A 142,203-nucleotide genomic window follows, 5' to 3' on the forward strand; every position below is an offset into this window, starting at 1 on the left:
GATTACCAAAACAATGAAACCAGTCCGATCATATACAAATCAAGAAAAATAAGTTATAATTTTTTGAAAAAAAAATATTTTTTGAAAAAAAAATTGTTTTCAATTTTTTTTTTAAAGGAAATTTTTTTCGGAAGGACAAAATATTATTTACAACTTTGCCGAAGACACTATGCCGTTTCGACTGTAGACTTATTTTTAATTTCCAAAAGAGCGCTTTATGAGGAATCAAGAATATTTCTACAGTCAAAACGGTTTATTTGATTGGCATAGTGTATCTGGCAAAGTTGTAAATAATAACTTCGTTCCTCCAAAAAAATGTACCCTGTGAAAAAAAAAATTAAAATATATAACTTTTTTTCTGATATCTCCATGGCCGATTTCGTTGTTCAGGAAAACTTTCGTAGTTTTTATTAAAAAAACAGTTTTTTTAAATGGGCTTTTTCCGATAGTTAATTTATAACTTTTTTTTATTTTTTTTTAAATTAGTAATTTGTTTTTAGAGTGTATATTTTTTTTTGAAAAACAAAACTATTATCTACAACTTTGCTGAGGATGTTACACCGCTCAAACGAACCGTGTTGGCTCTAAAAATTTTTGTAATCATCAATACCTATCCGAAATAGCATTTTCCAATAGCTTTTCAAAAATGAGTTGTGTTTCAAAAAATTAAAGCAATAGCACAAAATGGCATCTTTTGCCTATAAAAACGTCTATGCAAAGTTTCAGCCAATGGGCACGTTCACGTTCTGATGATGTAAACTTGACAGAAAATGTATGGTCGAACTGTCAAAAGGACGCAAATCCAGAAACAACGAGTCAATTGTGTTGCGTATCTGATTGAGATCACTATACTCTCATTATCACTGAATAACATCGATACAGTCTTTTGTCCGATTATATAAGCCAGAGCACTGTGTGTTCAATCAAGTGATGGCAAAGGATATTATTGTGGTAAATAAAACGAATAAATTGTCTGGTAAAACATTCGAAAAACGAGTGCAAGTGTCTTAGACAGTAGATTTTTCAAACAAAGTAATATAACATATTCCATCAGAGCGGGGGCCTAGTGTGGTTGGTAACGTCTCCGCCAACCACGCTCGACGCCTGGGTTCGAATCCCACCGCCGACATAGGTGTCGATGGTTGTGAGGTGGCGTGATCAACTCACAACCAACCCAACTGGTCTAGATTCAATCCTAGCCGACATCGGGAGATTTTCTGAGGCGAAAAATCTCTGGGATCACGCCTTCCATCGCATGAGGAAGTAAAGCCGTTGGCGCCGGTCCGTTAATAAACGGGTCGTGAGTAAGGGTCCTGGGTGTGGAGTCGCCTCCCTGGGCGTCGGTGATTGGCCACAACAGTGGCGGAACTGGACCGACGGAAAATAAGCGAGAATAAAAAAAAACATATTCCATCAGTTTCTACCGTTTCATTTAAAAGTTTAAGACACTTGGAATCGAAAACATTTTTCAAATATTAAAATTCCATGTACCTCCCGTGTGTGAAAAAAAAGAAAAAAAAAGACACCAAGCAGCCAAACGACGAAAGGAGCGAATTAACGATTGCGGACTCTACAGGCCACGAGGAGATCCCAGCGCTGTCACTACTATGTAGGGCAACCCCCGGGTTACCCTACCAGGAATAATCATATCTCTACAAGATAAACCGACGCGCAATTCCTGTACGCACGGTCACACGACCGTGCGGAATTACTTATACTTAACGATTGATTTGTAGTTTACATGAGAACTTACGGCCAACCCTAGAGTGTATTTCGCGAGAGACAATTTCCCCTAGCGAAATCACTACCTATCCTTATTACCCTATGGCCTTCTCTCGGCCTGTCTCTATTTCAGAACACTTAATCTAAGTCTACTGAGAGTGGTGCGCCGTGCGCTCGTCACTCTACCTTGTTTACAAACATTTTCGGTAACTCACTTCTCGCGCGTCGATGAGTTACCGACCCATCAAGTATCCAACCTCGGACTTTGGTTTGTTTTAATATAATTTGCTTACGGGTGTCGGTTTTCGTCACCCAAGCCAATCTGCAGACTTGGCTTCAACAGTAAGCAAGCTCTGACCTACTTTCGCGCACAGCTGAAGGCTGCGCCAACGTCGAAAATAATGCGATAGGTAACCGGCCTCTTTTCGGGATTCTAAGTATGTCACCTAATGTGACGGAACCCTGTAGGCATCTACGGGACGCGTGGGGGCCGTTACAAAAGCATTCAACATTTTCCACGAGACACATTCTAATTTTGGTTGAGATATTTTTTTTGCACAGAGTAGTTTGATACATTTTGTAAATTTGTTTTGTAATATTTTGCCATTTTATTTATAATTTTTCCAATTCAACATTGCCACCCGAACGACAATGATATAACAAATATTGTATTTTCTGGAATTTTTCTATTGGTATTCAGTGATCAATTACAGATCAATTCCAAAAGATAAATTCTAAACATTTTGAACTCCGCCTTCCACAATTGAAAAAACGACTAAGTCCCAGAGAGTAAATTTTTGCAAAAAAAAATTTTTCAGATGACACCAATTCTCGACGTTTCATGCGTTTTTAAGTCATTTGGCATCAAAAAAAATGTTCGAAAACCGAAATTTCACGTAACCCCCCACCCCCCTCTCCCCCTTGGATGATTTTTCGGTTTTCAAAAAAGCCAAGCTTCAATCACTTTGCGCCACCCCATTTTAAGTCCGATTGAGCTGAAATTTTGCACAGGGTGTTTTTTCGAGCAGGTGAACATTTTGTATAGGGTTTTTTTTTTTTGAAATTTTCTGGTCACTTTTTTTCCATACGATGATTGGCGCCCTAGCGTGGATAGACAAAAATTTAGCATACCTTGTAGAACTATCATCTATACTTGGGTCGCAGTCTGCAAGAGAGGCAACAGTATTTTTAGATACGGTGTCATGCAAAAATGTCAACTGTTCGACACACTGGTCAGAGCTAATGTTTTGAAATTGATTCTGTGGGCACATGTGAATAATTTTAGTGTTTATTAGGCAGCTTAAACATGATTCTTTATTAGCGATGTCCATTTTCAAGGTGCAAAACAACTACACTTTGAATACTTTGAGGCACCCTTTCATTATATCCGATTAACCTGAAATTTGGCACAAATCATTTTTCGGGTCAAAGAACAAAATGTACATGGTCGGTCTTGGAATTGCATTTTTGCTGTCACAAACCACTTGGCATTAATGGTATCCGATCCTCGATCGGCAATGTTACTTCTATTCAGAAATATCATTTTTTTCCTCTGTGTGGACTCACCACTGCGACCAGAGACATTTGATCTATTGTGATATTGCCCAGGTGTTTTCTGTACTCCGCACTTCATATTATTGGCAGTATCACTATTAAAGTGAATGATACGCTTTTCATTTATATCCGTGCTTGTGTGTGAGAAATTACCCTTTTGTTTTCAAGCTTACTGCTCTACTATACCGAGCCTTTTTCTATCCTACCAATATCGCCAAACTACAATTTCCTGAACTGAGGCTACACCTAACGTTCCTCTTTGGCAAGGTTTATTCTAAGAGGGACTTTTTATGTCAAGAGGAAGGAGTTTTATCGAAACCTCGTTCCTCGTGCCTATATCGCCAATTACAATTCCCTGTAGAGGATAAACATTCCTGAGATCAGTTTTTATAAGAAGGACTTATTTTGTCAAGAGGAAAGAGTCTTATCGAAACCTCGTTCCTCCTACCAACACCGCGTCACAATCACAATTCCCTGAAGAGGCGCTCAATGCTTCACCTCTGGTCAGTTTTATTATAAGTAGGACTTATATTTTGTCAAGAGGAAGAAGTCTTATCGTTCCTCCAGCCAAGACCGTGCCATAATTACAATTCCCTGAAGAGAACTATTAGACGTTACTCAGCACAGTTTTATTATAAGAGAGACTTTTTTGTTAGAATGAAAGTTAGCAGGGGTACTATAGACTTTAGCTTGAAGGAACGGTATGTTGTGGAGAGCCTGAGAATGAACCCATGTTAAAGTCCTTTGACAACCAAATGGCCTGATTCTACTAAGATTCGAACCCACGACCACTCGCTTATCAAAGCGGACTCTGTGACCTTGCGGCTACGAAGCTCCCTCAGAAATATCAATTAAAACTCCCAATTTAATCACTAACCATAAACCACGTTTCTTTATTTCGCTTCTTCCTCCTATTCATTTTCCAGGGGTGCATCATTTTTTTACACATTTATTAAGACTTTTACATAACAGTTCCGAATTTGAAACATGCACGTACGCTAGCGCTGATGCCGAAATACAAGACGCAACGCAACAACAGCAGCAGATGGTGCTAGTATTACCAACGTAAAGAACTGGGATCATCCGAAGGATGGTTTTATCGAAAATTGGTTCGAAGTGTTATGTCTGCTAGTCTGTGCTATAAACGTCGCCAAAACTTCGGCCTCCAAATACTAATCACCAATTATGTAGATTTTCAAAAACTGGTTACCAAAGATGATGACGTGCATATACAAAAATTAGGACAATTTCATGGAGAATTCTTGTCTTCAGTAAACAAAAGTAGATATTTCTGGAAAAATACACCGTGGAAAAAAAATTTTATTTTTGAAAAAAAAACTTCTTTAAACATTGCACAATGGTCCAGAAACCAAATTTAGGGGGAAATTTGGGTCTAGAGCTCTATAGCAATATTTTAGAGAAAAACTTTTTTCTACAAGGTTGTTACATATGATAAAACGCTTATTGAAAAATTATCGAAAATTAGGGTGACCAACATTTTCGATAAAATCAAGTATCTAACTTTTTTGTCTTCGTAGATAGAAAAAAAAATTTGTTCTGCAATGTTATAGCTCCATTAATTTTAAGTAACATTGTAAAAAAAAGTTTTTGTTGTTAAGGGGACTAGCTCCGAAATAGGGTGACCATAAAAAACGGCTATATTCGATGTATTTTATTTAAAAAAATTAATAACTTTTGAACCAGTTGATCGATTTTCAATCTTTTTGGATCAAATTAAAGGTAATCATTCCTAGTTATGAGAAAAAATACCAAAAAATAAATCTGGGTGTTTTTATATGCATAACGTATGAAATTATTGAAATTTTTGTCTTGTTTTTAAATTGAATTTACTCAAATTTAAAAAATAACATATTTCTCTACACTTTTCACTTTTTATTCACTTTCACTATTTAATTCTATCACTTTTCACTTGCAAATACGTATTTCGGCCCTGACATATGCCTTCGTCAGTGCTTATTTGGACTGTGGAGAAAATAGCGAAACCCCAAGAATTTTATACCTAATTAGGTAAACGACTGGGGCAAATTTTAACTCAGAAAACGTAAACAACTTGAGTTAGGTAGAGAAATGTACGGCCTGGTGATCCATGCCTTGTCGGGGAGTTTTCGGTAGAAATTTAAAAAGCCAAGAGAAATGATTACCCTGATCTCTGTTAAGGAGGGTAACTGGGTTTTGTTTGAAAATTTCTAAACTTTCTGCGACATCTAATTTCCAAGGGGATGTTACTGATCGAACTAGACTAATGTTGTCGGTAGTCATAGCGTGATCTTCATGAAATATATGTTCGGCTATTTTGGATCTGAAATGGTGAGTTATTCCTTTTTCTGAGTCTTTCTTAGCCTTTACAAGTTCTGAAGTATGTTCCTTAAACCGGATGTCTAAATTTCTTTTTGTTTGGCCAATGTAAACTTTATCACAATGTGGACATGCAACTTTATAAACACCCGCCCCAGGCCGCACATTTCTCTACCTAACTCAAGTTGTTTACGTTTTCTGAGTTAAAATTTGCCCCAGTCGTTTACCTAATTAGGTATAAAATTCTTGGGGTTTCGCTATATTCTCCACAGTCCAAATAAGCACTGACGAAGGCACTATGTCAAGGCCGAAATACGTATTTGCAAGTGAAAAGTGAAAAGTGATAGAATTAAATAGTGAAAGTGAATAAAAAGTGAAAAGTGTAGTGAAAATTTTTCTATCAAGACGCTCGAACATAAGTGTATAAATTTAAACATGGCATCCAAGCCTTTTGAGCCAAATAAGTTTTTGGGGTTGAGGAAGAAAATAGCAAGAATTCATAAAGACATAGCTTTTCTAAAGCAATGTGTCAAATATCGACTGACTCCCAAAAGTCATGAGATTAAAATTAGAACTTTAACTCCTCCTTTTCCCAACAATGTGACAACCCTTGGAAAACTAAAGTACGCAGTTACTTGAAGTTAACTCGACTTTGCATGGAAGACAATTATTTTTCATTTCGTGGGAAATTTTACAAACAAACAAAAGGAGCACCGATGGGGAATCCTCTTTAACCTTTCTTATGTGAGCTTTTTATGGCACATTTGGAAAATAAACTAAATGAAAAAGACTGCTTACCAGATCGTTGGTGGAGGTATGTTGATGATATTTTTTGTATTTTACAACAGGGGGACTTGGAAAGTTTTTTGGGAATTTTGAATGGTCTTCATAAAAATATCCAGTTCACTTTGGAAATTGAACAAAACAACAGGCTCCATTTTTAGATGTAGTCGTTGTTAAAAACTTTAACCACTTTGAATTCGAAATCTTTAGGAAACCCACACATACTAAGCGGGTAATACCTCACACTTCTAACCACTCCTCTCAGCATAAAATGGCTTCTTTCCACCATATGATCCACCGTATGGAATCTTTGCCTCTCAGTAATGAAGGTAAGAAAAACGAAATGGAATATATTTTTGATATTGGTGAGCAAAATGGATATAACAGAAAAACCATACAAGCCATTTATGACAAAAAAAAAACGAATCCAACATAGGAAATCTCACACAACACTCACTCCGCTAACAGAAGATCGGAAAAGAGTAGTGGTTGAATATGACGTCAGTTTCACTCGTCAACTTCGTAAAAAATTTAGAAAATTTGGTATCGATATTATCTACAGTAGTAGAAATAATCAAATGAAAACAAAGTTGGGGTCTACTAAAGACACTATTGACAAATTACATAGGGCGGATGTTTATAAAGTTGCATGTCCACATTGTGATAAAGTTTACATTGGCCAAACAAAAAGAAATTTAGACATCCGGTTTAAGGAACATACTTCAGAACTTGTAAAGGCTAAGAAAGACTCAGAAAAAGGAATAACTCACCATTTCAGATCCAAAATAGCCGAACATATATTTCATGAAGATCACGCTATGACTACCGACAACATTAGTCTAGTTCGATCAGTAACATCCCCTTGGAAATTAGATGTCGCAGAAAGTTTAGAAAATTTCAAACAAAACCCAGCTACCCTCCTTAACAGAGATCAGGGTAATCATTTCTCTTGGCTTTTTAAATTTCTACCGAAAACTCCCCGACAAGGCATAGATCACCAGGCCGCACATTTCTCTACCTAACTCAAGTTGTTTACGTTTTCTGAGTTAAAATTTGCCCCAGTCGTTTACCTAATTAGGTATAAAATTCTTGGGGTTTCGCTATTTTCTCCACAGTCCAAATAAGCACTGACGAAGGCATATGTCAGGGCCGAAATACGTATTTGCAAGTGAAAAGTGAAAAGTGATAGAATTAAATAGTGAAAGTGAATAAAAAGTGAAAAGTGTAGTGAAAATTTTTCTATCAAGACGCTCGAACATGAGTGTATATATTTCTGAAAGTTCCTCCATTTATAGAGTCAAGTATGCCCTTCAAAATGAGACTAAGAGATATTTCATATGTTTGCCCCAAAAAGAATGACATACAAATGAAAAACGCATGTTTTTTGATGAAAAATATTGATAGCTTTGAGTAAAATTGAGATATTTACGATGTCAGCATTGCAAATTGTTTCTCTTTAAAAGCTCTAAAAGTCCTAAAAGTCGTTCAAAGACAGTTTTGAGATGAAACTTGAAATAAAAAAGTTAGAGCGTAAAATGTGTTTTTTTCAATATAAATCGGTTGTTTTCAAAGATAGAGAAAAACTTTTTTTACAAAGTTACTTAAAATTGATGGAGCTATAACATTGTAGAACAATTTTTTTTCTATCTACAAAGATAAAAAAGTTAGATACTTGCTTTTATCGAAAATGTTGGTCACCCTAATTTTTGATAATTTTCCAATGAGCGTTTTATCATATGTAACAACATTGTAGAAGAAAGTTTTTCTCTAAAATGTTGCTATAGAGCTCTAGACCCAAATTTCCCCCTAAATTTGGTTTCTAGACCATTGTGCATTGATGGTTGTTTGATCATTAAATTAAAAAAAAAGTGTTTTTTTTCTCTGAACCAAATTGGTTTATTAGATTTATGTGATGTCTGTGATATCGATGTGATATCGTCCTAGGAAAAATAGGCATCCTAAGAAAAAAATCTACTTGAAAAAATATAAGAAATAAGATATCTCGAAAAACTCATTTTTTAAAGATCTGAATTGATTCTACAAAAACAACTCATTGTAATATTTACGCTTGTTCGAATTCAAAGAAATAAAAACTAAAATAGTTTTATTTACTAAAGAACTTTTTTTCAATTTTATTTACAGTTTTTTTTTCTGTGTGGATTCACCACTGCGACCAGAGATTAGATCTATTGTGATGATATTGTCCAGGTGTTTTTTGCACTCCGCACTTCATATTATTGGCAGTATTACTATTGAAGTAAGTGATGCGCTTGTCATCCATATCCGTGCTTGTGCGTAGTTTTAACTTTCCGTTTCAAGCTTACTGCTCTACTATACCGAGTCTCTGTCCATCCTAAATATCGCCTAATTAAAATTCCTTGGAGAGAACTTTCATACGTTACTCACACCAGTTTTGTTATAATAGGGACTTATTTTTGTTAGAAGGAGAGGTAACAGGGGTACTGTAGAATTCGGATTGAAGGAAGGGTACGAGGTCGGGAGCCTGAGAATAAACCCATGCTACAGTCTTTTGGCGAAACGCTTATCGCATGCCCACATATTGTCGCTGCAGCACTACTCTGCAATTCGCTGGTGAGTTCAGCGACTCGAAGATTTCTAGCGATGTCATTTTGTATGATCATTTCTCGCACAGTACAATGCAGTTTTAATGTTTTTTTGATTAAATTGACATAGTTTTGCGACTAGAAAACAATCAAAACTATTAGAAAATATTACAGTCGCATATTTCGGGACATTTTATGTTGAATCAAAGACTACATTATATTCAAATACTACGAAATTCGCTTGGAAATCCTTGTCAGATGAGCGACTCGTCGCTTCCGATTTTTCTCTGCATGGACAATACAAACATGGAATGTGGACAACAAAAGTTGACTGAATACACGACAAACAAATGATAGGAGTAAATTTTAAAACCGGATAAGAACCCAGCTGAAGTTTCAAGTTATCGACCAATCAGTTTGCTTTCTTCAATAAGTAAACTGTTTGAGAGAATTATTCTTAACAGAATGATGTCACACATCAACGAAAATTCAATTTTTGCAAATGAACAGTTTGGATTTCGCCATGGGCATTCCACAACTCATCAATTGCTCAGAGTTACTAATATGATACGAGCTAACAAATCTGAAGGTTATTCCACTGGAGCTGCTCTTTTAGATATAGAAAAAGCATTCGACAGTGTTTGGCATAAAGGTTTGATTGCGAAATTGCAAACTTTTAATTTTCCAATTTTCCTAATCAAAATTTTAAAAAATTATCTTACTGATCGAACTCTGAAGGTTGTCTATCAGAATTCAAAATCTGATAGATTTCCTGTCAGAGCAGGTGTACCTCAAGGTTCAATCTTGGGTCCAGTCCTGTACAACATATTCACTTCAGATCTTCCTGATTTGCCTCCAGGATGCACAAAGTCATTGTTCTGCGATGACACAAGCATTTCCGTAAAAGGAAAAAGTCTTCGTGTCATATGCAGTCGATTGCAGAAAAGTTTAGATATTTTTTCTTCCTACTTGCAAAAGTGGAAAATCTCTCCCAATGCTTCTAAAACTCAAATGATAATTTTTCCGCATAAGCCTAGGGCTTCTTTCCTCAAGCCAAACAATAATCACGTTGTCAAGATGAATGGGGTTATTTTAAGTTGGTCCGACAAGGTTAAGTACTTGGGACTAATTTATGATAAAAAACTTATTTTCAAAGAGCACATTGAGAGTATACAAGCCAAGTGCATCAAATATACGAGATGTTTATATCCTCTCATTAACAGGAATTCTAAACTTTGTTTAAAGAACAAACTTTTGATTTACAAACAAATTTTTAGACCAGCAATGCTTTATGCTGTACCGATCTGGTCAAGTTGCTGTTCAACAAGGAAGAAAATGCTCCAAAGGATTCAGAATAAAATTCTGAAAATGATTTTGAAGCGTCCTCCTTGGTTTGGTACACTCGAATTACATAGACTTACTGGTGTTGAACCATTAGAAGCTATGTCAAATAAAATTATTAACAATTTTCGACAAAAATCGTTGCAATCCTCAATTGCTACGATAAGCTCTCTTTATAGCCAATAAGTTAGCAATTAAGTTAGTTGTAAGTTTACTTCCCCTTTCCTGACAAGTAGGTTTAAATCCCTAAGAATGATAAGTCCTAATTGCGAAAGCAAACAAATCCTAACAATTAAAATTACAAATTTCTAACAGTGTTGAGGAGTCACCATTTGTGATTGGACACACATACTCATTATTTACTAATATTTATCATAAATACTTAAGCTACTAACAAATCCCCCTTCAAAAAAATGATAGGAGTAAATTTTATTTATATTTTATATTAAAGTAATATTTTTTGAGACGGTCTTTAGTTTCACTTTTTTATAGATAGTACAAATTCTAAGACGAAAATGCGGTCGTCAAGCTCAAGCTCAAGCTCAGTACAAATTTTAAGACGGAAGTGTGGAAAACCACGTAGCCTCGAGGTTACAGGGTCCGTTTTGACAGGCGATTCGCAGAATCAGTCCGTTTGATGTCTGAGGGACTCACACACATAGGTCGATTTTCAGGCACCCTCCCATCTCCCAAACGCTAAATTCTAGAAAAAAAAGTTACACGCAGTTAAATGTGAATACCTCTCCAGATAGTTATAATTCCCGATACTCTTGACAGGGTAACTAACAAAGCTCGGTAGAGAAGAGCAGAAGAGGGCAGGGTAAAGGTACAATAATTCGTCGCTGACCATGGTGACAAAGCTTTTCTGTTATTGTCATTGGAGATGCAGAGATAAACTCGATCCCTGGCAATAACGGTTGTAACACTTCCTTCTTTCCTTCCCTCTTATAAGGATGTAGCCAACACCGCTAGCGTTTATAAACAAAGCGAAAGCTACCTAATTGTTGTACATTGAAAATGGTAAATTAATCCCAAATCGGACATCTTACGGTGGTTCTTTGTGCTACTTTACTAGCTGAGATCCATCACGGAGGAGCAATTGCGAAATGTGCGGTTGTTCAAGCTCAAGTTCAAATTCAAACGCGGCAGTTTGTTCATCACGTTGAAAGCGACCTCTTGAATTGTTGGATGCTAAGCTCGTTTTCATTCAAATTACCAGTTTGAATTTCAGTTGTATTTGAAACACTCATCCACAACGTGGCTACTACTCATTTCGTTTAAATTAGAACTTACCAATGTACGCCACCCTGTTTGAATTGGAGATCCTCCAAAGCACAATGTTTTTTCCCTCGCGTCACGTTCGTGGTCAAGCAATCACACAAATGGCCAACCCGTAGTCGTAATAAAGCAAAAATTGATGGACGATTCCGAAGTAACTCGACCCGATAGCGGGCCGCACTAAAGCAGGATGGCGGCTGCAGATAATTTAAACGCTTTCCACCGCTGCTTGCATTGTTATTGTCGTTTGAAAACGATAATAATTCAGCTGGGTTATGGCAGGCGAGAGGGGCCCTGCGAGTAATAGTGGTCTCTTTTGAAGAAAAAACGGACCTCCGCATGCGAAAGCGCCGCCGACAAAACCACCAACGACGGTCCGGGCAACGGGAGAGAAACAAACACTCTCATCCGGTTCACATTTACTGCCGTCATGTTCCGGAGAAAATTACCTCCGTTTAAGAAGGTTGGTGGCAGGTTGCTGCCTAGGCGGCAATTAAAACCGGACCCGATTCCGAACTTCCTTCGTCGTTTTTCGTCGCGAGTTAAGACTTCCCTTAAGGGAAAGTCGAAAAAATATATTTTTTATCGGAGCTGAGCTCCTTCTTTATTTGGTGCTAAGTAAGAACTGATTTACAATTGACTCTTAACCTACGAAGAAACCTCGCGTTGTGGTCAGCTCCGTCTAGAACAAAGGGGGTATTTGTATGCATTGCTGATAGCTAGACGATGGTGTTATGCTTATGTTGCATTTCCTGTAGATATCGTTTGGGTGGTCTGGGAAAGATTGTTGTGGTTTCCGGAATGATCTCAACTCGTCTGGTGAAATTGCAATAACGTTGTTGCTCGTTGCTAACTCCTCCCTTCTTAAATGACTTTGTCCTCAAAGTTCACGAATGGATGGGGCGTAGTGGCGTTGGTGTGTCGAAGAATGCCTGGAGTTCTTTTTTTCTTTCTTCTGATAGTTCCTCCGTCTCGGTGATAAGTGGCGTGTGTTTGGTTATTGGAGATGACGGCTCTGGTTTTTCTATTGTGATGACCTCATCTGCTTTGTCGAATTGGACTCTGATGTTGCTTTTATAGGTATGTCTGGAAAAGTAGCAAAATATTGCTATTATGCTTGCAATAAGAATTATTTTTGATAGGCCGAGGGAACCAAAAAGATTGAGCTTCCAATTTATGGAATGATTTTGTAAGTTGAGTAGCTGTAACTTATCTCTGTGTTGAATGGTCAGGTTTTGAAGGTATTCGGCTGGTGGTACGTCTATTGTTTTTATCTCATTGGCTAATAGTCCTGTTGTTGGGAAATAAACTCGACCAGGTATAGTGGTTTCGGGGTTTGAGTATAGTTCTCCGTAGATATGAAGATTGCAGTCGGCGAACTGAATTAGAAACGATCCGTTTAGCGTTTGGCTGAGATTGGTGCAATTTGATGAGACTTCTACGACTGCGTCGTTAATTAAAACTGCTCCGTCGTTTATTCGTTTCACAAGTCCTCCTGAGTATACCTTTTCAAAGGTGCAATTGGAATGTCTTCCCGTGGTCAATCTGTGTATGCAATCGTTGGCGTGTTCGAGTTGTGACATCTCGCAGAGAAAATACTTATTTTGATCTTCACATGGTTGGCTCATCTCGTATACGTGCGTGATGTTCCTAACGATGTAATTTCTGTTGAGTGCTATTCGTTTGTTAGATCTTATTATGGAATCTATGTAATCATATTCAAAAGATACTGTAGATATTTGTGGTACCTTTAGTATGTAGAGGATGTGAGTATTGTTTAACATCACTTGAGCTTGTGATTGTGACAATAATTCCTCGAATGTATTCATTTCTATTTCGTGAAATTGCAGGAATGTGGCTATTTTTGTGAAGTCCTTCATGGATAGTAATTTGCTACTCGGGATTCCGTGTTTAGCCATCAGTATTGCTTCTTCTAATGTTTCCACTTGGTTTTGGAGAGAGTCTAGATTCGAGAGAACTATCAGTTGATTAATTTCTAATGAATGATTCTTCGTTCTTTCATTTTCGATCCTTAGTACTTCGTTGGTGATATCGGTTATTTCTTGAATTCTCTTGTCCATGGCTTCGTTGATTAAGATTTGCTTGTTATTTTGAAAGATGAGGGAGTTTATAGATGAGTTGATCATTCGAAGGTCCTCGGCATCCGGGCTTCCGGCGATCCATTTCCATGCTGTTCCGATAGTATCCCATCTTTTTGGTCTTCTTGTCAGAGGTTTGATTTTTGTGAATGTTTCATACAATTTATAGTTTTTTATCTGTATTAATTCGTATAACGGGTTAGTGGAAGGATTGTTTTGAATGTCGCGATTGACGTTAGATATAGTTTTTCCGATTTGTATCAAGTCGATTGGATGGATAATACGTATGTGTCCTGTCTTTATTCTTGCTTTTCCAAGTGGTATAATGGCCAAAGGATTATTTGTCAAGTCGTGAATTTGTATGGATGCCTGCATATTAGACACGCAGAGGGCGAGTCTGAAAAGATATTAAGAGGATGATTATTCATGTGGATCCTTCCTTAGGTTACATTTGTGTATTTTTCTGTTATTTGAATCTATAATATATGTGCTGTGATTCTCTTTTATTTTGACTATGTTATATCTACTTTTCCTTTTGTTTTTGGAGCACGTTTTCTCATATGCGTAAGAGTCAATAGTGTATGGCTGATAGAGCTTTGGTATTATTTTCTCGTCTTTGTTTTTATAAAGTTGTAATATTTTTTCGTTATTTTTGTTTCGAATTGTGGCTATCTCCTCGTATGTTGCGTTGTTCCTACTCTCACCTATATAAATGTTTTTTGGAGTATTTTTTGTGAAGGAATGTATGGTGTTATTATATTTGTGTGTTGCCTCTTGAATAAGTACTTTCACGGGCATATCTGGATTTAGTGCTTTAGTGCACCTAGCTATTTCTCGAATTGTAGAATGGCATCTTTCTACTTGGCCATTTGTTTCCGATCTATTAACTGGGGTTTTGAAAATTTGTACTCCCAAATTTAGAATCATTTGCTCTACAACATTTGATACGAATGAGCTCTCATTGTCAATAACGATATGGGCAGGCAAGTCCCAATCGTAAAGAAGTTGTAAAAGAACGTCTTTTATGTCTGAGATGGCTTTGGATTTGATGGGTCGCATTTTTAGGTATTTTGAGAATTTATCTAATGACGATATGAAGAGGTTATTCGCGTTGTACAAAAATATATCTATGTGAACCATTTCTCCGGGATATTGGGGAATGGGTGTTTTAACCGGTATGAATTTTTGTGGTTGTCTCTCATATTTTTCTGTTTTGCAGATTTCGCAAGTTTTAACATAATTTTGGATGAGTTTATGCATCCCAGGGAAGAAGAATCGTTTAACGAGTTGTAGTGAATTCTCTTTTGCGTTACGATGCGCAAAGTTGTGAATGTTTTTTATCTCGTCAAGTTGGCGTTCTTCGTCCTCAAGATCTTCGACTCTTAATTGCGAGAATCTTGCTCTAGTTATTTTAGGATTAAAGTGGGTTTTATAAATTTCTTGGATGGTTCCCATAGTTGGTTCGTCTGTAAATATACCGTTCAGGACTCCGGGATTTAGAAATCTTAGTAATTTGTCTTTTAGAAAGTCGATAGTGAATTGTTGTTCTACAAATATATGTCTGGTGAATTTTTCAAAAGGGACATTAAATTCATATGATGAATTCGGTCCGATCTGAAAAATCAGCTGGTTGCGGAACACATTAATTGGGGCCTCTGTGGAGGGTATGTACGAACTGTCGTCGTCTTCTGCTGAATGTTGGGTTACGGTTAATGAGTTAATTTGGATTCTGGATAGTGCATCAGCCACCACGTTGGACTTTCCGGCTTTATAGAACATTTCGTAATCGTGTTCCTCAAGAAATGCCTTCCAACGTTTCAGCTTAGCATTATTGTTTTTAGGTGATAATGTGAATGTGAGTGGGAGATGATCTGTATAGATTTTTAATTTTGCTCCGTATATGAAGTTCCTTAAGTTGTGGAGTGCCCACACGACACCAAGCATCTCTCTCTCGTTGGTTGCATAGTTTTCTTCTGTGCTGGAAAGAGTTCGAGAAATAAAAGTTATTGGTCGTTCTCCATCTGGAAATTGTTGAGACAAAACTGCTCCCAGTGCGATATCTGATGCGTCTGTGGTGAGGATAAAAGGCTTCTCAAAATCTGGAAAGGTTAAGACGTCGTTAGATGATAATATATCTTTAAGTGTATTAAATGAGTTGATTGCTTCTTCGTCCAGTTTGATTGCATGGTTTTTTGATTGATTCTTCGGAATTTGGCGGTGGCCATCCTCCCCTCTTAAAAGCTTTGTAAGGGGTTTCGCGAGTTTAGCGTAATCCCTTACAAAACGTCTGTAATAGCCAGAGAGTCCGAGAAAGGCTCTCAAATCCTTGAGGTTTTTGGGTTCCGGGTACTTCCGGATACATTCCACTTTTTTCATGTTAGGCTTTAGTCCGTCTTCTGATACAATGAATCCTAGGAACTCGACTTCTGTTTTCAAAAATTCTGATTTGTCTGGTTGGATTTTGAAATTGGCTTTTCGTAATGTTTGGAGGATTATTTCGAGATTTTTCAGATGTTCTTCAAATGTTTTGCTAAAAATTATAATGTCATCTATGTATACGTGACAAATTTTTCCGATGTGTTCTCTGAGAACATCATCCATCACTCTTTGAAAAATAGAAGGAGCGTTCTTTAATCCAAACGGTAGGCGAATAAATTCGTACTTCCCGTTATTGACTGAGAACGCTGTTTTTTCGATGTCTTTTTCTGACACTGGTATTTGGTGAAAGCCTGAGGCCAGATCCAATGTCGTGAAATATTTGTTTGCTCCTAAGTTAGCCAAAACTGCCGATGTGTCAGGGATAGGGTACCTGTCGCTTATTGTTTTCGAATTTAATTTCCTGTAATCTATCACCATTCGGTACTTCTTTTCGTTAGAAGCGTCCAATTTTTTTGGGACGATCCACACGGGAGAATTATACGGTGAATGGGAAGGTCTGATTATACCGTCATGAAGTAATTTTTCCACTTGTTTGTTGACCTCTGATTTTAATGCTTGTGGATATGGGTAAGTTTTGCTGTATACTGCGTTTTCGTCTGTTGTTTTAATGTCTGCTTTTACTCTGGTAGTAAAGGGTAATTTTTCGTCTGGAGGTTGAAATAAATCTTGAAATTTCTTAAGTATTTTGTTGAGTTCATCTCTCTGGTATTCGTCCAGGTGACTATCGCGGATGTTGATCTTGTTTACTTCTTGTAGTTTGTATTGAAGTAAAGGGATTACAAATTGATTTTCCAAAATTAATCTTTCATTTGAAGTGTCTATGACTGCTTTGAGTTCCTTCAGGGTGTCGTGTCCTATTATTGCGTCAAAGGATTTTAGTTCCTTTAGGTGGAAGAATTTGATTAGGGCGTCTGAATAAGGTAAAAATAACTTTCCTCTTGAATATTTCTCTATTTTTATATCCCCGCCCACTGAGGATACATGGAATGTTTGTTTCACATTGTGTGAAATATTAGTGTGTTTTGGATGAATGAAATTTTTGTTTGAACCTGTATCGATTAAGATTTTGAGTGGTTTGTTGGCTTTGCCATAATAAAGAAAGTATGGTAGAGTGGATTTTATCCTAAAAAATTGAGCTCGGCATTGTTTTCTATGTCCTCTTCAGGAAGATCGCGTTCTTGGTTTTCGACTTGTCTCATGTAGCGTTGGTAAGTACTGGATTCTTCGGGATAATATTCTTCATCTTCTGATGGGCAGTAGTCTACTCTTTCGTCGTTTTCGATTTCAACTGGTGGGTCTTCGTATTTTCCGGTTACCGTGTTAAAAAGTCTCGGACGTTTTGATGGGTTTGGTTGTTGGGGTCGATTACCATAATTAACTTGGTTTGTTCTAATTGACTGATCAACTTCCATAGGTTCTGGTGGGGGTCTAAATGGATTTCTCTGAGGGACTCTAGGCGGTTGGTTCATGTGTTGTTGTAGGGGTTGCCTAAAGTTATTGAAGTGTGGAGGTGGTCTGTTATTCTGGAAAATTGGTTGTGGTCTAAAATTGTGGTTGGGAAATACTTGTACTGGTCTGAATGGTACAGGGTCTCGTCTCGGTGCCATTCTAGGTGGTATCCTAGGTGGAGCGAGCGGAATCAAATTTCTGGGTGGTGTTGCCATTTCATGATGCCTAGGTCTGGTTAACATTTTTCTGCATTCTACATTCTGAAATGCAATACAGTAGCTGTAGGCTGCTGCCAGAGATGTCGGTTCGTAATTGCGAATAAATTTATAGACATCTCCGTCGAGACCTCTAATGAAGGCGTCTATAGCTTTCTTATTATATGTTTCAATCAGAGCCTTTGATGCCTCTGGGTGTGTAAATCTGTCGTCCGTTTTAACCTGATTGGCGATTAGGGATAGTAATCGGTTTACCTTGTCGAAATACGTTTCCAGTGAATCGTTCTTTTGTTGCACGCTCATCAGTTGGTAGTCTAATGTCTCTAAGTCTCGTTTTTCGCCATAATATGTGAGAAGTGTTTTTTTTATGACATTCCAGTTGATGCTAACATTGGAGGCTACCAGCGCATCGTTTGCCTCACCTTTGATTTTTCTGCGTATTGTTTTGCAGACCATGTGAAATCTATTTTGCTGTTCTATACTATGTGATGTGTTGGTTTGGTATAGCTTAACCAAACTGTCAACATCACAGAGCCAATTGTTTAATTCCCCTGGCTCACCAGTGAAAAATGGTAAGTCCTTTACTAAATCTGGAATCTTCTCAAAAGATTCTGGGTTTACCGCGGATCCATCGGGACGAGTGAATATTAGCGGTGGATCGCTGTAGTCAGGTGACGCTGGAGGGATATTTGCCGTTTCGAGAGCTGCGAGTCGGCTTAGGATATCGTCTACTATGGGATTCTGAGCCATGTTTATTTTTATATTTAATTTCTTGAACAATTCGTTCAATTCTTCCAGTTTGTTTAAGGCTATTTTTTTTTCTCTTGGTTACTATCGCTTAATATTCTTATATATAAATTTACTTTCACTTTTTCACTTTCACTTTATTTTTACTGCTTGATTTTTTTATTTTTAAGAAAAGGTTTATTACTTACAGTACTAGCCTGAGCATCCTGTGGGTATGCCACGGGATTGCGGGACACGTAGACTCCGTTTTCGATCCTTCTTACAGGGAAAATCTGGAGATCTTCTTGAGCGCCTGCTCAGATTGTTATCGAGTCCTATTACCTCAGCTCGACCAATTGCCGGGTTGCAATTGAAACCAGGTCGAGTCGGGACCGATAGGTGACTTCCTTCCTTCTCGGTACGGTCGGTAGATTCCTTTTTTGCCGGGACGAGTGGTTAGCTGTTCCGGATACTTGGGGACCGATTCGTACGGCTGCTTCTGCGATTGGGATAGGTTTCGCTCAAAGTGCGGATGTGAAATCCTCTTACAGTTTCACTATCCGGTGTTTGATGGTAAAAGATGTTCACTTCACTCTAACGTTGTGATACTTCTTTTTGGTTTCGACACTTTAACACTTTTGAACTTAATTTCACACTAGGGTCCCTATTCGGGCGCCAGTTAAGACTTCCCTTAAGGGAAAGTCGAAAAAATATATTTTTTATCGGAGCTGAGCTCCTTCTTTATTTGGTGCTAAGTAAGAACTGATTTACAATTGACTCTTAACCTACGAAGAAACCTCGCGTTGTGGTCAGCTCCGTCTAGAACAAAGGGGGTATTTGTATGCATTGCTGATAGCTAGACGATGGTGTTATGCTTATGTTGCATTTCCTGTAGATATCGTTTGGGTGGTCTGGGAAAGATTGTTGTGGTTTCCGGAATGATCTCAACTCGTCTGGTGAAATTGCAATAACGTTGTTGCTCGTTGCTAACTCGCGATGCAGCCCCTCTCGGTGATGAACGAACCAGAAATGAAAATAGAGTTATTAACAGCTCTATCTTGAAGAGTGAGATCAGGGAGACTGTTATACAAAGAGTAATGAGCCTCTTTAGAATCTTGATGTTTTTTTTTACTGCCAACGCGAGGTTCACTGCCATTCGAATTGTTAATAAACCAAGCCGCTTTCGGAAAGTGTTCAATAAACTTGAAACATTGACATATTATGTTTCTCAATCAGTTCGCAGACCTCGATAAGTTGATTCGTTATATTGAGGCGCTCTAATTAGGTATTCATTTTGCCAAACTATCGGAGCGACACTGAAAAACAGCTCGTGCCAAACGATGAACGCGGCGCGATTCATTTTTTTGTTCGGCGCTTATCAGCAAATTTGAATGCCAGACGAGACGGGAGAAGGTCTCTTCTCGACAGCATTAGTAACGTATTACAGAAACACACACTTAATAGCTTGAAAAGCTTTTACCTTCTCTGTTAACAAGGTGTCTTTTAAATGCTAATGAGTAAATCACAGCAGATTAGGCAAAACCGGCGAGATTTCGAGCTGAACTTGAGCCATTAATTTTTGTTTTCGTTTTACTTTTGAATAACACAACAGATATGAATATGTTTCCTGATAATTAGGCGTTTCATTAGCGTTTTGTCTCAGGCGACTGAAAGCCTTGTACGTTAGAGGGAAAAATCTAAACAGTGATTACTTCCTTCAACAGTGACGACTCTTGGCATCAGGGACGAAAACCGTATTTCTCTACGATATTCCTTATAATTAAACGTGGTTTCCCGAGTGTTTTTCTTCCTATTATATATCATAAGTGATATTTATTGTATGTATCTTGTCCAAAGATGAAGAAAAGAGAATCGTGATGGCAAATAAAGTAATTTTTTGACGAACAATACACAAATAAATGTTCGTTACGCAAAAAAACACTAGCATGCCAACCCCTTTACCAAAAGTCAGTTCAACCGAATCATTGATTCCAATCGACCGTTGCAACACATTTCCTTTCAAACCGATGCACAATTCACATCTGCATTCTGCTTAACTTTTGAATTTTTAGGAATGAATTTGGCCGACGTTACTCGGGAAAACGAGAAGCCCTGAAATCCAAGCCACTGACTTTCAGCTCTGCTACATTCAGCGCCATTACCCTAAACGGAAGGTTATCCCCCCATCGAGGGAAAATGAAGTATCGAACGAAATGAGACCACTGCATTAACCAATTTAGCTCACTTCCTCCGGAGATTCCATCCACAGATTATGCCTTCGTTGCATTTCGCATACGCGGTGTTCAAACTTTGCGATCACGTTTCATATTCCTATAATAACATCAAATTGTGGTAGGCTCCTCCTCTCCGATCACAAAAACATTAGACCACGAGGTAAAAAGCTGAAAAAGTCACAGATTTTCATAACTCGAATGAACATCACTCACCTGCGACACCAGCGCCGAAGACAAGAAAAAACAGACGTCCGTTTTTAACTGTGCTCCTCATGACGTGATCGCAACTAAAACTATAAGCTATCATTTATCGGGAAATGAAAGACCTGTACAAAGACGATTTGAAGGGAAAACGGCATTAAATCATCCGTTTGTTCACCCCCGGCGGCTATTAACTTTCCAGGTTGTACTCATTTACCTGCACCATCGTTCGAGAAGTCGTCTTTGTGCTAAGCCAAAGTAAGAAAACCGATTCGAACCAACCGAACGATGGGGAAAAATAATAATCAGAGAGCTCATAAGCATCGGGTCATGGTTCTCATGCACATGGCCGATTTGCACAATTATTTCTTTTGATAGTTTGCTGAAGTTCAAATTTGTTGTTTGTGGTGTGCTGAATATGGCTTACACTCATTGCTTTTTGGGTTCTTCTCAGTTTTTGGGCAACTCGTATAATTTTTTTTATTATACCGAATAAAAGGTTATTTTAATGATCCAAATTTTGCTAATTTCTAACCTCATTTTGTCGACCCTAACCGGACAATTCCAGACCATCGTATTTTATTCCATGGGACAGTACAACAGAATCACTTGAAGTTTGAAAAGAAAAAAAAATACCTGAGCTCTGTGTAACAGCTTGTTAATCGAAACAAACGGATAATTTTGCTGATATCGCAAGGGCAATCGCCCTGGCAACCATACATAACCACAGAAACTGCATTATAATAAAGCGAAAGCCAATCACAGCAATCTGTTCTCTTATTGAAATTGCGGTTACGTTGAATAGCTGATACCAGCCAGAATAGAAGTTAGTATATTCCGAGTTTGCTATGGATATTCTGATTGATTTTATAATCATCTTGAATAATTAATGACCAGCTGTACACAAGAGTTTGTCACTTAAGATCTCAATAACGAAAATGACGAGCCCATAATCCAATGCATTTCATCTTTCGCAGATGCTCTCTTTACTCTGTACTCTGTACTCTGTACTCTGTACTCTGTACTCTGTACTCTGTACTCTGTACTCTGTACTCTGTACTCTGTACTCTGTACTCTGTACTCTGTACTCTGTACTCTGTACTCTGTACTCTGTACTCTGTACTCTGTACTCTGTACTCTGTACTCTGTACTCTGTACTCTGTACTCTGTACTCTGTACTCTGTACTCTGTACTCTGTACTCTGTACTCTGTACTCTGTACTCTGTACTCTGTACTCTGTACTCTGTACTCTGTACTCAGTACTCTGTACTCTGTACTCTGTACTCTATACTCTGTACTCTGTACTCTGTACTCTGTACTCTGTACTCTGTACTCTGTACTCTGTACTCTGTACTCTGTACTCTGTACTCTGTACTCTGTACTCTGTACTCTGTACTCTGTACTCTGTACTCTGTACTCTGTACTCTGTACTCTGTACTCTGTACTCTGTACTCTGTACTCTGTAATCTGTACTCTGTACTCTGTACTCTATACTCTGTACTCTGTACTCTGTACTCTGTACTCTGTACTCTGTACTCTGTACTCTGTACTCTGTACTCTGTACTCTGTACTCTGTACTCTGTACTCTGTACTCTGTACTCTGTACCCTGTACTCTGTACTCTATACTCTGTACTCTGTACTCTGTACTCTGTACTCTGTACTCTTTACTCTTTACTCTTTACTCTTTACTCTTTACTCTTTACTCTTTACTCTTTAGTTTACTTTTTACTCTTTAGTTTACTTTTTACTCTTTAGTTTACTTTTTACTCTTTAGTTTACTTTTTACTCTTTAGTTTACTTTTTACTCTTTAGTTTACTTTTTACTTTTTACTCTTTACTCTTTACTCTTTGATATTTGTTCTTTAGTTTTTTACTCTTTTTGATTTTCATTCTCTACTTTTGATTTTCCATCTTCGTTATTCAGTTTTCCGTGTTCGACTATCGATTTTCCTTTTTCGATTTTAGCTTTTCGATAATCAATTTTTAGAAATTTCGATTTGCTCTATTTTTTTTTGTCACAGGAATGACTGCTAGATTATTGCTAGATTCTTGTTTGTTTTTTTTTTTGTACTGCAAAGGTTCTTCAAGAAATTTTATTTCAGGTGTCTTCAGCGTTCGCTATCTCAAATACTGTACAGTGCACATAAGACGGTCCTTATATTAAAATTACCAAAATGCAGATTAAATATTCAGGATGTTTCGATTACATGATTTAGAAATTTTTTATCTTTATTTTCATAACTTCTGAATAAAATCTTGATACACAACACGATTAATTTTCGAAAACGCATTCTTTCAAAGATGAAGAAAAATAGTTTTTCTGAATATGTTGAAGTGTAAATAAACACTTATAATTAAGTAGTAGTATAAACACTTATAATTAAGTCACATATAATTAAGAGCTAGATATATTGGTTTGTTTGTTTGTTTTTCAACCTGGAAAATTGCGGATAAATTTTACGTTTACGTTTTTTGAATTTTTGGTAAATTATCAACAAAATTCTTTGCTTACTATAGCAATTTTCGTCCAAAAGGGGAAAGCTGGCAACAAGGCCAACTGGGTGCTGTGCGTATACTGTCTCTATGTAAAATTTCAGTTATAAAGGCTGTTTATCGCGAAATTAAATGATGATATTAGTGGAACGGCAAAATTTGAGTTCCCCTGTCATCTATTTTAATAGTGAAGAAGTGGATCATCCGGCCGCTCTCAGGGCATAAGTATTGTTTTATTTCGAAGTCTTTTGTTTGTTTCGAGATGAGTTAGATCAGACACGCAAAAAACCACCGCCCTCCGCTGGTGGGTAGACAAACTAGCCAATTGGGCTGTCAATGAAAAATAGATTTTGGTTTTGGATTTTCGTTTATTTGTATGAGGAGATACATACGAATAAAAAAATCTATGAGGTCCGCTTCCCTTATATATCTATGGTTAAACCACAGACATGCAGACGTACCACGAAATTTATTTTCGGAGATCAAAATAACGGTCAGTTCAAATGAGTGGTCCCCGTGGTTCTGTGGTTAGCGATGTCAGTCGGCTAGCTCTCCCACACGGTTGCGATATCGGGTTCGATTCCTGATCAGGTCTAGGAACTTTTCGAGCTGGAAATTTTCTCGACTTAGCACTGGGGCACGGTGTATCGTTTTACTTATCCTACAACATGCAAAATGTGCCGAAAACAATATCGATAACGAATTCTCTCAACTAATCTAGTTGATCGAGACCGCATTAGCCCCCAGGCTAGCGTGCGCTGTTGTTTTTTTTTTTTTTTTGTCAAATGAGTGACAGTTACGCGGAATATTCCCGCCGCAGCAGTGGTGGCGCTGGTGTGCTTTTTTCTGTTGAACTCAGTTGACAGTTATTGAACGCCGTGTTGCCAAAACAGCAGAGAGACTGAAAGTTTATCTTTTACGGATAATGTTCAGTAGGTGTCGCACAAGCAGACTTCCTGAAATCTCGCTCGCACAAAGAAGAGACAGTGTGCTTTGCGCTACAAGTCTCGTTTCTCATTCAGTCGCTTCGTGCTGTGTGCAGCGTGCGAGCGAGAAAACTCACCATTCGTACGAGCCATGTCTCGTCGCATGGGAATTTTTATTGCGACGTACACGAAGATATCTCGTCTCTCAACTTAACGAGTGCGGTGCATGGGCGTCACGTACTTGAGACAGCTTGCGTGCAAATTCTCGTGAGCTCGTCTCGCGAGCTTGCCTCGCATGTTGCTTTGCCCCAATGGTGCGAGAAGGAAATTGATTTTGCGCAGAAGAAAATAGGCAGGGGATTTTATGTTTTTTCATTTACGGTGTTATAGCAGCATGCATCAAAGCACCGTTAGAATTATCAATGATAGAACCTAGTTCATTCATTTATCAATTCAAAATTCTATGATTAATTCATCCGACTTTTGTTAACATTAAATAAGAACGTTTTGTTACTATACTTATTATGCTAACGGTACGAAAATGCACCGGATGCAGAGTGTTACGTTGGTTAACAGAAGTGTTCCTTTCGTCGGTTTAGATGTCATTGACTATCTTATGATAGAACTCTGTTTTGTAGTTCTAAGGATAAAAAATGTGGTTTGAAATTACAACATAAGTTTTTCGGGAGTTAAAAATAGTAAAACCATTGAAATTGTTTATATTTTCTAGTACATGTTGATGTTGGATAGAATTTTCGAATTGAGTACACTAAAGTCGCCTTTTATGCGGGGGATACATGCCGCGTAAAAAACCGCGTAAATTCCGGAATCCGCGTAAAAAAAACCCGCGTAAATTCTGCAATCCGAGTGAAGAGGAACCGAAATCCGCAAGAAAAAAAAATACCGCGTAAATTCCGGAATCCACGTAAAAAAACCGCGTAAAAGCGACCTTAGTGTATAGCTATTGCAAATCAGGTTCTGAAGGTTCGTGATAATCTGATCGTAGTAATATAGTTTTATGAATTCTTCCGATTAATACACCTTCAGAAGGGTCTGACGGCATATATCGTATGTAGGTACGGTAGGCAGCCTATACACCAGAGAGACGCAGAGACACTCACCGTTAAGGCAACTGTCAACATCAAAACGGATAACGGCAATGCAAAATCATACAGCTCGCCCGTTTTGATGTCGACAGTTTCCTCAACGGTGAGTGCTTTGTCATTTCTCTAATATACAGTTTCACTAAGGTACAGTACGGGCGTCTCGCTCAGTTCGTAAAGCGATAAGACAACGTGTGGTGCGCCGCAGTCTCTTACCGAAGAAAAAAAGAAAAGAAACCTCTCGTCGTTTCAGCGCGTGTACAGGAAGTCTGTGTACACGAGAAAGTCTCACGAGCTGTAGCGCACGAGCTGTATCAAGTATGTACAGTACGGGCGTCTCGCTCAGTTCGTAGTGCGATGAAACATCGCCTTGCGCATCGCAATCCGAACCGAAAGAGAAGCGAAAGAGCAACCTGCAAATTGCATGTGACGTGTCTCGTCTCGTCGCACATGCATGGAAATTCTACGAGCGAGAGAAAGATTTCTCTCGTCGCTTGAAAAAAAAGCGCGTGCACGGGAAGTCTGCGCACCAGTTTGTCGGGACCACAATTTCCTTAGAATTTTGTATGTAGTGACACGTCTGTTTTTCTGTGGTTAAACTATATAGTCGAATATAGTTTCGATGCGCGCGGGATTTGGAAATAAACATTCGTTTCTTTTTTTCGCAACCCATGTTTTCTCTAGCTCGTGGGCAAATATTGCTAAATATTCATTGAAATTTGTAAGTGAACATGGCCACGAGTTATGTTCAGATTTTTATTGATTTGGCTTTTCGTATATAAACTTTGTTTGTTCTTTGTTAAATATGCAAATGTATTTTAGTTATTTAGCTTTAAATTCATGGAACTCGGTCAGTTTTTATACTCAACAGGAGTCTTAGGATACTCAACAGATTAACGAACTCATTCAAATAATATATAGAAATTGTATATTTCATAATACAAACCACGCTCAAGTGTGCTTAGCCTAACAGTATCTTTACTGGCTTAACGTGAAACGGGACGGAATCCAAGTATCGGAGGGCCGATGGTTTCCACCTGCATACTACCGTATTTCGGGAATGCCTCAGAGAATATCAATAATTTTTCAACTAACCTGCAATTATTTATTGTAAAACTGTTAAACCAATATCAGAGTACCGAATCTAATGAGTTTGCACATTTGGTTTCACCGTGATACCTTTAAAACGTTTCAATCGTGCTATTTTTCACAACACAATTTTTTCTATCTCTAGAACATTTTCCACAATACCGGCACGTAAGAGTCGCGTAACCACTCAAACTAAGTATACTTTTCTCTTTACACTAATGAACAGCGCGATCGTAACTAATTTCCGCGCAAAATCGGCCGAAATGGGCTAAAACTTGCTTCTAAAGTGTAGCGCGTCGCCAAATTCAGGTTTGTGCTTTTTTCTAGTTTCAAGTGAACTGCGTGTGTCGAATTTTGCGCCCGTGTTGTTAGCACTGCCAGCAGCAGGCTGCGCTAGCATATATTAATGTTCAAGTTGTTATGATTCTATTGAATTTAATGGCATCAAAAATATTAAAAAATTGGTACACATGTACTGTTAACAATGATAAAATAATGCTTGGATTCCGTCCCGTTGCACCTTAAGCCGGTTTCAAATCGCAGAATTTAATACACTATTGATTTTTTTTTTTGACAAACCACACACACTCGTGCGTGGCCCCAACAATATTATTGTGCTTGTGGGCTTCGCTTTAATGAATGAAAATATATTAACTTTTGTATTTCTTTCGAGTAAACCACACAATTGTGAGTGGCCGCAACCCTCTGATATGTTAGTTTGAATCACATCACATCGTGTGGTATAATATTTTGCAATTCACTGAGATTTACTTCACACACCTGTGCGTGGCCCCAACAGCATTCTGTTGTCTTTTTGCTTTAAATCGAAGAACAGATGAACAACATACGAGGAACGTCATTAGTCGACCTGTCAAGTATAAAACCAAAATGTCGGGGTGACCGGAATATCTAGACTTTGCGTAATTTGTCATTTTCCTCTGAGAAATAATACAGTAATCACCCGATTATATCACTCCCCGATTTTGTCATCATATAACAATTCATTGAAAAAAAAATTCAGGATGAACTGATTTTCAATTTATATTCAATATTTTAGTACTGTTGCACAACTCTGTGTAGAATAACATCATCCTGGATATAGTTTACATTGAAAACTTAACCATTGCGCAGTGTTTTATTTTGGCGTTTTCGTTCGCGTCGATACCTTCCCTGAGGTCATTTTTTTTGCAGATGGATTATCAACGTGTTATAGTTTTCGGTTTAAAAAGGAAGTAATAGAAGTGTCGACTCGTTAACGTGGCCGCAACTTTCGTAACTTCCGTAACAGTGTGTAGTCGGTTGAGATTATTCAGAGGGAGATACGTTTCGGCAGTTGCATAATTACTTCTTAAAAAGATGTCCGAATATTTGAGTATGTCTTCATTGTGTACCCTACCCTCGATTACGCTTTATTTTTGCGGTTTTACATCATCAAACAAAAATGATCGCGATATTATTTGCGTTAAAGATGTAGTGAACTCGTACGCGCAATATTTGTTATTGTGAACCCAGTACAGTGGAATTTCGGTTTTATCACGGTCAAAAAACACTTTTCGGTAAATCTAGCGAAACTTTGGATTCGAAAAAATAATGGAGTTTAGTATTTTTTGTTGCATAGCAGTGAAGTCTAACGGAAAATACTAAAATTTATCATTTCACCAAGTCCACAGCTTCGTTGGATTCACGGGAGGATGTTTTTTCGACCGTGATGAAATCGAAATTCCACTGAATTCTAACTCAAAGCATCAAAACGAACCCTGCTCTTTTCTCCAACATTTCCTGGGATGTATCACGTCAACATTCCTTCACACACTACTTCATTGACCTGCATTTGGATGCGACCGGCGCTGGTATCGCCCAATAAAAAGATTTGGGACACCAGTTTTCACACATTGAGAATTAATTTTAGCCCCAAGCATAATCCGTTGGTTTGGTTCTCTGTGTAACTACAGCTGAATCACTCCACGAAATTCATTGAAACGTTTGTTTTTTCCAATACCTCCATTGTCATTCAAATAGACATTTATTTTTTACATTTTGGCAATTACGCGGTCTGTGTAGAAGTTATTTTTTTTGTGTCTTTAGCAAAGTTTTGCGTGCTTCGGTAATACACACATATATGTTGAACACTGTTGCCCTCTAAAAGCCACGGTTTTCAAGATATTTAGAAAAAACTAATTTTAGGTCCAGGTCTAATATAAAACGTTATATCTCCAAAACAAAAAGAGGGGAAAAGTATCTTGGGCAAAGTTTTTTGTGGCAACATTACCTGCAACTTTGTTCGAAAAACATTTTTCTACAGAAAAAGACTGAAAAGTTAGGTTTTGCAGAGCTACTAGCGGCGAAGTTCCGAACTTAAACTTGTCATTCTTTGAGGCTCTTTATATACTAATTTTCTTCTAACGATATTATATCAATAAAACCAGTATTTAGAGAGTAAATAAAAGTAGTTCACGATTTTGAGCTCTGGTGCAACGAAATTTTTCTTTACCGATACTTACTTCACTCAACAGCGAACTCTACAAATAATCTTGAATTTATTAGCTTTCACATAGTTTGCTAGACCATATCTACAAAGTCAATTTTCCAAAGATAATTTATTATTTCTTTCGCATAGCCGCCCCTTTTTAACATCTACAGTCTTTTTCTCGCAACGGGGTTATGCTTCCATCAAAGCTACCAGCGATAAATACGGCGAAGTCAACCACAGCAGCATGCCACATGCTAGGGCTGCGCGCTGCTGGGTAACCGCAAAAACATTGCCGTGTGCTATCCCCCTGCTGATGCTCAAGGCAGAATGGCGAGTTCTCTATTCCTAACAGCACATTGATTGGAAGAGATATGGCGCCTGGGGCCTGCTGCCGGTTTTCCGGGACGCTTGCAAAATAAAAGCCCTCTATTCGCTTAACATTGTTCCGATTTTATTACGCCGACGGTACGTTTTTCGAATACAAAGTGTCCTGTTTTACTGTGGGAGCACTTTTGTCTTATTGGGTAGAGTTTTTTGGTAGGGTTTGTTTTGTTCGAAAGGGTCATTCGTGACACTGAAATAGGGAGTGTTTCATTGTTACGAAACAAAAATTACTCGAATGTTTCTCTTCATTGATCATGTCCGCGGTCCGTTGGTGCTCTGTAGCATGACATTAACCATTCACATACTTTTACCCTATACGTGTGATATTATTTTGAATGGTCCCATATATTAAACTAGTTCTGCTGGCGGTTAGCTTGGTGGGTTGTTTGATTGTTGTCTTTTATTGGAGATGAAAATACTTGGGATGTTCCAGTTTTCAAGAGCGGTATCCAGTTCTCATTCGGCAAAGACCATAACGAACATTCCTACCTTCGGAACTGGTTTGCTGTACAGGCCGACAGAGTCGATTATTTACTCGAGCACATCGTCATGTTATATTTATTTTCATAAATTTCCATTCCAATCCGTAACGGCATGCACTTTATGCATTATAAACAAAGACAGAGCTAACTATGGACGCGAAAATCCGCTGAGCTACGAGTGGAAGTCTTTTTCGTTAGTTATTCTGTGCCAAGTTCCACTTTTATGTTCTCCATCAAAAATTCAACCGCCGAATTATTGTTATTGCGATTGGCGTTTTATTGCTCAGACGTTGTAGCAATGTCTGCCAGCTTTCTCTTACTACTTGCTTTTTATTTTTTAAATAAAATCATTTTCCCATTTCGCCCAGCAGTAATATACCAGAGCAGATTGCTGTGTTGAGCAATTTATAATTAATTTGAGAAATGAATTTAAAATTCATGAGGCTTCGCCTTCGCTAGAAGTAGTAGGCGAAAAAATGCGGAAACAAAATTAAACTTATATCACTCTTTATTTGGCCTAATACCTTTTTACAGATTCATTTACAGCCATTTTTATTCGTTCACACGGTCACCAACACCCACAATTAGGTAAATCTGAGCGCCAGCCGGCGAAGAATGAACAAACACAACCAGCTCGAAATCGGCACTGCAGTCGATCTAACACTCATACTCTAGCACGCAACCAGTTGGCTTAAGTGTGTTAGTGGTACAAAAGGGGAAAACAATTTCCACCATCTCTATCCTGCTCTTTCAATCGGTATGCAAGTGTTGGTGCAACTATGTGCAAAACGATACTCAAAGATGCAAGATCGTCGCCGTCGTCGACGACGACGTCGGAAACATCCCATCAAGCGAAATCACAATCGTTAATATTTAAATCGTAATTGAATACATTATTTCATCTTCTCGTTCCGGCATCGAATTGAGGAAAACAGAGTTTTATGCACAATAAAATGAAATGAGTTTTGTGTTGTTCCTCGACGCCCGGCAGGCGGCGGCGCACCTTTGAACGTGCCTTCTTGCGGATCCGCAGCGCATTGTGCATTGTTCGCAACACAGCAAGCCACGAAAAACCAATTTTCACGCGAAATTACCCCAGTAAACTGCTACATTGTAGAACATTATAATGTCAGTATTCTGCGCTGGAAAAGCCACAACAAAATGGATCCGTGGCAATCGAATGTACACATAAATGAGAGAAAAGCTATTTGAGTATGGGAATAAAAAAGTAACAATCAATGGCTAAACCAGACCCCAATGCCGATCAAAATCAATTGGAATAAATGGCTTAGCTTGATGAGATATTCATCACCGTGCCAATTCGAGAACAGAGCATTATTAGATTTCATTCGTTCGCGGTGTTCTGTTCGTGCCTTGAACCTCGCCCTCGCACCGCTTTTCTTCCGGCCACAAATAATACAGTGTAGCTGCAGCCGAGTCCCTTGAAAGCAACATTGTTTTTACGATTGGTTGCGTTCGACAATGGAATCGAGGATGGAATTAAACATGAGAAAATATTTTCCATTATATCCATGATACACCACGGACCCGTATCGAAAGATTAAATTATGCTGTGAAGTCAAAAATCATACCTTAGTTGGTGCGTGACTTTTGAATAATGGTACCTATATTACAAATCTGAAACCCTAATTTCACGCCAGAAGATGTCGCTATTAAAATGAGAAAATGAGAATATTTTCAGTAACAAACTAATTCAACTTCAATTATTCATCAAAAGATTGTTTCCAACATTTCAGTATAATTTTCTATCCCTGTGAAAGTTGAACACTATTTCTATCAATAAAATAATGAGGTAAACATGAAATCCAAATTCAAAATCTGGAGCATAAAAGCACAGAGAACAGACATTCATGGTCATATAAAGACATTTGAAAATAGTGTGTGAAAATTTGAATCAAAATACGTTAATAAACTAACGACATCTGTCTGGTGCACTGCATAAACATTGCCGTATCGATATTTTATCGAGATCAGTGCGATAAATGAAACTAGCACTAATCGATTTGTTGACCAATTTTACATAAGAAATGCTATATTTTAGGTTGTTAGCCCAGCGGCGATTAATTAGTGGAAATGTGGGTTCCGGTTTTCCCACTAAATAAAACTTTGCTAAGATAGTAAATATAGTAAAGATAGATCTAGTAGAGACACTAAGTACCTATTTCCCAATAATACTAAGGTATCTAATAATTTTCAATTATATGTTTTCAAAAAAGGTTTTTGCATTTAGTTTTCTTATACATATAAATATGTATACCTTATGATATTCTCACTGAATTTTTAAAATACCTGAACTTTAAAAATACCATTAGATAATAATTTAGAAGTATCCTTGATTGTACAATAATCAGGTTTCTATCAATTTTTCCTACAAAAGAATATAGTTTTGACCAGTAATTCTCGATTTTCTACCGTTTTTCGTTTTATCTCACGGCAATATTACCACCAATTGAATTTTACAAGTGTTTTACATACACGGCACTCAATATTAATTGCTGAAACTGGCGAGAACATGAAACAAAAACAATTAACTGAACGTTGATCAACAACGGATTTATCAATTTTTTTTTAATTTTTTTTTAATTTATTTATGTACTAAAATATCTATTCAGAATTAATATTGTGTGTTCAGCCACAAATGGTGACATTTCAACACTATTATATATATTTGTACGCTTTTTTTATATTATTGAATGTTATTAGCTTTCGCAGTTAAGTTATTGTAATTGTAGGAAAATTGTTAAACCTACTTGTGAAGAGAAAAAAAAAGGAATAATACGAAACTTAAAATAAACTTAAAACTATCTTACTGACTATAAAGTGAGCTAATCGATGCAATTGAGGATTGCAACGATTTTTGTCAATGTGCTCCTTGAAAGTAAGATAAATTAGTCCTAAGTATTTAACTTGATCAGACCAATTTAAGACCGCACCGTTCATCTTAATAACGTGGTTATGGGTGGGTTTGAGAAATGAATCTCTTGGCTTATGAGGAAAAATAATCAACTGTGTTTTAGAAGCATTAGGGGAAATCTTCCATTTCTGCAAGTATGAAGAAAATATATCTAACCTTTTTTGTAGCCGAATGCATATAACACGAAGGCTTTTTCCTTTTGCGGAAATGCTTGTATCGTCACAAAACAGAGATTTTTCACAACCTGGTGGTAAATCAGGAAGATCAGAAGTAAAAATGTTATATAAGATTGGGCCCAAGATACTCCCCTGAGGCACACCTGCTCTAACAGGCAATCTATTAGATTTACCATTTAGATAGTTAACCTGAAGAGTGCGGTCAGTTAAATAACTTTGTATCATTTTTGTGAGGTAAAGCGGAAAACTGAAATTTGCCATTTTAGCTATTAAACCTTTATGCCAAACACTGTCGAATGCCTTTTCTATGTCTAGAAGAGCAGCTCCAGTCGAATAGCCTTCAGATATATTAGTTCGAATCATATTTGTTACTCTAAGTAACTGATGAGTAGTGGAATGCCCATGGCGAAAACCAAACTGCTCATTTGCAAAAATTGAGTTCTCATTAATATGTGTTATCATTCTATTGAGAATTATTCTTTCAAAAAGTTTGCTAATAGAGGAAAGTAAACTAATTGGTCGATAACTTGATGCCTCAGCTGGATTCTTTTTGGGTTTTAAAATTGGAGTGACTGGCATTTTTCCATTTCGTAGGAAAATGTGCTAGTGCAAAGCATATGTTAAAAATTTTTACCAAGAAATTTAAAGAGTTTTCGGGAAGTCTTTTGGAGTTATGAACACTCTCAAACTGCTGAGCAAGTTTTTGAGATTTTTGTTCATTCGTTAGAAAAATGCAATCACCATCTTTAAGGACTGGAATGGGCTTCGAAGGTTTCTTAAGAACCTTCGAAAGCTTCCAGAAAGGTTTTGAATAAGGTTTTAGTTGTTCAACTTCTCTCATGAAATTCTCATTTCGCATGAGAGTGAATCTATGTTTAATTTCCTTTTGTAATTCTTGAAAAATAATTTTCAAAGCAGGATCACGAGATCTTTGGTATTGACGTCTCCGTATGTTCTTCAAACGTATAAGAAGTTGAAGTTCACTATCAATAATTGGTGCATTAAATTTCACTCGAGCCTTAGGAACTGATAAATTCCGGGCATTGAGAATTAAGCTGCTAAAATTATCTAATGCTCTGTCAATGTCAGCACTATTTTGTAAAATAATATCATTATTCAAATTTTCTTCGATCGTAGAACGATATCTATCCCAATTAGTCTTGTGATAATTTAACACAGATCTAGTGGGATTTAAAATAGTTTCATGAGAAATAGAAAATGTTATGGGAAGATGATCAGAATCAAAGTCAGTATGAGTTAATAAATCACTGCATGAATGACTTTGATTTGTTAGTACCAAATCAATTGTAGATGGGTTCCTAATAGAAGAATAACATGTAGGACCATTTGGAAATAAAACTAAATAAAATCCAGCCGAGCAATCATTAAACAATATTTTTCCATTGGAATTGCTTTGAGCATTATTCCAAGATCGGTGTTTCGCATTAAAATCACCGATGATTAAAAATTTAGATTTATTTCTTGTGAGTTTTTGCAAATCTCCCTTGAAATAATTTTTTCGCTCACCAGTGCATTGAAAAGGCAAATACACTGTTGTATAAATAAAATGCCAATACTTGTTTCAATTTCAATTCCCAAACTCTCGATAACTTTGGTTTCAAGATGGGGTAAAACACGATGTTTTATTCGACGGTGGATAACTATTGCAACTCCACCACCGGCAACAGCAATTCTATCAAACCTATGAACTATATAATTTGGGTTCTTTTTTAGTTTATTATTTGGCTTTAAAAGCGCTTCAGTCACAACTGCAATATGCACATCGTGGACTGTTAGAAAATTGAAAAATTCATCCTCTTTCGCTTTTAAAGAGCGAGCATTCCAATTTAGAAAATTTACAGCATTATTTAAAATCATTGCTGAATTTCAATTTCATAACAATATTAGTTGTAAATTTTATACCTTCTTGAACAGCCTCGTACATCGAGTTACAGTTCAAATAAACGGACATTAGCTGCAGCATGGATTGTTGCAGGTATTCAATCTTTTCTGGAGTTGGACTACCAAAATCAATACTGGCTGACTTTTCAGCACCAAACACGAATGGTTTGTTACTGTTTGAATTCGAAATATTACCTGTAAGGACACTGGCATATGAACAGCCTGGTGTTGGCTGAACAGGATTTTTTGTCTGAAATTTGTTAGCTGAATTTAAATTATTACCTACAGACACACCTGCTAATGAAAGTGCTGGTGATGCCTGAACAGTATTGAATGTATTTTGTATACCCACATTGACAACAGGTTGCTTAGAATTCCTACGTTGTCTGGAAGCAATAATTTTTGACCTTACAGGACAATTAAAGAAATTAGATTTGTGATTTCCCCCACAATTTACACATTTGAAACTAATAGTGGTTTCTTTCACGGGGCAGACATCTTTCGTGTGACTAATGTCACCACAAATCATACATTTTGCTGCCATATGGCAGTTTCGAGTTCCATGACCATAAGCTTGACAATTCCGACATTGCGTAAGATTATGGATTCCTCCATGTCTCTTAAAATTTTCCCACTTTATTCGCACGTTAAATAAAACACGAGCTTTTTCCAAACATTTCAAATTATTTACTTTGGTACGATCAAAATGTACTAAGTAATTTTCCTGGCGTATTCCAGTTTGATTAATTTTGGCATTTGCCTTTCGTTTCATCAAAATTACTTGGTTGGGGGCAAAACCAAGTGCTTCTGACAAACATTCTTCAATTCCCTCAATAGTTTGGTCATTTGAAAGACCTTTCAAAACAGCCTTAAACGGTCTCTCGTTTTCGGCATCAAAAGAATAAAATTTATACATCTTTTCAGTCAAATACTGTAAAAGATGTTTATGGCCATCGAAAGATTCGGCCAAAATACGAATTTCGCCTTGGCGGCCAATTTGAAAATTAACTTTCATATCCGACAGAAACGATGAAAGCTCTGATCGAAATGCTTTTAAATTTGCTACAAATACCACAATAGGTAGAACTTTAATCTTCTTCATAACGGCTTTATGCTCAGTATGAGAAGTTTGAACTTCTTGATCCCCAACGGAAGAAAGAATATCATACCTGTTAGTCAAATTTCAGTGTCACTTGGAGGAGATGCCTCACGTTTCCTTGAAGCCGCATCAAAGCGGGCTTTTTTATTTTTTCCAGGCATAACTGGAAAACTTCACTACACTTTCACTTCACTATAGAATATAAATAGAAATATCTCAAACCAAATTTACTCACTATTCACTCGTTAACATTATAAACAAATTTATTACTTTGCGTTTCAACAGGTAGTCTTTTAAAAAGATTGCCTGTTGAAAGCGAAAAACAAAATTTCAATATCTCTCGGTAGTCTAAGACTTAGCCTCGAGCTGTTGGTAAAATGCGACCGTACTGTAGGACAGTTCAAGTCGATCTGAACGGATTTATCAAAGTGTTATCGTTTGTGTTATGACATGGTTTTCAATAATTCGAATTACAGTTTAAAAGCTTTCGAGTGTGAAAAGAGCTGGTTCGTTCACACGTTTATATAAACATGCAATATAGTATCAATTACGTTTGTCATAGAATAATGAAATGTTCGTCAATACACTGACACTTGATATCAAACTCACGATTACTGTAGTACTCAGATGTGGCAAACTCTTTTTTTACTATTAAAAATTTGTGGTCGTCCTTAAAAGGACGGTTGGATTTAGTTTCCACAAACCTGTAGACATGCCTGTGAGTCGACGGTGCTTCCCACACAGAAGAGAGATCCAAAATCTAGCACTTTAGAAGGCACTGTTTACTCTGTTGGTCCGTCCGCTATGGAAGGCCGCGAAAAGGTTCGAAATTGCCGCCTGTTGCTGCTCTGCTTGCTACTGTTCGATCCAGTTCACAGTAAATCAACCTCTTGCATGTATCGCTGCTGCTATCCGTTGCCGCCGTTGCTACTGCTGCTACTCTCTGCTACTAAGGACCGTTCTAGTGGCCATCCACTAGTAAACTGATTGGTTTGTACAGAAGCAGGCTCTTATATAGTCCAAAGAGTGCATTACCCTCCAACTAGGAAAAAATTTTCTGTGGACCGTGTAACTTACACGATGTAAGGGAAAACATGCATTGAACGACCACTCAGATCGATGGAAATCTGTGTTTCAGCCAGGCTTCGGAAAAAGACTAGGGTGTTAAACTATACTGACGACTGTTTTCTCTCTTTCTTATTCTTCCCCACACGAGGAAAAAAGTGTTTCGCACTACCTCGCTTGCATCATAGCATCGGCCTTACTCTCGTGAATCATAATCACCTGACAGCCTGCTCGGATTTATGCCGAAGGATTTTGCGCTGTAAAGGCTGTCATTAGTGACAGCTTGGAAGAACTAACAGACATAAGGAGATGAAAAATAACAGTCAGTTTAGCTGTCGCTGTCGCTAGTTGCTGTCGAACTGTTAACCTGAAGTATGGGAAACCACGAGAGCTGTGCAATACAATGAGAGCCGGATTAGTATGAAATTTTTATTCGCGGAAATACAGTCATTTTTAGTAGCCTGGACTTTCAACAAAGCTTGACCATTTTGAATAACTTTTGCGATAAAAAAATGGACTAAAATTTCCGATTTTTCATCGGTTGACCTTCACACCCACTGACGAAACTACCCATGCAGCATCAATCATAGTAACCCATGAGTCAGAAAAAAATTGATAGCTCTAACAGTCGAACTCTAACCGTGATGGTAAAAAAAGTGTAGCTACTTCGTTCAGAAGTGTACGCTTGACTGGGAGGTCGGTGCAACCGGCCAAACAGTGAAAAAGTACCTGGCGAACAGGGACATGAATGTCAGGAAGTGACAGTCCCGTCCACTGATCTCGGAGCTGCAGATAATGACACAGCGACAGTGCCTGTATATGGAAGACCTGTCTCACCCTGGATGGCAACGACTGGCAGGGCACTTCGTATTTTACCTCCCCCACGAAGGAAGTGAGCACCGAGGTGAAGTACATTTCACACACCATGTTCCCCAAGAAGGTGCTGCTGTGGCTGACAATCAGCGAGAAGGGGATATCTTCCACTTTGGACTGACCGTGAACGAGGGAATTTATAGTACGAAGTCCATTAGGAAATACAATAAGGCCGAAGACGCGGTGTTTTGGCCGGATCTGGCGTCGACCCATTAATGGAGACGATCGTTTGTGGAGACGGAGCGGCTGAATATCGATGTGGTACCCAAGATGGCGAACCCGTCCAACGACTCCAACTTGCGTCCCATCGAGGATTTCTGGGTAAGCCTTAAGCATAAAATCTATTCTAACAATTTTGTCGCGAAAACTGAGGAGGAATTGATAAATAAAACATAGAAAGAACTCAAAATCATACCTACACGCATGTTTTCGTCCGCCATGGCGAATGTTCTGGTTGACTGTACAATATTAAAGTACATAAAAGTGAAAATTGAGTAAGCAAAATAAAGTAGGTACATAATCATTCAACTGAGGGTAATGTTTTGCTTTCCCAAGGTTGAACTTTTGGAAGCTCAGCGAGAAATATTTCAACTGATTTCCTTTACGTACAAGTTGTACGTAACTGGCATTTGTCACGTAATTGAGGCTATCGGAGCAAACTCCTGCTTTTCACTATTTTTGTTTGCAATGGTGGACCGCAGGAGAACTGCTCCATTATTCATCTCATTAGGCCGATATTCACAAAGAATGCACGGATTAAACACTAAATTTTCACGAAATCATTGAACAAATAAACAAAATACGCTTACGTACTCTTATGGAATCGTTCAGCATTGCATATGTAGTAAAAATAGCTAGATTTATCCGAATTTTGTAAAACAAACCATTTTTCACAACACTTACATATCCATCGCAAAACTTGAATCACTGCTCAATTATTCATGTAACGACGCCCCCATATCCATCACGCTGTTAATCATGAATAAATCACATTGTCATGAATGAACGTAGCCTCAGCCCGTCGTAGTTGGTTACCTAGATATCCGCTGTAGTTGTTCACGTGCAACCTTGGTAACCACTGCAGTGCTGTCGATTTCTGTCAATTATGTCGGAATAATTCAACATTTTCAGTATGATTTTTTTTTTTGTTTTAACAGAAACTGATTTGGCAGTTTTTTATTTTCTTCAACGCAGTGAAAACAGATGAAAATACATACAGTTGAAATTTAAGAATTGTAGAAATTCATCTCATATATTTCTGCTAATTCAAGCTTGTTTTTGAAAATTTGAGGTGAACATTTCAAAGATTAAAATATTCTTAGTGTAGTGAGTGATTTTCTTTAGTGATTAAAATAAAACGTGGTTCGCTAGTGATAAAAAAAAACTTTGGTTGGCTGCTGAACGAGTCCCGTTGTAGCCGTATAGAACAATGCGCGGATTTTGTTTTCTAAGGTAGGTGATTGAATTAAAAGAGTTTTCGAGTGCAGACGCCCGACTATAATATCATCTTTAGCGCTTTTAGGTGAGTTTTTCAGGATTCTACTTTATGAGAAATCTAAAGTGAACTAAGAAGAATCCATTCCATGGATTAGCAAATTGGTTTAGTTAGAAAATATGCGTTTTTTCCTGTTTTCAATTGTGTTTTGATGTTGTATGAGATGAATATATGGGCTGAGATGAATAATGGAGTAGTTTCCCTATTACAGTATATATTCGATTCCAGCCTCTGTAAATTCCGATTCTACAAAAATCGATATCGGGTGGTTTTTGGTAGATGCAGACTGTTCTCAAAAACCAGAATACGCCATCTTAGAATTCAAAATATTGTCTGGTGTTCCGGTCTCTGGGCATCATTACTATTCAACAAACCCATATTATGTTTTTTGGACATTTTAAACTGTTTTTCAGATATCAGAGGCCACTATCTTGGATTGCAAACTTGCCACTTATCTTTATCCAGGTTCTGCAAATACCCATATTGAGTTTGTTCATTTTAACCTGTGTTCCAGAAACTGGTAGTCACCATATTTAAATTCAAAACGGCGTCTAGAGTTGATTTCTATTCTTTGTAAATCATCTCGATTCTGCAAAAACCCAAATTACGTGATATTTGGCCATTTCAGGCTGTTTCCCATAAATCTGAAAGGCATAAAGTTTTTCAATGGTACACTAATAAGCACCATAAAACTTTAATCTTTTGAATGTTGTCGAACGTATCCCTAATTTTTCAATCGGCTGCTGTAAGAATTGATAAAATTCGTTGAAAACTGACCGAGTCATAAGCAAGCATGGAAAAGTTCACTCACTAGCAGTATTTCATGCAAATGTGTTCTTTGATTCATCAGTTATCGTTCAACTTTTTCCACTCGCGTACAAGTTTTCCATAGAAACGCTGCTGATTGTTTTTCGCTTCTGAGACCTTCGAATACCATAGAAGGAGACTGAATGATTCAAACACGATAATATTTATTGTATCCAAGTTCACTTGCATTCAACATAATTGCGAGAATCTTTGAGATTTTATCGCCAGTGATAAAAAATTATGAATCCAAATGAACGTTAGATTGCGTTCAATTGTTTTCTTACCGGAGCAAGCAGGTATCATCAATGCTAACGGAAGTTGTAGCATGGTACATTAGCATGTGATACTTGAAATCACCAAGAATCATCGTAGTATATCACGGTGAAAGCACGACGTGGAGTATCCGAATTCCACCTACAAGCAACCAACATTTGAGGGAATTATTGCGATCGCTTGATCGTTTACGATTCTTTCGTGAAACACTCGCTATATGTTGCTCGCTCCGCCAAAAGCAGGCAATACTGAAACAAAATCATCAAAGAAAGCTACCATATATTTCTTTGCTCAAAGTTGTCTCTTGCATGCGTGAGAATTTGTAACTTTTAATAGCGATGGTTTGCTAGGATTGAAAGCTTATAAATAGCATGTTCAGAAAGATACCCGAATGATTGTTATGCGATACGAGTTTTTCCATCCTTGGTCATAAGCATTGGAAATGTGACACAGTTTCGTTGCATATTCTGATTTTAAATTTTCGTGCTACGTTCCTATAGCGGAGCTTCCTCGTAGACGTAGTTCTACGTCAAAATATGTAAAGGAACCGGCCTCTACGTAAAACCAATGGAATCTTTGTAAATTTTTCGACGATTGCAATACTTTTCCTACTGCGAGTATTAACGGAAAACGCAACATTCTTGCAATCAAATAAAAATGCTATTTCACTACACTATCGCCGTAGCCCTGTTTCCCACCACGACCGTTTACACGTCGTCTAGCTTCGGACGGGGTTCGATTGTTGTTTAGTAAAACACCGCACCGAAGCTGCCGCTGTGCTGTTGCACTTCTCTGTCTTTACTCAGCATCATCACACATCGCCGCAAGTTAACTCGCGAGTACAGACAAAGCCATAAAATCCAATTCAAAACACTTTCATCAACAGCAGCTATAAAACCATTTTTCTTCCACCCGCTCTTCAAACCCCCTTATGCTCATGTTTTTTTTCCCTACAGCATCGCAATAAAAGGTACTCATTTCCACTTCACTTCTCCACTGCCGTCGCGCTCAATTCTGCTGCTTTTCCCTCTGTCTCTCTCCCATTCCATTGCTGCTGAGAAAACGGAAATGCACAATTGCCTGCAAGTGCAAATCATGCCCTCCGGATAAGATACCAACCACGTCTCATCGGTAATGCTGCAACCGGTTACAATTGTACTTGCAAATTTACACCCCCTCCAGATGCACCAACACAGACGAAAACAAAATGCAGCTTAATTTTATCCATTTGTGTATTCCACAGTCACACATCAAATTGTAATGCCATCGAAATGACGTAAACACACTCACGATGCTGGTGTTCGTGCAATCGCAGTAACCAATCGTGGCTCTTCCATCAACGTTGTTTACCTTTTTCCTCGTGCACACACGCTGGCACACTGAATGGGATGGGGCGTGGCCTAACGGGATGGCATGGCGTGGCGAGAGAATGAAAATCTAGCTTGCTGTGGCGTTGAAAGCCAATTGCACAATCGTTAGCCCAGTCCGCGTTCGACCAGTCAAGCCAAAGTCGCTTTAGTTCAGTCGCTGTTTTGATTGTCACTCGCGCGCAAGCTGTCTGTGATTCGGTCCGTTTCGTTTCGTGCCCACTCGAGGAACACATCCTTTCTGCCTTCGATTGTGTGCTTGAAACGCCTGTCACATTTATTGGGTATATGTGAGATGATTACGGCTGGAGAAGATTGAATTGAATTCGAGAGTGTTGGCCGAGGTTAATCGAGAAAAAAATACGGGAATTAATTAGGCGTGACACTTTTGCCAGTGTGAAGTGTTTTATTTGGTGATTTTTCGGTGTGTTCCGATTGATGACATCTCTTCGTGGAGGATGTTTTGAATAGTGAAACGGTAACACTGTCCAGGGGTGCAAAGTGCACAAAGAAAACGCGATATTTAGGGGATTTTCCAGTCGGTGCGTGTGCTGTGAAAACATTCAAAATTCCGCCGCTATCGATAATGTCGTCCACAACGCACGATGAAGAAGACCTGGACCACGACCAGGAGATTAATGTGGACGCGGACTCGGACTCGCACTCGCGGATGTCGTACAACAGTGGTGGCGGGTCCGAAGACATCGACCTGGATGGCGACGGCAATGGCAGCTCCTGCTATGATGAACCGGATGGCATCACCAGGTAAAGGCGACAGTGCATTGACAATGGATATAACGAAGAAGTGAAGGAGGATACTGATTTAATTTAGGATCAATCAAGCTAATATTTTACTAATTGAATCACAATCATGTCATTATGTTTTTACATTCTTAGGGTCGAAGGGCAGAGGCTAGGATTCTTGAATAAGAATCCTGAGTGGGAATCCTCCGGATCGTGTTTGCGATTCCTTTCACGATTCCGTCACCGAGTTGAAGGTATCCTGGGGATTCTTACTCAGGATTCTCTGCGTGTTAGTAAGGGTAGCTTTGAATAATAACTCGGCATTTTTTTCCCGGCTAAAGAAAGCTTTTAATAATCCGGCCCTTTTTTCCCGGCTAAAGTAATGCTAGAAAAATTTCATTTTTTCCAGCAGATTTGAAAGACTGAAAAGTACTCAATGCCCATTCAACCCTGAAAGGCGTGAAGATTTTGTTTATTTGTGTATATAATTCATCTGACTGACAGTCTTAATGAACTAGTATAAAACTAATATAAAATACTAAAAGCTTTGTCTTCAATTTATTTTTACTCAATTTCGGCATTAGTTGATCATAGTCGTCTTGCCTCATCCAAGTCACAGGTTTCACCGGATGCAGGTATCAACCCAGGATACTTTACTGAATGTTCTTTGTTATTTCTTTGTTGGACAGGACAAAATTGAAATGATGAGATTATTTCGTCAATGACCGCATCGGAGGCACTTTTAGTTCCGCGCTAGTTTTATAGTTCTTAATCAGTGTTTCTTGGGTTTCTATAGTTTGCTGATGTTAGTAATTCGGTTTAATAGTGCTTGTGATCGGACAAAGATTGTTCATCAGAATGGTGCCAATTTATTACTTTGTTGATACAAAGTCTCTGCAGATCGAAAGGTCAAGTACCTCTTCAGGGGAAGGATTTAGAATGTGGGGGGCAGGAAAAAAATGCGAAAATATGTAGTATTTCTTGTAATCCCATTTCCAACTACTTCAAGAAGTAATATCTAAATTTTCGAGTTCAGTTATCTTCATTAGATTCGAGCATGCCGGAAGAAGAGCATGCCTTTCAAACGCCATTCACCGATATCGATAACCCCGGGAGCATTCTGACAGCTTCCATATAAACTGAATGTACCCCGTTCTTGTTGGTTCTCTGGTTCTTGTCAGATTGGATGTATGCTTGTTTAGTTTTTTAAATGGGTGTAATTTATATGTAGGAATTATATTATTCAACTATAAAGTTTTATTCGTGTTGCTTCACGGTTGAAAATACAATTTTGAATGACACCTGTTAGGATGAACAGGTATAATACGCCCCCCCCCCCCCCTCCCCCACTAAAGAACATCGTTAATATTGTGGTTAGGTTTATCACAAACAACAACTCTATCATGCAGTTAGATACACTATTTAGTTGGTAATTCACTCCTATTATTTTGTTTTGTAATAACTGTTACACAGAAACGCCAGATTTTTATAAAAAATATGCTTAAATCGCAAGCTTTCCAATCTACCGATGCAAAATGCTCCAGAAGCAGCTCAAATAAAAACTTATTTTTGTTTATTTTATGTTGCTAGTGACAATTATCAAACTTGCACAGATATTCAGAAAATATGTGCCCGGAAAAAAGTACCATGAATTTTGCGGTAAGAACAGAGAATGGACAACATTTTTCGTTGTAACTAAAAAAAACAACGTATTTTTACCGTGAGCTTTCAGTCGTTACCATGTTTTAACGGCGTATTTTATTGTTAAATCCACCACCGGCAATAGTTTTACCATAGAAAATATTGTCAGTAGCTTCTAAACATATGGAAAAATGTCTGCAAAATTGCTTTTAAAAATACATAATAACCTCTATTTTTCATTGTAAAAATAGCAATACCAATAGCAAAATTTAAGCTAAAATTGATGTATTTACAAAAAACATGGTTTCCGGGTGAGCTCGCAAAAAAACCTAACAATCTTTAATAATACATATATTTGTCTATTAGTTATTGATTTGGTCATTCACAACTCCTTGAACAATCTGTAAACATCTGAAACTCTTTGAAAATGTGCACACAGATTCCATCTGGTATCACTGATTCAATGACTTGTAAATAGAGAGACACATACATACAAAGAAAGTATACTCATAGCAGCATTATTCTGTATGTGGTAGTGTGATTGCCGACGTTCATAACACGCAAACAACAAGGTGACAGACATGCATTGACAGACATGATTTCACTCTTTTTTTCTCTTTCTCTCTCTCTCTCTCTCTCTCTCTCTCTCTCTCGTTCTCTAATTTTGAGGAATTTTTTTTTTTCAAATATATTAAATTGAAGTTTTTTCTTCCAACTCATTGTAACCGACATTATGTCTAAATCAAATGTTGAGCGAGGTGTGCTTTTGACGTCCAGGTCCAGTGATAAGGATTTGTTTTCTTCTACTAGAAAGTTGTTTCGCCAAAAACGGACGATCCCATTGTTTGCGTACAGTAGAAACACCTGCAACTTATAAGTGGGTATCAAAGTCTTCAAACTGGGATGAAATGTTTTGCGGGTTTGTGCTGCAACATATGCCCAAATTGAATAATCCAACAGGTTACGTGCCAGACTTCTAGGGAGCCGCAAATCTTTGGACTAAATTTTTATGTTTTCCATCAGTCATCGTTGGGTCCGATTGGATCCGTGAAACGACGTTCTATCATGTTAAAGAACAAAGTATTGATTCTAAGACATGTTGGTTTCCACCCAGGGAAGCACTTGGTTCTTTAAAATAATGATATACACTTCGGTATAGATTTTTCCACCAGCATCAATGAAAGCAGGCGGCATTTTCAAACCGTTGGATACCACTAAGCCAAACATCATGGAACCCGCCGGATGTTTGATTTGGAGCTTGAATATCACTTTCCCCTGATTATCAGCAAATTTCTTCAGTAAAATGAACCCGTTTGTGAAGCTGTAGGGTATAGTCGATGCTCAACAGCTTTTACTCGAAGAACAGCAATAATCTCTTCGAAAGAATCCTGTACTTACTTACTTTTACGGCGACAGGCCGATTATCGATCCAATGCCAATTCCAGAATACGTCGTCATGTCACTCGGTCTTGGGCTGCTATCCCCCAATCTGCCCCTAAACCTATTTCGTGGACATCCTCGTCGACAGCACACATCCAACGAGTGCGGGGCCTATCTCGAATTCGACGGCCTCTATCGGAATTTCTGCTAAATATACTTAGTCTTCGATGGTCGTGCTTTCGGCATTATAGCTACATGCCCAGCCCACTGCAACCTACCGTGTTTTATCCGCTTGACAATTTCCGCCGATTTGTACACCTAATACACTTCATGGTTCATGCATCTACGCCAAAGACCATTTTCTAGTTTGCCGCCAAGTAAAAAAAGCAAAGCTTTGGTGCTACATTCTGATTCGGAACTTGACCTTCTGTTTTTATTATACACAGACTTCGCAGCCAACTGTTTAGTGTTTAGTGTTTGAGGGGCTAGCGCTACGATCCTACTGACACCGACAATTTCTCCCGAGTCGAGACTCGAACCTATGACGACTGGCTTGTCAGGCCAGCGTCGTACCTCGAGACCAACTGGGAGATTTTTGCCGCCAAGTATTGAACGCAAAATTCTACGCCCAAAAACACCAAGAGCTCGCCGATAAGCCTCTTTCAACGTCCATGCTTCATGGCCGTAGAGGGCCACGGGAAGGACTAGTATTTTGTAGAGTTCAAGTTGAGTACGGAGTTGTAGCATCCCCTTCGAAAACCACATTGGTAATCGCCAACAAAGGTCTTCGACAACGGCCTCAGTCTATGGAACAGAATACGGAAGAGAATTTTGTAAACGGTGTTTAGAAGGATTATGCCTCGATAATTAGGAAAACCCTGAATCGTTCTGGAAATTTGTAAATAGCAGACGTAGAAACAACGGAATACCGCAGGTGATGAGGTATGGAAACCAATTTTCATACAACGGACAGGAAACCGCTGAACTTTTCGCTGAATATTTCAACAATGTTTATCGAATTGACAACTCTCATATAACCCCAATTCATAAAAAAAGCCTTTCGTTTAAACGCAGAGAACAGGGGGGGGGGGGGGGGCAATTTAGTCCGCTGTTTCCAAGTTATCCGAATGATTAGTCTACTCACATCTTTACAAACGAATTCGAGAGCGCGTTTCAACTGCATAACACGGCTTCGGAAAATCGGTTGTGACGAATCTTTGCGAATTCTCTTCTATGGTCACGAATTTTATATCTAAAGGGTTTCAAATCGACTGTGTATATACGGACATGAGCAAGGCCTTTGATATGGTGGGAATAAATAGCATTTTGCGAAACATAACCATTTTCAATATTAATGGGAAGTTGTTGGCATAGATTAAGGCATATCTCAAGGACAGAATGCAATACGTCGAGATATTCAACAAAACATCCAGTACCTTTGGTATTCAGTCATTTACGCGGATAATGTGAAAATTTTCCTGCCAATTAAAATCGCCAAAAATTACAATCTACTTCAAGAGGATCTGAATAATTTTGGAAAATTAGTTGACAGAAATGGACTAAGTATAAATACGAATGAATGCTCTGTCATATCGTACACCAGAAGAGTTTGTCTGATATTATTTGACTACATGTTAGGACCTGCCATTTTACAACGCGTACAGAATGACTCTAGGGCAGCGTTGCTAAACGAGCGAGAAGCAAAACATATCCACTCCTTTCTGCTCGAGACTGAGATGTGTGCTACGCTTCTCCAGTCGTTCGCACACACACTTTCGAGAAACTCTTTATTATCCATGCATTTGCCAGAGCAGCAGCCAGCATACAGCCGCTCGCAAATTCTCTTTTGCTTTTTTACTCACGCCAAATACGCGAGTACTCGAATAAGAGTACTTGACTAGGAGTGCTTGAAAAAATGTGCCCGAAAACAAAAATGCTTCGTTCACCGACTCACGCATGCGGCTTGTCCATCGCTAAACTGATGCCAAGCAGTTTTGCATCGTGCACCGATGAGCGAAAGTGGGGTGATAAATCTATATAGAATCGCATGCTTGAACGTGTATGATATTCGACCACCTACTCGCAGTGATGCCACAATTTCAACTGTATTTCGAATCTCAGAAAATCACCTTGGTGGTATTTCAATCTGTATAAATATCTGCATATGTACTGGACATATCCCTTAAAATAAAAAACACAATTATGCACACGTTTATGCGTAACATATAAATATAATGAAACCTCCAATACGCTCAATAGCATTTGAGTTCTTTTTCGATTTTCAACTATATCGAAAAGTTTGTTTCGCGATCCACGAAAATCAAAAAAAAAAAAAAATCTGTATAGTTCTGTACTATTTCCAGAAAATCTGTAATCTGTATATACAGATATCTGTATAAAAAATACGCAAAAATCTGTATAAGTACTGAAAAATCTGTATATGTGGCATCCCTGCCTACCCATCGAAATATTTTTTTCGCCACTCCGCTTTGTCGTACCTTGTCACTCCGTATCGTCATAATGCGTCTTGACGGTTGTGCTCGCGAGAAAGGGAGGTACACGCGAGTGGGAAAGTACGCGAGCGAGAGTGCGTGTCGGCCTATGAGAAAACTCGCAAGCATCAACGCTCGGTAGTATGAAATGAAAAAAGGAAAAGAGAATGAGAAACAGTACGACAGGAGTATCTCTAGTGTGAGATTTCGGTAGCGGCGAGAACGCCACTTGGAGTATCGCATGCTTTTTGCGAGCGAGTTTAACAACGCTGCTCTAGGGTGGCAATGAATCAGACTCTCACGTTCAACGACGACGATTCGGACGGGAATTTACGAACCCTCATGTAATTCTTGCAATCTACAACAGTCTTGTCAAAACAAAACTGGATTTGGCAAGTGTGGTTTAGCGACCAAAGTATGGCGTACAAAAACAACGACTTGAATCAGCTCAGCGTAAATTCGTAAAAATCGCTTCAAGGCACCTTGGATGGAATGGTGAAATACCAGAATACGAAACCTCTACTGTCTAGTGGTTCTTGAAACGATAAGTAACAGACAAAAGATTGCAGATATGGTGTTCTTCTGCAACATACTCAGTGGACGGGTTGAAAGTTCTTACCTGTTAGACCGACTCAATTTCAACGAAAGCCCGGTTTCTCTTCGTCGTCGATGGGTCTTTGATTACGAACGAGGAACTACACACAACACGATCCCACCAGCAGATTTATGAACTGCAAGACGTAATCTCTATAAACATGACTCCAGAAGTGACACGAAGAAGACTAAAATTATATTCAAGAAATCAACAATATACATAAACACAAACATGTATTGTATCTAGATTTAAGAGGGGTAACTACAGTCCAGGCGGTGGCCTTTCTAGTAGATCGGACATATGAGCCCCTCTAACCAGTCCTAGGGCTCCTGTACCCGCTTCGTAATGAAGATACGTGAAGTCTTCTATCATGACTTCTCGCATCGAATTTACAGAAATGTTGGCTTCCTTGGCAACTTCTCTAATGAAAAGTACCAGACTGCGAATACTCTTTGTGCGGACTAGTTTGATCGCGTTTAGCATACATGCGAACCGCAGACCTCCACTCTCTGGATTCCGATGCTTAGGACCATCCTGTAGAAACATTTTAATTCGAAAAACTGTGTTCGAAATACATTTTATTACCCTGGAGACCTTCTTCGACATGTTTTGGGTAAGGAGCAAACTCATAATAACTTCTTTACCTGATTTACTTAAATTTGCATTTAAACAACTCCGATGTTCTGATGCAGCACTTGAAAGTTAACGTAACCAAAAACACTGCCAATAGAAATAAGTCATTAGTTACACAGATTAACGCAGTATATAAGCTCAAACATTCTCGCTTTTTTTCCTGCCGCACCATGTATTAGACGAAATGCAGTTCAGAAGATTTTAGTCTCTTTTATAGACCATCGCACGGTGACTTCACGCACCTGAGTTTGACAACAACTGGTAACTTTGTTTACTTACGTTTACGTTTACGTTTCGTTCTCAACTATTGCAGATCATTTCAATTGTGACCAAAATACCCTTTAAATGTTGTGCGTGAAGTACCAGTACACTAAGAACAGTCATACATTGAGCATCATTTCCACTACGCACATGATTACTCCACCAGAAAAAGCACAAAGTCCAGAACGTAAACAAAGTTACCACTGACTGTTAGAAAAGTGAGGTCAAAGAGATTCGGTGAGATAGTCTATTGATGTCTGGAATACCCACAGCCATAACCCAGGGCCATAGTCCAGGGGAGCCATGGCTCCCGAGCTCCCACAAAAGTGACATAATTAAAATATTTAAAATCCAAAAAATCGTGACACTTTAAAACAACTGAAGTTTTATTGGCTTTAGTTACCCAAATCCAGCGCTGCCCACAGCGTATAGTGGGCATTTGCGTCACACCCTATTATAAATTGAAAGTTATTTTTCTTGCGGTAGTTGATAAAATTTACAACCGACAAAAGAGGAATCTCAACGTTCGTCTTCAGGAAAATGAGCGGGAGCAATGCATATCTCTGTTTACACTTAAACTAAGAGCATCTCAATACCCTACCACCGTTAACCCGAGGCCCTTGAATAAAATCTACATCGATATTTTCTTCAGAAAATCTTCTGAACTAATGCTTACATTAATACTCTAGTTGGTGGGTGAATTTGTTTTCCGCTCCGGCAGTATGGCGATTTGTACTGTTTTGTTTCTGTGCTGTCATCTTTTATACTTTCTTCCCGTCTATTTTTTTGTTTGTGTACAAATTGTTACTTTATTTAAGGTGACATTCCCGAAAAAAATCTACGACTTCACCTGTGCATCATAGAAACACGTTATTAAACAAGTATTTTTAAAAACTGAACCGATAATTCAGCTGTTCGAAATCTATATACACCAATATTATTGTATTTCTGGAAGTCATTTAGAGGCCATCAACATTTCACGTGAATAGAATTTTTTATCTTCAACAAATAAATTCTTTAACATGTAATGAAAATTATGTTCAAATTTATTACATAATTTGTAATATGCTATGAAATGTCAAAAATAATAGTATCACATTGAAAGCGATCTGGTATTAAGTTCTAGAAAATACATTGAACTCCATTTTGATATCATATTTTTTAGCAACACTGCCTCATAAAAATGAAAGGAAAATAACACGAATCCAGTTGTCGCGTCCTATCCTAACTGCTCTGCTCGACCTAGGAGTGTATAAGATACTGAGAAACTTCGCGAAGGGGAATGATAAATTTGAGTTCAACACAATAATTGTGAGTCTTCATAAAGAAAGGTTATTATAAAGAAAATTTACAACGACATTATCGCTGGTTTCTTTTATTTCTAATAGATATCATGTGAATCTGAAGAAACCAACAATAATGTCGTTATAAAGCTGTTTGTATCAATAAAAGTAGCCATTATAAGAAACTTCGATTGAAATTGCTTAATATAGAAATCCTGGGAAATAGTGAAAAGAAATTTAGAAAATAGCATCCCGAACTTTCGAATTTACACGCAAAAGTTGGTTGGTGCAATACTGTGCAAAATTAAAACAAAAATTGATCAAAATTGAAAAGTGGATAACTAATTTGTCTGTAATTGTACTGGTGAGCGATACTGGTAAACATTTGACCTACGCAATTTTTTTGTACAAAACCAGATTCGAACTTGTGCTAATAGGAAGAACGCAATAACGCAATACGCAATACAATACGTGAAATACCGTAAATCTTCCAGTTATTTCCACAAAGAAAAATTGCTTTACAAATTAGTCTAACCCTTTAACAACATTGCTGTCACACCGAAAGCATTTATAATGTGCAATTGATTTATGAAAGTTACCCAAAAAAAAAACCTCAAACTTGAGCCATATTCCCTGCGAAAGAAGGTAGAAAATCCAAGCCAACGTCTCCATTCCGACCTCTTTTAAATATTAATTATTTAGCGTGGTTCCCCCTTTCACTACAAAATACAATCAAAACTAGTAGCAAAGCGTGTACCACGGAGGCACATGCGAAACCCATCCGGCAGCACTATCTATAAAATTATCTAAATTTAAAATTCAATTTATTATAAATAATCCGCATTAGGGATTTATGAGATTCATTCAAATTTAATTGAGGAGAATGATTCAAACCTTGCTGGGGCTCCGGCTTACCAGTCGGGAAACGCGTGCGTGATGAAAGTAATTTACTCTTCCCGATGTTCTTTTTCTATCTTCTTCCCAGCGATCATCATCACCATCATCACCTCCACAACGCCCGCTCGGAGCACCAAATAACGACATCAGCCTCGCCGACGACACGATCACCAAACGAAAGTCTAACTTTCAGCATATCCCGACTGCTGTCGAAGCCATACGATAAGGACAGTCATCACCGGACGGACCACGGAGGCGGAGGTGACCACCTGTCCTCGGACGGCGACGGGGATGGTTCCAAATCGGAGCATCACATCACCGCCAGCAGCGGGCTGCACTACACGGCCGGAGCTCTGTACAGCTATCCGATCTATCCGGGATCGGCTGCCGCTGCTGCTGCAGCCGCCGCCGGCCATGTCCTCCGAGTGCCTCCCCAGCGGGGACCGTGCAATCCACTGGCCTGGTCCCTGCCGCCGCTACATCCGGCCGCGTTGGCTCACCAAGCCGTCAAGGATCGACTAGCCGGTAAGTGTTGCGTACGTTTTTTATGAGGGGTAAAAAGGCAAAGTTGCAGTACAAGCCGAACTCCACCTGCTCATCCTTTTGGAAAGTATTAGATGAGTCGAAAAATTATGAATCTAGCGTAGTACTTATGGTAGTCCCTCATTGCTTCATGATTTCACCACAAAAATAAAAATTCAAAATTTGACGAAAATAAAGCATTCCATGACATTTACGATCTGTGCGCGTTCTACTTCTGCGTAGAGTCTCAGCAGCAAAAGCCGTTTTCCTCTAAATAATATTGGTATAGTTAGTTCAAAGCGTAAGTTCTTCTGCTAATTGAAGTGATAGCATTTTATTTCTAAAGTCTATTAAGCTTCAAAATTGGTCAAGCCAAACATAAAACAACACTAACAACTTTTGGTATGCTTGATGCGCTGTCCGACGCCTGCTGGTGGATAGACGAGTAAGCCAATATAACTACCCATTAATAATGATGAGCAAGTTCGAATTTATGATTTCGAAAAAAAAATTGCGTGACAGTTACAATAAAAGGTTTTTATGCTGTATTCGCGTTTAATGTGTGAGTGACGAGTATGAAAGAATGTATGAAAGAGTAAAGTAGAATGTATGAAAAAGTAAACCATTCGAAATGTTAATGGAAGTAAGTTGTTCAAGTTTCTATATCGTCAGTTAAATTCAATACTGGCACAACTCAAAATTTAAGACTCAACTTCATACTACTGATTTATTCTCTAACATGAGTGATCTTACCCTAAACTGAGTGATCTAACTGATGGGCTCTCATTCCCATCACAATAGTTTAGAGAAAAACGCGTTTGAAAATTTACGGTAAAAATTCTTTTTTCATTTTCGAAAAAAATCGAATTGTAAGACTTCCCTTTTTTATTGAACTTGTTTGGGTCTATCATGTGCATGGAATAAGCTAGTTATGTGAGTTACACCTCATTTTCCGTTCTTTTAGAGATATTTTATACTTGTGCAATAAAGGCACATCTACTTATATTTTTGGAATTAATGTGAATTTTGAAACGGGTCTTTGTGGGATGAAACTTTATAGTATTTGGCATCGTTTGCCATCAATAACTCAAAACTGCAAAATTTTGAGTTGTGCCAGTATTGAATTCAACTGACGATATCTAAAATGCAAAAAAAACCATCAAAACTAGTTCCAGTATCAATCGAACATTTAAGTTGTTCTCACCAAATGAGCAAACTTGTTTTTAAGCAGCAAAAAATAGGAATACTTCTTAGTACCATACACGACTGTGATTGTTAACAAAAAAATTTTGTCAAATTGTATTCATAAAACTCACGCCACTTTTGGCGAAGACTTCTATCGGCTGAAATTTACGAAAATATTTGTAATTTTGAAACTTCGTGCTGTTCGATTCAGAAAAACACCCTGAAAAAGTTTTTCATCGAAAGTTCAATCATAAAAATTTAGCCCCCTGGCAGGGTCTTGGCCGTTTGTTATTCTGCATCGAGCTGACAGCAAAAGTTCGCTCAACTGTCCTCTTGACACGAGCGGCGGGTGCAGAAGATGATACTGCCAAATTATAGACCTTCGGGACAGTCAACCGCCCAACGGGGACTCACCTTTCCTCGTATACTTTTTTGTGTTGTTTTTGGCTGTCGTACAATGTGACTCAGGCCCGCCGGAACCAGCTGGCGGATGTTGCTGTAGCGCCGCAACCGTCATCTCGTGACAACTTGATGAAAATTGGGGTCGTTTGATGTTCGCTGACCGAAGGTGGTGATTATCGTGATGGAGATGAATTTAATAGAGTTTCGTGTCGTGTTCTCCAGATCGCCTATCTACCAGCGTCCGGTCATCCTCCTGAGCGTGGGTCAATTGTTAGATTACTTTCGGCAGAAATCTTGGCATGTTCAGCTGGTTATTATTAAATTTTTCCGTTTTGTTTCTTGGCCGGAAGTTGACATTCAACTTTGAGAGAAACCTAGGAATCAACGCCGCAAAGCAGTAGGAATGAGTCAGCATCCAGTCAGCTGATTGTCAACGCCAGACCAACACCTTTGTCTGTTGGTTATCGAAATGGAACATGATATATTCATTTCAATTAACATCAAACATACGTAAGAGATAAAACAACAGGAATTTAGAATCCTCTTCGAAATTAGGGTGACACTCCGGGAGAGGCAGGGGCTGGAATGTATTGACAAATTCTCGATTTTATCTTTCTTTTCCTTTCCACTTCGGCCCTTCTTCAGGAGGTCATTCGTGCTAACCGAGACAGTTTCTGAATGGTTCGGTAGTCGGCTGTATTGTTGGATCGAAAGCTTCTCTATTTATTGACGGGTCAATTTCACTGCACTGTGCGTCCAACATTGAACAGCTTACCGTAAACCGGATCGAATAAGAACCAAATGGGTCGTAAAATAAATGGAACAAAACAGAATCCTGAATGGCGACGGAAGAGGACGGATCGGTCGATCGGTTCGGTTGTCCTATCGGCCAGTGTGACGAACAAGTTTCCGCACTTAACAAATTACACAAGGGGCCCTGTGCGGGACTACGGGTGGTATATTGACCTTTTTCGTTCCGTTTTCTTGCTCTTGTAATTGTTGATAATGTCGTTGTTGCTCACCAATCTAAGTCTACATTCATAACAACCTGTCGTGATTGGTTTATGTTGGAGATTTTATTTCGGGTTAAATATTACAAGTGAAATAAAACGAAATGCAAGTTGAATCAACTGTCGAAAGATATTTGCTAAACGACGTTTAAATTAAATTAAACATTACAACATTAAAAGCCGCCAAACCAATACTTCAACAATTCTAATCGATGAACGCTGATCACTAAACGTAAATTAGCGGTATTATCACTGATTGCAGACTTTTTTTTGCGCAGATAGTTAGTGGTGTAGTAGATGAGATAGCAGTCATACAAAATAAATATAAGTCGATGGTAACAATGTTTATTTATTCTAATAGACATTCCTTATATATTCCCAATTCAACCCTGAAGGAAATTACTGAGACTTCTGAAGGGAGTAGGAATTGCCCTATTAATCTCGCACCACTACAGATAACATTCAAGTACGAGATTAATAGGGCAATTCCTACTCCCTTCAGAAGTCTCAGTAATTTCCTTCAGGGTTGAATTGGGAATATATAAGGAATGTCTATTAGAATAAATAAACATTGTTACCGTCGACTTATATTTATTTTGTATGACTGCTATCTCATCTACTACAAGTGGAACAAACTTATTACTCATCACTGCAAATTAAAACGAATATTTTTAAGTGTTCTTTGGAACACAAAGTTCAACATGTTGGAAAATACACAAAAACTAAACTTCAACCTGCCTTTTATGACCTAATATGGAAGGGTGGCTTGTTTTGTTACAATTTTCTAATTATTTTCCGGATGTGATGCTAGTGAGCATAAATTTCATCGTATTTTGACCTTAACTTATCTCACGGTTAGGATCCCCAAGAAAGTGGCGATCTTCAGCGAAATTGTTCAGCAGGGCGTTTGTAGTGGTCTTGGTCAAACAAACTGTCCAAAGTCCCTGATCGCCCAAACAACTTTGTAGAAGGCCATAACTTTCAAAACGGTTCACGAAAATAAAGTAGGTAGATAATGCTGAACATTTTATGCACACTGACACCACGTTGTAGCAGAATTGCGAGCTAAACTCTTAGCCAACCAAAATCCCTAGACCGTCTGAACAAGTTTCCTCAATACCACAACTTTCCAAGTGATTGAATTTGCGAGATAAATTAAGTTCAAAATACTACAACTATTTATATGCAGACTAGCGCTGAATTACAATTTACAGTCGAATCCCTTTATAGCGACATCGCAAGGGACTGTTGTTATAGCGAAATGTCGCAATAATACGAAGAATTTTTGCATATGTAGAACAGAAGGTACCGTTGAGAAGGTCGTTATAGATTTAGCAATATCGTTATAGAGAGATTAGACTGTACTATTGTCACAATAAAAAATGACAAGTATTAGTTTTGGTATGCCGTTATAGAGGAAGGTCGTGATAGCGAAATGTCGCAATGAAAGGAAGAATTTTAGTATAAAACAGAAGGGACTGTTGAGAATGTCGCTATAGCGAGATTTGTCGCTATGAAAAGTGTCGTTATAGATGATGATGATGATGGTCCCGCCACATACCCCTACAAAGGTTTGAGCTGGACGATTTATCTATAGATAATTTATGTAGTCACATTTAAATCAGTTATAAAAAAACGATCTGATTTTACCTCCAGATATAAACTTCTTCAAAAACTGATTACTTGATTCACATCAGTAAAAATGTGAAGAGCTAGCGTCTTAACTTCCAAAAGATTTAAAAAAGAATCGCCCTTTGTGTCAAGATACAAGCGTGTTTCGTTTTATGTTCAAGTTCATGCTGATTTTGTTGCCATTTGCGTTGTTACTTTTTGCATTTTGCAGTTGTTGTTACTGTCATAACTTTTGAAACAATGAGAACTTGAAAGTTATTACAGTTTTTCAAGTAACCATCAAATGACATTTTATTTCACTGCATTATAACTTCTGATACTCGCACATGACGTCATCCTAGCATCATTTTTACAATGTGGTAGAGAAATTTGTACCTATGAAACAAATTATATCATAAACTAACATACATAACTTTCCTTAAAATATATAATACCCTGGGTACCCCATCATACAAGGGACTCAATATTAGTTTTTGTTATTAAGGTTATTTAGAAGATACTGCGGTCCCTATTGAATTGCTTTGCGATATAGGGTGAGAATCATAAAAGTGAATGAAATAAACAATAACACAAAAAATCTTTCTTCACCTCTCTGATAGTTTCTCTCTTTTTCCTGAAATTAGGTTTCAATCATTTTTATATAAACTCCCACGGTGCTCCGACAGACCGTTGTTATAAAAAAAATGCACCAAAGAATCTGAGTACACCATTCGATTCGTTATGACGTCCAGAATGTCTGATCAAAATTTCAAAATCATCGTACGGTACATTTTTGAGTAATGCCCTTTTGAAGGTTGTAAAGTACAAATAAAAACGACGAAACACTTATTGTAAAGCACGTTTTTCAACCACCATTTTATGAAACAACTTCCAAAATAGTTTCTACACATTCCAAGGGTTATATTACAAGACAATAACAATTGGTGGAAAGATTTATTTGAAAATCCCACAGTGCACAGTGGTCTAAATTCGAAAAATCGTGATCGTCCTAGATTTGACTGTGAAAAATCGATTTCATGTACTCCATGTCTTCAGCAAAATTGTTTCATAGAACAAGGCCTTACTTTGGTGCTTATTACGGGAGTCACTTCACGGTGAAATATATTTCACTCTCACGCTCACTTCACTTTTTTAGACCTATTCCCGATTCCACCTCAAGTGAGGTGACAAAAATCACCTCCGTGGAGTGAGATTGACAGTGAAGTGAAATTGAAAAAGGATAAGCGAAATGAGATTGTTTCCCAGCTCAAAAATGTTTAAGTCCCAGAAAGTCGTTTTTTCCCGTTTTTGTAGATAACACCAGATCTTGACGTGTTCTGCATTTCTAAGACATCCGGCATCAAAAAAAATGTTTTTTTCGTTATCGAAAATTTCCTGAACTAGTTTGCATTTTTTTCATCGGGCAAAAAAAATGAAAAATTGACCGCTTTAAGACACGGATCAAACTCTGATTCGCTTCGTTACTGAAGAATGAATCCAATATTTACCATTAGATCACAAATCAATCAACTTTAAGACTTATGGCTTCGTGGAATCATTTCACCGTTCAAAATGGTCGTGAAATAATTCCACGCGAAACGTCGTTTTTTCCGTTCTCACTTCACTGATATGACACTCATAATAACCCAGATTCCACGGCAGATGTCACTTCGCGACGTTTTTCTCACTTACGTGAGTCCCGTAATAGGATTTTGTTCACTTCACTCTGATTTCACCGTGAAGTGACTCCCGTAAAAAGCACCTTTTGGCGTTTTTAGTTTTCCGATCGATCCTCCTAACAGTGAGATAAAAAACAAAAATTTCTAATTTTCAATATATCAGATTTCTTCCTTCAGCAAAGTTGTGGAAAATTTTAAAAGAAAAACAATTGTTGAATACTGCGATGTCCTATCTGTACGTTGGACACGACAAAATAGAGTTTTTTGTGGAACACCCCTCCTTAAAATCAGTTTTTTGTCTATTACTTTTTCTATGATTCTCAAAACTATGGACTAGCATCGAACACCGATATTTGGTCTTTGAACGTCATCTTGATTCCAGAAATATGATTTCTAGAAACCGGAAGTCGCCATCTTGAATTTTAAAATGTCGCCGGACACCGATTTCCGCTATCTAGGCATCATCCTGGTTCCGGAAATATCACTATTTGAGGAAATATTGAATGTTTTATACTCCTTCCCAACAACCGAAAGTCGATATCTTAGATTTGAAAATTGCATCAGACATCATATTTCGGTATCCGGAATTCAACTTCTAGCCTCCAGACATGACCAACGGTCATCAAATCATCGAATTAATTGAAAAAATCTCATATTGCACGATAAATCTTTTTTTCTATCCCTCTCTTCTTCATGGGTTGTTCCTGCCCCTTTTTTATAAGTTTATAACCACCTCCTTTGTGAAAGGTTTGGTGGAAATCGGTCCAGGCATTTAGAAGTAATGTTGAAACACACATACAAACATACATGAAAACCTTGTCTTTTATATAAATAGATTGGTATAAATTTTTCAATTTCAATTTCAACCTAGTTATAGCTACGATCCATCTACGTTGCAACAATTAATCGTCAACATTTCTAGAACCCCTGCAGGGCGGCTGATTTCTGCTAGGGCACTGAAAAAATTAAAAAACAAAATAAATAAAATATAACATTTATCGCCGGCTGTTCCTGTTCGTGGTGTCTTGGCGAGCCGTGACCTTCCCTACATGTCCCTTATATATGTTTTCCTGAAATCCATCCACGCCCCAGTCTAGTCCTATTCCCTTCCGCTTACATCCAACCAAACGACAAGAACACTTTAAGACCCCGGATCCGGAAACAGCAACCAGACCCGCACGATACTCTCAGGGTCCGAGGGAGACAAACCAATATGCCAGTCCGTAATATCTTGACCCAGTAGTGGATTACCTATGGCAATGGAAAACTATCAAACAACAAACCAGTGCAAAACATTCTAGCTTTAAGTTAGATTTAGTTTCAGCTCGTAGTCGGCAGCGAGGATAAAAAATTTGCTTTTAGTTATTAAGATACTTTAGAAAGTAAGCTACCAGATATAATTGGCGCCGTTAAACATTGAATTGTATTTGTGCCGTGTCAAATAAATTATAGATGAAGAAAAAAAAACATTTATCGCGTTTATTCCTGTTTTCCCACCAACCAGGTGGTAAATTTATCCGGATTAACACGTCCGGGGGGAGGGGGAGGGGACTCCGTGCTGCTCTAGCAGCTAACTTCGGCGAGTCTGATGTGTCTCAAAGTGCTCCTGCAGCAGACTTCGGCGGGGTGGTTTTCTTCGATCCTTGTCACTTAACCGAGGGTAGCAAGGAGTGAAACTTACCCTAACCGGCGAAGCCACACAACTGTTGAACTCGATTCCCGGACCAGTGGAACAACCTTCACTGGTCTACACGTATCTACGGAACGACCTTTGCTAGACACACAAGTATACAGAACACAAATAAGATCGAGGCTAAACCTAAAACTCCCGCTGTCGACCAAAACAAACCGCCGAGACGTCGAAGTCAGCACTCAGCACCAAGCTTCTGAAAAAGACTGCATATCCATGACAGCAAGTTTTCAACTAATTCGGCTGTCATTGCATTGCACAGCTCTTCCTGCTCCCCGTACATTCGGTACATAACCCGGCAGTAACTGACAACAGCACACGCATGCAATGCCGAACGGGCTGTTATTTTTCATCTCATAATGTATAATCTATAATCTTCGACATCCTTCGGCACGAATCCGAGCGGGATGTCAGGTAATTAAGATTAGCGACAGTATGACCGATGCTATAATGAAAGTGAGATGGTGCGAAGCACGTTTTTTCTTACATGGGGTATAATATCAACAATGGAAACACATATGAAACGGTTTGCTTTGTATTCAATATGCAACCGCCCACCGGCCTAAGAAAAAGGAGAAACGAAAAAGTGCGAGTCGATGACGATCACATACGAAAAAACGAATGAATTTAAACTAATTTACTTGAACGATATTCAGCGCAATTGGTGAGAGTTGTCATGTTGCGTACACGCTCCTACAGCGGTACCCAATCAGGGTTTTTTTACTTGTACACGTTCTTGCAGCGGTACATAACATAGGGGGGACCCTACTCTGGAAGGCTCGAAAAATAATAAATTTTCGTGATTATTTTAGAAAGTTAAGAGAGGGGTGTAGTGTACGGGTATTTTGGCTATTGATTAAGGTATATTTGAAGATGTATTTTTCATGCCGTGGACTATATTTATGTGAATATTAGGCTGTTCTCCCAGAAGGTACGATGCTGGCCTAACAAGCCAGTCGTCGTAGGTTCGAGTCTCGGCTCGGGAGAGACTGTTAGTGTCAGTAGGATCGTAGCGCTAGCCCCGCAATTGTCCTGTACACTAAACAGTCGGCTGTGAAGCCTGTGTATAAATGAACCGAAGGACAAGTTCCGAATCGGAAGGTAGCACCAAGGCTTTGCTCTTCTTAGGCTGTTGACAGCGTTTTTCACGGAACCACGTCTTTTTACCTGGTGGTCAATTTTTCTCAGCATCTACAAAACCGATTTGGCTGCAATTTTGTTCTAGGATGTAAAAATGGATTCTCACACTTGTTACGTAGCCATTTTTCGATATCTGAATTTTTCCATGTTTTATGAATTTTTAAAAGGTGGTTTTTCATGAAAAAAAATTGCAATTGATTCCCTATACTGGGTCGAAAAGGTAATGGACCAGTCTCGTTACGCTCAGATATTAGCAAACGTTATACCTTCGGACGCGAATGCCATTAAAAGTTGAACACACCCCTCAAACTGCGAAAAAATAATTTTCTGGTTACAAGGTCGACAACGTGTAGTGACCAGCTTAGCCACTAGACTTAAATCCTATCGTGAATCTATGGCAGATCATAAAGAAGTCGGTTTATACGGAAAAATCTAAAAACAAGCAGCCTGGTGTGCGATCCCTGTCACCACTTGTCAAAAGTTGGTCGATTTTATGCCGAACAGGATGCGAGAAATCATCCAAAACAAAGGTTATAAGACGAAATATTAGCACGGAATAGTAAATACAGCTTTTTCTCAACATGAATTTCTAACTGGCCTTTATTTGATGCGTTATTTTGGTGCTTAAGTATGCTGAAAGAGCATTATTATATATTTATTTGTGGATATGCTTTATTCTTTCAAAAAATACATAGGGCCCTATTACAGAAGACGAGGCGAGCGGCGAGTTACTCGTCTGATCAATTTTCGTATTGCAGATGGCGAGTCGGCTGGATTCCGGACGAGTAGCTCGTCTGTCACTCAACTGTCACCAACCAAGTTTCACTCGCGTCACCTGATACAATATTTTGCTCGCCTCGTCTTCTGTAACATAGGGCACGGTGCTCCCACAGACCGTTATTATAAAAAAAAATGCACCAAAGAATCTGAGTACACCATTCGATTCGTTATGACGTCCAGAATCTCTGGTCAAAATTTCAAAATCATCGTACGGTACATTTTTGAGTAATGCCCTTTTGACGGTCGTAAAGTACAAAAAAGTGATCGAAATACTTAATGTAAAGCACGTTTTTCAGCCAAAATTTTATGAAACAACTTCAAAAATAGTTTCTACACATTCCAAGTATTATATTCCAAGACATTTATAATGGTGGAAAGATCTATTTGAAAATCCCACAGTGCACAGTGGTCTAAATTCGAAAAATCGTGATCGTTCTAGATTTGACTATGAAAAATTGATTTTATGTACCCAATGTCTTCAGCAAAATTGTTTTATAGAACAAGGCTTTACTTTTGGCGTTTTTAGTTTTTCGATCAATCCAACAGTTAGATAAAAAAAATATTTTTTTCTAATTTTCAATACACCGGATTGCTTTCTTCAGCAAACTTGTGTAAAATTTTGAAAGAAAAACAATTGCTGAATACTGCGATGTTCTATCTGTACGTTAAACATGACAAATAGTTTTTTGTGGAACACCCGTCCTTAAAATCAGTTTTTTGTCTATAATTTTTTCTATGATTGTCAAAACAATAAATTTTAAAAAGACTCGAAGGAAGCTTAGTTGAATGCAGAAATTCTTAGAACATTTTGCATCCTTTTGACCATTACAGACGAAATTATAGCATGAGCATGAGCATGATTGACCGCCCGCGGTTGCTACTCCGTTATTGCCAGATCAGCTGTAATAACACAGAGAACCAGCGGATGATGTTTGGGATTAACATTCATCCTCAATGTGTTAAAACTGGTGACCTTAATCTTTATATTAGGCAATACCAGCGCCGGCCGCATCCGAATGCAGGTCAAAAAAGGAGTATGTATAGGAACATGTTGACGTGATACTCACTTTGTTGGAAGCCGAGAACACCTCTGCACTTCCACGAGAAATCACTGGGATGTTGGAGGTGAGGAAAGGGTTTGCAGCTGGGTTCGTTTTGGTAAACGATGCGCTGATTTCGAGCACCGGGTTCATAACAACTAATATCGCGCCCATGAAATAATTATATTCACCACGAAAATTAAAACGGGTTCCGAACTCATTCTGTTTGATGATGTAACACTGAAAAAACGAAACGCACGCGACCTATAATTGAACGCACACTGGACCTATAATTGAGTTGATCCCGGTCCTACAATTGAATTGAGACAACTCAAATGTTCGGACATCTCCTTACGAGGTCATAATGTAACTGTAACCGTATGCAACCGTGAAACCGAAACGTATTCATTGATTTATATTAGTCAACTATATAATGTTACTAAAGCTACGAATCACGAAAGTTGTATCCACGTTAATGCCCCTCCACTCCTATGTTGTGTTGAAGTGACCCTTTTGGCTACCAACAACTATTACGCGTTGATGATCAATCTGTAGAAAATACGATCTCATGGATGGTATCGACGCGGAGTATCCAGATATTTGGTCACCAGCACATCTGGCTTTATGCCTAATAAATTCCTCGTATACTGTTCGTCTATTTTAAAAAAACTATTTCATGATTTGAGACCGATTAAAACACGAAAGACCATGGAAAAATGTGTGTGGTTTACTTGGAAGAAATACAAAATTTATAATTTCGTTCATGGAATCGAATTAAACCAACAAGCAATAAGTATGTTGTTGGGGCCACGTACACGTGTGCGTGGTTTGTATCATTAAATATACAATTTCTATATAGCGCTTGAACGAGTCCGTTGATACGATGAGTAACCTGTGACACCTATTAAGTATGAAAACTGGCAGAGTTGCATGCATTCAAAGCCTTATAATTTGAAAAATGCAAATATACAACCATACATAATACAAACAGTGTTTATTTACAAAGGGCCAAATCAATCACAATCCGAGTATACATGAGCTAGTTTCATTTCCACCTTTAAGATAATAATATAAGATTATACTATGGTGAACTGAGAGAAAAGTTTATTTGTAACAATATTTGCGCAAAAGCTAGAAAAATCATAAATTGCAAAACGGTAACGATCATATATTTCCTAATCTCGCGCGCGGTAAATAAATATTTGACTATATAGTTAGACAATCGATATGTAAGTGGAGCGGAATATTTAACTGACCGATTCTGGCTCATTCATATTTACTAACGTTCTGCTTATCACGTTCAAAGATTTTTAGCACGCGCTCATTACGGAAAATAGTACATTTCTTGACCATTACAGACGAAATTATAGACAAAAAACTGATTTCACGGAAGGGTGTTCCACAAAAATCTCTATTTTGTCATAGTTAACGTACAGATAGAACATCGCAGTTTTCAGCAATTGTTTTTCTTTTAAAATTTCACACAACTTTGCTGAAGAAAGCAATCCGGTATATTGAAAATTAGAAAAAATATTCTTTTTATCTAACTCTTAGGTGGATTGATCGAAAAATTAAAAACGCCAAAAGTAAGGCCTTTTTCTATAAAACAATTTTGCTGAAGACATTGAGTACATAAAATCAATTTTTCATGGTCAAATCTAGAACGATCACGATTTTTCGAATTTAGACCACTGTGCACTGTGGGATTTTCAAATAAATCGTTCCACCAATTGTTAATGTCTTGAAATTTAATACTTGGAATGTGTAGAAACTATTTTGGAAGTTGTTTCATAAAATTTTGGCTGAAAACGTGCTTTACAATAAGTATTTCGTCGTGTTTATATCACTTTTTTGTACTTTACGACCTTCAAAAGGGCATTACTCAAAAATGTACCGTACGATGATTTTGAAATTTTGACCAGAGATTCTGGACGTCATAACGAATCGAATGGTGTACTCAGATTCTTTGGTGCATTTCTTTCATAATAACGGTCTGTGGGAGCACCGTATAGGGACTATAAAAAATTAATGATGGATTGAACTAAGTACAAGTTTTTTTTTGCTTTAAGTTTTGTTATTGTTTTATCCGACACTATATTCTTGTTAAAAGAACCAATTTTTGCAGCAAAACTTGCAATCTTTTATCTTTTTCTGTTTTAATCATTTTATGTCATTGTTTGATATTGGTAAAACTGCAACAATTCATATTTCTATACTGTGTACTGTGTAGTACGTTACACAATGTAGTATATCAATCAATTTGAGAGCTCGAAGAATAATTCCTGAAAGACTTTCGTTGTTCCTGTTAAAATATTAACATTTTTTTTTGTTCTCACCAGAAAAATGATAACAAGATCGCAATTATATTCACATCAAAACCTGTACAAGCCAACCCTAATAATAAGTATGATGTCTTGGAAATTATTATTATGATTCAAATATGCTGTAATTCTTCCCACAATCTTTTCGAATTTTATTACACTTCTCTGGGACGGTGTTCATACTGTTACGAAAATTTGTGTATGTAAATGAAGCTGTTATCGAACTTTGTTCTCACAATGTCTAAACAGTGTTGCCTTCAATGGTATAGCATCATTTATGCAATAAAATTGAGCTTAAGCAAAACACCCCCAATTTCAGCTGATTTTTATCGCTTAGAGTGTGCACTTCACGAGAAAATGCAATTATTCTGGTAAAAGCCAAAACGTGGTCAATTTGCTTATGTAAAACTCGTTCATATCAACAAACAACTTTTGCAAATTTTCGCTTTGAGTCTTTGCGAAGGACACCGCCTACTGGAGTGTGAGAATGTTGAGAATTAACTCATAACTTCTAGCATCATTATTATTACTGCTTGCGATTCGATCTAGAGAGGGCAACACGATACGATAAAATTACGCGTTCGGTCGTCGAACGGCCCACCGAACGCACGGTGTATTTTTTCCTCTGCAATACGAACATTTGGTGCAAAATGGATTATTCAACTTTGTAAGTTGTGGTCCCCTGGCTCTGTGGTTAGCGATGTCGGTCGGCTAGCTCTCCCACACGGTTGTGATATCGGGTTCGATTCCCGATCGAATCGAGGATCTTTTCGAGCTGGAAATTTTCTCGACTCAGCACTGGGGCACGGTGTATCGTTGTACTTATCCTACACATACAAAATGTGCCAAAAACAATATCGATAACGAATTCTCTCAACTAATCTAGTTGATCGAGACCGCATTAGCCCCCCAGGCTAGCGTGCGATAAAAAAAAACTTTGTAAGTTAAACGCGTACGGTAATTAATTTTGTAGGTTACACATAGAAACGATTTCACTTTAATAAAAGGCGTCGTACACAAATTACATAACTTATTTTACATAGGGAAGAGGAGGTCTAAAATATAAACTTTTAGCGTTACGTAATTCGTGTACGAGGCCTACCTAACGGGGCAATTTTGATTGGGTATAATTCATTAGGGCCACACATACCAGAGTCTAAAGCCCCTTGTGCTTCCGGGCAGAAATGCCATAGCAATATCTTAAGCATACATATTGACATTATCATATACATTTATAGTCAACCATGCAGAAACTCTTTAAATGGCCGCTTAAAGTTGGTAAAGACAGAAACTAACCCATGATTGGTAATTATTTAAACATTAATACTGACATGTAATTACCACTCGTTACATTCTTTGAGTTGCTCTTAGCAAGTGGAGCGTCTGGCTTTTTGATCGAGGTAAACATTGCCATATCTAGGAAAGGACGTGACAGCTGGTTTCTTATAATACTTCTTACGCTTTGAATTTACCCTTGTAAAATGTTCTCACTTTTCATATAGACTTTGACGAAAATTTATTTTCAATATCTTCAAGAACACTTTCAGTTATGTGTTACATTTAAAAAGGGTTTAATTACTTTTTGAAGAATTGATTATGCAAATATAACGCTAGATGAGAACTTTTTAAACCTGCTGCAAAGATTTCAGATTATTTTTTGCTTACATTATAAAGTTTGAGGCCGAAAGAAGTTTTTAAAATGCAATATCTAACATGTCCACCACGAAGGGTATTGTATTGCCCTGAATTTAGCCTTTTTACCTCAAACAAAGGCTTCCGTGTGGCATTGCATTTGAATTGGGTTACTTTCCTGAAATGTATTACGAGTCCATTCAGTATTGCAGCACATAATTTTCAATGAATTTTAAACCATTTGTTCATCATTGGAAAGATGATTAGCTTCATTACTGAGACCCACCGTATTTGGTACGAAAACAAAAATAAAACAGTAGCCAAAACTCGTAACACGCAGTTTTATTCGAATATTATTGCTCATAAGATGCGAACTATAAAACAGGAAACAGACGGCCGTAATTGTCGCCGCTGCCGGCGGTAAGCTGTCGGATTTAATTGTCGATTGTACACATCGGAACTGCCAGCCCAAGTCAGCATCAATGCTGCTGCAGGGGAGTCTGCGCACACCGATCGACTACTGGCTGCTTGTCATTCGTTCTGAAGTCGGTTGTGTGTGTGTGGAGTGCAGTGCGGTACAGCATACCGTTTTGGTTTGCTTCCTCCCTCTCAGTCGGTAAGTTTATCTGGGAGCGCATCGTAAAAGGTGCTAGTTTTATTTGCCACATCGGCGGCCCGCCGGAGATTGATCAGACCCTATTCGCTGTTCCTCGCACGGGTACTTTTTATTGCAGCAAAACGTTATTCAACCGCCGGCTGGTGAAGGCTTCTTATTTGTCGTAAAACTCATTCGACGGTAGCTACCGGGTGAAGAAGCAAATCGTTTCTATTAATCGGTATCAATCATTTCGCGATGCGCTTGCCAACTTTATGATTAGAGTGAGCCAGTTTTTTTTTTATTATTTATTCGAACCAAACGGCAACGGCTCTTCACTCGGAACGGTTCGGTGCGCAGATCCAACAAACACTTATTAAACCCGTCGGATTTATGAAGGTTGTTTGTTTCGTGATAAAATGCGTGTTCTTTTCAATGTCTTTTTTTTGTTCTTGGACTAATTTGGGTTGTCGCGACTGTCGGTCGCCGCTCGGAAGCCGCTGTGGGCAACAACAGCGAACGAATCTTCGAATAGAAAAAAATCACAGGAGGGTTGTGTGCAAAGCCACGACCGCAAGGTTAAAGTAGAATACTTTTACAAGAAAGATAACCCGGCTGCTTGCGTGTCAGTCATTTTGAAATCGGATTTGTTTCATATATACCACATTTTAAGCACAGTATCAACAAATCGTTATAAACATCACACTGCTGTGCATTTGCAGCAGCATCAAACCTCAGTTGCAGTTTATTAATAACCATTCAATATGTTCTTCCAAATACATTTAGTAGCCTTAAAAAAGGCCGATCGATATCGATGCTGAGATCCGCTGCAACTAGTGAGCTATCCATTGCTACGCCACAGCTGTGGCCGCTATCCGCTATCGCTGGTATCCACTGCACTGCCACTGCTGCTGCTAAGGGATGACTGCTGTTGTCGCTGTCTAGAACTATTATGAGCGGCTTCGGCTGAAACAGGCTCTTATATAGGCCAAATAGCATGTTTTCAATTGCAAGGTATATGATTCTGTCGACCGTGCTTGGGAAGCAATCATATAACGACCAATCAGAGGTCGAATTTTTCGTTTTGACAAGGCTTGACTATTTTCAATAGTACAATAGTTTGAATAATAAAATTACAATTATCTTCATTTGGGAAGAATCTTAGAAGATTTTCCAATCTATTGCTGCAAGAACGAAGGAAATCCATCTAATACTAACCGATTAATTAGCATTTGAAATTGGACATATTTTTCACTTTTTTCGGTTTTAGATTTTCATTTCATATCCTTATGTAGCCGAACTTCCTGAGAGAAGTATTCTACTTCAAAAAATCTCAATTGGTTTTCTTTGCACCTGCGAAACACAATGTTTAAGGAAATAATCTAGCTAATTGAAAGAATCAAAGAAAACCCGATGACAATTCACAGCTTACTACCCTGCGGCTCGACACTGAAAAGGCGTTTCTTCGTAGGTATTCGCTCGAAATTGACACACGCTCGGGAATCATCATCCATGGCATTCCTTACCCGCACGCTCAAACTCGTTTGTTACTTGTGTGTCATTACATTTATTTTTGTTGTTTCCTCTCGTTTACGTAATGTTCCTTTTATCCAGTGTATCATTTACGGTTCGTTATTTTATCGTATGCTACTGCTCCGCCACGGTCTGTTTCGGGTCACCGGCGATGGCGACGAAGTCGGCGGTCTGTTTTGTTTCAGTGTAGTTTCCCTCCTTGTATCAATAAACAGTAGCAAATTAAAACCGGCGGTTCGTGATTATTTTTTTTTAATTTTTATTTTTCGGTAACCCGAGGCCATTTTGTGCCTCCCGCGGCAAGTGTACATATTTCAGCACGCAGCGAAACTCGAATGGTAGAAGCGATTCTTGGAACCGCGGCACAACAACATGCTAGGAGTTTTGTCTGATTGGTTCGTGATGTTCGTAAGATTGATATAGCTTTGCTGTTGAAATGATGGGGGGAAGGTACACGCAAAACAAGATTGTCTGCAAGGACGTCGCGTTTTCATATGTACGTTTATTTTCGAAAGAAAATTTTCCTTCCGTGCAGCCTTAAATTCAGCAGATATTGTAACCAATAATTTGCGAACAAATATTAAGGATGAGTCAGAAATATCAAAAATATCTTTAAGAGTAAAATGTCAATAATGTTTAATATGTTAAAATTTATAAATTTAACAAACGATAGAATGTCGTAATTAACAAATGTAAAAAATGTCAACGTTTTAAAAACACCAACACTAAATACTCGAAACTGAATGTCCAGTGTACTGCTATGTCATTCAATAGTGGAGACTGAAGTTATAGCTTATTTCATGTCTTCGTTTCTCTCTATTATCATATATATTATTTCACTATGAATTTTTCAATAATAATGCTTTACGGTATTGCCACAGACTAACAGACGTAACACTGGAACCTAGTTCCATCGCCACAAAAAAAACAAGCGTTTAAAATTTCCAATCAAATAACATTAATCGCGCGACAACACCGTATGGGGCGCTATCATGCAATCTCATACATATTTTGTGATTCCCAATTTGACACATGCACGTATGCTAGCGCTGATGTCGATATACAAGACACAGCGCGAACACGGCCGCAGATGGTGCTAGTGTTACTATCGTAAAGTACTGGTATCATCTAAACGATGGTTTTATTGAAAATTTGTTCGAAGTGTTATGTGTGTTAGTCTGTGGTATGGCCGTACATATACCTTTTCCAGTACAACCTCCCATTTTGGTACACTTAGAGGACAGAATCGCAAATCGACCACGCATTGATAGATGGTCGGCACCAACGTCAGAACCTACCGAGGCGCCAACATTGATTTGGACTACTACCTAGTGATGGTGAAGATGCGCTCAAAACTCCCTATTGTGAACAACACTAGAAAACGGCGTTGCTGAAAATTTGCTCAAAGCGTCACGGTCGGAAGAGGGCTGCTTGGAACCCCTCTCGAGGACTGTTGGAGCACTAGGAAAACAGTTATCAACAGGCGTAGCGGAGCGGTGTCGTAGTAAAAGAACGCTGCTTGGGTACTAATGTTGCGTCGAGCTACCAGTTCAAAAGTAAAGTGATATAGACAGAAAAGGACTGTTGGAGCACTAGGAAAACAGCTATCAACAGGCGTAGCGGAGCGGTGTTGTAGTAAAAGAACGCTGCTTGAGTACTAATGTTGCGTCAAGCTACCAGGACAAAAGTAAAGTGATATAGACAGAAAAGGACTCAGCACACACAGCTTTACACAAGACTGAGACGCAAGACAGAGAAGATTGGTCTGAAGATGAATACAACCAAAACGTTGGGCATCCTGGCTAACGGAACCGATCACGACAGGGCCCGCTTAGGCAGTAATGTGACGATTGACGACGAACTTCGGACATCGATACCAGCCGTGAGATGTCGGAGGTGTTTTATCTACGGAAGTCGTGCCCAATATGTACTTCACAAGCATCTGTGGTCGACAGACAGACTTAGCTCTCACACAAAGTGCATCCTGTACAAAACGCCATCATCTTTGGCGGTGATCTTCAAAGCCGAACGGATACGCTAGACAGAATGCCAGACAATTACCCTGCAAAACTGGCGTTCGCTGAAAATCCGGTTGATAAACGACAAGCAATGTGGTTAGTTCAAGCGAAGCAAGTCTTGCAACTCATAAGTTGCATGAAAATGGTTGTGGAAGAAAATTTTGAAGCTGCTTAAAAACTGTTTGACAAATTATATGTGAGCTCACAAAAAAATATGAGCAATTTGTAGATATCATCAATTCGTTACAACTATTTTTTTTTTAATTTACTACGGTGCATGACGGTGAGTAATCGGTATATCCAGGGTGTTCAAAAAGTTCGAATACACTTTAAAAAGGTGTTAAAAATGTGTTAAAAAATAATATACAAGATATTCTTTCCTGAATCAATTTTAACTGAAGCTTTGTTCATTGACAACCTTTGCGTTATAATAGCTGGGAGCACACCTCCTTTGTTGTGTATGACGAGTTTGAAACATTTTTCGAAAAAATCGCACGCGGCACGCTCCTGGTCTATCGTCATTTTGTCCCAGATCTTGGATATAAGCCCTTTAAATTGGTGAGCACTATACTAAGAAACAAACTACTCTGAATGACATTCAGGAGCAATGCGCTCAGCTGATGAATAAAGTTGATAATTTGTGCGATCTTGTAAACAAACATGAGACAATGCTGACTGGTTTATCCACAACTGATTTGAAAAAGATTGAAACTACCTTGCTGCCAAAAATGTTATCTGCTATTCAAAGTAAGTTTAAAAGTATCTGCCCAACAAACAATGCTTGTTATGATGAGGCTACACAATGTAGTTCTTACGCGGATGTTGCACGCAACTCGGCAAGCTCGACTAGCTCGTCAATAAGTAAAGTGAAAGACACTGGGACTGATCGTGCATCGGTTGTAAATAACTTAAACACTATCACTGTTACCTCTTCAGAGCCGGGCGGTTTGTTGCGCTCAGGTAAACGACGCTTAGCAAACACTCGTACAACCACTGCTACACCTAAAACTTCTGAGGCACTGCAAACATTCAGCACTTCCGTTAGCCAAATGAAAAAGTCTAATACGATCGCTAATATTGAGCAAACCGTACTGTTTAAGCCAATATCAAATCAACCATCGGAAAAGACAAAAAGCGGTATTTGTGCTAGGTTCGACCCAATCGTTTTTGCGGTAAAGGAAGTGCAGCTCAGGCAGCTCGGTGAAGTTGCGGTAAGATGCGGATCAAAAGAGCTGGCTCTAAATCTTTTTGATGCAGCCACTAAAGCGTTATCTGAAAAATATAATATAGAAATACAGAAAACCGCTGAAGCCTAGGATTAAAATTGTTGGCTTTTCGGAAAATATGGATGAAAATTGTTTGCTAACCAATCTTAAAAAGCAGAACAATTTGACTGAGGCGTGTGATTTGAAAGTGATTCGGCTGATGAAAAATGAAAAACGAACGTTCAACCAGATGTCGGCTGTCATCGAGACAGATGCCCGCGGTTTCGATATCCTGATGAAGCTTCAGCGTGTCAACCTTGGCTGGGAAAGATGTAGAATACTTGATGCGACTGATGCTCTCCGTTGCTTCAACTGTTCAGAGTTTCGACACAAGGCAGAAGTTTGTACGAAACCAGTCTGCTGTCCGAAATGTGCTGGCAATCACAAGGCAGTGGATTGCGATGCTGACTTCGAAAAGTGTATCAATTGCCAAATAGAAAATGAGAAACGTGCCGGTATTACCGATGAACTGCGAGATGTTGCACATGCTGCTTGGAGCTACGACTGTCCAATTTACCAGAAACGCCTGGCCAAAGCGAAACAAAGGATCGACTTTTCGAGCTAGCAATCATCCTCGTTCCTCACTGACAGCGCAACGTTCAGATCACCTTCGACGAGGGATATTATTACCCAGCTCGACGACCCGGCTGGTCCAGGTGAATTATTGACCAGTATATGTCCACCCGAAGCAAAAAAGATACTGCACCCATTCTCAGTGAAGCTCAACCATTCCAGCCTCCCCTGGACGACTTTCAACCCACCGACTCGCTCCCACCAGAGATGCTAAACCAGTATACAGCTCACTCAGTGCCATGCAGATCTCTGAGTATTTTTTATTGATTGAGAACGAAGATAGATGATTTTTTCGTCGCAGTATCGGACCAGGAATACGACGTGATCATTCTTACAGAAACATGGCAAAACGACACTATCAACTCTGTTCAACTTTTCGGGCAAGATTACACTGTGTACCGCAAAGATTGAAACCCGGACATTACGGGAAAAAGCCGAGGGGGAGGAGTACTCATAGCATTAAAAAACACATTCAGTTCTTCGCTATGCGCGAATTCGGGTGGCTTCGACTCTGAGCAACTTTGGGTAAGCGTTGAATGCGACAGTCAATCAATCTGCTTCGGTGTCATTTACATACCTCCGGATCAATCCAGAAACATTTCGATCATAGAGAATATTATTACCTCTATCTCTGATGTTGTAACGTCGAATGACTCTCGCTGTGCCCATCTTTTGTTTGGCGATTTCAACTTGCCCGATCTATGTTGGCGTAACACAAGTACAGGCTATGCTTTCCCTGAACCCTCTGAATCAACTTCCGCTAGCGTTGCATACATTGATGGTATATCCTTGCTTAATCTAAAACAAACGTAACGAGGAACAGCCTAAACCGTACTCTTGACTTGCTGTTTGTGAATGAAGACTCACTACCGATGTGTACTCTCGTTGAAACGAATGATGCTTTGGTACCAATTGATCCATTGCACCCCCCAATTCTCACTACTTTGAAATGTCAGGCCAGAATAATTTTTAAAGACGTTGTCGATCGCAGACAGCTGAATTTTTCGAAGGCTGACTATGCGCAGCTGAACGAGGCACTTTTGACCATCGATTGGGCACCACTGTACAATGCGCATAGCATCGATGAAGCAGTTCAGTGTTTCACTAGCTCTCTAACGCAGCTTTTGTCCTAGTTCGTACCTGTTTGCTACCCTCGGCCAAAACTGCCTTGGTCTAACAGCTACCTCCGATTCTTAAAACGAAAACGCGCACGCGCTCTTAAAAAATATTCAGCTAATCGCAACTCGATCACGAAACGAGAGTTTTACTACGCCAGCTCGCATTTTTTTTTTTCTTCACAACCAGCTCGAAATATAAGAGTTATAATCGAGTTCTATACGCCCGATATGTTAGACAGCAGCAACATGCCCTAAAAAAATATCCCAAGCGGTTCTGGGGGTTCGTAAACGATAAGCGAAAGGAATCTGGCTTACCTTCAAGCATGTTTTTGGGAAATGAGGCGTCAACCGACATGGGCGGTATATGCAATCTGTTTGCTAAACAATTTTCAAATGTTTTTGATGAAACGGAAATTAGCGAGGAACAAATCGATTTGGCCATAAAGAACGTACCAGCAGGAGCTTCGAGTGTGAACATCGGTGAACTCACGGACGAGGATGTCCTAAATGGCATCAGCAAGCTTAAATCTTCTACTAAACCAGGGCCGGATGGAATTCCTGCAGTAGTTCTAATAAAATGCGCCAGCCATTCGCGGTCCGCTGAAATATATTTTTAACAAGTCGCTTTCGTTAGCGGTATTCCCGGAAATGTGGAAGAAATCTGTCTTGTTCCCAGCGTTCAAGAAGGGTGACAAGCGGAATGTATCGAATTACCGCGGTGTGACTTCGCTAAGTGCAGGATCCAAACTGTTTGAGATCCTGGTAAGCAATGAACTGTTTCGCGCAGCAAAATCGTACCTATCGCAAGATCAACACGGCTTTTTCCCGGGAAGATCAACAGCAACGAACTTGGTGCAATTTACCTCTTTTTGTCTCAAATCCATGGAACAGGGAGCTCAGATCGACACAATTTACACTGACCTGAAATCAGCATTCGACAAAGTGAATCACCGAATTCTTTTGGCAAAAAATGGATCGTCTAGGCGTGGCAGCAAATGTGGTTCGATGGATGGAGTTACATATTTGACCAACCAACAACTAAACGTCAAGCTTGGAATTACCGAATCTGACCCGTTCAGTAACTATTCTGGTGTTCCCCAAGGCAGTAACTTGGGGCCATTATTATTCTCCATATTTTTCAACGATGTTTGCTTCGCTGTACCAGAGGGGTGCATGTTGGTGTACGCAGACGATTTTAAAATGTATTGGCTAGTGAAGACACCGGATGACTGCATAATACTACAGCAAACTATTGACATCTTCGCAAACTGGTGTGAGAGGAACCGGCTGACCATAAGCGTGAATAAGTGCATGGTTATCTCGTTTACTAGAAGGAAAACAATGATTCACTGGAACTATCACATTGAAACGGAGATACTGGAAAGAGTTAGCGTTGTGAACCTTGGTGTCCTGTTGGACTCCGAGTTAAATTTTCGCGATCATCTCGCCTATACCATCAGCAAAGCCAACAGAAATTTGGGATTTTTGTTTCGACTATCCAGTGAATTCCGTGACCCCTATTGTCTACGTTCACTGTATTTTAGCTTAGTGCGGTCTATACTGGAATCAGCAGCCGTTGTATGGAGTCCCTCTCACAACGTCTGGGTTAACAGAATAGAAAAAATCCAAGCGAAGTTTGTAAGGTTTGCCTTAAGATTTCTTCCCTGCCAAAACCCCGACGAACTTCCATCCTACGAGAGCCGATGTCGCTTGTTGGGTATGGACACGCTTCAGAAGAGACGAAAGGTAATGAGAACTGTGTTTCTGGCTAAGGTGCTTGTAGGGGACATGAATGCGCCCTGGATTCTCGCTCAGGTCAATTTAAACATCTTCCCACGACCACTACGACAGCGAAGCTTCCTCCGGCTTCAACGCCATCGGACAGGCTGTGCACACCATGAACCGATAAGATGTATGTGTTTACTATTTAATCTGTGTTACCATTTGTTTGATTTCAATATTAGTATTAGAGTATTTTATGACCGTGTGACTAATTATAATTTTTAATCGTTCTTTGCAATTAAGTGTTCATGTAGACAATAATGTCCGATGAATGTAAATAAACAAATAAACAAATAAACTTTATGTTCGCTCTGGTTGGCCAGCATATACGACTATACATTAAAATACAGGGGATTAAAGTCCGTAAAGCCGGACGGCCACAGAGTCTTATCGAGAAAATCATTCAAATTTTTCCGATACCACGCTTGAACGATATTCGCCGTATGGATCGGTGCATCGTCCTGTTGAAGGGCGTAATGATCCTTCCCGTAGAGGTCCCGAAGTGCCGTGGCCACAACTCTCTCAGAGCATCGGCCTTATAGCATGCGAAGCTCCCCACTGGATACGGCCCTAAGCCCGCGGGATGTTTATGTGGGACTAGAGTAGGCTGGCATCGGTGCCTATAGCTGATAATTTTGGTCATTCTGCGGCTGTTGCAAGAATGACTTATGCAAGAATGACTTCCGTGCCGCAAACAATCTTACTAAAACGTCGCGTTTCACAACAAATGTCAACAAATCGACACTATGCGCATCGGTTAGCCTATATATGAGGCTGAGGCTGACCTACCTTGATACTTAAATAGCTACAGCACGTCCTCACGCAAATGCCAAGCATATCGTAGAGTACCATCTTCGTCGGTCTTGGGCGATACTCCTCCAGTTCCCCTGAACGTTCAGGGCTTCCAGGTGCTCTTCCACTGCATACAACCAGCGTGTTCGTGGCATTCCATGAAGCCGCCGACCTCTACCTGGTTTCCTAGTGAACACTATTTTCGCTATTCTTTCTTCCGACATTCGCACTAAGTGACCAGTCCACTGAAGCCTGCCGTGTTTAATACGGTCTATAATGTTCACTTCTCTATACACTTGGTACAACTCGTGATTCATTCGTCTGTGCCACACACTATCTTCCAGTTTCACACCGAGAATTGTACGCAGCACTTTTCGCTCGAAAACTCCAAAAACTTTCCTGTCATTCTCCTTCAACGTCCACGCTTCGTGTCCTAAGAGGGCCTCCGGGAGAATCAGCGTTTGATACAAAGCGAATTTCTTCGACGTTTGCAAGTTGCGTGACCTGAGCTGGTTACGAAGTCCGTAAAAGGCCTTATTCGCAGCTGCAATTCGTCTTTTCACTACATGGGAAACATTATTGTCACATGCCAAAATGTTCCAAGATAAACAAATTCTTCAACAACTTCAAACACAAAGGCAATTCTTTCTCCTGTCATATTTTTAGAACAAAATGGTGGATCAATAGGTGTAGGTGCTCTCTTCCGTGTTTGAAAAGTTCGACCGGGATCTCGTCCTCCCCAGCAGCTTTACTACTCTTCAGCTCGCTCAGAGCCTTCTTAACCTTATCTACAGCTGTGGTACCTCCACAGCTTTACCGTCGTCATCTACGTTCATCCTGCTCCTCGATACGCCTTAATTATCACCGTTCAACACCGTTCTTCGAAGTGCTCCTTCCGCCTGGCTGCAGACTTAAGCTAACACCAATACCAAAAAAAAACAGAATGCATAAGTGTGCACCTACACAACGATGAAAGGTTGTATTCGAACTTATTTGACACCTTGTAGAAAAATGAAATGAGTGAAATTTCACAGATCTCTATCTCATTTCCGCCTACATGAAACTGCATTTTAAAGCAAAAATTGAAGCAAAAGCAGCTAATTTCGTTTATTGTACACGCAAAAGTTCAAGCTTTAATCATCCAATGTGTCCTTTCAATTCGCACAGAATTTGCTCTGACTTCGCACAACCAATGCGTGAATGCGTGATACGCATAACGCAAAAGTTGTACAAGGAATACATTGACAGAGATCAAAATCAGAATATGTATCATATACACAAAAATCGTAATGTCTCGGTAAACTTTGGCTTCGGGCGTAACACAAGTACAGGCTATGCTTTCCCTGAACCCTCTGAATCAACTTCCGCTAGCGTTGCATACATTGATGGTATATCCTTGCTTAATCTAAAACAAACGTAACGAGGAACAGCCTAAACCGTACTCTTGACTTGCTGTTTGTGAATGAAGACTCACTACCGATGTGTACTCTCGTTGAAACGTATGATGCTTTGGTACCAATTGATCCATTGCACCCCCCAATTCTCACTACTTTGAAATGTCAGGCCAGAATAATTTTTAAAGACGTTGTCGATCGCAGACAGCTGAATTTTTCGAAGGCTGACTATGCGCAGCTGAACGAGGCACTTTTGACCATCGATTGGGCACCACTGTACAATGCGCATAGCATCGATGAAGCAGTTCAGTGTTTCACTAGCTCTCTAACGCAGCTTTTGTCCTAGTTCGTACCTGTTTGCTACCCTCGGCCAAAACTGCCTTGGTCTAACAGCTACCTCCGATTCTTAAAACGAAAACGCGCACGCGCTCTTAAAAAATATTCAGCTAATCGCAACTCGATCACGAAACGAGAGTTTTACTACGCCAGCTCGCATTTTTTTTTTTCTTCACAACCAGCTCGAAATATAAGAGTTATAATCGAGTTCTATACGCCCGATATGTTAGACAGCAGCAACATGCCCTAAAAAAATATCCCAAGCGGTTCTGGGGGTTCGTAAACGATAAGCGAAAGGAATCTGGCTTACCTTCAAGCATGTTTTTGGGAAATGAGGCGTCAACCGACATGGGCGGTATATGCAATCTGTTTGCTAAACAATTTTCAAATGTTTTTGATGAAACGGAAATTAGCGAGGAACAAATCGATTTGGCCATAAAGAACGTACCAGCAGGAGCTTCGAGTGTGAACATCGGTGAACTCACGGACGAGGATGTCCTAAATGGCATCAGCAAGCTTAAATCTTCTACTAAACCAGGGCCGGATGGAATTCCTGCAGTAGTTCTAATAAAATGCGCCAGCCATTCGCGGTCCGCTGAAATATATTTTTAACAAGTCGCTTTCGTTAGCGGTATTCCCGGAAATGTGGAAGAAATCTGTCTTGTTCCCAGCGTTCAAGAAGGGTGACAAGCGGAATGTATCGAATTACCGCGGTGTGACTTCGCTAAGTGCAGGATCCAAACTGTTTGAGATCCTGGTAAGCAATGAACTGTTTCGCGCAGCAAAATCGTACCTATCGCAAGATCAACACGGCTTTTTCCCGGGAAGATCAACAGCAACGAACTTGGTGCAATTTACCTCTTTTTGTCTCAAATCCATGGAACAGGGAGCTCAGATCGACACAATTTACACTGACCTGAAATCAGCATTCGACAAAGTGAATCACAGAATTCTTTTGGCAAAAATGGATCGTCTAGGCGTGGCAGCAAATGTGGTTCGATGGATGGAGTTACATATTTGACCAACCAACAACTAAACGTCAAGCTTGGAATTACCGAATCTGACCCGTTCAGTAACTATTCTGGTGTTCCCCAAGGCAGTAACTTGGGGCCATTATTATTCTCCATATTTTTCAACGATGTTTGCTTCGCTGTACCAGAGGGGTGCATGTTGGTGTACGCAGACGATTTTAAAATGTATTGGCTAGTGAAGACACCGGATGACTGCATAATACTACAGCAAACTATTGACATCTTCGCAAACTGGTGTGAGAGGAACCGGCTGACCATAAGCGTGAATAAGTGCATGGTTATCTCGTTTACTAGAAGGAAAACAATGATTCACTGGAACTATCACATTGAAACGGAGATACTGGAAAGAGTTAGCGTTGTGAACCTTGGTGTCCTGTTGGACTCCGAGTTAAATTTTCGCGATCATCTCGCCTATACCATCAGCAAAGCCAACAGAAATTTGGGATTTTTGTTTCGACTATCCAGTGAATTCCGTGACCCCTATTGTCTACGTTCACTGTATTTTAGCTTAGTGCGGTCTATACTGGAATCAGCAGCCGTTGTATGGAGTCCCTCTCACAACGTCTGGGTTAACAGAATAGAAAAAATCCAAGCGAAGTTTGTAAGGTTTGCCTTAAGATTTCTTCCCTGCCAAAACCCCGACGAACTTCCATCCTACGAGAGCCGATGTCGCTTGTTGGGTATGGACACGCTTCAGAAGAGACGAAAGGTAATGAGAACTGTGTTTCTGGCTAAGGTGCTTGTAGGGGACATGAATGCGCCCTGGATTCTCGCTCAGGTCAATTTAAACATCTTCCCACGACCACTACGACAGCGAAGCTTCCTCCGGCTTCAACGCCATCGGACAGGCTGTGCACACCATGAACCGATAAGATGTATGTGTTTACTATTTAATCTGTGTTACCATTTGTTTGATTTCAATATTAGTATTAGAGTATTTTATGACCGTGTGACTAATTATAATTTTTAATCGTTCTTTGCAATTAAGTGTTCATGTAGACAATAATGTCCGATGAATGTAAATAAACAAATAAACAAATAAACTTTATGTTCGCTCTGGTTGGCCAGCATATACGACTATACATTAAAATACAGGGGATTAAAGTCCGTAAAGCCGGACGGCCACAGAGTCTTATCGAGAAAATCATTCAAATTCTTCCGATACCACGCTTGAACGATATTCGCCGTATGGATCGGTGCATCGTCCTGTTGAAGGGCGTAATGATCCTTCCCGTAGAGGTCCCGAAGTGCCGTGGCCACAACTCTCTCAGAGCATCGGCCTTATAGCATGCGAAGCTCCCCACTGGATACGGCCCTAAGCCCGCGGGATGTTTATGTGGGACTAGAGTAGGCTGGCATCGGTGCCTATAGCTGATAATTTTGGTCATTCTGCGGCTGTTGCAAGAATGACTTATGCAAGAATGACTTCCGTGCCGCAAACAATCTTACTAAAACGTCGCGTTTCACAACAAATGTCAACAAATCGACACTATGCGCATCGGTTAGCCTATATATGAGGCTGAGGCTGACCTACCTTGATACTTAAATAGCTACAGCACGTCCTCACGCAAATGCCAAGCATATCGTAGAGTACCATCTTCGTCGGTCTTGGGCGATACTCCTCCAGTTCCCCCGAACGTTCAGGGCTTCCAGGTGCTCTTCCACTGCATACAACCAGCGTGTTCGTGGCATTCCATGAAGCCGCCGACCTCTACCTGGTTTCCTAGTGAACACTATTTTCGCTATTCTTTCTTCCGACATTCGCACTAAGTGACCAGTCCACTGAAGCCTGCCGTGTTTAATACGGTCTATAATGTTCACTTCTCTATACACTTGGTACAACTCGTGATTCATTCGTCTGTGCCACACACTATCTTCCAGTTTCACACCGAGAATTGTACGCAGCACTTTTCGCTCGAAAACTCCAAAAACTTTCCTGTCATTCTCCTTCAACGTCCACGCTTCGTGTCCTAAGAGGGCCTCCGGGAGAATCAGCGTTTGATACAAAGCGAATTTCTTCGACGTTTGCAAGTTGCGTGACCTGAGCTGGTTACGAAGTCCGTAAAAGGCCTTATTCGCAGCTGCAATTCGTCTTTTCACTACATGGGAAACATTATTGTCACATGCCAAAATGTTCCAAGATAAACAAATTCTTCAACAACTTCAAACACAAAGGCAATTCTTTCTCCTGTCATATTTTTAGAACAAAATGGTGGATCAATAGGTGTAGGTGCTCTCTTCCGTGTTTGAAAAGTTCGACCGGGATCTCGTCCTCCCCAGCAGCTTTACTACTCTTCAGCTCGCTCAGAGCCTTCTTAACCTTATCTACAGCTGTGGTACCTCCACAGCTTTACCGTCGTCATCTACGTTCATCCTGCTCCTCGATACGCCTTAATTATCACCGTTCAACACCGTTCTTCGAAGTGCTCCTTCCGCCTGGCTGCAGACTTAAGCTAACACCAATACCAAAAAAAAACAGAATGCATAAGTGTGCACCTACACAACGATGAAAGGTTGTATTCGAACTTATTTGACACCTTGTAGAAAAATGAAATGAGTGAAATTTCACAGATCTCTATCTCATTTCCGCCTACATGAAACTGCATTTTAAAGCAAAAATTGAAGCAAAAGCAGCTAATTTCGTTTATTGTACACGCAAAAGTTCAAGCTTTAATCATCCAATGTGTCCTTTCAATTCGCACAGAATTTGCTCTGACTTCGCACAACCAATGCGTGAATGCGTGATACGCATAACGCAAAAGTTGTACAAGGAATACATTGACAGAGATCAAAATCAGAATATGTATCATATACACAAAAATCGTAATGTCTCGGTAAACTTTGGCTTCGGGCGAACGATCAGTTTTGAAGCGCTCAAAAAACCGTTCTTTACTTGCGCGAGCCGGTGCGTATCAACGGGTCGTGCATCCCTAAAAATCGTCAGCAACCGAAACAGCCAATGGCGAGCCTTGTTGCCGCGGAAGTTATTGACGCTGGTGCCAGTAACGCAGAACCGAATGCATGTGAATGAAACCAGAGTCATAATTAAATGCGAAATGTTTTGGACTAATCTCATCTTTTGTTTATTGTTAATGATTGAATGATGTTTTCAAATGACCTGATTCATGAAAGTGAATCGATCAGACAATAATTTCTTCAATGGAGTCAGTACCCAACTTATCAGTATTGATTGCTGGTTGCACTGTTTTAACGATGCCAACCTTCTGAACATCGGCTGATGCTTTATAAGTGTAGTGGTTTGGAGCTGCGCAATACATTCAAAATACGCTAGAGCATCAAATGCGTTATGCCCAACGCACATGCGTTGCACTGGTTCCAATTTTAATCAGTAAATGCGCTAATTTCGCTCATAAATGATCTGGTTACGCACACTCCAACTTTTGCGTGAGTTCTAAAAAAACAGCCGCTGGAACGAAATGGTCAATGAAAAGAGGAGAGTGGTCTCGAACACACAAAGTTTGCTTGTAGAGCGTTGTATATGTATGTATGTTATATGTACTCCCTGTAATAGATTTTTGGTTATTTGTACTCCCTGCTATAGATTAAACGTTGAAAATTAAAAGGTAAAAAATAACTAACTTCAAGCCAAACAAAAAAACTGCACTGCAGTTGTTTTTTCACGAAGGATCCGTAAAAGGCCAATTGAACTGAATTGAAACTCCGTGAATTCCAAGATTCGCGTAAAACACTAAAATTCTGAAACCCATGTGAATCGAAAAGTTCTGCCTCATTTTCAACACATTCACATCGTGTAAAATATCCCATTTTAAGCATGGCTTCAGGTTTTTACACGAGAATACTCATTGTAAACTCCGTCATAATGGCACTTTCAAAGCTGAATTACAACTGGTTGTGGAACAACATTTGACGACAACCGCGTTCGAGGCGCTACTTTCTCTATTTTTTCGATGTTGCGTCCACCTTCATGCAGCTTCAATCGTCGGGATTACAGACATCTTCTCCCTTACTGCCCTTGAAGCGCACTTTCCTGCTGCTGGTCCAGCCTGATTTGTTTCCGAACACATCACCAAAATGAACAGGAGGGTGATGTGTCAATTTTCATCCGTAGAGCAATCAATGAAACCATCCGATTCCGCAAACGGGCGATTATCGATAATCTTCCCACCGAATTTGATATCCTAAATGATGCGCTCTCTCTCATGCTCCGGCTTTCCAGTCACGATCCTGCTTTGGCAGAAGGTTTCAGTTTTGATGGATATCGGGTTAGAATATTTCTATCCTAACAGAGCCGGCTCTAGACGGGATTGAAACAGTACCAAACGGAATGTGGGTGCTGGCAGACATGAGGATAAAGCGAGGGTCGTAACCGTTAAATTTTACAACTTTATGAAACACTCGACGGGGAAGGCACACCATTAGAGATATTATATGAATTGGAGCATAATCTTTAAGGCGAATGGGGTGCTCTCGGTTGCTTCTTCTAAAATCGGTCGAAAATCCTTTGCACTGGTGGTGGGGCCCCGGCCGGCAACTGTGCTGCAGGTTAGACCCGCAAGCGACAATCTTGGAGGTGCTTTCGCAGTGGAAATTGAAAGGGGCAATTAATTGGGATTACAGTCTCGGTCGGCTCACTATCGACTTAAGACAGCTAAATGTGCCTATCGAGTTCCAATCCTAACGCTAACGCGTTAGCAAGCTCTTGCAGCTGAACCCTGGCACCACATTGGCACGGAAAAAAACCGGAACAACAATATCTCGGACCGACACCAGCTTTGGCCGCGTTTTAATTGAGTTGTACATAAGCTTTTGCTTTTGCTCTCTAATGGTCAAATGCATTAGAGCTTGTCTACAGACCACGAGTTTAGCCCACCGCAATAGATTCTGCCACGGTGAATGGATGTTCGCGAGGCGTTATCATCCCATAACTATAAATAATATATTTTATTTCGCTGATAAAGCCAGAAATTTACAATTCACTTGGGTGCGTGGCACACGATCGGCAGTGAGCCTGTGGAGTGGAGGCTTCGGTAAGTGAATTGATTCCGAACCACGCGGTGCAGCACACGCGGACAGAACGACTAAACCAGAGAAGGAAAGAGAGATAGGAAACTTTTAACACGTTAAGTGTTTATAGAGTGAGCAGCAAAATCGAAACAGTTTAGCTTGTATTATTTATAAAATGTTTGCGCACTCGAAGTGAATATTCGGTGAGAATTTATTGACAAACCCGCGGGACGCCCAGCATTCAAAGCTGGCTCGTGTGGTTTATCGGGGCCACTTTTCCGAGGTTGGGAAAGCCAACATGTTTATGGGCCAGCCGGGATTGGACTGCGGTACGAGCATTGCAAAATAAAAATGTGTTTATTTACCCGTTTTGCAGTCGATTTTACGACCCTTTGGCGATCACCATAAATTCCGATTTGCACTTTCAAAATCCTAGCTTCAATTGGAAACCGTTTGCGAATGACAAAACGCTCTCTAACACGCACACATGCGGTAGATCAAATTAATTATTGACATGACAGCTCTCTACCGCTTCATTCAGCTGAAATTTATAACTCTCATTATCATAATCGGAGTCGTGTTCGTGTGCTTTTTGCTCTGCAATTCAAGACGTACTGCGATGACGCGGGCAGTGCGGCGCGATGACAGCCGTCGGCTGTCTGCGCTGCAGTGCACCGGTAGGTAAATGGAGAATAAAAAGAGGGAGGTGTAGGTTGATTGTTTTATTTCTCTTTTCGAATGTCGTGATCCGAAAATGACTGCAAAGTAATTACGTGCTGGGTAGCATGGCTGTGAATGTTGACGTTCTGTTGGAATACGGAGCGACTGTTTTTTTCTCTAGCTTGCGGAAAACACTGCACCATTTCATGTCCATGTCGTGTCGGCCGGAGAGGCGAGGCACCCCACTCAGAGGCGATTAATGTAGGCTCATTTATTTTAAGCGGCCGATGTTTCTGTTTGTAAATTGATACGAGCGGAATATGCATCGTTATGAGTAGCTTTTAAACGGTTTCATGAGCAAATCTGCACAAGCGGCAAAGTATTGTACAGAAAGTGTAGTATGATGCATATGTGCTGTAATTTCCAGTCGCTTATTACATTGCGACGTTCATATAGAGTAATAATTGACGTTTAAGGTTAGGTTTGCGCCTCTCTCAATATCAGGCTTGATTAAAGCTCTAGGGGATCGTAAAATCTTTCAGTTGGCACCTCTGAAGATTTTTCGAATCCAAAAACATATTTTTATGACTTCAAAATTATTAAACCCAAAAAAAAAATCGTTGCTTTTTTTCCTCACTAATGAACCTTGTCTGCCGTCCATGCACCTCACACTCACTCGAATTCATCACATTCATCATCACAATGTCCTTGATTCGAAGAGCTGCTAAGATCTTCAGTGCAAAAGTCCCACCTTTGCGGTAAAACTTCGATTTTTCACAATGAAGCAAAATCAAAAATTGATGTGAGATTACGCTGTCAAAAAATTGCTTCACAGGCCATACTCAACCGTATGGGTCAGCAGAAAGATGTGAACTAGCGAATTTTGCATCATAAGAATGTGGTTTTATACCGTGCATGCACTGATTTGCTGTTGCAACTGAATCCAAACTTAGTTCGTCGCCTACCGAATAGATACGTTAGTTTTTCACTTAACCACAGGTACTTACGCCACAATTTTCACAGGAATACGATACCATTTGTCAAATGAGTTTCAATTACGCGGAATATTCCCGCCGCAGTGGTGGTGCACATCAGCCCTTTTACCTTTGAACTCAGTAGACAGTTGCGTGCCGTGCTGCCAGAAACAGCAGAAAGGCTAAAAGTTTATCATTTGCGGAATATGTCCAGTACGTGTCGCACAATATAATCGGAACCACATTTTTTTAGAATTTTGTATGGAGTGGTTCGTCTGTTTGTCTGTGGTGAAAAGACTGACTTAATTATTAAATTTTTGAAATTAAATGACACTGCACTACCCTCATATACACTGGTTGCTGACTATGTTAATATGACTGACATTAGTGAAGTTAGAGGAAATTTTGTTTGTAGATTCGCGCTAAAAAAATTTAAATCCAAGTTTTTCAAAAAATCGCCGATTAAATATTTTTTAACTTCCCGATCCTTGATTCTTATCCAGTTGGCAACATTTTTGCGAAAAAAAATCAGAGGTACATGAAAATTCGATAATAATCGAAATTTTGACACCGTGCGAAACGCATGGTTCTAGCGTTTCGAGGTCTTCTAGAAAGTTTCTCAGTTTTATGAGTACTTTATTCGGATGGTAAAATTTTTTGCTTAAGAGTAGTGTACACCAAAATAAAAAAAAATATCTTTTTTGTTTCTTGATGAACTTGGTAACTTTCTTCCGACAAATTGTAGAACTAGCTATTTCGAGCAAGTTTATAGAGGACTGGAAAATTCTATCTCTTAATCTGACAACTTTATAAGGTATAAAATTAATGCGCCCCCTTAAAATGTGTTTTTACGTGATAACGCTCTTATCTTAATTCTGCTATTATTCAAGTGTTCTACAAACTTCAAACTAAGATTAATTGTCACATTTTTCTAGAAGAAAATGTATCGCTATCTTTTAATTTAGATTTGTTTTTTTTTTCAATTTTATGACACAATTTTCAAGACAACATATCTTGCGGGAAGCCAGATGTTGGCAGCTACTTTCAGTTTCATTTTATTAGGATACTTATTCCATCCAAATGTGTATATATATATCGTACTGGAGTCGAAGGGGATTGATAGTAATTTTTCAAAAGTTAAGTTGCACTTTTTTGGAATTTGATTATTTTTGATCGACTTTTTTTTAATCGGACAATCGGTACCCGTAAATGAGTAAGCAATGGACGTGACACGTGTCTAGCCGTTTAACAGTCTCATATAACTATTGTTATTTAAAGTACAACTTAGTAATTTTTTTAAACGACTCAAATGTTACAAATTTTTGAAAATTTCGGATTTGAAAAAAATGATTTTTATCTTGTTATACTAAACGAAGGTTATAAAATCGGTCGAAAAACGCAAAATAGATCCAAGACCCGAAGGGCCGAACCGTATATACCATTCGATGTGTGTGTATGTGTGTGTGTGTGAATGTATGTTGTCTGTATGTATGTGCCGCAAAATACTAACGAACCTTCTTATAGAACGCAATATCCGATTTTGATGATCTTATATGCAAATGAAAGCTACTGTGCTCCCCCAGAATGCTACCGAGTGGATTTTTGATTAGTGGCTTAGATTTCGAGATATTGATCGAAGAGTATTTTTTTACATAGGATATTTAACTTTAAACACCAAATGAATCTGCTGAGGGCCTAGTGTTGTATACCAATCGACTCAGTTCAACTAAATGAACACTGGCTGTATATATGTGTATGTGTGTATGTACATTTGTAGGTGTAAATATGTTGTTTATCTGTGTGGTATATCAAAATCGAACAAAGAAAAACAAGAAAAAATCCCACCTTTCTTACAGAACGCATTATCCGATTTTGGTGTATACAAGTGCAAATGGAAGCTCCCAAGCTCTTTAAAAATCATAATGAGCGAGTTTTTTTATTAGTTGCTTGAATGTTAGAATATTTAAATCAGAATGTTTAAACATAAGACATACATTTTGGATCATTTCTCTCTCTTTTTTTCGTATCTCACTTTCTCTCTTTCGCTGTCTTTATTTTCGACTGCTATTTATTTCTCAAAAGAAACTAAGAGTAAAAGATATCTTTGCTGTGTTTCATACTCTGTGTTGTGCGTCCTAACTGGTGTAAATTAATGAATCTTTTGTAACAGTTTTCAATATATTCCAGAGGAAACTGGAATGCTTATTCAAGTTCACTTCTTACTCACCTGATACTACGCTTTTGTGTATTAGGTATAAATATTGCTTTCTAATATAAATGTCAGTGCAAACATAGTATCCATGTTATCCCACTTCTCGTTGTCGCAGCAAGTTTTATGAAGTTCTGAAATTGTTTTGGACTTTAGCATACAGCCTAGGCCTTGAAAAAGAGTAACGTTCTCGAATACACTTTAAAAAGCCAGGATCCTTAAGTCTTGCGAAAAACCTTCATTTTCAAATCATACATGTGGAATAGAATTAAACTGACAACTTTCAAAAGTAGTTATATGAGTATCATCATTTTTATCAAGATTTTTGTTGATTTCTTGAAATAATCACACGTATGATTCAAGTAACTTTTATACGGTAACAAAGCATTTAACGCGTTCCTGTATGATTCTAAACCATAATTTCTTGAGAGCAAGTTTGTAGAACTTTGCTGCAATTCGTAGGAAATATTCGATGCTATTTCATGATCTACAATCACTATGTTCTTTTCTAGATTTTATGGTTTTTGAAAACGAAGTCATTGTGGTATTTGAGCTTGGATTATGACTATCATATCAATAGTATTGCAATGAACTGACAAACATATTTACTGTTCTAGAATGAAATCTGCATCACTGTTATCTTTATTGTTTCTGGGCGTTCGATTATGTCAATATTTGTGAAAATCACGTCGAGGTTTGATTCAATGATCGAATTTGGTTCATCCTCTGGAAAACTATCTTTTAAATTCAATTTTAAACGATTTATGGTTTACTGGCATAATAAGTTTATGTGTAGTAATAGTTAGTATAACAATGGTTTCTGCACTGCTAGGTGGATTAATTCAGGTTTTAGATTTTAAAGCTATTTGTGTTCAGAAACTCAGGAGACTCGTTTTAAAGATTTTGATTTGGATTCCATTCCCTAAACACTTGGTGCACCGCAAGGAAGTATTCTAGGGCCCCTGTTATTCATGATTTATATTAATGTCAAGAAACGAGTTTTATGGTTCTGTGATATAAATTTATTCGCTGACGACTCTGTTCTGTTCATTACAACGAAGCATCCGCCTGATGTTATAGCACTTCTTAACCTATATTATCTAGCGAATTGATTCAAATTCAAGCTACTAAAGTTAAAGGAAAGTACGATGAAGTACTTGATAGTTTTCTCAGCCAGCTCCAGGCAAGACGTAAATCTTGGAATTCGCGTGAATTAGCTGAAATATTTTAGAGTAATCATTGATAACATTGATGGCCAAAACGGTGTCTTGTGCCAGTTAAAGAATGAATTGACTGTTAGTTAGTAGTAAAATTCTGGCTTCGTTCTGCTCATCTTGATCATAAAAAGAAAGCAAATTTTTCCCCGCCCAACAACTATGAGCTTACATTTAATGTGCATCATACCATCTGCTGTTGAGAGAGTATAAGAGTTATTATTTCTTTGGTGAACAAACGCTTTTAATTTGACAGAGCATACATGCAGAATTTTTTCTCGTTTCTTTAAAACAATAATTAAAATATTTCCCTTTTGCAATAGATTTGTTACCCAAAATGTAATAATATTCTTCCCCAGGCAAGTCATGCGGTTTGCACATGTTACGAAATCATCATTATGGCCGTGACAACCACACGCGAAATTTCCAGTTGTTTTTTCAAAAGCAATATAGAAAAATGCTCCTCTTCGCATTATATTTATTACTTAAAAAATAATAACAATCACCTCCAGTCAATAATCAACACATACTATGACTTTTATTGCACATGTCCCTAGCTTCTTCCACCTCTAATTCATACTGTTGGTGTGTTTAGTGTATTATTTTATCCGTTATACGCATACGGAGCATAGAGAAAATATGACAAAAATGGCCAGGTATATTTTTTTTCTCCGTCATACAGTATGAAAACGTTGATGATCTCACATGCTTTTGAAATCACATCGCGATCTGTAAACTGCGTTAGGGAGAAAACACAAACATTTACTTTCTTGCAAGCGGAAGCAAGCGATGTTGGAAACGCCACTCATCCGCAAGCCAACAGTGGTGTTCTCAATTAGACATTTGCTACAATGAAGCTACAAGAGAGATTCGTACCGCGTGAAATGAACCAGATCGGTACATCAATACAAACGCAGCGGGTTAAGACTCGCTACACATGCATTGCGGCTCTTGGTTGGGTATTCCAATACAAAAACGCATACAAACGCGGAGCTGTCTTTCATTTTATTACTTCTAATTTGTTATTTTTTTAGTCTAATGCGCGGTCATAAGACACAAAAAGTAATAGTATTGCTTTAAAGTAACAAAATCTCCCCGTTCGTATTGGGTGCAGAGAAAAGCCAAAATAGAATCTGGACAAAATGTGGCAGTCATTTTGCGAGTCAAAAGATAATTTTTTCGGATAAAATTCTTGAGGTACCCAACATTCGAAGTGACAAAATTGCAAAGTTTTGCGCCAAATTTGAAGTGATTACCTTTTTGCGAAGCAGAGAAAAAAAATCTGGATCATTTATGAAAAATCTGGATAATTGAGCATCAAATCTGTCTGCCTAGATACATGTTCAAAAATTTGGATACTTGGCAACGCTGGTTAGGTGTAGGCCCAGTGAAACTTTTGAAAATAGCTCATCCGCACACACAAGATAAGTGAAATGAATTGCTCAGTGAACATCTGAGAATTGCGTTACTTTTTTCATCGCCCTGGGGTGCGGCAAAAACTATAACAGATTGTGCACGCAATATTATATATTTCATATTTCATATTACAAAAGTTCACATCAATGGACAACGTAATTCTAATTCCCTAACAAAAAAAAATGCACGCAATATTATGAATTTCACAACTGTTGGAATGTGATATCCCAGAGGACTAACGATTTATATGAAGAAAAATCGCGTGTAAAATTATCACATCACCAATAGCATACCGTTGTTTTTCGGTTCAAATCGGTTTTGAATTAGAAAACTAAACCACACGCAAAAGTTGGATGGTGCGAAACCAGTACAAAATCGTGTGTTTTTAGCGCAATTGTTGATGTGGTTTGGAACCAGTACAATGATTGCGTGTTGGACATAACGCAATTAATGCTCTAGCGTTTTTTTTCAATGTATTTGTCACCTCCAAACTACTACACCTAAACAGTTTCATCTGGTATCAAGCAGCTTTGCAAAGCGAACGAGAAGCAAAACCTTTCTCCTCCTTTCTGCTTGAGAACGAGACATATGCTACGCTTCTCAAGTCTTTTGCACACACGCTTCGACAGTATGAGAAAGACTAACAACACTTGCATCTAGTATGTACAGCACGGGTGTCTCGCTCATTTCGTAAAGCGACGAGACATCGTCTTGCGCGTCGCAACCCGAACCGAAAAAGAAGCGAAAGAGCAACCTGCGAATTATATGTGACGTATCTATTCTCGTCGCACGTACGTGGAAAATCTACGAGCAAAAGAGAAAGAGCAGTCACTAATACACTCGATGTGAGAAATAAAGTGTCGGTATATGATACATATTCTGATTTCAATCTATGTCAATGTATTCGCAGTACAACTGTTGCGTTATGCGTTTCACACATTTATTGTGCGATTTCTGTGCAATATTTGTGCGAATCTGGAAGACACAATGATTGTACAAGACTTCAACTTTTGCGTGCATTTTGTGCTCTAGTAAAATAAATCACTCACAGCATTATCAAAGTCTGTTAGTTTAAACCTGTACCAAATATAAATAAGCTAATTGTGCATCTCTAATCAGCCCACTGAACGGAGAATAAACCGAAAATTGTTTAATAGAATCGGGTATGAATTATATATATGATCGCATCGCTTATCAAAGTAAATCCTGATCCAACTTACTCTTCCCCACCAACGAAAACCTCCTTCCTGTGGCCTTTGTGGAGATGCAGAGGCTAACACGGTCTCCGAATAGCAAGGATCATGCTAACATCCCTCCCCTTTTTCCACCTGATTGCAAGGACGTGGCGGTGTCGTTATTGACCCTTCAACGTATTGAGTCACTATAACTTGTGCTATGGGAATGGTCGGTCATTCCCAATCCCATTCAGTTGATTCAGTGTACAATTTTACTGGTTCGGATCAATCACGGAGTGCAACCATTGATATGCGCAGTCAGTCAAGCTAAACTAAGCCCTGGGGTGCGACAAAAACAGTGTAAAATCGAACGTTCGCAGAATTCGTACCCATGGTGAATTCTGAATTCTTCCTATATTATTAAGTTTAAAATCTATTAAGCTTTAATGTAAAATCTACATGTCTTGTTCTTTGGTCAACTTCTCACTTAGTAATCATTCCACCACATCTAAATTTTTTGCTCATCTTTTCCATTCATGACCAACAAAACACAAATATTAAAATGTAATAGATACACTTCCCCAGTTTTATGCAGGACGAATTGCGACGGTTTTTTGTGAAACAAAAAAGTAAATTGTGCATCAACAATGGAATAGTTAAAAAGGCTTTGTATTTCACACATACAATCTCTACACGTACTTTTTAAGTTTTAAGATATAAAATACAAGTTCGAGGACTGGCAGGTAAAAAACAATGAGTCATTCCTAGGCTGTGTTTCTAAATCCAATTTCAATAAATAATGGTACCTGATTTAAACTATTATTGATTTTCGTTAGCGAGTTTATAAGTTTTATAACAATGAAAATAGTAGAACGTTAGGTAAAACATATTATAGCTAAAGTAAGCAATGCAAACTTTGAAGGAATTATAAAAATAACTGAAAGTGGATTAATCTGTGTCTACCGAAAAAATATGCCTACCTACTCTTTTTTTTTCACCTAACCCCGACCACTACAATTAATAACATTCACAATCATGCCAATCATTCAACCGATCGCATTACCCTGCTGTATTTACCTTCGTCAAATGACCAACGATCGCGTGCATGAAACTCGATGCTGTACCTACCGGTAAATTACCCCCTCAACGAGAGCAAATTTAGCAATTGTATAAAACTGGTTCGCTGTTGCAGTCACGACAACACGGCACGAATCGGTCAACCTCGCGGTAAATATGTTAACGTACCGATAAAAATTAAACGAGATTTTAATGAAACGAAGATTTATTCTTCATTCACCGTTCAACGTCGAATGGAGCGTACTTTTTCAACATGGCCGCCTGTCAGTGACCGTACACACTAGTAACATTTCCGTATTTTATTCTTTTTGTCTCTCTTCTAGAAAGGTATAGTTAACGATGTGAAAACCGAAACTATAATCGAGGTACCACAGGTCTAAAGTGTGTGTATTTTTGGTCTCTAAGATTATAAACTGGTCAAAGTATAGTTCTCAGAATGGGATAATCTGGAGTATCACCTAAAACTAGTAAAAACTTATGCCTTTTTTTTTTTGTTTACACAATATTTATTCGACACGGCACTTGTACATCATTCTAAAAGGACCCAAGAGCTGTCACAAATGCAATTGAAATGTTTTGTAGATTTTTTCAATCGTTTCAAAAGCAATTGATTTTATCAATCGTTACAATATGAACCCCATACGAACAAAAAGATTGTTCTCTATATGAAAATGTTCTTCTTGTTAATAGGAGCTTAATCTCCAAGAGATCACTTTTCACAAATGTTATCAGAAATGCAGTGTATGTCAGTGTAGCTGTAAACTACTGTAATTGTATATCTATCGTGTAAGATATTTCAATAAATGACAAAACTTGTATGAGAAAAGCTAGTTCAAACTCCTATGTACACTAATTCATGTATTTTCCCACTTCAATACCCTTTCAGCAGCATTTCCCATTGCCCGCCGGATCGGTCACCCGTACCAGAACCGAACGCCACCGAAGCGGAAAAAGCCGCGCACCTCCTTCACCCGCATCCAGGTGGCCGAGCTGGAGAAACGGTTCCACAAGCAAAAGTACCTGGCATCCGCGGAGCGAGCCGCACTAGCGCGCGGTTTGAAGATGACCGACGCCCAGGTGAAGACGTGGTTCCAGAACCGGCGGACCAAGTGGCGGTAAGTTTTTCGCTCCAACAAATCACATTCTAATCGCAACGAAGCTGGCAACAAATCCCTCGACAACCGGCTTGCTTTCAAGCCGTCATCAACCTTATGGCTTTCGCAGAAATTTTGAGGTTAGCTCGGTCGAATCTTACCTTCATCCAAGAGTGCTCTGACAGTGGAGATGAAAGAAGACGGCTAATACCCAAGTTGATGCTTTCAGTCCTTAAGAGAGCCTTCCCCAAGGATAAAACTTTTCCGCCATGTCTGTTCCTTAAGGGGCTGTGACTAGAGGCGAGAAGATAAAATTTAATGTAATTACTCCCATTTAGATAATTAAGTCTGCTTGCACCGAAAAGTTGCTCCCGACGTCGCTTTGGGAAGGCTTTAAAAGATGGCTGCCTTCAGCAGCGTGCGGAGCAGTGTGGAATTAATTGATTTTTGAATACCTTCGGAAAACCGCTGCTCTCTGTCATTTTCGGTGTGATTAATTGACGTTTGCTTGCCTACCGGCTTGTGTGCCTGGCAAGGAAACAAAATTTATAATCAACTAAGAACCAAGTTGTGCCAGAAAAGGGACCGACTATAAACCGCCATGTCGCCGCTGCGACCAAAAACAAACTTTTATTACGTTCCGTTTTATTATTATTTAATTTATTCCAAGCCGTTTTCCGAACGCTGCCGTGTCCTTTATCCTGCGCCATCGCGCGGTAGCTGATTACAGTGAGTACGACGACGCGACCATCGGGAACATGCGATGCCAACTGCAGCACCGTCCGCACAAAACCGACGGTGACCCAGCAGAACAAAAATATAATGAAAGCATGAATTATTCAGAATTCAGTAATTAGAAATGTTAATCTCGTAATTGTTGCTCACCTAATTGTTTCGTATAAATTACGTTAAAAAGCCCGCCTTCTTTGTTAATATTTCTCGCCTACTGTGCTGCCAGACACAACGCATTCCAATTGGCCTTTTATTTCTTTGGTTTGGCAGCGGCGAACGGCAATGCAATTTGCGTCCTCATTGCTCCCGGGATGTTCTTTTTGCTTGTTTGCTCTGCCATCATCGTCGTCGTCGTCAGCGGGATGCTGACCAACCTGGGTCGTGTTTTTTTTTGGTTGTATTCTTGCTTCTTCACGTTGGAAAACCGCCATCGTTCGCAATTCGATTCGATTATGGTAAAATTATGTTATTTTTAATTGAATTTCAATTAAACACAGTCCAATCCGGCTTCCAGGATACACAACCGTCGGCGATCGTAGAAAGTGCACAAAAAGCGGACGGCGGATTGGCATTCTTAATTGACAGCTGGCCGTGTGAGCCATCGATACGGCTTTGATTGAATAACTGTTCTCCGATTCTGCCGCGAAGGGAGTTTCGAGCATTCTTCGCGACCGTTGATTTGATTGCACTTTTTCCCGAATTGGCACTGCTGCTGCTCCCTGTTGGTGGTCATCATCTATGCCTGAGCTCTCGTCGGTGGTCGCTTGCTGGAGAAAGACGACGTACTCCGGCTGGATGCAAATCGAGGCAGTATGAACTAATGTTGTTTACACACTTGTACCGCTTGTTAACTGTCAACTGACCCTCGCTTGCAGTTTCTCTAACTGGAGCCGACTTTTGTCCCCCAGCTGCATGTCACGATAATTTGTCACCTTTAAGATTTGTTGCGCTAGACGATTTTTTCCGTTTCTTTCTGTTTCTATGTACCTTAATTTGTTTTTTATTTCCCGTACCTGCATAGTAATTATCTTGGTTTTATAAAGTCTTTACAACAGCCATTGCCTGCATCATGGAGAAAATCGATTTCTGTTTGTGCCAGATTCTCCTACCGGAACACTTTAAAATGCGCTCAACCATAACCATACATCATTTCTACCACTACCAGCATCATCTCCTGTCATTATGACGTTTTAATACCGAACATTTTTTTCCACGTGGGACAGAGGCGGCTGTAAGTGCTTCAACTTTGAGACCCATTAAAAATGCAAAAACCTTTCTCTCGTTTCTGTACCGCCCAGCGGAGTGAAAGTCTTTTAAAGTGTCAAAAAAGTTTATCCAACTGCTCACTTGTTCATCAGCGGAAAATGTCTCCCAAACTCCTCCATTCTCAGGTAGAATGAAAAAAACAACAACACCAGCTCGCAGCAAAGAAAAATGTTAAAATCATGCTTTCCTACTTAAATAAAGTGGTTTACCTCCACAGGGGCGTCATACTGCGGAAAAAGAGCTCTAGCATTGAGCGGGAAAAACTCTTTTCCAACGTCCTGTCGCCGCCGTCGGGGGCGAAAAATCGTTTGACTAAACGAGCCACACTTAATATTTAATGGGGGCTCACGGTGCGGTGGTTGCAGGATACCTAACAAAGCCAACCTTCATCCTTAAACGATCGATTCATTCCAAAAATACCCCCTCCGTCGTGCCGATTAAAATTGAGAACGATACTCCCTGCCGAAGGTCCACGCGTTTCGTGTCAATTAGTGCAACAATGGCGGCCGGCCCCGAAATGAACGACGAACTGCGCTCTTTATTTCCGAACTCATTCTGAATTCATTGTCTAAACGAAGCCTGCTTCTGGTTGGGTTTCAAGCGTACATTGAATAATTTAACAGGGCGCGTTTGTGAAAAAAAAAACTCATTTTATTACCTCCATGTGAGGAAATTGCCCCTGCCGCCGCTACGCTTGAACGACGGAGAAAACAGAAACCGAACAACAAGACAAAAGCGCAAAGCATATGTTTACTCGTTTGCCTACCATCACACAATAGAAGGGAGTGGTTCTCGGCCCCTAAAACTGAAGCGCCAAAGAAGAGCGGCAATCAGTCAAATCAACCTGAAAAGGAAAGAAACCTCCATCCCAACTCAGTAAGAGTAAAAATATAAATAAAGGCAACCTGGTTCCGAATCAGTTAACACGCACACCGGTTGGTCTTTTTTTTTCTCTTCTGGTGTGTTGCCCTGTACTCAAGACTGTGCGTAGATCAATACCACTGTTTAGAATGAATAAATGACGTCATTTCAACCATGAAAGCCAACCGGAAATCGATCTTACGGACCCCACAGAACGGGCTAGTCTGTTGATGCTTTCAGTCCTTAAGAGAGCCTTCCCCAAGGATAAAACTTTTCCGCCATGTCTGTTCCTTAAGGGGCTGTGACTAGAGGCGAGAAGATAAAATTTAATGTAATTACTCCCATTTAGATAATTAAGTCTGCTTGCACCGAAAAGTTGCTCCCGACGTCGCTTTGGGAAGGCTTTAAAAGATGGCTGCCTTCAGCAGCGTGCGGAGCAGTGTGGAATTAATTGATTTTTGAATACCTTCGGAAAACCGCTGCTCTCCGTCAGTTTCGGTGTGATTAATTGACGTTTGCTTGCCTACCGGCTTGTGTGCCTGGCAAGGAAACAAAATTTATAATCAACTACGAACCAAGTTGTGCCAGAAAAGGGACCGACTATAAACCGCCATGTCGCCGCTGCGACCAAAAACAAACTTTTATTACGTTCCGTTTTATTATTATTTAATTTATTCCAAGCCGTTTTCCGAACGCTGCCGTGTCCTTTATCCTGCGCCATCGCGCGGTAGCTGATTACAGTGAGTACGACGACGCGACCATTGGGAACATGCGATGCCAACTGCAGCACCGTCCGCACAAAACCGACGGTGACCCAGCAGAACAAAAATATAATGAAAGCATGAATTATTCAGAATTCAGTAATTAGAAATGTTAATCTCGTAATTGTTGCTCACCTAATTGTTTCGTATAAATTACGTTAAAAAGCCCGCCTTCTTTGTTAATATTTCTCGCCTACTGTGCTGCCAGACACAACGCATTCCAATTGGCCTTTTATTTCTTTGGTTTGGCAGCGGCGAACGGCAATGCAATTTGCGTCCTCATTGCTCCCGGGATGTTCTTTTTGCTTGTTTGCTCTGCCATCATCGTCGTCGTCGTCAGCGGGATGCTGACCAACCTGGGTCGTGTTTTTTTTTGGTTGTATTCTTGCTTCTTCACGTTGGAAAACCGCCATCGTTCGCAATTCGATTCGATTATGGTAAAATTATGTTATTTTTAATTGAATTTCAATTAAACACAGTCCAATCCGGCTTCCAGGATACACAACCGTCGGCGATCGTAGAAAGTGCACAAAAAGCGGACGGCGGATTGGCATTCTTAATTGACAGCTGGCCGTGTGAGCCATCGATACGGCTTTGATTGAATAACTGTTCTCCGATTCTGCCGCGAAGGGAGTTTCGAGCATTCTTCGCGACCGTTGATTTGATTGCACTTTTTCCCGAATTGGCACTGCTGCTGCTCCCTGTTGGTGGTCATCATCTATGCCTGAGCTCTCGTCGGTGGTCGCTTGCTGGAGAAAGACGACGTACTCCGGCTGGATGCAAATCGAGGCAGTATGAACTAATGTTGTTTACACACTTGTACCGCTTGTTAACTGTCAACTGACCCTCGCTTGCAGTTTCTCTAACTGGAGCCGACTTTTGTCCCCCAGCTGCATGTCACGATAATTTGTCACCTTTAAGATTTGTTGCGCTAGACGATTTTTTCCGTTTCTTTCTGTTTCTATGTACCTTAATTTGTTTTTTATTTCCCGTACCTGCATAGTAATTATCTTGGTTTTATAAAGTCTTTACAACAGCCATTGCCTGCATCATGGAGAAAATCGATTTCTGTTTGTGCCAGATTCTCCTACCGGAACACTTTAAAATGCGCTCAACCATAACCATACATCATTTCTACCACTACCAGCATCATCTCCTGTCATTATGACGTTTTAATACCGAACATTTTTTTCCACGTGGGACAGAAGCGGCTGTAAGTGCTTCAACTTTGAGACCCATTAAAAATGCAAAAACCTTTCTCTCGTTTCTGTACCGCCCAGCGGAGTGAAAGTCTTTTAAAGTGTCAAAAAAGTTTATCCAACTGCTCACTTGTTCATCAGCGGAAAATGTCTCCCAAACTCCTCCATTCTCAGGTAGAATGAAAAAAACAACAACACCAGCTCGCAGCAAAGAAAAATGTTAAAATCATGCTTTCCTACTTAAATAAAGTGGTTTACCTCCACAGGGGCGTCATACTGCGGAAAAAGAGCTCTAGCATTGAGCGGGAAAAACTCTTTTCCAACGTCCTGTCGCCGCCGTCGGGGGCGAAAAATCGTTTGACTAAACGAGCCACACTTAATATTTAATGGGGGCTCACGGTGCGGTGGTTGCAGGATACCTAACAAAGCCAACCTTCATCCTTAAACGATCGATTCATTCCAAAAATACCCCCTCCGTCGTGCCGATCAAAATTGAGAACGATACTCCCTGCCGAAGGTCCACGCGTTTCGTGTCAATTAGTGCAACAATGGCGGCCGGCCCCGAAATGAACGACGAACTGCGCTCTTTATTTCCGAACTCATTCTGAATTCATTGTCTAAACGAAGCCTGCTTCTGGTTGGGTTTCAAGCGTACATTGAATAATTTAACAGGGCGCGTTTGTGAAAAAAAAAACTCATTTTATTACCTCCATGTGAGGAAATTGCCCCTGCCGCCGCTACGCTTGAACGACGGAGAAAACAGAAACCGAACAACAAGACAAAAGCGCAAAGCATATGTTTACTCGTTTGCCTACCATCACACAATAGAAGGGAGTGGTTCTCGGCCCCTAAAACTGAAGCGCCAAAGAAGAGCGGCAATCAGTCAAATCAACCTGAAAAGGAAAGAAACCTCCATCCCAACTCAGTAAGAGTAAAAATATAAATAAAGGCAACCTGGTTCCGAATCAGTTAACACGCACACCGGTTGGTCTTTTTTTTCTCTTCTGGTGTGTTGCCCTGTACTCAAGACTGTGCGTAGATCAATACCACTGTTTAGAATGAATAAATGACGTCATTTCAACCATGAAAGCCAACCGGAAATCGATCTTACGGACCCCACAGAACGGGCTAGTCTTCGTGGTAAAGCGCCATTCGATTCACAGTTTGAACACTATTTAAAACACCCGCCAAGTTGATATCTGTGCGTGAATCTGGCTAAAAAAGTAATCCTAAAATCCCTATATATGATTCTTTACGGCTTAAAAAAGCATCGCTTTTTGGATTAACTTAAAATTATTCATTACTTTTGCACAAAACAACCTAGGCGAAATGATATGTTCCTTTAACCCAATTTTAGTTCTATTATGTTTTTTTTTTCATCTATAATTTATTTGACACGGCACAAATACAATTCAATGTTTAACGGCGCCAATTATATCTGGTAGCTTACTTTCTAAAGTATCTTAATAACTAAAAGCAAATTTTTTATCCTCGCTACCGACTACGAGCTGAAAATAAATCTATCTTAAAGCTAGAATGTTTTGCATTAAAGCACTGGTTTGTTGTTTGATGGTTTTCCATTGCTATAGGTAAGCAGCATATTGAATATGTTCCGCTGCTGGGCCAGGATATTACGGACTGGCATATTGGGTTGTCTCCCTCGGGCCTTGAGAGTATCGTGCGGGTCTGATTGCTGTTTTCGGATCCGGGGTCTTAACGTGTTCTTGTCGTTTGGTTGGATGTAGGCGGAAGGGGATAGGACTAAACTGGGGCGTGGATGGATTTCAGGAAAACGTATATAAGGGACATGTAGGATAGTTCACGGCTCGCCAAGACATCACGAACAGGAACAGCCGGCTGTCTACCCTCGGCCTGAAGGAAAACTATTAATTTAGACCTGGCGTCACGGTGTACAGGGCATGACCAAACAACGTGCTCTATGTCGTGATAACCTTCACCACAGGCACAGATACCACTTTCCCCGAGCCCAACACGACGGAGATGCGCGTCAAATCTATAGTGATTGGACATAAGCCGGGACATCACGCAAATGAAATCCCGACCTAAATCCAACCCCTTGAACCACGGGTTCGTCGATACCTTGGGGATTATGGAATGTAACCACCTTCCCAGTTCCCCCTTGGTCCAAGAATTTTGCCAACTGATGATCGTATTCTGACGTACAAATGCGAAAAATTCATTAAAGGCAATTGGTCTTTCATAAATATCACCGTTTGTTGCGCCCACCTTAGCCAAAGAGTCCGCTTTCTCATTACCCGGTATCGAGCAGTGAGAAGGGACCCACGCTAAGGTAATCTGATACGATTTTTCGGATAAAGCACTCAGATGCTCCCGTATTTTCCCCAGGAAATACGGAGAGTGCTTAACATCTTTCATCGATCGGAGAGCCTCAATGGAACTGAGACTGTCCGTAAAGATGAAATAATGGTCCGTGGACATTTTTTCGATAATCCCTAGGGTGTACTGAATTGCAGCTAATTCTGCGACGTAAACAGAAGCAGGATTATCGAGCTTATGGGAGACGGTTAAATTGTTATTGAAGATACCGAGGCCAGTGGACCCATCAAGAAGTGATCCGTCAGTGTAGAACATTTTGTCGCAGTTGATGTTTTGATATTTATTGGAAAAAAATTTGGGGATCTGCTGCACGCGTAAATGATCCGGGATTCCACGAGTTTCTTCTATCATGGATGCATCGAAAAACACAGTAGAATCAGAAGTATTTGATATGTCGACACGATTTGGAATATTCGAAGAAGGGTTAATATTTTGGGACATGTGATTGAAATACAATGTCATAAAACGGGTTTGAGAATTAATTTCGATTAACCTTACAAAATTTTCAATCACGGGACGGTTCAAGACCTCACATTTGATAAGAATATGAGAAGACAGGCTCCAGAAGCGGTTTCCCAATGGTAGTACTCCAGCTAAGACCTCCAAACTCATCGTATGGGTCGATTGCATGCAACCCAAGGCGATACGCAAACAACGATATTGTATCCGCTCCAGTTTGATAAAATGTGTGTTTGCTGCGGAGCGGAAGCAGAAACACCCGTACTCAATTACAGACAATATCGTTGTTTGGTAAAGCCTTATAAGGTCTACTGGGTGGGGCCCCCACCACGATCCGGTTATTGTACGAAGAAAATTCACTCTTTGTTGACATTTTTTCATCAGATACCTCACGTGACAACCCCAGGTGCCTTTAGAGTCGAACCAGACACCAAGATATTTGTGTACCAAAACCTGAGAAATCGTTTTACCCATTAGTTGTGGCTGGAGCTGAGCAGGTTCATGCTTCCTAGAAAAAACTATTAGTTCAGTCTTCTCCGGAGAGAATTCGATACCTAGCTGTAAAGCCCAAGCAGACAAATTGTCCAAGGTATCTTGCAATGGTCCTTGCAAATCGGCAGCTTTGGCTCCTGTAACAGAGATTACACTGTCGTCTGCAAGTTGTCTTATCGTGCATGAATTTGCCAGACATTCGTCGATGTCATTTACATAAAAGTTGTAAAGAAGGGGGCTTAAACATGAGCCCTGGGGAAGACCCATGTAGCTAATGCGAAAAGTTGCCAAATCGCCGTGCGTAAAATGCATGTGCTTTTCGGACAACAAATTGTGCAAAAAATTGTTCAAAATTGGAAAAAACCCGAAAGAATGTCAATAGAAACGGAATCAAAAGCCCCCTTAATGTCCAAGAACGCAGACGCCATTTTTTCTTTGCGAGCATACGCCAGCTGAATATCTGTTGAAAGCAACGCAAGACAATCATTCGTCCCTTTGGCACGGCGGAAGCCAAATTGAGTATCTGAAAGCAGACTATTTGATTCGACCCAATGGTCTAAACGACGGAATATCATTTTTTCCATCAATTTCCGGATACAGGATAGCATTGCAATCGGCCTATAAGAGTTGTGATCAGAAGCTGGTTTCCCTGGTTTTTGGATGGCGATCACCTTCACTTGCCTCCAATCCTGCGGTACAATGTTTTGCTCCAGGAACTTATTGAACAGGCTCAACAAGCGCCTTTTGGCATTGCCGGGTAGATTCTTCAACAAGTTGAATTTGATTCTATCTAACCCAGGTGAGTTATTGTTACAGGACAGGAGGGCAACTGAAAATTCTGCCATCGTAGAAGGTGATTCTATCGCGTCGTGGCCCGGAGACGCATCGCGAACAATGTTTTGCTCAGGAACAGAGTCCGAACATACTTTCCTGGCAAAATCAAATATCCACCGACTTGAAGACTCCTCGTTTTCGTTGACCGTTATACTATTTCGCATTCTTCGGGCTGTGTTCCAAAGAGTGCTCATCGATGTCTCCCTCGACGTCTCGTTCACGAACCGACGCCAATATCCGCGTTTCTTTGCTTTAGCCAAGCTTTTAAGCTTGGTATTAAGCTCCGAATACCGTTAATAGTCGCCAGGTAAACCTCCCTTCGGGGAGGCCAAAAACGCGTCGGATCTTTGCGTGTAGACATCGGAGCACTCTTGGTCCCACCACGGAGTGGGAGGCCGTTCTTTGATCGTTACGCCGGGATATTTCTCCGTTTGGGCTTGCATCGCGGCGTCGAAAATCAAGCCCGCGAGGAGATTGTATTCTTCAAGTGGTGGATGATGTTGAATCGACTCGACCGCTTTTGAAATCATTTCCTCGTATAACTTCCAATCGACATTCCGTGTGAGGTCATACGGAATGTCAACTGGTCGCATGCGAGTTGACCCGTTAGTAATTGAAATAAGAATAGGCAAATGGTCGCTACCGCGAGGATCGAGGATTACCTTTCATGTGCAATCCAACCGTAGCGACGTCGAACATAAGGATAGATCCAAAGCGCTTGGGCGCGCTGGAGGTTTCGGGATACGTGTCATTTCACCATTGTTTAAAATAGTGATGTCGAAGTCATCGCAAAGGTAATAGATTATAGAGGAGCGGTTATCATTGTAGGGGGAACCCCAAGCCATGAGAGTTGAAGTCTCCCAAAATCAAACGTGGGGAGGGAAGTAGTTCTATTAAATCAAAGAGCAGCCGTTGCCCAACTTGTGCTCTGGGAGGAATATATATTGAGGCAATACAAAGCTCTTTACCTTGTATTGTCATTTGACATGCGACAACTTCGATGCCTGGAATCGAGGGGAGGTTAATACGATAGAAAGAATAGCACTTTTTTATCCCTAAAAGTACTCCTCCATATGGAGTGTCTCGATCAAGGCGAATAATATTAAAATCATGGAAGTTGAAATCAATATTTGAAGTAAGCCAAGTTTCACAAAGGGAAAATGCATCGCATTTGTTTTTATTTATCAAAACTTTAAATGAATCAATTTTTGGTAAAATACTTCTACAATTCCACTGTAAGACAGAGATAGAATCCTTTATATACGCAGATGAATTAAGCATCGAAGGATACAATCGCTGCAAGGAGGGGCCATTGGGTAGTCAACTGCTTCAAAAATGATCTAACTGTTGGGAGGAATGCTGTAAGAAAAATTTTAATTGGATCGGGTACATTTAAGTTTCAAAAATCCAGTCCACAATGTCAGAACATTTCACTAATCCAGAGTTTGTTTCATCAACTGGGAGTGTAAAAGGAGCAACTGGGGTTTTAGATGTTCCTGGCAGTGCTGGGAACTCCTTCTGGGACTTTAAATTTGCAAGCCCAGGAGGAGTTTGCTTCGGTTTTTCCGCAGAACTGTTTGGTTTGTTTGTAACTTTAATTTCACCTTGAGAAATCTTAGGACCTTTCCTGGGAAGTTTAGGAGAGGAAATATTTTTCCTCTTTCTAGACTCCCCAGGATTGGCGTAAGATGTTCCCGCAGGTGAATCGTCAGAATCGGTTTCATCAGAGGACAACAGTTCAAAATGGTTTGATGTAATGGGAGAAGTGGTAACGGTCTTCTTCAGCATCTTAGCGTACGAACGCTTCGAACGCTCTTTGAGAGACCTCTTTATTTTATCCCTGCGCTGCATGTACACCGCACATGTCGAGAGCTCATGCTAACTCTCCCCACAGTGAATGCATTTTTCAGCACACTTGCCACAACGTGCCTTATTGCAGCAGTAGGCGGCGGTGTGGCCTAACTGCTTACAATTCAGGCAGTTCATGACGCGAGGCACATATAATCGCACAGGGAGACGAACCCGGTGGATCGAGACGTGGCTTGGTAGTGCTGACTAGAGATGGTCGGGTATGGGAAATTGGTTACCCGTACCCGACCCGTACCCGACTCATCGAGATTTTTCAAACCCGTACCCGACCCGAACCCGAAGTCTGATTTGTTTAAAATACCCGTACCCGACCCGTACCCGGGAGAAAAAAATGCCGAAATTGCCGGTACCCGACCCGTACCCGACCCGTCCTGGATTTTTATTTTATTTTATTTTAAATACCTGATTACCTCGCACATTTTATGCACTGATTGCCATATGTGGTTTCTCGAGATGATGGCCGGAGTTAGGCTAGACCCGAGTGTTCATGTGAACGAATGTTAATGAACCAGAGTTCCAGGCGATGTATTGGTGCTCCAAGAATCCAGCGTAGCATCTATCACTGAGAACGTCCGCTCGTCTGATGTTGAAAAATTTGATCATTTTTATCACGCAGCAAAATATCTATTAATAACTGTGTACGGAGAATTTGGGTTCCGTTAGTTACCTCATATTAAAATTGATCAGGGATTTCAATTATTTATTTTGTATACGCATACGTATGATTCATATAAACTGCTGAAAATTTTGATAGCGTGTAACTATCTTACTGCTGTAACCCGAGTATGACTCGAACATCACGAATACTAAATGTGCAAATTTGTATGCAAAACACAGATTTTCCGAGTCAGTTTCTTTAGATTTTTGAGTTTATTTATGTTTACGTAGACTTGCGCAGAGCTGCAATAATTTTACAATTTTATATCTCACTATTTTGTGAAACGAAAATCAAGACTCGTTTAAGTGTTTGTAGATTAATGAGCATGCATCGTGCTTCATATGATGGCAGAGGAAATGCAGTCCAATTTAAGTTGCGAAGCGCGTAAAGAAGGAATTGTTTTCGGACTAATCCATATAAGATTACAATATTCTACAATAGGTCTAGCATATGTAATACACAATAGTTTGATAGTGTAATGAATCGCTAAGCAAAGCCCAGCATACTATTTGCTTTACTTATGATGGAGTTATATTATCATAATAAGTATTTTTCGAATGAGTCCACGGTCAAGAAAAATGCAATCATTCTTCTATAGAAATCAATGAGACCGTTACCGATGCAACTTCGTGCTGCTTCGTATCCGTTTCTCCCTCCCAGACCAAAACTATGCTAAAACACCTAGGCTAGAAAATAATAAATCAATTCTCATAATGCACGAAAATCAAATTACCCGTACCCGACCCGTACCCGACCAGTTGAGAATTTTTCAAACCCGTACCCGACCCGAACCCGAAAAATATTTTTTGGCGTTACCCGAAACCCGACCCGAACCCGTCGGGTACGGGTCGGGTACGGGTATCGGGTAAAAATACCCGTACCCGACCATCTCTAGTGCTGACCGGAACGTAACTCGAAACGAGTCTGACGGAGTGTATACTGTTTTGCCAGCGATGATCGATGCTGACCGCAGTTGCTTGCAGTCGAGCACCTTTACATCGGGACATGTTTTGTTCTTAAAGCACCCTTTGGCACTTTCCAGTATACACTCGACGGACAGACTCGAATCGGTTATGGCACCGTCGATCTCCACGTCTCGTGCGGGTATGTAAACGCGATACTCGCGAGTGAAGAGCTCAGAGCAAGCTATATAGTTGGTCTCTTTCAGATTATTGACCACGACACGGAGCTTGTTAGGTCGGACCTTGGAAATTTCGGTCACGCTCTTGTACTCCTTCGTCAGGACTTTCAAAATCTGCAAAATGTTCATGTTTCGATTTCGGTCCCGCCTTTGGCCGAAAATAGACAGTATAGCTGCCCTGGGCTCCGTCTGGGTAGAGCCTAGGGCGAGAGGGGACTGAAGAATGAACAGGGGAGGGGGTAACAGAAGGGCCAGGGTCAGAGGGGTTCGGGGATGGTGGCGTGGGAGGCGTGGGAGGCGAGGGATCTACATCCATCGCGCTAAGTCTAGCGCACTAGCGCCGACAAGAACACGTACCTGTTTGCTTCTCCTTTCCAGCAAGGTTGGTTGTCCGATCGTTCGAAGCTGCAGCCGTTACAGTCAGCAGCACCAATACAGCAGCACCAAACAGCCACCAGCAGCGAGCCGGGTGTGAGATCACTCTTCACAGCGACACAGCTGCACTGTCAACTGATGGCTTCTTCTTTTTCCTCTTTTGTGTCCACTGCTGTAGCACAATCGGCTTACACACCAGCTGGCAATCACGATGCGAAACAGTTGCACAAAGGCGGGCGACCTTGAACTCGATTAAATTCCACTCGACCAGGCAAACAATGCACAATTCTATCGGAGCTATCACCAAACACGTCCGATACTGATGCGTGCTCGGCACATAATGATCTATTATGGTTATTCACACTATATTTTTTATATTACGGGAATTTGATGGAGGCAAGAGACCATGTCGTATGTTTTGGCATGCAGGGTGGCAACGTGAAAGTGATACACTTTATTTATGTCATAAAACTCACCCCAGTTTTCATTCCTCTTCGGAATCGATCTCAATAACATCTACAAGTAATAAAATTACAATGTACTTAGTTGAATTCACCTTCGTGTTTGATAACGGCCCATAGACGCTTTTCGAAGTCATTGCAAGCCGCACGCACAACTTCGTTCAGCATTTCGTGCCAAATTTTCACCAAACGTTTTTTTGAATGCGTCCAAACTCAAATGCCTAACGTCGTCCAACTTTCCTAGCAAAAACCTAAATTAATCCACCTAGTGGTCAGACCCAGCCTTTCTCATTTAAACTTATTATTTGTAAAAATAGATTTACATGAACGCTTCAATTCAGTAAATGTGTATTCACTCTTTAGGTTCTAAAAAATTGATGCTGTAATCTATACATATAAAAATGCAGTCCGGTCTGTCTGTCTGTTTGATCCATATAGGCTTGAAAACTACCGAACCGATCGACGTAAAAATTTGTATTGAGTGAGAATAAAAATCTGCACATACACACACACATACATACAGAAAATGCTCAGCTCGTCGAGCTGAGTCGACTGATATATGCTATTCGGCCCTTTAGAGCACTTTTATACTTTCGGTTTTGCAAGTGATTACTATACCTTTCTAGGAGAAAGGCAAAAAAAGCAAAACAAAGCCTTGGTGCTACATTCCGTTTCGGAACACGACCTTCTGTTTATTATACACAGATTTCGGAGCCAACTGTTAAGTGTACAGGACAATTGAGAGGCTAGCGCTACGATCCTTTTGAAACCAACAGTCTCTCCCGAGCCGAGACTCGAACCTACGACAACTGGCTTGTTAGGCCAGCAACGCACCTTGAGACCAGCTGGGAGGGAAATTTTCCTAGCATGTATTTCCAAATCCTGAAGTCAAGCGGGCTCAAATCCGGTGACGATGCAGGCCATTCAGACAAACGGATGAAACAAGGCGAATTCTGCTTACACCATTTCTGAACGATCAATGCCTTATGCGCTGGTGCTGAATCCTGTTGAAAGCAAAAACTGTCTTTACCGAAAGGGTGCAAATGGTCTTTGAAAACGTGTTTCAAGTAGTACTCCTTGTTTATTTTCACGCCCCTGTCAATGAATAGCAATGGTAATTTCCCTTTGGTCGATATATCTCCCCATGCTCCATGAACAAGATCATTTTGCTTGTTAAAAGTTGCCTCCAGAGTAAACAACTTTTCGTCCGAAAAAATAATGACAGTTTCCCCCTAATCTCGATGGTAGTCAATCCTGGCAGGTGCAAGACCCTTATTTGTTTTCTATTTGAATCCATTGCAATTTTCTTGAGAGTGGAACTGAAAACTGACTGTAATATTTCCGAATAAACAGTAAACACGTCACTCTTCGAAAACATGCTCAGATTTTCCAAAATTCAGATGAATCCAAATTTTCATTTATTTCATATCCCAAAATGCTCCCTTCGAATCACAATAGTTTCGAGCAACATGAAACGAGTTCAAATGCAGGTCGGTTAAAATGTTTCTCCATTTTGTTGAATAATAGTTGTTTTGCTCATCTTGATCTTAAAGAGAAAACAATCTTCTCCCCTCTCAACAACTGTTAGTTTACTTTCAATGTGCATCATACCATATGCTTTTGCCAGAGACCAGAGAGCGGTATTTGTGAGAAAAAGTTTAGTTCTTCTAGGCGTTTGACAGATAGATGACAGAAAATCAAGAGAATGGATGAAGTCTGGTTGTACAAACGCAGCGACGGGGTCGATAGTACTGATCGCCAGCAATATTCTTGTGAAGTTCTCCACAACCGACTTTCAAAGCCTTAAATAGCAACTTCTTGATTTCTTTTCTAAGCTCCTGTTCGACATATGCTAAATAAAAGTTGTCGAATGACTGTTTGTTTTTTTTTCGGGAAATAATATAGAAACTACAACGCTACCTTACTCACTTTACACTTTACAGTCTATTAGAGCAGACGTTATGGGTAGACGCTTGAGATTTCCAGTCCAGACGAGCGACTCGGTCAGACAGTCTCCATAATTGAGTTGTTTATTTGACAAATCCGATTCCAATCGCATTAAATCCCTGTGAAACATGCTACATGGGCGACTAGCTTTGTCACACCTCCCAGTCCAAAGTGAACCAACTGGCAGCTCGTACGTAAAGCGACAAACTGTTTGTCCGTCGGTTCTACACCGCCGGAAGGGGACTTACTCTCGAGGTGTGCAAAATAAATGTTTTCGATTGTACATAGGTTTCCTCCAGATACTGTGTTGCCATCGATTACCCCGCTTGGTAAGTGGTTGGAAATCGCCAACAACCAATTCCAATCCAATCCAAATCTAACCGTTACCGGGTATTAGTGGATCCTCTAAAAGCCCGATGAATAAGTAAAACTACCCCTCCTTCGGTCGTCAGCGTTCTCACTTGTCAGTTGGGATACGGGACGTGAGATACCTTGTAGAAAATTGTCGCATCTTAACCCTACAGCAACCGCTAGGGCTCGTGTGTTTGTTTGCTGTGTCATCAATTATTTATCCAGCCGCCCAGTCCCACTGGGAAGAAAGCAGGCGAACGAAATCTTTGCCGAACCAACTGTAATTGTGAGCTTGGCAGCTAAAGAAAAAAATAGAAACAGTAGATAAAGCCGGCTGTGATGATATTCACCAGCTTCGTGTTCATGTGTATGTTTGTGTGATACGATATTGAAAGCGATCTAATCAAGTGATTCAGTGATTAAATAAAACTAAACAGCTACTACTCTTTCCTGTTTCGTAAGCTATTAAACAAACACGTGCAAGCACCAATGTGACACACTGAGTTATGGCTTGGCTTTTGTTTTTCGTTACCGCATGGCAGCGCGCTCTGGAAGCACCTAATCGAATTATGTCACTCGGCGTGAAATATTCATGCTGATTGATTTGATATTGTTCACATGTGATGCTGTGGTTTTCTAGAGTAAAAGTTTGCTGCCTGGCTCGGAAAGAAAAGGCGGCCTATTAATTTAATTGCCTTTTACATACCCAGTACAGAACGCAGCTAAACGGAGCAGAGGCTTGGATGGGAAAAATGTCTACTCTTAGTTTGTTGGTCAATCGATCAATCGTAATGTACTCCGAGATGAGACATTTTTCTAACGTCAGCTTTTATTGGCCAAGCTGCTTGGATGGAAGTAATAATGAAAAATCTGAAAAATACATAAAATAACATTCCAACGACCAGCAGTTAAGGAACTCTGATGAACTAATTGAACTCTATGCGAACACAATTAGCCAATATGCCTCCAACATAATTGAAGTCACCAAGATACCACGTATGTAGTGCCACTTATACGCAGGCTTCAGAATACCCCTCTTCGTTGAAATGTGTGGATGTAAATTATTGCTCTTGATACCAGTAGGCAGCAAACACGTGCTGCATATGCATTCAACTCATAGTTTTGCTTGATTTGATACAGCTCTTAAGCAAAAAACATCAAAGATAGCCATTTTCATAACCACGAACTTTTATAAACGCAATCCAAGAAAGAGCAGATTCATGGTGCAAAAAGAAACATTAATTTAAACATCTCCGATTGAATGAGCACTGATTTCAGCTGCTCAGTTCTCGACGGAGCACTGTGGGGCAGAACCCAGAATAGTCGCGACAAAACTAAAAAACATGAAATTCAGTTTCCATGCCTCATTTTATTTTCTACTTGCAGTAGAAATGTTATCGACTGGAAATCATGATAATTCACTTTGAAAAATAATTTAGAAAATGTGCTATAATATTGTGAAAGTGAGGATTTACAAGGCTTGTAAAATGGAAGAAAAAATTTTCAAATATATTTTCCAGTAGGGCATGCAAATACTTAGAAATTAAATAGCTAACCCATATTAACCCTAATAGGTAATGTGATATTAAGACAGTTTTGTTGAAAATAGGTTCGTAGGAGTCATAGTGTGTAAAACAAGTTTTTTTTGTAATTTTTCCTCATTTTCGGCAATATGAAAAACGTAAAGTTCTACATTGTTCTGCTATGACACTATTACTGTACTAAAATACAAGGTATTGGCTAGTACTAAACCAAAAATCAGCTGCTACTAGTTGCGACTTACCGAGTAATTCAAGTTTTCGCAACGATTGTTTTCATGTCAATTCATGTAAAAAATCGTCATTCAGCATTGTCCGTATCGATGTTTTTCCTACAATAGGCTTTGCTGAATGCCGGTGTAGGCAACACGACCATGGTTGTGTTCGGGGGTCTTTAGAAACTGACGTCCAGTAGTATTTCGACCCCTCGGAAATAATTATTAGTACTAGGAAACAGTTTGTTATTGAGTGAACAGTGTTTTAAACAAAAGTAAGCGTTTAGTATTCATGTTAAATGGTATAAAATTAAACAAGAGGAGCTCTTAGAAAGGGAACATGACCAACTAATCTTTAATTGAACAATGAAACATTTTATCACAAACAATAACATTAAAACTATATTTTATATTCTTTCTCCAATATGATGACACATCATAGGTTGACAAAAAACTATACAAAGGCAACTACAAACCTTCAATAATTAATTTCATGATATCTCGAAAGTTCGAATATATCTGAGAGTGAAACATATGTACTAAACCCTCTAGTGCCCAAATTAATTTCTAAACGGACTTCGATAAAATCATAATAAACCATTATAAACACTTTTTAAGTATTTATTAAAGCTTTTCGGAACTTCGACTGAAGCCCGCCAAATGGCGGCATTGGGCACTAGAGGGTTAATTCCCAGTTATAATTCATTACTGAAATTTGAAACAACTTTCCCAAAGAAACAAAATGGCTAGCACCATTTATTCAGAAGATAGATGTCAGCGCCATCTGTAGCAAAAAAAATTAAAGTTACCTGAACACATTTTTCAATAAGATGTTTTTATGGTGAACAACACTGCCGAAGATATGAACACTGTGGAAACAACTGCTAAGGAGTTATGAGGTTTTGTCGCGCCAACGGACCAATTTGCCCCACTGTGCGGAGTAAAAATTCTAAATCCAATTGTGGTTTCAAACGAATCCTTTATAGAATTAAATTGCCCTCGGGTTTTGTAGGATTTTCTCTGCTTTACCTAAATGATGCAGTAGACAAGCTTGGCTACTAATAAACATTGATATTAATGCGTTTCGCGTTGACGGTGGTAAGAGACTTTAAAGGTTGATCTCATCTACGCGAACTTTCATATGTAATTATCAAAATGTGCGTGATGAGAGAAGCAAATATATTTCCTTTTTCTTGTTTGCCTGCAAAAATTCAGCAAATACCAGCAACGCCGTCAACGCGAATATTAAAAAACAGATTACATTGCCTCATGGTTAGCACAGTAGCTGGCAGAGCAGGAAATGACACTACACACTTGTGAGCAGAGTAAACCCACCCGATCGGCTCAAATTGTTAATCAGATGTTACTCTGATCGGTTCTTTCTACCTCCGTTCAAATAGAGCATATACATTACAGTGAACTAAGGATTAATGCAGCAAAACAGCGCAGTAGGATATTGAGCACAGAACAGGATTCCCCAAAGAACAATTGCGATATATTCACCAGCTCACTTGATCGCTCTAGCATATTATTTTATCAGGAGAAAATGATAGAAGAGTCGGTGTATTCGAAAGCCTGCTTATACGTTATTACTCAAGATCTTTAAGAAATACTTGAGATGGGAGTGTATGAATAACGTCACTTGCAGACGATGCTGTTACCAAAAGATAAGAGTTTGAACAGAAAATCATGGCTTATGTCAAAGAAACTTATAATTAGAAAACGGACGCAACTAATAAACAGCTTTGGAATGTCGTTTCAAGTGAACAGAATGCATGGTGCAAGGATTGCAGAGTATGAACATTTGCTTAACTGGCGACAAGTTTTTCTCACTGAGATACGATGAAAATCTCAACACTGTCACTCCTGGTACTTCCTAGTTCCTGGATGGCCAAAACAGTTGTTTTTCAGATATTTTATTTGTGAATCATCTGCCCGCACTCAAAACCAGAGCACAGCCAAAAATGTAACGAAATGACCACGGTTTTATTAATACGTGTCAATAGTTGGCGCCAGCATTAGGTGCTGATCGATTTTGACATATCTAAAACGTAATGAACCAAGCTTAGACATATGGTAAGCAAAGCGCTTTGACACGTTAGAGATTTTGTTGCGGCGTGTTACTTTTCTCATTTGATTAAAAACCAGCGGCTGAAGCGCATCGAGAGTTTAAAAAAATTCTCTGAGTGAAACAACGTGCCGTGTTTAGTTTCTTTAAAAGCGGTAAGTTCGATATTGATGACTGTCCGCGTGAAGGAAGGCCAAAAACTTTCGAAAACGCTAACTTAGAGGAATTCCGCCTCCAAGTTAGCGCCGGAATGGGGATCCATGCCAAACGAAGGAACAGCTTACTTAGGTTTTTAGGGGGTAAGGTAACCAAACCATTTCCAAGCGATTACATGCGTTGGATATGATTGAAAAACAGTGAACTTGGGCTCCCTATGATTTGAAGCCAACGGACGTTGAGCGTCGTTTGTTCGCCTGCGCGCGCTAAAAGCAAGGGTTTCCTTAATCGCATCATGGGGAGTAGATTCATTACAGTAAAAAAACCAAAACAAAAGAAAGTCATGAGGACTGCCCTGTCTGTCATGCTTGTATAGTCGTCGGCTCTGCCGAATATAGACACCGCGACAGTTACAATTGGACGAGCTCCCAGGCAGTTTGTTTGATTCATCTTCTTTTGTACCGACATATAAGTCATTGTTCGACTAATATCACTCTAGCTAAAAAGTTCTAGACTTATGACAGGAAACTCAAAAAGCTTCGTTTGAAAGATAATTTCTGATGCTCTATAGAGGTTATAGTTTTTCTCCTGAAATGAACATTTTTATTTAGCAAATTTTCCCTACGTATTTTTTATGAAGGGGTAGGCGGGGGCGTTACGTTATGTTACACATGGGGGTGGGGTTTTTTGCGTTACGTTATTTATGGTTGTCACCTGAATACATCGAAAAATTGTAATTGTATGCAGCTTGTACACCACACATTGTGGAAAGCCTTTTCAATGTCCAAGAGCGCCATTGCTGTCGTCGTGGATACCGACTTGTTCCGCTTGACGCTGTTAATAATTGATTGAGGTGGACCCACCCTTGTTCTTCAGGGACACCATTCTCATCGGTGATTCATTCAGACGGAAAACAGAGGGATGAGAGTAAACTGATGGAGCATTAGCTCTTAGGAGTAGTAGGATCTTCCCCCGGCTTTTGTTCTGGGATGACTTTAGCTAACTTTACATTGAAAAAAAAAATAAAATCCCAATCTCCTCGCTAGACCGATGAACTCATTCGCCGTCACTCTTGCTTCCACCGGGACCAAACTCTTTGACAGCCCAAAAGGGCTAACGACGTTTCACCCCAAATTATGTGATGACACGGACTGCGCTCGTATGAGTTTTGGCCTCTTTTTCAAAACCTTTGCTAGAGACCAGTAGGGTCTGGAGTTTGAAGGGATCTGGCGGAGCTTTTGGTTCCGTAGATCTTGTGTTCACTTCTGGGTAACCTTGGTCAGTCGGTTGCTCATGGTTACCAGTGCACAACCTTATGTAATTTTTAGTAGTGTTGTCGATATGGAGAACGATATTCACCAGAAGCTGATCTACGGGGACCGACGAGAGCAACCGTACGCTGGAAGGTGTCTTCCGGATACTGGTTTGACGATGGCTTCAACGACTGGAACCTCGGAGTTGCTTCATGTTGTTGTTTTCAGTGGAATGTACCAAGAACACAACAGTTTAAGCATCCGGCTTAAAACCAAGCGGCCAAAGCTGTTAAACCACGCGGTACCAATTTTTGGTGGTTGATATGTGCTCGTGTGTGTAGAAGGGCGCCTGATGCTTTGCGAGTAGGTCGCCCGCTTCTTGATACTCATTCGAGGTGGGATGGATACAGGATTTTGGTATCCTTTTTTTTCTCAGGCGGGAGAGAAAAATTCACTTGCCAAACACCCGAGAGACCAACCTCGAGTAGTGTAAGGTTCCACTAAAAGTGTGTGACCCACAAAAACCACTCTCTTATGCCTTTTTTTCTAGCCTCTTAGCTAACTACCTGGAGACTAGCAATTTAGTTAACACTGGCGTGTCGGTGGTTAACCTGACGCCTATTTTGCAACCCTAAAACTGTTTGAGAGGCGGCCGCACTAACAGCCCTCCATGTATTCGGTTCTTCGCACATCCTCCACACTAGATTATCCGGAGTAGTATCTGACCTGCTCATCGCCACCCTGTCGCTTCTCGCGCGTGCAAAGCGAGGATAAACAAAGAAGACGTGTTTAGCGGTCTCCTCTGTGTCTACGCATTCAGGCAGCTTCAGAAAGCTATGGTGCAATCGCCGACGCCTGCTGCTTTGATTTACAATTATCAACAACTATAACCTCCGTATTATGATGTGCCAGCTTCAGTTTTCTACAGCGCATCCAGTCTTCGACGACGCTTTGGACTGCGAAGTCGTCAACTCAACTCCTCGATCGATTCGCCGTAAACCCTAAGTGGGATGTCGTCTGCAAAGTCAACGATCACAACCGCTAAATGAAACTTTAGTTTCAGCACTTCGTCGTTCATGACGTTTCACAATACGGACCCAGGATAGAACCTTGCGGGCCCCCGCGGTATTCAGGATGCATTTCTGACCCGCGTCCGTGCTGTAATCTAGCACCTGATTCTCGAAGTAGTTTTCCAGAATCTTGTACAGTGACACCGGGATGTGGAGATTCCGAAGCGAGTGAGCTATAGAATCCCAACTAACACTATTGAACGTCACGTCTAGTGTGACGACTGCGCAATAGCGAATGCCCCATCTGCGCTGGACTGCCTCTGCTGTTTTGGTGACGGACAGGATAGTGTCCACCGTGGACTTACCTTTTCGGAAACCAAATTGGTTACTCGACAGACCATTTACACCTTCGGTGCATCTAGCTAGCCTGTTGAGAATAACAATCTCGAGCACCTTAACCACCGTGTTGAGCAGACATATCGGTCTGTATGCCGACGAATTACCAGGTAGTTTCCCTGCCTTTGGTGATAAGACCAGTTTCTGTCGCTTCCATCTCTCTGGGAACGTACAGTCATCCAGGCACACTACCCGAAATAGTCCGAACCCTCTTTAATGGCCTTCTTCATAACCAAGTTCGAGAACCCTTCCAGACCCGGTGCCTTGCTTACCTTTAGGAAATTGGCGATCACAATGAGTTCCTCGTTCGTAATCGTCGCCATCTCCTTCGCCACGGTGCGACTGCCGGTGTCACTTATATATTGGGTGTTCGGTAGGTAGCCTGACCACCTCTGGTCTGAGTTTGAGATTCTGGAACGTCGGTGAAGTGGCTCAGCAGCCAGAGGCCAAGGACTTGGCTCGTGGCGTGGAAAGAGTCCTTCTATAATGCGCTCCAGCAGCACTGGTGATCGTTCTGCTGGTGCCATCACATCCTTGGTTTTGGCCATCACTATTTTGTAGGCATCATCCAACGGGTTAGTGTTTTCGAAGCTTGCTCGTTTACTACATTTTATTGCCCTCTTAAGCGCCACCCTCGCGTGACCAAATGCCGCATGGCGCTCTACCCTTTGTTTGTTGGTTCGAGCGCGTTGCGTCCTTCGTCTCGCTTGAAGGCATGCTCTGCGAAGGTCTGGTATAACGTCGGTCCACCAGTAGACAGGGGGCCTTCCATTCCTAGGTTGGCGGTTCTTTGGCCCGCGAAACTATAGTAACTAGTTGATCAGTGTTTGGGCGTCGAATTCTGCTCGCCTCGTGCTACACCTGATAGCCTCCATAAATACTTCTGCATCGCGGGGCTTGGGTGTTGTTTCTATTCGCTGCTTGCTGTCTCGTGTCTTGGTCTACGCTATAGTAGACAGCCAGGTGGTCGCTATGTTACCGGTAATAGTAACCGTTGTCTACATTCCAATTCGTAATCAGTCCTGGACTACAAAGCGTCACATCGATGATCGTCTCCGCGCAGTTTCTACTGCGTACTTTTGATAGTTTTGATAACCACGTTGGCCAAACCTATATTGAGCTTTATCAAAGCCTCCAACAAGATTCGACCCCTCTGGCTCGTGCGAAGACTTACCCACTCAACTTCCCATTCGGTGAAGTCACCCGCCACCACCAACGGTGTGAGTCCCATCAGCTCGACGGTAAATCGGTCGACCATCATTGCAAACTGTTCGGTAGACCAACGCACTGGAGCATAGCATTTGCAGTAATACACTACATCCACTAGGGCATCCGCGAATTCTTTGTTTGAGTTTGACACAGCCTCCTGAACCGGGTACCTGCTCGTCGTCTATATTACCGCTATACCGGAGTCGTCCGATATCCAATTGCCTTTTCTGGGAGGGATCCGAAATGCCGGGCCGCTTAGCAGTGGTTCAGATTTAGCTGTGTTACTCTCACGCTGGTGGCTTGTTGACCGGCTTGCCGGCCATGCACCTCGGGCCTCCAGTTATATGCTTTGTGTCACGCTTGACAGCGCACGCCAAGCACTTCGGTGGCTTTCCACAGTCTTTACTTTTGTAGCCTGCAGCGCCGCAGCGCCTACAGCTCCTGTTCAGCCCTTGCAGTTAAATGATTTATGTCCATTCTCAAAACCCAGGTAGCAGATCTCTGGTGGCTGGTAGATGATGGTAGATGGTAGATAATCCATCCGCCGACGGGAGCCACACGGCGCTGTCGAACTACCTCCGTGGCAACCACCACTCCACACTGCTCTTTAAGGGCGTCCACAACTTCGCTCGCCTCGGTACCCTCGTCCAGATATTTAACCTATAGGGTCACCTCCGACGTCAATACTCGAACCTGCACTCATTTTCCAAACACCTGATGTGCCATTGCTTGATAGGCTGAGCCCTCATTTTTGACCTCCTTGCGAAGCTCAAGGATTATTTCTTTCTTGTGGGATCGGCGTACGTACATCTACCCCTAGATTTTTCAACTTCGCATCACCTTTCTTTGCCTTAAAGATTTCCGAGTACTTCGACTCTCCTTTCTTAATGATGAGTGCGTCGCTCTTGGCCGGTTTTGTGACCTGCTGCTCCTTAGTTGCCACATTAGGGATTGTTTGCGCATTGCCACGCTGGCCTTGAGGGCTGTTTGCGGTTAGACAGTTTTTGGTGCCCCCGGGAGCCATCTCTCCCAGGGACTGTCTCGTTCGCTTAGCGTCCCTCCCATAAGTGCAGACCGCCGCGAACGTACCGGTGTCCGTTTGGACCAACTTCGTCGCCCTTTCAGTCACCTTTGTCTCTCCCTTCTCGACAGCACAACACAAACTCCATGATATCATCGAGCTGCTCTCACAACGCTACCACGTTGGTATGCTTGTTACCTTCAATTTGTAGAGAGGTCCCAGCGATAATTTAGAAAGCTCCGCCTGGAGTTTTAGGAGATCCCGTAAGGGGGTAAATAACGGGTGAAATCGCTCTTTCTTATAGCGCATTTCTTTATTCCACTGCGTGCGGGCAAAACTGCCGAGGAATAATGAAACGTTATCGCCATTTAAGACGCAAATAAGAAAGAGATGCCAGATAATTGTTTACGAACTTAGCACGTGGGGTGGTGGGTTGAAGCTGACAAATTTTACAGCGCGCTTCGGGCAGCACGGCAGGTCAAAACTGGGTCAAAATCGAGCGAATAAAGAAGGATTTTGACAGCAGTTAGTGCGCTTCCAGGTCAAAACGAGGTGAGCTGGTGGAATAAAGAAATTCGCTATTAGCGATGGGCTCGCTGTTTCCATTTTCCACCGACAACAGTGTAAGAGCTTGTTGTTTTTCAGCAAACGATTCAAAGGAGAAACAGACAAATCGGAGGGTAACGCCTTCTTGCATTTTAATTTTACATAGTACAACAGTAGTTCGAATACTCAAATTACATTTTTTGCATTTAGGCGAATGCGTGGATAGGAAATTTTCAAATCGATTGCTGCAAGAACAAAGCAAATCAATGGTATTAAAATTCAGAAACCGAATCGCTATATCGCCTTTGAAGACAACTATCTCTAATAACAAAGTTGAATTTCACCATGAAGCGTTTTTTTTGCTTCGAAAGTCCGGAGACTTACAGGCTTGATAATGTTATTGTTGTTGAGAATTAGAATCAATCGGTTCAAAACGTTTAAAACTATCACCATATCTTGTCCAGAAAATTCAGGGGTTGGAATTTTTCTGTATAGTAACTAATTGCCATGGCGACGGCGGCGCCATGCAAGCAATAAGCAAATAAAGTCATTCGAGAAGTGATAAAAAACCGACACACTATTGACAGGTAACAAGCGCATGTGTGTGTGTGTCTATGAGTCTATGTGAAAAGTGAGTACGCTGATAAATCATTCAGCGTGGTGCCCGAGACGAGAAGGATTTTAAACGAGGTAAACTTCCACACACAAGCGGTGACGATCGTTTTCAGTTGACGGTTCGAACTTTTATGCATTAGTAATTCCCCAACTCACACAACCGAATGGCCACATGGTTCGCAGCTAAGAGGGATATATCAAGCCATGTTGGCTGTTTGTAAATAATTGAAATCTATAAAATTAATTCCGATAACAGTTGCCTATTTTGTCGGAGGGCTCGGTCGAATGGATGGCTTACTCGGACGGCTGTCATCGAATAAACCGTTTCGTACTACCCGCCTGAACCGGGAGTAATCAAATTTAATGCTGATTCAAAGCCTTGCTCGCCGCATAAATCATCCCCCGCCGTCAGTCGCTGACAGAAATCAGCATGCATACGGCACGGTGATGTGGTTTGCCAGGCGTCAAAACACGCAAACAATTAGATTTCCCCGATCCGCTGTCTGCCTTCTATCTGTCTTCATCCTGCTCCTGCCGCTGCTCGACGTTAGGCGGAAATTTTCATATTTTATAAAATTCATTAAACTTAATTCGAAAGCCATAAATTAGCACGATAGCGCCAAAGTTGGCACACTTTAACCCGTTTCACACCGCATGTGCCATTTATCTTTCTCCCGTGAAGCCGGGCGCGCTAAAATGTCTGCCTAATTATATGTGTGCTTTGTTTCAAGCAATTAACACCTGTTCTGAGCATTTTCGAGCGATGGCAAAAGATTTATCCTAGAGCAAATTAGTATTATGAAACGTTTAGGTCTAACATTGTTGTTTGGGGGCAACATATGGCGGGCATGCGGGTTTCCAAATTACGCCGAACCGACCGAAGCCGACGAATTCGCTACTAAAAGCAAAAATGTATTATAAGTACCTAAATAAAAAAATTGGCCTCCTGCAGTAATCAACAATTTATTCTCAATCCACAGGCGCCAGACAGCGGAAGAACGCGAAGCGGAACGACAAGCGGCGAACCGGTTGATGCTGTCACTTCAGGCGGAAGCCCTGAGCAAAGGATTCGGACAGCCACCGCCGTCGGCAGCGCCACCGGCGAGTGCCCCAGGGGCTCCACTGGCAGCCCTGCATGGGCTGCAACCATGGGCCGAAGCGCATACCGCCGGTTGCTGAAAAGGCATCTTAGAAGTACTCGGATCGGACGCAAACGGTGTTAGCAATTTTACGTAATAACTAGTAAATGACAATTTCTTTGTGATACAATTGGGAAGGCGAGTTTGTTATCTAGAGTTACTAAGCAGAAGTTTTCTTTTGTACTCTCTCTCTCTCCCTCTCTCCCTCTTTATGTAAAAAGTTCACTGTACAAAGTAAGCAAGAATTTATTTTACTATGTAAGATATACCGACCTAAGTTCGATGTAGATCCATCTTGGTAGAGTTTTGAGCCGTACTACGAGGCAAAGAGGTTTACTTCCATTGGCGGTGGATCACGCCGCCGGTTTGTACAGTTCAAGTTAACACATCTTTACAGACGTCAGTATTTTTTTCTCTGGTAACTGAACGAGATTCCTTGCCGGGGTGAAACATTCCACAAAGAGCTAAACTATCCAGTTAATCAATCCTCCCCGGCATGAAGGAGGGAAGCAATTAGACAAGCGCTAGCGATACTTTAGACATACATAATCCAGCTCGGAAAACCCTCAGTTTAAAGACGGTTTTCGCGGGTATTTTACGTAACCAGCGAACATAGTATGAACCACAACAAAAAATGAAAATAAACACTGTACAGCTCACAGCAGATTACGAAATAAAGAAAAAGTTTCAACAAAGTTTAAAAATTAAATATTTGTCCGCCTCGATTACGAAAGAAGAAATTGTTACCACTTTAATGGCATTTGCAGTAAGCGTGTGCGTGTGTACGTTCTCCTGTGCTAATCCTTCGCTCACGTCGTCTTCCGTCAATTATACATATGGTTTGGGTGTCACGAAATTTAAAAAGGGTCACACACCACCACCGGTTCCACTCTGAGCGCAGGAGCAGAGCAGAGATTTATGTTGTGTTTTAATAAATCGAAAGTGTTGTCGTGGGCTAATAATTGCTGGTAAAAATCCGCTTTGTGCTCCGTCCTGTGATGACATCGCCACAGACCGACCCAATTCACAAGTTTTGGTCTCGGTTGTGGTTTCGAACACCTCGAAGGATCCCTTTCCTAGTTGGGTATTGTTGCATATAACTCTGGCTCCAGTCAACTATTTATCAGTTCCATTAATTTAACCATAAAAAATACTTCAGCAGATGTGGTACTATAATCTATAAGACCCAAATAAATCGTGATTCAAAATATGAGTCAAATTAAAATAAGAATTGATACACTAATCCTAAAGTTTATGGTTTTCGTCTCATTTTTTTTATTTTATGATTTTTATTAGATTTATTTTAACTAAAATTCAGTCCAAATTATATCAATTCACTTTCTGTTTCGTTTAATTTTTAATTTAGTTGAGCTTTTATTTTACCTTGGTCTAAAATTTCTCATTCCAGAGGAATGTTGTTTAAATTTGATTTTTCCCTTTTTCACATATATTCTTACCTAAAACAAATTTCAAATGAAGCAATAACCCGATTCCTGGTAATTGAAATTTACATTTTTGAGTTTGTTATTTGAAATTCGAGCGTCCATTTCGCGACGGGTTTAGCTTTCCAGGATTCGCAGAATAAAAATTTGTTTTCACGCGAAGCAGGAAAAATTCATTTACTCGAAATGCGATATTATTCATAATGCAAAGTTCAAAACTCGAAATCTGACATTCAAATTACGGCATTAAAACCGATATGTGATATTCGGATTAAAATTGTCTATCACCAGGGAGTTCTATTTCAGCTGGGAAAACCAGGAAAAGTCATGGAGTTTTTAGATTAATCAGGGAATTTTCACTGTTTAAAAATAAAATTCGTCCAAAGGATCTGCTGCTTGTTCGTTTTAAAATAAAAAAAAATTACCTAATTTATTATCTCTACTTTTTCTGGCTCATATTTCAACGCCAACGTCAAGGAAAGGAAATCAGGGAATTTTAATCTTGAAGTTGGCTATTTAATATTTTAATTCATGAATTATTTAGATGTAAATTTCAAGAAACATACTAGGTCCCAACAGCCCGAGAAAACATCAGTAAATTTCAAGGGTTTTCCCCTGCGACAAATTTCTGCTAACTTTTTTTCCCAAGGTACACACTTAGATATTATCACTGAACAAGGTAAAATAAACTACCGAGATTTCAACAGCTGAGATCTCAGTAATACATCGAGATTCTGTAAAAGCAAAAAATCAAAAATCAAACTTTAACGAAGTTCTCGGTTATGTCTTGCCGAGATACTCGCAAATTGCCACTGTCAAATTATTACAAGAACTTCGGTAAAATTTACTGAGGTACGACTTTCGCGATTTTTTTCCGAATAACCCATAATATGATCAAAACGATTAAACATTCAAATTATTTTATCAAATACTAAGGCATTGGTACAAACTGGAGAGTTTGTACAGAAAATAAAGTAACATCTATCACTCTGCAACTGCATCTTCCATCCTGATTTTTTTTTCAAATATTCTTTGCAGCAAAAAACAATATCTGAACATTGCAGATTTCTCTATAACAATAATCAGCCGCAAAACCTGCACCTTTTCTTTCTACGCCGAAACACGAAAAAAACTGTTAGTGAAGCACTCGTTGTTTTGACAGTTCAGTTTTTCGAAATCTCGGTAAGCGATTTTTTTGTTCGACGAAATCTCGGTTAAAGGTTCCGAGACTCGGTATTCTAGTTTACTGAACTCGGGAATTTTCGATTTCACGGGTTTTTTCGGTAAACGAATTTACGGTATTCCGGTAAACACGTTCGGTTTTCGATTTCTCAGTAATTTTTTCAACAAACAACGATAAACTAAAATGTTTTCAAGTAGTTCGGTATTTTACATTACCGAGAAAACATAATGCAGTTAAGTGTGCAGGACCAGAAGAACAGGCATTCATCTTACTTTAGAAAGATGTGTAAAAACCGTAATTTAACTGTAAGTGGTAATGCGTTCGTTCTGCGGCGTTCGCCTCAATGATAAACCAAGCACTGATATGGATAAAAATAGCGATACCTAGTCTATGATTTAGGTGGTTTAGGTGAGGTGTGCTTTATATGGGTTTACATACCCGATAGCGCTGTAACGAATTCGCATAGGCGGACGGTTGTCCGATTTTTTTTGTACTCGTATCATTCATTTTCCTTCCTATCACTGAACGGTGAAGGGAAAAACACGATCATAGAAAGGTTTAGCAATCTTTTGCAAAACCGAAAGTATAAAAATGCTCCAAAGGGCCAAATGGCATATATCACTCGACTCAGCTCGACGAGCTGAGCATTTTCTGTATGTGTGTGTGTGTGTATGTACAGATTTTTATTCTCACCCACTTTCTTCAGGGATGGCTGGACCGATTTTCATGAAATTAAATTCAAATAAAAGGTCTAGTTGCCCCATAAGACCCTATAAAATTTCATTGTAATCGGATTTTTAGTTCAGAGGTTATGTATCAAAATGTAAAAATCATGAAACATCATTATCTCGAAAACTACACAACCGATTTGAGCAAAGTTGGTTTCAAATGAACGGGCTACCTGAAACACCCTTATCTTTTGAATTTTATGAAGATCTGCCACGAAGTTTAATCATAATTATTTGAATTATTCAGCTACCAAATTTAACCAAAAGCTTAAAAAATCGAAAAACACTCTGTGGTAGGAATCCAATACCATAAGAACTCCATTCAGACCGACTCCAAGGGGGAAGAAGAGATCCTGAATATACCCTTATTAGTCAATCCAGGCAAAACAATATTTTTCTCTAACCAGTATTACTTTTTTTTACTTCACTATAATTTAAAGCAGCTAGTCGCTTACGTTTTAGAAATACAAATAGATCACACACAAAAAATAACCTCACTTTTTTGACACAAAGTGTTTTTCCCTTCACTGTTCAGTGATAGGAAGGAAAATGAATGATACGAGTACAAAAAAAATCGGACAACCGTCCGCCTATGCGAATTCGTTACAGCGCTATCGGGTATGTAAACCCATATAAAGCACACCTCACCTAAACCACCTAAATCATAGACTATTTGATCAATCAAGTCTCCCCGGAAACTGGAGAAGCACTCATCGGACTTAAAATGTAGAGAACAAACATATTTACACCTTCACCGAAAGTTTTTCTCCAGCTAGGGGGGTTGAACCAAAGTTTTCTTCGTTTAGCACTCAGAATGTTTAGGTACCGGTTGTGAAATTTGGATGGAAAGTTAAAATAACTGTAATCTTTTGGTTTATTCTCGGAAACGCAATTTTCAACAACACGTTTCTCACTGAAGCCGAAAATTTTCGATCCATGCGAACAAACCCGCGACAACTGTCAAATCTATTTCTTCTCCTTTTTTTGTTCCACAGACTAGACACGTTGGGCGGGTTCGTCAACTTGGGTACCACATCGATATTCAGCCGCTCCATCTCCTCTAACGATTGCTTCGAGTAATGGGCCGACGCCAGATCCGGCCAAAACATCGCCTTTTGGGATTATGGTATTTCTTGATGAACGACACAATCTAGTTGATCGAGACCGCTCTTAGCCTTCCCAGCTAGCGTGCGATATTGTTATTGAGCAGCGATGCCAACCTTTTTGCCTTTCTCCTAGAAAGGTATAGCAATCCCATGCAAAACCGAAGACATAAGAGTGCTCAAAAGGGCCGAATGGCATATATCATTCGACTCAGTTCGACGACCTGAGCATTTTCTGTTAACTTTTGAATCTTATGAAGGTTGAACATGTGGTTCAAAAGTTATGGAAAGAAACGTGTTCTGGAGACTATTTAATCTCACTCATGTCTTTCAGAGAAGGCTGAACCTATTTTCATAAAATCAGTGTCAAATGGAAGGTCTAGTTGCCCCATGAGACCCTATTGATTTGTTTTACAATCGGACTCTTACTTTGTCTGTTATGTTTAAAAATGTGAAATCCAGCTATGAAGAGAAACATATTCCGAAGAATACTTAAACTCTCTCATTTTTCTCAGAAATGGCTGAACCGATTTTCACAAAATTAGTGTCAAATCAAGGTCCAGCTGCCTCATAACATCCTAATGAAATTCATTGTAATTGGACTGTAACTTTGTCTGTAATGTATCAAACTGTGAAAATCACTAAACTTCGTTATATCACAAACCACACAACCGATTTAAACAATATTAGTATCATATTAACGGGCTAATTAAGGGTTAACAAAAGATTTTTGTAATGATTAAGCATATGGTTCAAAAGTTGTGAAAAAAAACATGTTCCGATTACTTTTCAAATTCATTCGTTTTCCCAAATATGGTTGGACTAATTTCAACAATCTTAGTGTCAAATGAAAGGTTTGGTTGCCATTTTATTTAATTACTAGTTGGCCCGTAGTGGCTAGCCACTTTCAAACGCGTTTTGAACTATTAAAAGTTGGTATTTAATCTAAAATGATTTTTTTTTTGAAATATCGAGTTGAAGTTCAAGATGTAACTCCGACACTATCGACAATTCGATGGAAATGGTCTATTTCCGCCACTTTTGTGGCCAATCACCGACGCCCAGGGAGGCGACTCCACACCCAGGACCCTAACTCACGACCCGTTTATTAGCGGACCGGCGCCAACGGCTTTACTTCCTCATGCGATGGAAGGCGTGATCCCAGAGATTTTTCGCCTCAGAAAATCTCCCGGTGTCGGCTAGGATTGAATCTAGACCAGTTGGGTTGGTTGTGAGTGGATCACGCCACCTCACAACCATCGACACCTATGTCGGCGGTGGGATTCGAACCCAGGCGTCGAGCGTGGTTGGCGGAGACGTTACCAACCACACTAGGCCCCCGCTCTAACGAGTTTTTTTTTGTGTGCGTGGATTGTTTGATGTTACATATGTTATATTCAAACAAAACTTACAAAATAACTAAAAATGGATGTGATTAAAAAAAACAATTTACAAAAACCATTGCTCATGAAAAAATACTGGATTGCTCAAAAAAATATTCACACATGCAAAAGTTTGTCTCTGCAATTTGTTATTAACAATAGCAAAGCTTGGAACAACGAAGTACTGCCCTCTTTTAATCATTGATGGGTAGTTCAAATCCCTCTCTAATACTCCGATATAACTTCACACATGATAAATGACGCGCATGAAACATCTGTCATCTGCGTTCCATCACAGAAACCTTTTATAGTGTTGCGTAACAACATAACAATCCCCATTCCATCACCATAACATTTGTCTACTTCTTTGTTTTCGTCTTCTTCTTCATAAGCAAACAAATATTATTTGGTAAAAAATAAAAAAAGTTTGCTTACTGTAGCACATTTGCAGGATAGTAGATAAACCTATGTTTAATTTTTAATATTTTGAAACTTTTACGTCGATATATCAAAATATCTTAAATCAAAACTGTTGATCTGATTTTACATAATGTTCAAAAATAATGGCCAATGGCTTAACCCGATCCCGGCGCAGAGAAATCAGTTTTTACCTCAAAAAATGAACTTCAAACTCTTATTACTCATCAACTATAAACATAATAAACACAAACTGTATTGCAAATTAAAGATCAATCTGTACCTTACTGAATAATTTCATCGTGAAAATTTTCAAGTTTAATTGTTGAACTTGAATCAAAGTTTGAATGTCACTCGTCGGAAATGGGTTTATCTTATACCCTAAGTTTTTTTGAAACAGCTAAAATTTTCACGTATCAGCAAAATAATTATCCCTTTCTCCATACATCTTGAACGTCGTAGTATACTTAAAGAAATAATTTGGGGTACAATGGGGTAGCTTGTCTTGTGTAGGTTAAATGTCTTTTCTATTTTTAAAAATATTTAAAAAAAATATATATATTGCTTTATCTTTGAGTACAACTTCTTAAGAAAATTTTGGTAAATTTTGTTAGAGCTTTGAGTAATAGGGAGAAAGTTGGATAGATTTCAAGTGCGGCTTGTCACGCGCCATAAACTTGAAACTCGATATGATGTTTTGCATGATATCCCGGCTCCTGAAAAACTAAAAGTTTATTTTTGGCCTCTGGGTATCATACTGTTCCACAATTTCTCATAATAAATGATATTTGGTCCTTTTAGGCTGTTGTTCATCAGGGAAAATTTTCCTACTATAAAAAGTTGAATCTAAAATGATATATTATCGATTCCGCCCTATGTAATACACATTATGAGTACGGTGTCGTTTTCACCGAACAAAAAATATTCGCATCATAAATTAAAAACATATTTATTTCATTTTCCTTCAGAATGTTCTGTGTAGTTATGCTTTTGGCTACCAGAAATTCGTCATTTAGAGTGAAAAATAAATCCAGCAGAAATTATCAAGGTGTATTTTTTCTATTAATTGATGGTTTCATGTAAATCTATTCAAACAAATAATAAGTTCGAAAGAGAAAGGCTGAGTCTCACCGCTAGGTGGATTGATTTCGGGGTTTTGAAAAAAATAGAAGATTCAAAAATAAAAAAAAAACTTGAGCAAACTGGGTATATGAATATTTGCAGCTTTTACTGAAATTTCCCCTTCAAAAACGTTGCGTAAGAATTTAATATATAGGTACATTTTACTGAACCGTGTTATTGCGTGTAAACAAGAAGGGTGAAAGAGACAATGCATTGTTATTTTGAATTTTTCACTGATAGTATTTATTATCACTAGATATAATGTACTGGTATACTCAAAATTTTGATGATGTGAATGAAGGTTGATTGTAAGGGAAATGAGCTCAATAAATATGGTTTAAAATAGAAAGCTGGATAAAACTGTAACAATTAAAAAAACTGGATATATTCAACTTTCAACTGTTTTGCTGTCGTACCCAAAAAAAAACTGGATATATCCAGGAAAAACTGAAGGGTTGGCAACGCTGTCAATGAGTATACCTTGATTTCAAATTTAATAATTTCATCCTTTTCTGGAAAATTTTACACGCAAAACACTTATCACTCAAAGATATTATAAGCAAAACTTGAGTAATAGCAGTTTTATTAATGTCAAAATTTCTCTAGTTTGAAGTTGTCTTCTCTTCTGAGTTTTTTTTTTTTTTCATATCTCCAGATATGTTATTACAATGAACATTTGAAAAATTGTATTTTGGAGAAAATAATCAAAATATAGATAAGACAAATATCAGTTTTGAGCAGTAGAGTTGCCAGATATGTTATATCTGAAATTGTTAAATTAAATTGCGTTTTTCGGCAAATAAATATACTTTTATTTCCAATTCGACAATTTCATTGTGTTTCTGACAGAATTTTACACGAAAAATACTTTTCGTTCAAAGTGTTATATCCCATAAATATGGAATGTCGGATAAATATTCCGGAAGTTTTTTTGCTGTTGATCACTGTCATCCCGTAGCCACTTAAGGTTGTGAAACCGGTCCACCGTTCATATAGTCACGATTTTATTAACTCCCTCTTCCTTACGTGAAATACTGTATGAAGCCACCTGTCTCCGTCAGCGTTCTTTGTCATATTCAATTGATAGTCGTCAGGTGATAGTGACGCTGTTAATCTCCGTTTTCAATTGAGAAACATTTCTTCCCTGTCAAAATAAAGGTGAGAGCTGTCCAAATAAAAGCAAGAGCGTAGTTTTCATTTGACTCACAAAGTAAAATGCTAGAAAACGAAACAAATGTTTCTCCAGATAATTATAAAATGGGTTCTAAAGTTACACACGGTTTTCTGATTTTCATATATCAGCTAAAAGAGTGCAATTTTCTGAAACGTCGATTTTTAATGAAGAATAAAAACTGCTCGAAGTGCATTAAATGACAGTTTTCTCATAGACCAATAGATGTAGTACATGGGCAACAGCCATTTAAGACATTTCAAGCAGTTTTTTATTCTTCATTTAAAAATCGAAGGAAAACGATTTTTTTCTAGAAACAGAACAGTTAGTACCTAAAATCATATAAAAAGAAATAATGAATGACAATTTGAACACTTAAAGAGCAAAAAAAAACTTTATTTGTGACAAAAGATTTAATTTCTTATTTGTTTTTATTTTGCTTCAGAGCTAACTTTAATATTAATTAGTAATTTATTTATTTATTTATTTATTTATTTATTTATTTATTTTGGACCAATGTACATTGATTTATTTCTAGATTAGCAGTATCTATCAGATTTTATTTTTTAAACTAGAAGAAATTAATTGTTTTAATTATGAAAAAATCCATGAATCGTCCTTCATGCATCTACTTGACCGGTTTGTACTTACTTACCAAACAGTCACAAGCCGTGGTGTGGCCTTTGCTGTACGTAAGAGTCGTCTCCATTCCACTCGGTCCAGGGCTGCAGTTCGCCAGCTCTGCAGTCTGCGTGGGGTCCGCAGGGCGTCTTCCACCTGATCGATCCACCTTGCCCGCTGTGCACCTCTCCGTCTCGTCCCTGACGGATTGGTTTCAAAAACCATCTTTACCGGACTGTCGTCTGACATCCTTACAACATGCCCAGCCCACCGCAACCTGCCTATCTTAGCAGGGTGAACGATAGATGGCTCCCCAAGCAGCTCCTGCAGTTCGTGGTTCATTCGCCTTCTCCACACTCCGTTTCCCATCTGCAGTCCACCGAAGATGGTACGCAACACCTTCCGCTCGAAGACCGCAAGGGCGCGTTGGTCCTCCACAAGCATAGTCCATGTCTCCTGCCCGTAGAGGACTACCTGTCTGATCAGCGTCTTGTAGATGGTTAACTTGGTGCGGCGACGAATTCTACTCGATCGGAGCGTCCTCCGGAGACCAAAGTATGCACGATTTCCTGCCATAATGCGCCGTTGAATTTCTCTACTGGTATCGTTGTCGGCAGTTACCAGTGAGCCCAGATACACGAACTCATCAACCACCTCGATTTCATCACCACCAATTTGAACTCGAGGTGGGAGGTTAGCACTGTCCTCTCGTCCAGTCCAATCCGTTTGGCTTCAGCCTTTAGTCCGATGTACGTATCCGCCATCTTCACAAAGGTCCGAGCCACAACGTCAATATCGTCGGCGAAACCAAACAGTTGAACCGACTTTTGGAATATCGTGCCACTCGTGTTAATCCCCGCTCTTCTAATGACACCTTCCAGGGCAATGTTAAACAGTAGGCACGAGAGACTATCACCTTGCCTTAGACCTCTTCGGGTTTCGAAGGGGCTCGAGAGTGCCCCCGAAACTCGAACTACACACATCACTCGATCCATCGTCGCTTTGACCAAGCGCGTCAGTTTGTCCGGAAATCCGTAGTCGTGCATAATTTGCCATAGCTTGTCCCGATCGATTGTGTCGTACGCCGATTTAAAATCGATGAACAAATGATGTGTGGGCACGTTATATTCGCGGCATTTCTGCATAACCTGCCGAACCGCGAATATCTGATCCGTGGTGGCCTGCTTCGCAAATGGTGATAGTCGACGGCAAAATATTTGGGAGAGTACCTTGTAGGCGGCGTTCAACAGAGTGATTGCCCGGTAATTGCAGCACTCCAGTTTGTCACCCTTTTTGTAGATGGGACACACAATACCCTCCATCCACTCCTCCGGTACTCGTTCTTTCTCCCAAACCTTGACAATGGCCCAGTGCACGGCTCTAGCCAGTGTTTCTCCACCGTATTTCAATAGCTCGCTGGGAAGTTGGTCCACTCCAGCAGCTTTATTGTTTTTCAGCCGACCAATCTCCTCCTCCACCTCCAGAAGATCCGGGGCTGGAATTCTGATGTCTTCTGCTCGTGCACCAAGATCAATTGCCATACCGTCCTCGCGCTCTACTGCATCGCCGTTTAGATGCTCGTCGAAGTGCTGCCTCCACCTTTCGATCACCTCACACTCGTCTGTTAGGAGGTTGCCGTCCAAGCTCCTGCACATATCGGCTTGCGGCACAAATCCTTTGCGGGAGCTGTTCAGCTTCTCGTAGAACTTCCGAGTGTCGTTAGCTTGGTACAGCTCTTCCATCGCTACGCGATCTCGGTCCTCGAGCTGGCGCTTCTTCCTTCGGAGGACTGAGTTTTGGCTGTTCCGTGCCTGTCGGTATCGTTCCACGTTCGCTCTCGTACGGTGTTGCAGCATTCTCGCCCGTGCTGCATTCTTTTCCTCGACTAACCGCTTGCATTCGCCGTCAAACCAGTCATTTCTATGATTCGGGGCCCTTGTACCTAGTAGCGCTACTGCAGTGTTACCTATGGCGGATCGGATGCTTTTCCAGCCATCTTCAAGGGTAGCTGCGCCAAGCTGCTCTTCCGTAGGTAGCACTGCCTCCAGCTGCTGCGCGTATTCCTGTGCAGCCTCGGCGTCCCGCAGTTGCTCATTATTTGGTCGCGGCGTTCGACTTCGGCGAGTGTTATACATCGTCGATAGTTTTGAGCGCATGCACACAGTTACTAGGTAGTGGTCCGAATCTATATTCGCACTGCGGTAGGTGCGAACGTTGATGATGTCGGAGAAAAACCTGCCGTCGATTAAAACGTGGTCGATTTGGTTCTCTGTCTGTTGGTCGGGTGATCTCCAGGTGGATTTGTGGATACCTTTGCGGGGGAAGAAGGTACTTCGGACTACCATACCACGGTAGGCCGCAAAGTTTACGCACCGATAGCCGTTATCATTAGACACGGCATGCAGGCTATCTGGTCCGATTACCGGTCTGTACATTGCCTCCCGTCCTACCTTAGCATTCAAGTCCTCAATAACGATCTTCACGTCCCGTCGCGGGCAGCTATCGTAGACCTGCTCCAGCTGCGCGTAGAACGCTTCCTTCTCGTCGTCGGGTCTTCCTTCATGTGGGCAGTGCACGTTGATGATGCTGTAGTTGAAGAACCGGCCCTTTATCCTCAACTTGCACATCCTTGCGTTGATCGGCTGCCACCCTATCACGAGTTGGCGCATCTTACCCAGTACTATGAAGCCGGTTCCCAGCTCGCTGGTGGTACCACAACTCTGGTAGAAAGTAGCCGCCCGGTGCCCGCTTTTCCATACCTTCTGTCCTATCCAACAAAGTTCCTGCAGCGCTACGACTTCGAAGTTGCGTGGATGTAGCTAGTCATAAATTATCCTGTCGCATCCTGGAAAGCAGAGCGATTTGCAGTTCCATGTCCCAAGTTTCCAATCGTAGTCCTTATTTCGTTGCCTAGGTCCATGCCGATTGTTCCGATCCGTATTATCTCTTACGTTGTTTGTAACATGTTGTTTTCCGGGGCGGCTCGATGGGCCTTCCCCAACCCCCTGTCTTGCCGGGGGACCATCGTGTCAGCTCTGTTTAGAGTCCCACGCTGCCACCAGGACGTCGATAAGCCCCTTCTAACATGGAGATCAGACGCTGTTTTGAGCCGCACCATCTTGGCTCCTTGGAGAGCAGCTTGCCTGAGCGTCTGTTCCCCAGGTCAGGGGCGGCTCAAACAGCGACTGATCCGGAGCGGACGGCTGAACTATGAAAGGCGGTGTCTCGCCAGCTACACCCAAGACAGCAGCCCCGTCGCGAGACTAGGCATCGCAGCCCTAGTAAGGCAGCATGCTGAAAATAAACATACTACGAACAATCCAGAGAATGATACGAATCGGGACAATCGGTATAGACCTAGGCAAACGAAAAAGGACAACGATTGGAAACTTAGTACTTGGAATGTTAGGACTCTGCTCGAACCGGCACGCGTGGGCATCTTGGCCAGCGAGCTACGGAAGGCAAAAGTGGAGGTAGCAGCCATACAAGAGGTGCGTTGGCCTAAAACCGGGGAACGTGAATTCCGGGCGGTCGATCCGACCGCGGGCACCTCAATGTATCACATCTACTACAGTGGCGGCGATAGAGCGGAACGGGGCGTCGGTTTCGTACTACTTGGAAACCAAATGGAGCGTGTAATTAGGTGGAGGCCTATTAATGACCGTCTATGCGTATTGAGGATCAAGGGCAGATTCTTCAATTACAGCCTTATCAACGTGTACGCGCCGACAAACGATAAAACCGATGACGTAAAAGAGGAGTTCTATGAGCTCCTCGAGAAAACGTATGGAGAATGCCCACAACACGATATAAAGATCGTCATTGGAGATACGAACGCACAAGTCGGACGAGAGGAGTTCTTTCGTCCCGTTATTGATAGGGAAAGCCTTCACTCTACCACCAACGACAACGGCTTGAGGCAGGTGAACTTCGCCGCGGCCAGGGGAATGGCCATCTGTAGCACCCATTTCGCACGTCTGAATATTCGGAAGCACACCTGGAGACACCCCAATGGAGAGGCCTGCTCCCAGATCGACCACATGCTGATCGACGGCCGGCACTTTTCAGACGTCATAGATGTGCGGTCCTTTCGAGGGCCAAACATAGAGTCGGATCACTATCTCGTGGTAGTCAAGATTCGCGCCCGGTTGTCCAATGTATTTAAATCGAGATCGGCGAGGAAGATACATCTGGACATCCAGAGGTTATCAGCGGAAGGAGTTGCTGCAGAGTATACTCGGAAAGTTGATAGACGGATCGGTGGACCAGCTGGAGTGGACCTGAACGAGCAGTGGAAGCACATCCATGATGCGGTCAGCGAAACAGCGCGAGAAGTGATAGGCATGACAACGGGAACCACGCGTAGTGGGTGGTTCGATGCTGAGTGTCTAGAGGTGACGGAGGAGAAGAATCGAGCCTACACCAACACGTTAGTAGCAGCTAATCGTGTAACGCGTCAGATGCGGGAGAAATACCGGGAGGCAAGAGCTGCCGAAAAGAGGCTTCATCGCCGTAAGAAACGTGAGCACTACGATCGCGTCCTCGTGGAGCCGGAGAATAACTTCACCAGGCACGACACGAGGAGCTTCTATAGAACGATCAACAGAATCAGGAACCGGACCGTGCCAGTACCTGCCATGTGCAATGACAGGGAGGGGAACCTGATTACCGATAAATCGCAGGTGGCCAGGCGTTGGAAACAACATTTCGAAGTGGTGTTGAACGGCGAGGAAGGGAGGAGAGTCGTCGAGGGGAACAGGATAGAAATTGGGGAGGACGGACAAGCTATAGACCCACCAACATTGGAAGAGGTGAAGAATGCCTGCAAAGAGCTAAAAAACAACAAAGCCGCTGGGAAGGACGGCTTACCGGCCGAACTTTTCAAAGTTGGGAGCGAGCGGTTGTGTAGTGCAATTCACCATATTATCCTAAGGGTATGGTCTGAGAAACAGCTACCTATGGACTGGTTGGTCCCGTATCCTGTTCCAGCGACTGAAGCCGTTGCAGGAAGCCTTTGTTGAAGAATACCAATGCGGTTTTCGAGTGGGGCGATCTACAACGGACCAGATGTTCACCTTGAGACAGATCCTCGACAAGTTTCGAGAACACAACCTGCAGACACATCATCTGTTTATAGACTTTCGAGCGGCGTACGATACAGTGAAACGCAACGAGCTGTGGCAAATAATGCTAGAACATGGTTTCCTAACTAAACTGATTAAACTGATACGTGCGACGCTCGACGGTTTCACATCATGCGTCAGGACAGCGGGCGAATTTTCGGACGCGTTTGTGACGTTAGATGTGTAACAGGGGGTCACCCTGTACACACGAAAATTTGCCCGGCGAAACCCTTACAGGGCGGCCAGATACCTCTAACGGACTTTCGGATCTTTGCTAGAACACTGAAAAGGAAAACAAACAAAATAAATAAAATAAAAACTTATCGGGTTTATTTCCTCCAGCTGTCGTAAGTGGCTTCTCCTATTCTACTGATGGAGACGTCTGGTGCTTCTTCCAAGCTGCTCCCGAGATAGCGGCATCCACCAGCAGCTGCAACGATGGTCTTCGGCGGGTGGTGTTTTCCGCTCCTTTTTGATTAGCCGGGGTCGCAAACACTGCTTACCAATCCGGCGAGCAACACACAACAATAGCACACGATCCACGGGCCAACGGGACAACCTTCGTTGGACTTACACAACACAAAGCGGCACAACCTTCGCTTTTTTGCGAGACAAAACTGTAAAAATTTAACAGTTAAAAAAACGCGCACAGAAACGTAAACAAAACGACGCGTGTCTCACCGTGGTCGAGGCTAAACTGATCATCCCGCGATGGCTGCCGACCACAATAAACCCGCCGAGACTGGATTCAGCACCAAACATGACATAAAAATTATCGAACCTATCTAACGCGACAATATCGTTCACAAACGGAAAAACGAACGAATTTAAACGAAAATAAACAAATTTATGTGAACGATATTCAGCGCAAGTGGTGACAGTTGTCATGTTGGGTACACGCTGCTGCGGGGGTGTTCAAGTGAGGGTATTTTTTACTCATACACTCTCCCGCGGTATACCCAAAATTAGGTAAATTTCCACTCGATGCTGAAATTGCAACCGCGCAGGTTACAGATGGTCTGAAGCAAGGTGACGGGCTCTCGAACTTGCTGTTCAACATAGCTTTGGAAGGTGCGATACGAAGGGCAGGTGTGCAGAGGAGCGACACCATCATCACTAAGTCTCACATGCTTCTGGGCTTTGCAGACGACATTGATATAATTGGTGTTAACCGTAGAGCAGTTGAGGAGGCCTTTACGGCTCTCAAAAGGGAAGCTGCGAGAATTGGACTCACCATAAACACTGCCAAAACGAAGTACATGGTGGCTGGCAGAGAGCGTGGTAGTTCTACGGGTGTTGGTGCTGCGGTGGAGATGGATGGGGATACTTTCGAAGTGGTCGACGAATTTATTTATCTTGGTACTCTCGTGACATGTGACAACGAGGTGAGCCGCGAGGTGAAGAGGCGGATTGCGGTGGCGAATAGGGCTTATTACGGATTGCGTAGCCAGCTTAGGTCCCGTAGCCTACAGATCCCTACGATATTTGCGCTCTATAGGACTCTGATCCTCCCGGTGGCGCTCTACGGACATGAATCGTGGACGTGGAAGGAGGCCGATCGACGAGCGCTTGGGGTCTTCGAGCGTAGAATCCTGCGATCAATACTCGGAGGCAAACTAGAGAACGGGGTGTGGCGCAGGCGCATGAATCACGAGCTGTACAAAGTATACAAACACGCTGATATTGTCAAGCTGATGAAACACGGCAGGTTACGGTGGGCTGGTCATGTAGCATGGATGGCGGATGAGCGACCGGCAAAGATAATATGTAGTGAACCGGATAGAGAGCGACGACTTCGAGGCAGACTGCGCACGCGCTGGATGTGTGCTGTCGACGAGGATGCCAGAGCAGCGGGTGTAAGGGGAGACTGGAGAGTAGCAGCCCAAGACCGAGTTTTGTGGAGTCGTATTCTGGATTCGGCATAGGATCTTAATGATCTGTCGCCATAAAAGTAAAGTAAGTATGTTGGTGAACAGACGCTCGGGTTGGCGAAGCATTTCCTCCACCGCCGGAATATGGTTAACGCGCCAATGATCGCGTCGCACCTTCTCTCTTAGCTATTGTCGGATGACAACATTGCCCAGGCAACACCAACCAGTTGTATCCATGTTTCAACCGGCAGTCTAGTGTAATCATATGACTCGTGGAGGTCTGAGATAGGAACTTGTGAGGACCGAAGCTATGTTTGACGCTCCTTCCAGTTTGTCAACTCACCATTTGATGCTTTTGACCGGTTTGTACCGGTTCCAAATTTACTGCAAAATTTTTCTAACCCTTTCCGACCGGGCCCATATAATTGCGTAGGTAGATGGTGACTTAAACAAAACCTTCTCTCTCGCTTTTTGAGCGTCATATTCATTGTTTTATTGTTCACAACGCTAGTGTCAACATCGCAGCTGCTACAAAAAATAAAAAACCGCGACAATCAAGTGTTTTTATTTAGGAATTGCTTCGATTTAGGTTTCGTTATCCGTCATTTTTTACCTACACAATTGTGTGGGCTCGGTCGGAAAGGGCTAAGCTATCAGCCTTACACCTACCTCGTATGGCCTTGAAGTTGATCATTAGTTGATATATCCACTGAACTCGTGGTAAGCTGGATTCAGGTGATATTACATGGCCATCTAGATTTGGTCGTATTAACAATCAAACGCAACAAAAACCAACTTTCTCTTTTATACCTAACAGCAAAAAAAAATTGATTCGGTGTAACTTCATAAACCAATCATAAAACTGTTCAGTTAATAAAAATTTTCTTTTTTTTCTCCTAAGTTGTACACTGATGAACTCCATAGATTATTTCAAATGCATTTGTCCTTGATATATTACTACATTAAAAACATCCGATTTCAGCAACTCTTCCTGCTCACCCACCGAACAGCAATCACCTAAGCCATTCCTACCAAATGCGATCAAGTTGTTCTCACCTAAGCCATTCCTACCAAATGCGATCAAGTTGTTCTCAACTCCCCCGGGACCACAATATCAATAGAATCATCAAACAAGTTGTTTCAAACAATTCCCACCACCAACGGTCGCGGCATCATGCTGGGAAATATTCACCCCGGAATGCGTTTGTTGTACACCAATAAAAGCAACCCCCTTTGAACGCGCCTACAGAAAAGCGGCCTCATAAAAGCGAGAGTACCTCCCTGCCGGCAGCAAACTGCTCGCACTATTGTGTATAAATATTATACACCAGAGAATAGACTTATAGAGTCCTCGACAAAAGACCCTCGTTTAATCGTTAAATGATGAGAACTTGATTAAGTTACATATAAATATTGCCAGTATCTTTTGTTTCGCTGCTTTTGACACTTGCCGTATCCTTCGTCCCTCCACCCTACCCTTCCAATCGTGAGGGAAACAATATTTCCTTCGCTTGTCATAAGCTACACGTATACTCAATCTTGACTAGAGAGTGCAATGTTTTAGCACGTTTTGCGATCAGCCAGCAGCAGGACAGGCAGGGGAACGAAAACCAGTCCTTTAATTTTATTTGCCGAAAACGTGAGAGTTGACATTAGCCAGAAGCCAGCACTCTGTTGTTTGCTTGTTGATTACGATATCTTTTTGCCGAAACGATTCTGATATAATGAAAGTGGAAATATTTACGATTATCGTACCAATATTAATCAGGTTGATTCGATTGATTTAGTGAAAAATTGAATAAAACAAATAGGGGGAAAACTATTCAAATAACATTTCTTACAGGGTAATTCATCAGCTTTGGGTAATTTTAGACAGCTCGAATTTCATTGAATTAATTTCAATTATACTTCCCTACTGTGGATTCCAATATTTGATTAAGCAAAGTTAAAAACGAGAGAGAATAATTCATATCTACTACAGCATATTTTTGTGCTCTCAAATGGATCACTTAATTTAGTTGATTAATTGCCTACGCAACATTTTGCGCAGGAATAAGAAAATATAAATATATGATGTGTTTCTTTTAAAACAAACCGCGCCGAATTCGGTGCGTTTTGGTTCAAAAGAAACAAATAATATAAGTTTTGGCAGTTCAATTGTTCAACTTTGAACAATAGCTTAACACGTAGAATTCTCTTTGATTCTGGCAACAATGACACTATGAATATGCCGAGTCGAATCAAACCTAGAATTTGTAATAAACTGAACTTAGTTGTGGAGCGTTTTTCATATGTCGAAAATGTTCAAAGGGCCTGGAAAATTTGCTACCTACTTCAATTGAAACGAATTTATTGTTATTCGAAGGGAAACATTTGTATACATTTGGAGATCGTCGCATTTCTTTGGTACTCAAATATCGCAAGCGCTACCTTCGACAGCATAAGAAATCTAACTGAATTGGAGTTAACTGAATTGATACGTCAATGCGAAAGGAAAAATTTAAGGATATGATAAATTATATCTACTAATGACAAACGATTATTTTCATGAAAAAGCCGTTTTATGCTTCGACATAGTGTCATATCTATAGTGATACATTTATTGCAGCGGCCCTTCGACATTTCGATACCAAAATAGTCTTTTATTTCCAACTTCACCTTTTCACTCACGTAGAATTGCTTGCCAGAGAACCACATATCCACAAGAGAAGCAGGAAATATTCGCTCGCGGCTAAATCTAACGAATGCGATGGGTGTGAAACCAGTTCATAGCGCTATTCCTTCCATTTATCGGTCACATCGCGAACAGATTGAGCGGGACCGTTGTCTTGGCGAAAAAGTGGCGCGAAAGATTCTCATACGCGGCCATTCCGCCTCTATTTCAATATCCAATCGACCAAAAAACGAGCAAAAATATTTTTTATTGATGGTTTTATCTATGAATATTATTTCGTCAAAAGCCACTGCCAAGTCAAGTTAGGACCTAAACTCGAGCGAGATGTAAAAGTGAAAGAAGTTACGAAATTCAAAAATCAATTAGAAACTAAATTGTTTGTTTAGGAAGTGTACAAACATTGTAATCGCATTCCTCAAACACAAAAAGCCACTTGCTAATGCAGTGCTCAAAACAACAATCCCCTAGTAGCATGATATTTTACACGCAAGCTGTAATTCATACGCTCATCCCTAGGGGATAATTGCTTTATCGTCGAACTGAAAGCCTGCTACCGAAAGAGCGGAAACAATTTTTACCCTCCAGAGTCACTGTCAGTGACTTCTGGCTCACGCCTAGCCTACTTGACTGCAAGTTACGGAAAAAAACCCGTGGGATCCATACCGGCACGTGAACCAGCAAATGAATTCCGAAGTAATGTAAATTGTTGTAGAATCAATAACACCGATTCGGATTCTAGCGTACCATTTTTGAACATCACAGCCCCGCAATGGAAAAAATAAACAATCAAAATCAAAGTCCGAAAGTGCGGAAAGCGATAAATTTAATGGCATCCACTTTATAAAAACCTACCCTCATCAAGGCATAAATAACACGACCGGCAAGGTGACCGTTTGGCCTGAGCTTGAAATAGGCTCGGCTCTAAAAAAAAAACAACCCGCACCTAGTTGTTCAGGGTTCAACCAGAGCTACAAATTGAATTGTAATGTTTCCGTATATCCTTCGTTTCTCTATGGTCGTATGGACAGGCTCGTGAACATTAAAAATGAATGGCCATTCCTGTTTCGTCCGGCTGCGCTACTGATTGACCCTTCCTTCTTTCTGGTGCGTCCAGAGGAAAGATTGCTAACGGAGCACCGATTTTACGGCTAACTAAATTTATCGCCTAACAAATAGACAACTCAATCCGCGTTCATGTTTGCTGGCTTGATTTCATCGGCTTCCTCTCGGTTTATTGCATTGTGACATTCTACTGCGCCAGGTTCTGCTCGTTATAATTTCTTCACCCGAAAGAACTCACACTTTTCCGTAGAAATTTTCAAAAGTTTACACCTAAATGTTTTATGTCGAAAATAACATTTCGTTGCTGAAGAAGCGCTTCTGCAGTAATACATATTCAGCTATGGCCGAACATCAGTACATTACTGATATTGTAGAAATGAGAGATTTACAGACAGGAAACAGAAATACTTTAAGATTTGAGAAATGAGACGATATCCAAAAGATCAGGATCTAAATTAAAGCTGAATCAGGTCTTAGACAACCAACAGTATACCTATGAACTTACGCTAGTAATTGTATACGGTTTCTTACGAGTTTTTGAGTTACACGTTCACATAATGTTTTTATCAACCTGAGCATCGAGCGGCTTCTACTACTTGTTAACATACTTATTTACTAACAGCCAGAACCGTATTTACGAGTTGTGAGAGCCCGGGGTCCATGTTTTGTGTGGGGGTTTTTAAAACATTTCATAACAAGGCTTTTAGCTGGAAAACTTATATATTCTGTATTGAAAAATCAAGTCCTCTAGTTCACTCGCAACATAAAAATGCTAAATTTAACAGACTTTTTTTGCTGCAGGGTGTCACCGTGAAAGTGATACACACATTTGAGTGCCTCTTTCCGCATCGGAAGGTCTACTATGTTAATCAGCTGTGTATGATTTGATTGCGATACATGTTTATAGTTCACTTGTAAGTGATAAGGACTGTGTTTCAGTTTCTCAGCGATGTTTTTGCCACTTTTTCCAAGACTTTTCAAAGTACAAAGTTCCGTCTACCGGACCTGGCTTCCGCCAAGATTTCGACTTGTCCTGAAAGCTGAAATCTTCACCAGACTTTCGAAGCGCGTTTCAAACCACTCCAATCCTAACACCTTCCATTTTCGCCAATTGACTCAGCGAAACGTCAGTGAAAAAGTGCTTTGCATTTTCACCAAAGGAATGGAAACCGGCGCTCACAATAAACAGAATTCTAAGTTGAACTATAAACAATAAGGGGCCGTTCAATAATTACGTAAGTAAAGTGGGGGGAGGGGGGTTGTGCAATTTTCTTACGCTGTCTTACAAGGGAGGGAGGGGGGTGAATTGATTATCTTACGTAAGAAAAACATT

At 40.2% G+C, this 142,203-nt stretch overlaps 1 protein-coding gene across 2 annotated transcripts; it reads left to right on the forward strand.

The window, feature by feature from the left end:
• The first annotated feature begins 41,984 nt into the window (after positions 1-41,984).
• LOC129716546 (T-cell leukemia homeobox protein 3) lies at positions 41,985-121,639 on the forward strand. Of its 2 annotated transcripts, none has more exons than XM_055666374.1 (4): positions 41,985-42,626; positions 51,876-52,312; positions 93,834-94,062; positions 120,813-121,639. In XM_055666374.1, the coding sequence occupies exons 1-4, from the start codon at positions 42,448-42,450 to the stop codon at positions 121,009-121,011; spliced, it is 1,044 nt and encodes a 347-aa protein (XP_055522349.1). In that variant the 5' UTR covers positions 41,985-42,447; the 3' UTR covers positions 121,012-121,639. The 2 variants fall into 2 exon arrangements, with proteins under 2 accessions (XP_055522349.1, XP_055522350.1); XM_055666375.1 differs by having other exon boundaries at positions 93,837-94,062.
• Positions 121,640-142,203: the final 20,564 nt, after the last annotated feature.

The sequence above is a fragment of the Wyeomyia smithii genome, chromosome 1, assembly GCF_029784165.1.
Source record: "Wyeomyia smithii strain HCP4-BCI-WySm-NY-G18 chromosome 1, ASM2978416v1, whole genome shotgun sequence".
In the NCBI taxonomy this organism is placed as follows: Eukaryota; Metazoa; Arthropoda; class Insecta; order Diptera; family Culicidae; genus Wyeomyia; species Wyeomyia smithii.

What these genes read in the sequence shown, in the direction of transcription:
- LOC129716546 (XM_055666374.1), top strand. Translation starts at nt 42,448, where the DNA reads ATGTCGTCCACAACGCACGATGAAGAAGACCTGGACCACGACCAGGAG. An exon ending in CGTCAAGGATCGACTAGCCG is followed by an intron (nt 52,313 to 93,833) that starts GTAAGTGTTGCG and finishes ATACCCTTTCAG; the next exon opens with CAGCATTTCCCATTGCCCGC. An exon ending in AACCGGCGGACCAAGTGGCG is followed by an intron (nt 94,063 to 120,812) that starts GTAAGTTTTTCG and finishes CTCAATCCACAG; the next exon opens with GCGCCAGACAGCGGAAGAAC.